Source organism: Myotis yumanensis, unplaced genomic scaffold, assembly GCF_028538775.1.
Source record: "Myotis yumanensis isolate MYYU_CA2020_CCGP unplaced genomic scaffold, mMyoYum1.0.hap1 SCAF_6, whole genome shotgun sequence".
Lineage (NCBI taxonomy): Eukaryota > Metazoa > Chordata > Mammalia > Chiroptera > Vespertilionidae > Myotis > Myotis yumanensis.
The window spans coordinates 12290696-12406950 of NW_027223757.1; the positions used below are offsets into that span (position 1 = coordinate 12290696).

Here is a 116255-nt window from a genome sequence, read left to right on the forward strand (position 1 = left end):
GGGAAGAGCGTAGCTGCCAAATGAGACTGCACGTAAGAGCCAACATTGTGATCTGATATGGTTTTGAAAACATGAGCCACGCCTTGTGGTACATTAGAGCACAGGCATTAGAGTCAGGCAGACCTGGGTCTCAGTCCTGCTGTATGATCAGCAGGCGACTTAGCCTCTCCAAGGCTCAGCTTACACATCTGTGAACGTGATCAAATGACACTCATTTAAATGTTATGAGGGGAAAATAGGTAACGTGCCTAAGGAGCTGACACCATGCCTAACACATAGTGAGTGCTCAAAAATGCCAGGTAGCAGTAGTAATTATGACAGTAGTAGCAACAACAATGATAATTGCCTTATTTTTATAATCACCACAGTGGTAAGCAGGTACTGTGGAGCTGATAATAAGTTCACACCTGGCTAGTCTGACCTAAAATGAAATTTCCAACTCACCGACAGAAATAGCATCATCAAGCAAGGCATTAAGGAATCAAAAGGCCACATGGGTATGAGATACCTTGAGCAGAGTCTCTATGATTTTAGTTAGAAAACCTCGACAGCCCAACCAAGTTAACTTCTTTGTGTCAGGATCCTGCGACCTTCTTCCATAGAACAGACATTGTCTTATTTTAAGAACCTCCAGGGAAACTGATTCCATAACTTCCCTTAATAACCTATTTTAGTGTGTAGTACCTGTCCCTCTTAGCAAATCTTCAGAGCTAATCTAAGTCCTCCATGCTCCCCTTTCAAGCCAGCCATCTCACATTTTATTGATACTTATACTGGCATTGAATCAAATTAGAGCTAGAAATAGACACCCGTGTGTTAACATGAGCTTTCGGAATCAGCACGTGCTTTGGATAATCAACCATGATGAGTTCACACGCAAGAAAGTGGCGCTGTTAATGTCATCAGAAACACACCCGCCGTGTTTGCTCACCGCGCAGCCCACGTTCATCCTTGGCAGTTGTCACACTCTGACTGGTGTCACATGAATCAGAAAGGAGCAGCTTTGGTAAAGCCAGCAAAACAAATGGAACTGCCTGCTGAGTGGTTTTGCAGTTTACTGCTCTGGGGCCAAGCTGCCGCCGGGCGTTGGCTCAATCTCTTGGGAAGTATCACTTCCTGCCCACCTTCTGGGAGGCCTCAGCCTGCGCACTGTGTCCAGAATGAATCAAAGAGCAACACAAATAACAAATGCCCTGAAGCCCCCAGCACAGTGCCCCTGACTTTCCTTTCTTTATCATTGTGTGTCAGAGAAGTCCCAGGCCCAGGCCCCTGCTTTGTTTGGATAAGGGAAGCAGTGCTAACGAAGGGACTAAGCTTGGACAATAGCACCTGCCCAGGCACCTCCCAGCAGAGCCAGGTTCGCTGCCAAAGACCCTGAAGACCTCGTGTTTAAACACGGTCAGAGTTTCTGAAGAGTGTTTTTTGAAGCATGGTCCCTTGGACGCTGCTCCACACCCCACAACGAGAAATGATAAAAATGTTCAGAAAAGACAGGATACGGAGGTGGGTTGACCATGAGCTAAGGAGGCATAAGCTTTGTCTGTATGGGTCTCCCCAAAGCTCTCTACCTAACTTATATTCCTGGCTTTGTGCTGCTTGGACCACAATTCCCCGGACCACTCTGAGACCCATATAACGAGATTCATAGGACCTGGCCCACCCCTAGCGCTCCTTTTCGTAAAAGGGCCACCAAAAAGAGCTTCCGCACCCCCAAAGCCAGACCACACCCCTAACTTTATACTCCGGGACTCAGAATGCCTGTTTGTTTATTAAAGTCACTAAGTCCTGAAGGAAAGACTTCTGCTTAATTTTGTTTAATCTAATGTTTTCTCCTAAGTGGGAGCAGATGACACAATCTTACCCAGAGAGCATGTGTCACGTGGGAGAGACATTTGAAAGAGTTCACAAACTCCTCGTGTCACCCAGGCCCCTCCAGAAGTCAGCACGCCCCTCCTTGTCCCTACCTCTCTAGATGTTCTCTTCTTAAGGACCTTTCGCCAGGCAGGTGAGCAGGACTCGCCAGGCAGGTGAGCAGGACTCCAGAGAGCGGTTGTCTTTTCCACAGCTCGTAGGCCCATTGCCACTGTTAGAATCTTCTGGGTATTGTTAATCCCCCCAGGCAGAACTGGGTACCTGAGGACATAAAGAGAAAAAGAAATAGAAAACAAAACTAGGAGGAACATTGGTGACTGGTAAACTGACATTGTGGAGCGAATTGACAATACTATGTTTCTTTTGAAGCATTCAGTATTTAGGATAAGAAAGGAGGTATTGGGAAGAGAGGGCTGCCTTCGCCTGCCCGCCACGTCCATTCTGATGGGAAAAACAAAGACCTGTTCTTGGGCTTCCCATTCTCCCTCCAAAAGTAACCTACCCACTCCATCCTCCAAGAGCCACTTGTCCAAGTAGGAACTTGGTGGGAGGCGAGGGCATAATAGGCTGGTACACTTTCCCTGTGCGAGAGGCGTGGGTCAGCCTCCTGGGAAAGGTTGTTCTGAAGGACAGAAGTCCCTGTAGTGGTGGACAGAGGATGGCACTTGCTAAGCCTGCACCATTTCTTATACCCCTCTGAGCCCCAGCTTTATCCTTTATGTAACAGGATTAAAGGTACCCGGTCCACATTTAATAGAGCTCAGTAGCTGTAGCCCCTGCATTTGTGATGAGTTGATAGTCTGGGTCAAGGACGTCGGGTCCTCAGCAAGCATTAAACAGAAACCACCCATGGGGCTGTGTGCGGCCGACCACAGCGGTGTTGTCATTCCACCTCCCTTCCCATCACTCAGACCAGGTCCCCTGTCACTTTCGCTTCCTCCCACTCAGATTTCAACCTACAGGGACAGCTGAAGGTCACACCACTTAGACACCAGCAGGCCCGGCCGTCCGGCCGAGGTGCAGGTGCCCTGTGCCTGCAGTGGCGGGAGCTGCTGGAAGTCTGGCGCAGAGGCAGTAGGAAGAGGAAACACTGAGCACAGCCTGGTTCTGCTTTTGCTTTCTGGGTTTTCTCTCTTTGCTCTTTCACCCGGGAAAGCATAAGGGAAGCACCTGAGCTTGTCCTCCTGGCTGCTTACTTGTGAGTCTAGTCTTTTTGTTCTTGTCCAACAGGGTTAATATTCTCAGTGTCACTTCACTTTCTCTTTCCCCCTTGAGTTCCCATCTCGACCTCTTCCTATCCCCTTTCTCCACATTCCCATTCTTTTTGCCTCCTTAGCACCCTAAGTCCCCTGGAAAGCTTCTGCACAGATAAGCAGATGCACTTGTCTCAGTGAGGATTAGGGGCAACGCTTCTGCAGGGGAAACCTCTCCGTGAAAATACCCCCGGGCTTCCCCAGGAGCACCTAGAATGGAGCTCAGACTGCTTCCAGGGAAAATACATCCTACACCACAGGCCACAGATACCACTGAAACCATCCTTATCCTTAGAACACGGGCAGCACCCTGATATTTTCTATTCCAGTCTATTTATTTTTTCTTCATTTCTTCCTTCCTTTCTTCTTTCCTTCCTTTCTCCTCCTTCCCTCCCCCCAGCCCCTGTCCTACTGTTCCTCACTCACTGAACTGACCTCAAGACTCATTATTGTCATTAATGGATTGAGATGGATTGAGACCTAGGAGCTCTGTCCACAGTCCCTGGGGAAGAGGCCTTTTCCTTCAGTTTCTGAAACACACACTACCTGTATATGATGAGAAGTCATTTCTCCCCAAACATAATAAAATGTAAATTCTCCTGGAGTCAAGTGAGACAGGACAGGAGACTAAAGGACCATCTACAGCAGTTCCTTTTATCCATGACATCATGTCTGGCTATCAAGAAAAAAATGACAAAAGCACTATTTTCAGGGACTGAGCAAGCATCAAAACCACACATGGCAGGGATGCTGGAATGATGAGACCGGGAATTTAAAACAACTGATTAATATTCTAAGAGCTCTAATGGTTAAGGTGGACAGCAGGCCAGAAAGACTCCACCAGCCATTGTTGGCCTAGAAGAAGGGAGGGGCCACAAGCTAATGAATGCGAGCAGTCTCTAGAACAGCGGTTCTCAACCTGTGGGTCGCGACCCCTTTGGGGGTCGAACAACCCTTTCACAGGGGTCGCCTAAGACCATCAGAAAACACATATATAATTACATATTGTTTTATGATTAATCACTATGCTTTAATTATGTTCAATTTGTAACAATGAAATTGGGGGTCACCACAACATGAGGAACTGTATTAAAGGGTTGCGGCATTAGGAAGGTTGAGAACACTGCTCTAGAAGGTGGAAAAAAACAAGAAAATGGATTCTCCCCCAGATGCTCCAGAAAGGAAAATTCACCTTGATTTTAGCCCAATGAGGCTCATTTCAGACTTCTGATCTCTAGGGGTTTAAGAATAATAGATGTGTGTTGTTTTAAGCCACTGAGTTTGAGCTAATATGTTACAGCAGCAAGAGAAAACTAATACAGATATATTCTTGGTCAGTTATGAATTAGAGCTTCTCTGAGTTCTGGGTTTATTTACCCACTTTCTTCTTCCAAGGCTGACCCTGGCTGTCGGCATTGTCTGGCCTCGAACAGTTATATGCAGCCTGCCAACCTGCTGAGCCACTGAGACCGGTGCGGGGCTGAACGCTGGAAGACAGGGTGGGTAACTGTGATGCTGAGGAAAGTGGGGTTCCCAGAGGACTGTTTTTCCCCCCATACATATCAGAAAAGCTCATGCAACTCTGTCATCCTGCAAATTATAATCTTACCTAATTTTTTAAGAACAAAGACTTCGCTGACTAAACTGGGGGACCCCCCCCCCAACAACTGCAGTTCCAGAGCAGAGATTTCCTAGAGCAGATGGCGGAGAGAAGGGCTTCTTGCCACACAGCAATGACTGCTGTTGCCAGCTCCTGTCGGGCTGGGCCTGGACTTTCTAATTCTCCTTCATCCCTTCCCGGTTCCCCTCTGTCTCAGGACTGCCATTGCCTGGACCACAGGGCTTGAGAGCATCACTTAGACTCCAAATTAGTTTGCTCCTCAATAAAATACCAGCCAGCACTGCCCACTTTGGAGGCTCTGGCTATGACATCCCGAGCAGGCACTTAACCAAAGCTAGAAAGGATGAGGATGGGGGAGGATTTCTTTGTTTAGAGCTGCTTTCTGTCTGCTGTGAAGCCCAAGGCTTTGTGCATACTCCCAGCTGGACTTGGAATGGGGAGAGAGAGAGAGAGAGAGAGAGAGAGAGAGAGAGAGAGAGAGAGAGAGAGAGAAATTTCAATGTCTTAAACATACAAAATTCCTTTTCTGATTGTGAGTCTGCTCACTAGAGTCAACAGTTACTCTCTACTCAGGATCTTTCTAAATCAGATAGGATCATATAGCAGTCATTGATTATACCAGAGAAATGTTAGGAATAGATGTTTTGCCAATTTCTTTTCCTTCTAGCCCAGACACAGAGCTTAGAGTACTTCTAACTCAGCATATTCTTTGTGTTGTGGGTTTATAAACATGCTTTGTGATCTTCAGGATGCTAGATCCTTTACTAATAAAGGATCTTTTTTTTAAAAAAAGTCTCCTTGTATTTGAGAAGCTGCTTAGAATACTAACAACTCCCAAAGCTCTGTATCTCTAGAATGAGTAATTCAATTTTATTTATTTCTTTACTCACTTACTTAACTTATTTTTACTAGTCCTTGTTGACTAGTTGGCTAGCCTATGGTCCGCGTGGCCCTAAGCCATGCCCTGCTCAGCCTCTAGCCAATCCTGATTTTATGCAAAAGAAATGTTAACTTTGCCCCACATCCTAGGAGTTAGGCTTAGTCACACTTTCTGGACCATCTCTGTGGCAAGATCTGATAACTAGGATTCTGAGTGCTGCAAATTTGGCCCTTTTTATCCTGCCTTTTTTCTACCCTCTTGAGGCTTGAGCCTCTGCCTTAGTTTTGTCAATCTCCCTTATGGGAATAATCTTAACAATGAACTGCTAAACCTTCCCAGTGACTTCTGCCTGTCTCCTTTCTTGTTGGATCTCGGAATGTCACCACCTGCCAGGATTCCATGTTGGGACACCCCGCAACCTTGTGATAATGGGCCATCCTGATGCTCATTCCTGCCCCGCTACCTATTCTGCATGTTTTTCTTGGCACCTGTTCCGGGTGCTTGTTCCTCCAGCCCCTCCCAGGCTGCCTATCCCACAGCAGTTAACTGGGTTATGCCTGGCCATATCCCAAGATATGTCAACAATGGATAGATCACACTTTAGGAGCCAGCAAATCTTACCAGACTGAAATTTTAATTAGGAGAGGAACTCGGGGAATGTAGCAGCAGGCGGAGCCATCAAGGTTGGACGGTGGGGAATGTGTAAGCATCACATTTGGGAATCACTCTCTCAGCAAAATACAGAATGAGATGCCTCAAACTGAAGACAAAGCTAGTGGCTGCTGATTTTACAAAGCCTGAAACTTCTAAAGTTTCTTTTTGTGGTTTTTATTTTTTATATATTTTAATTATCTTTTATTGTCATGAAATACACACAACATAAAATTTACCATCTTCACCATTACCATTGTAAGTGTACAGTTTAGTGGCATTAAGTGTCTTCACACTGTTGTGCAGCCATCACCACCAGCCATCTCCAGAACTATTTTCCTCTTGCAAACCTGAAATGCTGTACCCATTAAACAACAAAGTCTTCTTCCCCTGCTCCCTCCAGGCCCTGAAAACCACTCTTCTACTTTCTGTCTCTATGAATTTAAGTATTCTATGTGCCTCATATAGGTGGGATCATACAGTATTTGTCTTTTTGTGACTGGCTTATTTCACTTAACATAATGTCTTCAAGGTTCATTTATGTTTTAGCATGGGTCAAAATTTCCTTTTTCTTTTTTAAAGGTTGAATAATAGTCCATTGTATGAATATATCACACTTTGTTTATTCCATCCATTTTTCGATGGACACTTGGGTAGTTTCTGCCATTTGGCGATTGTGAATAGTGCTGATATGAACATGTGTGTACAGATAGCTTTTCGGTCCCTGCTCTACTGTGTTGAGTTTACCCCAACTTAAATTGCTAGGTCACGTGGGTAATGCTTTTTTAAATGTTTTGAGAAATTGCCATACCATTTCCCACAATGGCTACACCATTCTACATTCCCAACAGCATACAGCATTCCAGTTCTTCAACACTTGCTTTTTTCTATTTGTATGTTTTTTTATAGTAGTCATCCTAACAGGCGTGAGATGGTATCTCTGTTCCCATAAATCATTTAGAAGCTTTCATCCTCTAAAAATGTTTACAAATGAAGATCTTGATAGCCTCTCCCACAGAAGAAGGTTGTTCATTTTAGGTGATATTACCTCTTTGTGTTCATTCATTTGTAGCTTGATGGTATTTTTAATAACAAAGTTTTTCAGCTACCTAAGTCTAGAATTTAGTGAGGGCCTCAAAACAGCTACTAGGTAAAAAATGAACTAAAAAAATATATTTTATCTTGTTTTCATGATTTTAGCAGCTCTAAGTTTGTTTTTACTTTAGCCTCCTTCAGAATTCCAGTACGTTTTTTTCTAAGATGATAACATATTCTGTAGGTATGCAAAAATTCAAAAACTTTTAAGGTTTCTGAGGGTCTTTAAAGGATGACTAAATCCTTAGAAATATGGGAGGGACAATTATAATAATCATTACTCAGATTATCCCATTAACAAAACATTTCTAGAAATGAAAGCATGTTAAAAAGCAAATTGCCAATGAAACATAGCTAAACTATTGTATTTCACATATAATCTATTAATAATAGTGATAAAAATATTCCATTTAATTAACTTTAATTATTAATTTAAAACATCCATGGTAATTCTATGTTATTCAAACAATTTCTTTTTTTAACTATGAAATTATGGTGTCTATAAACGGCCCTTAATTACATAGGAAGTTAAATTATATTCATAAAGTAATTTTGCCACTCTTTTACTCCTAGTGCTTTTCTGGTTTCATGTGAAACAAACTCGAATCCCTATGCTTAAAATGTTCCTCCTTATATAATTTTCTAAATCCTCTCATCCTTCAAGCCCTACGAGGAGATAATCTTTAGGAAGACAGAGATTTGCCAGTTTTGTTTAATGCTGTATGACCATGGCTTAGAAGAGTACCTAGTGCTAGAAAATGCTCTATAAATGTATATCGAATAAAAGATTAATAAATGAGTGTGTGAGTTAATTAATATCCCAGATTGTATTGCTCACTCTCCCCTCTAAACTTCTACAGCATGTGGACTCAATCCATATGATTCTTAATATGTATACAGAGTAGGGTAAAATTGGTTTTCTGTTGTTCCTATAGAAAATAATACAATCATTAATAAATAATAATACAAGAATAAGCTCTGTGCTTTGTACACTCACAATTGTACACTTACTTTTGCCCACCCTGTATTTTGTGTTTGACATTTGTGTTGTCCACCAAATATTTATAGTTCTTCTCATAACATGTGGTTATAATCACATTTTCCCATTCCTTTGAACTTAGGTGTGGAGATGCACTTGCTTTAGACAGGACATATAAGCAGAAGTGACAAGAGTAACATCTAGGAGGAATCTCTAATAGCCATTGGGTGATCCATCACCTTCCCTTTCTCCTGCCTCAATGACTGTAAAAGTAAATGTCAGTGCACAGTCCTCATGAGCCTGGGTTCATGAGTGACCATAATGAGCAAAACTCCCATATCAATCTGTGGTGATCACGTAGCAGGAGTCAGAAGTAACCTTTGTGGTTATAATCCTCCAAAACATGGAGGTTATTTGGCAGCATAACTTAGCTGTCCTTTACTTTTCTGTTGTGTCTTCTGTCTCCAACTGAATCCTAAGCTCTTTGAAAGAAGTAATTATGCTTTACAGTCTTTTAATTTTCCTCTTTCCAGTTCATTACCTTAGACATTGCGAACACTTTATAAGTGTTTACCAATTGTGGGTGGTGGTAATGATAATGATGGTGGTGGAGAAGAAGATGGCAATGACATAAAGTCAATAACAGGTGTACTTATATTTTGAAGCAACCACTTTGGCTTCTGTATTTTTTATTTTGTTAATGGACAGTTAAATACAGAAACAGACTGGAGTTTTCTATGGTTTTGGAACTTATAAAATATGAACATTTTGATCATATTTCCTATGTACCCTAGAAACCTGGTCAAGTAGAAACTTATATATAAACAATGCTGAGATTTTAGTCATATAAATTTTCATGTCAAATTTGATAACTAGCTATAAATACAATTGGAAATTGTAATTAAGAAGGCACCTCTTGAGTAAACATGCTTTCAACCTGTCACTCACTTGGTTTAAAACATATGTCCCTTCTTGTTTGCTTTATAATGCCTAGTATAGTGCTGGATATTTTGCAATTTCTGGAGTGGCGTCAAGAATATCCTGCTCCAGTTTCAATGACTGTCCATCCTGGAAACATCCTCTTAGCAAATAAAAAATAAAAGCCATCCCTGGAGTTTGGCTTTGGGTGACCCTAAATGGCTTGAGACTGTCATGAATAATTTTGAAAAATTTCCCCCCTGGAAATGAAGAAGGGTTTGTTACATCAAGTTATTAATACAGCCTTGGACAGAGGATTAGGCTAACATTTGCCATGTTTTCCTAAATGAGTCTAAATCTAATATATTATCTGATCTTTAAAAGTATGACAGTTCCCTTGGGGCGACTTTTTCAAGATTACTTCATTCTAGAGACTTACAGGACACCTACAGATTGCACCACTTCAGACTGCTGCTTGCTCTGCCCCAGCATGAATCGTCACCATCTCGCCCTCTCCCCTGGTTCACTGCGGTCTCTGATACCACTGATGCCTGCTCTTTGCTTCCCACGGCTCTATTTTCACTGTTTCTCACAGTCCCAGAGTTGAGATGTCTCCTCCCTCCTGACCTTCATCAGTATTGCAACCTCCCATCATTTCTCCAATTACAGTGCATATCTTCAATATGGATTCTATATCCCTGTTCTCATTTTTCTCTTTCCCTGAGTGCTTTCAAGAGAGGAGATCATCGAGGAATGTCACTCAGAGATCACTATCTTCTGCTGACACGGAATATATCCCCAAGTGGATGAATGGGGGTAGTAATGCTTAGAATAAGGTCAGGAAGACACACTGGAATATCATGCAGAGGAGAGGTAGAGGGTGTAGTTTATTCTGTAGAGTCTGATTGGTAGAGGCTTAAATAAAATTAATTAAAATTATGTGGAGAGAAGATGGTCATATGAAGCTCATGAGCAAAGAAAATATAAGTCCCACTTCCTACCCTACCCCCAGGCTTTCACCTATAATTTTCTAATTCCCGTGCCAATCTCCTTTCCTTCTATGCTCATCACCCTTACTTCTCTCTTTCTCTCAATTACAATCCATCAGCATATCCAAGCATCTCTATTTTATTTTTTAGAATATGTTTTAATTGAATTTTTAGTGAGAGAGGAAGGGAGCTAGAAACATCGATGAGAGAGAAATATCACAGGGGACTGAGCCCGCCACCTGGGCATGTGCCATGACTGGTGGCCTCTTGGTTCCTAGGTCGACACTCAACTGCTGAGCTACACTGGCTGGGCCAAGCATCTCTACTTTAGAAAGACGCTGGAAGCATGTTCACCATTAACACTTGGAGAACAAGTCCCCATGATATCTTGCCTGGACTATTACGATAACCTCCAAAGTAGTCTTTCTGCATTTCCACCCTTGCCTGCTTGTTCTATGCGATAATGATCTTTTTAAAACAGAAGTCACATAATGTCATTCCTTTGCACCAACAGGACATCCACAGTTCACAAGAGTCAAATCCCAGGCCCTAAATGAAGGTCCCAAGGTGTCCCAGGAACTATCCTCTGATAGTTTTTTTTTTAAATCTCATCTCCTACTACTCTACTCCAACATGACTGACATCTCTGTTGTTCCTCGAACATTTCTAGTATGTTCCTACTTTATTGCCTTTTCAGACACGATTCTCTCTACTTAGAAAGGGCTTCCCTAGATATCCACTCAGCTTGTTCTTTGAATTAGCTGAGCTGCAAGCTAAGCTACTACAGCAAAGCACAGTTACTTAATTCCGAACAGAATTTTATTTCTCTCTCATGTGAAGGTGCAGGGGTGACAGGGCAGCTCTGCGTCTCACAATGTGGCCTCCGAGGATGCTCCATTGTCGCCATCTCCCAGTTTTCAGGGAAAAGGTAAGTGTCCTTACGGACATGACCTAGAAATTACACACATCACTTCTGCTCATGTCCAATTGGCCAAAAATTAGTCAATGGCACACATAGTTTGCAAGGAAAGCTGGGAAATGTAGTCAGTACAAACACCATTTATTTGCTTAGCAAAGACTCTGAAGGTTCTGTTATTAAAGTCAATAAGAGGACAAAGGATACTGGAGTGTTATTAGCAGTTTCTGTCATACCCCTCCCCTTGATTCAGGACTCTGCTTGAGTGTATCCTCACCGGAAAATCCTTCCCTTTTTACCTTTCTGAAAATATCCTCCCACTGCCATTCTTTATCCCTTACTGTACTTTTTATTCCTTTTAAACACATATCATCAGTTGATACAGTCTAGTGTTATTTGTTTATTCATTGCTTCCCCTCATCAGAATGAAACACAGAACACCCTGAGAGCAGGGATTTTGCTTTGTTCATCGCTGCATCCACAATGCCTAAAGCAGTGCTGGCCACATAGTAGGTTTTTAAAAGTATTTGTTGAATGAATGAATGGATAACTGTTGGATTATGGTAGAGACAGAGGTTTTCTAATTAAATTTATTAGGGTGATATTGTTTAATAACATTACGTGAGTTTCAAGTGTGCAATTCTATAATACATCATCTGTATATTGTACTGTGTGATCATCACCCAAAGACAGGTTTTAATTTATTCTTGAAAGTTGGAGGAACACTAATTAACGCTATTAAAGCTGCTAGCAATTATCTGTCTATGTAACACTTTTCCATTCATGGAAAAGAATTGGTAGAATGGGCCATTTATTTATTACAATTATGGAATGTATGAGTCAGGATTCTCCAGAGGAACAGAACCAACAGGATATATATATATAGAAATATAATTTAGATGAGATTTATTATTGCAACTGGCTCATAGGACTATAGAAGCCAAGAAGTCCCACCATCTGCTTTCTGCAAACTGAGGAACCAGGAAAACCGCTATGCAATTTAGTGTGAATCCAGAGACTGATGGTGTAATTCCTGATCTGAGTCCAAAGGCCTGCGAGCCAGGAGCCCCAGGTCCAATGTCTATTTGAGGGCAGGAGGACATGGCTGTCTCAACTCGAGCAGAGAGAGGCTGAATTCAATCTTCCTCAGCCTTTTTGTTCTTTTCAGGCCCTCAACTGATTGGATGGTGCCCACCCATATCGGGGAGGATAATGCTCTTTCTTCAGTTACTCATTCATATGCCAATCTCTCCTGGAGACACTCTGAGACACACCCAGAAATAATGTTTTACCAGCTATCTGGGTGTCCCTTGGCCCAGTTGAGTTGACACATAAAACTAACCATCAGGTGGAGAAAAAAAAATCCACCCATTGTTTTGAAGAAAATATTAAATTATCATTAAAATGAAGAAATTGCAATGTGAGATGTTAAATATTCTGCATAGTAATAAAAACGAAGGGTATGTTTCATGAGTTGTTTTACTTTACCAAGTTACAGAAGGGGGTTAGGAAATTTAGGGTAGAGATTGGACTGTCCTTGAAGATTCTTATAGTTCCTTGCAGTTATTTGTGTGTCTTCATGTCCAATATGTACCCAGAGGAGGCTATGAATCTGACTCACAGCAGGAGGGAGAGGCAGCCTGATCATTCCTGCACGGTCCTCTGAGAGCTCAGGAAGACCAGGAGAAGGAGTGGGCCAGGCACGGACCAGGCCTCTCCAGGTTTCACAACTGGTGTCCTACACATGGTGACATTTAAGACTGGGAAACATATACCCAGCCACTTGAGTGCTTTGTCTGGACTCTGGAGAAAGCCCAGTCTTTTGAAGGACATGGCTATCCCCACTGTCAGTCATCCTGGGTGGGAAGGAGGTCCTGGATGCAGAAAGAAGGGAACTTCCCTTCCTGAGACTGGACTCCAAGGGAAGGAGCGGCCTGGCATGCTCTTCAGTGAGGCTTGGTGGCGGTTGACCCGGCTTCTCCATGTAGAAGCCCGATGGAAGCTTCCCTGGCTCTGAGACTGATCTGGGAAGAGGACCCCAGGAGCCCCCTTCATGCAGCAGTGCCTGTTGCTCTTTACGTTGGGTGCCTGTTGATCCCCACCACCGTCTGGTTTTTGCTGGGCTGTGAGGACTGAAGGGAGCAACCAGAGTTTCTGCTCAGAGCAACAGGCACAGGGGACCAGGGGGGCTGGAGAAGCCAGACCCAGTTTGTGCTGGCGGATTTGTGGGGCTCCATAGAGGCAGGATTCAACAGATTGCACACCTTCCTCCAGGGTGGCCAGAAACCAAGGAGAGGTAAAGCCAATAAATAAATAAATACTCCTTGCGGTCCGTGAAATGGGGTTTTATTACAATTTGGATATTAAAGGAGGAATGTTCTGTTTTTCAGCTGGTGAGATCTGGGGGTGTATCAATTACATCTAATTGACAGTATTGAGAGAAGGACCTGTATCTCTTGTTTCTGGATATCACAGCTGCCAACATGACAGAAAGAAAGATTGGGATCTATGGACAGAGAGATTTGTTTGTAATAAAAATAGATTTAAAGTTAATATAGGTTAAAGAACTATTGGGACGGGTAGCCTGAGCTAAGGCATAATTGAATCTGTAATTGTTTCCATCAAATTATGCTCTTACTACACTATTTCCTTCTCAATCTCATGAGGAATTAAGAAATAATGTGAGATATAATTATAATGCCCAACATTTGTATAACAATTTATAGTTTCCAAACCTCTTGACATTCCTAATCCATTTTGTCTCACCACAACCAGGTGAAATAGGAAGAGTAAGTACTGTTGTCCGGGTTTTAGACAAACAGATGTAGAGAGAATAAATGACTTAATAAAACCTGGCAAATAATCATGAGTGCTAACAATCACTCAGGTGTCCAACTCTCGAGTCAAGCCTGTCAGGTACACTAGTATTAAATTCAGGATTAAAATGATAACAATGAATGTAATTCTTAATGGAGATATGTGTAAATTGGCTAATGGACTGTTTGTCCTGCTGGAACCCTGGGAGCTACCCACTCTAACAATCTGCCTCTTCCATATTTGTCTGGGTCTGCCTCTAAATTGGCCCCAAACTTAATCCAAATCTGGGGATATTCCTGACATACAACAGTACTGGCAGCAAGGCCAACAATCTGGTTTTCATTTCAGTCCTGTAGCTTAGTTTAATGAGCATATCTTGGAACCCAACTTTCAATGAATCAAATGGTGTTACTTATTGATCCAAAAAATATGTGTAAGGCATTGAGTCAGGTACTGTGGGGAACCTCAGAAAAGCATCCATCATCCACTCAACCACTCATCCATCCCACAATCTATTTACTCATTTAATATTTACTGATCACCCGCTGTGGCCAGGCACTGGAGTCAAGGATGAACAAAGCATGGTTGCTACTATTAAGACACAGTCCAATGAGGGGGAGAAACATATGAACAAATCAGTAAAATATGCTGTGATAAACCCAATATTGGTGCTATATGCAGGGATCAGAAGAGCATTCCCAAAGTATATCTGAAATGCATCTTTTAGAACAAGTGGAGTCAGCAGAGAGAGGGAAGAGTAAGCGAAGAGGCAGAGGGCACAGGAACAAAGGCCCAGAGACAGGGCACAGGCATAGGGTGCATTAGATGTGCCTCTGCATCATCAAGTTCAAGATACCTGAAACCTTAAATCCCCCCCTTTTTTTCATCATACTTCCACGTTAAGCTCTCGGGTGAGATCACAGACCCCGGAGTTTTATCAGTAGCACATCATGTTTGAAGCTGATGAGCCGTGCAGGGCCATGCATTTGAGTGTGCAGCCCTGCCCTGGTAGAGGGAAGCGAGGGGAGGATCTGCTTCTCTAACTCCACCAGCCACAGGGTGAGTGGGTGATCTGAGAGCATCAACAACTATCCAAAGGAAGAATCAAAGGCTAAGGGGAGGTTCCAGAAAGATCTTTCATGAAGAAAGGAGGATTTTTAATGTCCAATATTCTAGGCCCTCTCCTGGAGCGTTTCACCCTCCAACCCAGCACCTGTTGTTTGCTCTGGACCCTTCTCAGCATGCCTTTCCTCTCCTGGTGGGGAAGAGCATGACCTCTAGTGGCTGGAATGTGACACTAACTGATCTGGGGGGTGGGAGCTTGAGGGCTCAGGGCCAGCATGCACCTGCCTGTATTTCCTAGAGCTTAAAGTGCAAAGCAGTGAGGCTACTGGGCCTCATATATCAGTGCTGCCCCAAAGAGCCAGCCACATATTTACTTTTAAAGTTTGTAACAACCACATTTCAAAACAGAAAGAAGCAACAAGTGCTGGCGAGGCTATGGAGAAATCCTCGTGCACTGCTGGTGGGAATGCAGACTGGTGCAGCCACTGTGGAAAACACTATAGAGTTTCCTCAAAAAATTAAAAATGGAACTCCCATTTGACCCAGTAATACCACTTCTAGGAATATATCCCAAGAAATCAGAAACACCTATCAGAAAGAATATATGCACCCCTATGTTCATAGTAGCACAATTCACAATAGCTAAGAATTGGAAACAACATAAGTGCCCATCAGCAGATGAGTGGATTAAAAACTGTGGCACAACCTCACAATTGAATACTACGCTGCTGTAAAAGAGAAAGAATTCTTACCATTTGCAACATCCTAGATGGACCTGGAGAGCATTATGCTAAGTGAAATAAGTCAGCCAGAGAAAGATAAGTATCACATGATCTCACTCATTTGTGGAATAAATATAATGAACAACATAAACTGATGAACAAAAATAGATCCAGAGACACAGAAGCATCGAACAGACCATCAAACCTCAGAGGCAAGGCAGGGGAGGGGGTGAGGGAGTAAAAGATCAACCAAAGGACTTGTATGCATGCATATATGCATAACCAATGGACACAGACACTAGGGGGTGAGGGCATATACTGGGGGGTGGGAGCAGGCTGGGAGAGGTCAATGGGGGAAAAGGAGGCATATGTAATACCTTAAACAATAAAGAATTTTAAAAAAACAGGAAAAATTCTGACTGGCCACATTTCAAGTGTTCAATAGCCACGTGTAGCTAGTGTCCACCTTATTGGACAGCACAGATCTAGATTTTTTAAAAAATATATTTTATTGATTTTTTACAGAGAGGAAGGGAGAGGGATAGAGAGTTAGAAACATCGATCAGCTCCCTCCTGCACACCCCCTACTGGGGATGTGCCTGCAACCAAGGTACATGCCCTTGACCGGAATCGAACCTGGGACCCTTCAGTCCGCAGGCCAATGCTCCATCCATTGAGCCAAACCGGTTAGGGCCAGATCTAGATTTTATCTTGGATGTACATGGAATCATGAAAGGGATTTAACCATGACAGGGGCAAGATCATGTAAGTATTCTAGACGCATCGCTACGGTGGATTTGAGGAAGATAACTTAAGGGAGAAAGGATGGGAGGTGTGAAGATAAGGTAGGCGGCAACAATACAGAAGTATAGGTGAGGGATGACCAGGGTCTGAATTAGTTAGGAGGGTAGTAATAAGTGTAAGAAAGGAGTATTAGTTAGGATCCAGTCAGAAAAACAGAAACTCCCCTGGGTCTTTCAAAGAGAGGGAAACTAATACAGTGAATTGATTATCTAGCAGCGAAACAAGGAACACCTAAGAGAGGACAATAAAACAATCCAGACATTAGCAAAGCAGGAGGCCACTGTCACCCTGGGCTGAAAGGACAAAGGGAAGTGGTAGCGTCACCAGAGCCAGAAGCTGGAGCCCTCTGGTGGGAGCTGCGGGGGGGGGGGGGGGGGGGGGGGGGCACGCTTCCAGCCTTCCAACAGTGCCTCCCACCGCCAAACCTGCCTGAAGCCAGTGGACCAGGGAAATACATTTCCCTGCGATGCAGCCCAGAATAGAGGAAAGGTGGGGGATGTATCTGAAGGCAAAGAGGCAAATGATCAGGACAAGGAGACAAATTTTAAAAACTTTTAAGGGGCAAGTTGGCATAAGTTGGAGACTGTGTGTAGGACACTATATGGAGAAACATGGTAGTAAGTGCTGAGTTTTCTTACCTGTCCTAAGGGACTATGTGAGGGAGAAAAGGTGTCAAAGGTGACCATCGAGTTTCCTAGACACTGCAATTCCAGGTCAGCCTGATCCGCCCATCCCCCCTCTCGTGGGATGAGTCCTTTCCCAAGAAGACTTGTACTAACCTGGGTAAACAAGTCTCTGAAGCAGACCCTCCCTTCCAGTTGGCCAGATACAGGAAGACGTGTCTGACTCCAAGCAGGCGCTCACCTGAAAGACCTCGCTTACACTCGCTTTGGTGAGAGGGTAGATGGGGTGCTATCAAATGAGGTATTAAGAGGAGATGCAGATCTGGCGCTGAGACTGAGGATTCCGTGGTAGAAATATTGATTTTGAGGCACGTAAAGGAGGCAGAGGAAAGATGACTAGCAGGCATTTCAATATTTGAGCCTGAAATTCAAGGAGGAGGTCATGGCTGAAGGCATACTCTGGGAATCTTCAGCATACAGGGGTGGCTAAAACATAATGCTGAGGAGGTTACTCAGGGTGCGTGTGTAGAATGAGGAGAGATGAGGACAAGGAAGAAACACTGGGGGTCAGCAAAATGCAAGGATGTTGACAGAAAGGATGTCTGTGAAGAGACGAAAAAAGTCAGCGAGAGGAGAAATAAGATGGTGCCGAGTCACAGGAGCCCAGGGTGGACTCTTCAGTGAGTCTTGGGAAGGAACTTGTGGGTTCATTCATTCCCCAAGCGCTTACTCAATGCCAGTCACCTTCCAGATGCTGTGGATACAGCAGTGAACAAAGCAAAAGAAATCTCTGTGCAGCGAAGAGGCCCAGCTAGATCAAGAACGAAAAAAGTCTAGCAGGTTGCAAATTAGAATGGCTTTGCTTTGATGAGCAGTTCCAACAGAGAGAAGCTCAGAAGACAGTTTGCGAAGCCCTGAGGAAATGGGAGGTGAAAGAGTAGAGATGGTGAGTGTAAACTATCCTTTAGAGAAGTTGTATAAAAGCAAGGAGCCATGGGGCACTTGAGAGAGGCAGCACAAGTTCACATGAATGTTTGTTTTCCTTCCACCAAAAGATCCTTGTATGTATTGACGGGCCAGTGGCTAGGGAAAAGGAGCTTGGAAATGTGATTTGAAGAGAGGCTACTTGATGGAGCCAGATGCTGACGCAGAGCGAGGGAGACTCAAAGAGCCTTGTGAATTAGAGACAACTTCGACAATCCTTTAGGAGCAAGACTGCAAGACTTTCCTTTACCATCATTCTTTCTAGTGACCACTAAATAGCATCCCAATGTTTGAAAATGTAAAGGTAGCTGACATATTCCATTGAGGATGTTCTCGAAGAGGGAGAGAAACCTTTTCCCCCTCCTCCTTCCCATTTCACACTCTCCACCCTGGTCCTCCCTGGCCCCGAAGACATCTTAGTGGCTAACACACAGGCACACACAGGACCCAGATGGCCTCCCCAGCCTGTCCACAGCCCTGCTGGCCACACTGTCCTCCTACCGAGGGCCTTGGCCGGGAGCAGTGCGGCCCTTCCCGCAGCAGAAGCTACTGTGTCCAGGAGCCGCTCATTCTCTAGGCCCGGGCGCGGCTTCCCCCACACACACCCTCTGGTACCGAGAACAGGAGATGAATTTCCCAACTGGTGGCCTGGAGCGCTGCCCCTGGCTGCACGGGGAGAGACACAGGACAGCTCCGACAGCTTCCCCGAAGGGACAGGTTTAAGAGGAACAAAGAGAAGGCCGAGGGAAGGACTCCACCACCTCCCCACATTTCTCAATGGGCGCACAGACGCAGGCGGCCTGGCTCACTCCTGTGGCTTCCAAAACACCACAGCTTTGTGCAGCTCCAGTGCGTCAGACACGCTCTCTGGGCTCCCAGGACACACGGAGGCCACTCTTTCCTTCCGGATCTAGAAGTCAAAACAAACCTTATCTTCCCCTGCAGGAACTTCAGCCTCTTCCCACACACCGGACGGGACCACAGGCCAATCCTCACACTATGATGGCCTAAAAGAATACAACAGAAATAATAACAGACCGTCTCCAAAGGGCAAATGCAAGAAAAAAACTGATATCAGTATTATGCATATAAATACATATATACCCTGATGTGTGTAAGTATGTATTCCCACAGATATGTGTGTAGGTATACCAATGTATGCATATATCTATAGATAGACAGATATAGATATATGCATATATTCAAAAACACAACCTAAATAAATAATGTGCAATAAGAAAGGCCAAAAATAATTTCATCCAAGAGCTCGCCTACATAAAACAGACTAGAAAATGGGAGTTTGGGCTTTTAAGAAATTACTTCTAACGTAGTTTGTTTATGATTACAAAACAACCAGATGGAAAGCAATCTGGAGAAAAAATGTGTTTCGTCAGTGGAGTGAAGAAACACAATTAGAATGCTAAAAACATTAATTCTCGTGAAACTGAACAGAACAAGGCCTGTGTTTTGAATGATGATTGGATGAATCACAGCCACCTAAGCTCCAGTAGTCTCTGGAGACTCAATATCCCTTACAGCATCAGCTGTGGGTAAAGGGGAAAGGGCTGGCTAATTTGAAATCAATCATTAATATTCATTTTTCATCTGCTACAGCTATAGCGCGTGTGCGTCATCCCCACCGTCCATGTGGCAGTGCCTTTCTTTTGAAGAAAGCAGGATTGGCAAGCTTCCTTCATTTACTTACTCACTGATTCATTCATTCATTTTCCTCTTTAAAAGAAAAAAAATCCCTAGAGTTCTCTTCAAGTGACTCTTAAGTAACCTGAGCTGAAACTATTAAAAATCCATTTGTTGTTACTGTGCAAATTTTTTTTAGCCATGTGGTTATACTGAAAGTACTAAGAATTCTTTAAAAGTAAAACCATACAATAATTTTTACCATCCATTCAAACAAACAAAAATCTAAAATTACATTGAATAAGAATGTAGTCATCTCCTTTAAGAAGCAGCAGTAGAAGATGGAAAGTCCATTGCCATGTTGTTTCCATTGTTTGTCACAACAGCATGTGGTAAACTACCGAGCCATTCATGTTCTTGCTGAGAATGAAAGGCAAGCGTACAGCCTATCAAAGGGAAGTATTAAGAGCATTTTCAAGCCAGGGGGAAAACTGCATTTGGTAACCCTGTTGTCATTTTTTCCTTATAGCTACCAACATACATTTATAGTATATGAATATTTCTCTTTTATTTTTTAACCAAGTCATATTTTTTTTATTATCAAGTTTACTTTTAACAAATATATTTTTATTTTAAAAATGGAAAAAAGTCTATTATTCTGCCATATTCATATAGTCATATTAAGCATTTGGTTTTTTCACATTAATATTTTCATTTACATGGATTTCTATGTTATTAAACTACATTAATAATTTTATATTCTGCTTTTCACACAATATTAGCTCCCTGATACTTTTCTTATGTTGTTTAGTATTCTTTATTAAAAATTGTGGTAAAATGTACATAACATAAAATTTACCATCTTTACAAAGTTTTTTTTTAATCCTCACCTGAGGATATGTTTGATTTGAGAGAGAGAGAGAGAGAGAGAGAGAGAGAGAGAAGTTGATTGTTTGCCTCTCATACACACCCCAACAGGGAACCAAACCACAACCTAGGTATATGCCCTAACTGGGAATCAAACCTGCAAAGCCACCTTTCAGTGTACAGGACAATTCCCAACCAAATGAGCTACCCAGCTGGGGTTTGCCATATTTTTTAAGTGTACAGTTCAGTTGTGTTAAGTACATTCACATTATTAGACAACCAATCGCCACAACTCTTTTCATCTTGCAAAACAAGCTCCATGCCCATTAAACAACAACTATTCTCCCCTTCCTGCAGCCCAGAGAACACCCTGCTGTGCTCTGTCTCTATGAACTTGACTAGTCTAAGTATCTCATCAGTGGAGCCAGACAGTATTTATCTTTTTGTGACCGCCATACTTCACTTAGCATAATGCCTTCCAGGTTCATTAATATTGTATCATGTGTCAAAAGTGCCTTCCTTTTTAAAGATGAAAATAGTTCATTATACGTAAATACTACATTTTATTTATGCAAATGGACATTTGGATTTCTTCCTCCTTTGGTTATTGTAAATAATGTTACTTGGGTGTGCAAATATCTCTTCAAGACCCTGCTTTTAACTCCTTTGGGTTTGTAACCAGAAATGGAATTACTGGGGCATATAGTACAGGCACATGCAGCTTAACAATGGGAATTTGTTCTGAGAAATACATCATTACACGATTTTGCCATTGTGCAAACATCATATAGTGAACTTATACAAACCTGGATGATATAGCCTACTTCACTCCTAGACACTATCGTATAATCTATTGCTCCTAGGCTACCGGCCTGTATAGCATGTTACTGTACAAAACAACACAAGATTAAATCAAGCACAAGAGAAAATGATATCAAGAGACACAATAAACACGAGATGCATGAGGCTGCTGGCCTAACACGGCATAAGATTTTACAGCCAACATTTTTATAAGTTGAAAGAATACACTCTAAAACAATGATAAAAATATAGTCTAGAAAATACATAAACTAGTGACATTTATTATCATAGTCAAGTATTATGTACTGTCATAGTTGTATGTGCTGTACTTGTACACACTGGCAGTGCCGTAGGTGTGTTTGCGCCGGCATCACCACAAACACGTGAGTAATGCGTCACGCTACAACATTAGGATAGCTATGACATCACTAGGTGATAGGAATTTTCACCTGCTAGCTAAAATTTACTTGTAACCCCCACTCCACACTCCCAGCACTTTCACAATCATTCATGGACATGTGCAGGGTGGTGACAAATTTGAGTCACCTGACATGCATGTTCCCAGTTGATGTCAGCTCTCATACTAAAAACAATTGTCCTTTGACCAGTCTATTTAGTGCCATTGTTTTCATATTTCTGTGCCTTTTGTTGGCAACCTCACTGTCTCAAGCGGCCCCCATGTGTAGCACTGAAGTGCTGTCTAGTGTTTCTAAGCTCAAGAAGGCTGTGATGTGCCTTGCAGAGAAAATGCATGTGTTAGATAACATGCTTCAGGCATGAGGTGTAGTGCTGCTGGCCGTGAGTTCAATATTACAAACCAACAATGTGCATTAAGTCAGGTGTCTTTAAACAGAGACACACACAAAACCAAGTTATTGATCAGCTGATGAAAAAGTTGTTGCCAAACTCGCAGGAACCTAACCCTGTATTTCACCTAGGAGGAATGGTTCCGTCTTCACCAATTCTGTGTTGCCACAAATTGATAAACCATTATTACCACAAGCAAAGAGAATGACCATCTCTTTGTGCTTTGCTTAAAAACCTTTAAAAACTCCTTATTACAAAGTTCATATTCCTAAGCTTGCGGTTCAGGGTCTACACCTTAATGCTCTAAACGAATTGTTTAACCTTATCTTCCACTCATCCCCAGAGTGAACTTTTATGGCTGAGAAAGATTCACCCAGGACTGTAAGAGATAGCAGGTCGAAATAAATGACTTTAGCTCTGCCAACACCAGGCTATCTGGTGGAAAAGACAAATTCTGCTTTAAGATAAAATTCTACAGCAAAAGGCCCTTATTTCTCAGGCACCTAGAAAACAGCTCTTTAACTTCTCTTGGCAACAGGTCTAAGGCTGTTTGTTTCTAGAACACTGCTTACTGTTACCATTTTACTGCCTCATTCACGGTCCCAAAGCCAAGCTGGGCTGGAGTGATTCCCGCTGGTGTGAGTTCCCAGCACACACATTCTCTTACAGCACACTCGATCCTGTGGCCAGAGATGGTTCCAGAAAGCATAACCAGATAGTGATATCACAGAGCAGAGCTTTTCTGGGTGAGTACACGTGTTTTCAATCAGCTTGCAGCGATGTCTGGCATGGAGAATTGCAGATGAAGGGTTTTGGAGCTGTATTCAGCTCCAAGTAGATTTCTTGTTGTCATGTAAACCTTCTCATCACCCCAGACCTTCCATAGCGGATATGTCTTTACAGCCTGCGTGACAGTGTGGCGCCCACATGCACCATTCACAACAGTGCAGAGGAGCATCACTGTGCCACGCAGAGAGTGGTCCTGGAGCGCTCAGAGGAGTGACAAGGGCAAGAGAAGCAACCTCCGTGTGGAACAGGCTCAGAAGCTGATGCAAGCCCGGCCGGTGTGGCTCAGTGGTTGAGCATCGACCTATGAACTAAGAGATCACGGCTTGATTCCCAGTCAGGGCACATGCCCAGTTGTGGGCTTGATCCCTGGTAGGGGGCCTGCAGGAGGCAGCCAATCAATGATTGTCTCTCATTGTTTCTCTCTCTCTCTCTCTCTCTCTCTCTCTCTCTCTCCTTTTCTCTCTGAAATCAATAAAAATGTATTTTTTTAAAAAAAGAAGTTGATGCAAGATATGTTACTTTTCCCAAATATGCTTTCAGGGGAGGCAAGGATTTGGGTTACACACCGTGGGTGGACATGTCACTCCAATGGCCCCCACTGCCTATGTGAATAAGTCCGCATTCTTCAGCTCCAACATCATAAACTGGAGCCAGCCCTCCTCACCACTCATTCCTTCTGCCCCACCCACTCACTCACTATTCTCCAAGCACATCCCTTCCTTTCCAGCCTCCGTTCACCACACCACGAACTCTTGGGGCAGCCGGCATGCTTTGCTGCCCAGTTTACACCTTGGCCTCTCCTGGCCTCCCAGTAAGAACTCGGCAATGAACTGAACCTCCTTGAAAAACTGGCCAAGGGCCACAGGGCGATAATCAGTTGCCTTCCACTGGACACCACATTCGTTTACCTTTTTATGGACAATAATCATTTGCATTATTATTATTGTTTTCTACAACTTTGAGTACAAGATAACTCAAAGACAATGGAAGGTGGACATAACCCAATAGGGTGTGTTATACAGAACACCCAATAATCATTTTTACCTACTTTAGGTCTTTTGCAATTTTTCCTGACATCCTGAACATAATTTTGTATTATATGACCATAACATAATGCAACCACTCTCTCTACACAAATGCACACACATACTGTGCATGCACAAACTCGTTTCAATTCCACTTGTGAAGAAACATTTTCTCTTCATAATGAATATAGTAGAATCAACTGGTTCTCTGGCCCTCTTAAAGGGGCATTCATTCAGGATAAGTATTCCACAAACATGTATTATTCCCAAAGGATTCGCCCCAGTATCATAGGTCATTAACTTTTTTTCCAAAACAGTGTCATGAGCAGACTGTACTGGGATAGTCACCTCTTATCTTTAATGATGCCTGTGCCCAGATAGCAGTCAATCATGGGACATTCACAAAGATAGGAAGTTTTGAAAGCCTAGCTAAATATTTTGACTAGAAACCTGCCTTTCCTTTAACAGAAAAAATATTTACCAAAAATACTTCCTAAAGGAGGATATGGTTCTATCTCAAAGAAATGGCCAATTTCATCCTTCCCCACCTGTTCCTGCCTTGAAAATTTAGACTCTTTTCTGTTCTAGTAATGGACACTGGCTGAGCAAGGATATACCTGGTAAAATGAAAGAGCAACAACCGCCCCCCCCCCCCGCACCCGCCCCCCCCCGCCCCGAGACGCCATGCACAGTCACCCAGGGATGGTTTGGTGAATGATGTTCCAGATCCAAGTTGCTTCAGGGCCCAAGTCTTAAGGTTGCCTCCTGAGGGAAGGAAGGTCTGAGGCAAGAATTCATGGGCAAATACTTTATTTGGGAGGTGGGGGAAATACTTGTTGAGAAGGAAGGAAGAGCATAGAGTAGTAGGAAGGCAATAAATGATGTGTGATTAAGCCACTATCGCAGTGGGTGACTGAAGCTTCAACTCATAGGGAAATTCAAGGAAATGGTGCAAAACACAACTCAGCATCAATGAACCAAGGGACAAGGGAACGTGAGCCATTGATTGAGGGCTGCTCCTGAGAGGTGCTAATTCTCCAGTGCGTCCATCCTGCCGTAGGTTCTGGAACTAAGGCCTGTGATTCAGGGATACAGATGCTGACAGCTGGAGGTAGCCAGAGCCACTGCAAGGCTGAGGGAGCTGAGGGAGGCGTGCAGTGAACAGATACTGCCAACAACCTGCTCCCCTCCAGGGCTCAGCATTAACGTGACTCAGCCTCTCTCTTGGTCTCTGGTTTCCTGCTTTTTCTCCTGCTCCCACCTCACGTCTTCTATACTTTTTTCTTCTAATTCCAGAAAGAGAGAGCATGAGAGATAATCTGATTGATAAACTCACCTTATCACCATCCTTGTTGGTACAGAGCTTGTTGCTTTGAGCCAGCTCACAGCCTCTGAATGGTTGTCCCAGGATCAGGGACTCGGCCCTGGCTCCTGTTTCTGAGGGGGCAGAGACAAGTGACATAGAGCATGACCGTTCCTGCCAGAGAATAGCCTAGGGGCTGTGAGCAGACAGCTTCTCTGGGCAAGCAGCCGCCATGCACATTCTGTTCCTGCACAGGGGATGGCGGAGGCATGCCATTGTGCGATTCTGCAAACGTACACTCACCTCCCCCGGAGGAAAGGGTGAGGCGTAAAGTCGTTAAGATCCCTAACCTGACGCTGTGGGTTTTCATATCATGTTTACCCATAGGATTTAATGCTTCTTTAGTTCAACCCAATTTAAGACTTACATTGTGTTCTCACCATCTCTATCACTTCATTGGATTCTTTTTTTTAAAAAAAAAAATATATTTTTATTGATTTCAGAGAGAAAGGGAGAGGGAGAGAAAGATAGAAAGATCAATGATGAGAGAGAATCATGGATCGGCTGCCTCCTGCAAGCCCGCCACTGGGAATCGAGCCCACAACCCGGGCATGTGCCCTGACCTGGAATTGAACCGTGACCTCCTGGTTCATAGGTCAACACTTAACTACTGAACCACACCGGCTGGACACCTCATTTGACTCTTTTAATAAAGAAAACCTGACATATATGATGTAGGGTTCGCTATATCAAGAATTGCTGTAATTCTTGGTTTCCAGGAGCAGATTGCATTTAAGTGTGGGGACACTATTCTAACTGAACTTCCAACTACCATCTTTCTGTTCCTGAAAGTCCTCCCTCTCCCAGTTACACTGCCTCCTTACCATTTTTTCTTTATTACATCCCTCACTTTCTGCAACTTATTTTTGTTGTTTTTTTAACTATTAGTTTCCCGAGTCCCACAAAAGCTTTATGAAGACAAATGCCAGAATGAGGTAATCAGATTAATATTTGTTGAATTAATTTATCACTAAAGCAAGGAACTTAAGTTTCATTTTTGGAAAGGGACTGGGAAAATTAGTTTGAACTGATCTAGTGGCATTTGTGGTTTGGTCCCTATTGTGACAAAGACTAGTACTGGAGTGGTGACTGGCCAGGGATAGTAGGAATCACCAGCCAGAACTGAAGTTGTGACCTAGCTTTCATCAGCATGGCTCAGACCACCAGAGTCCCTACTTAGAGATGGAAAATTGTTTTGTTTGTTTTGTCTTGTTTTGTTTTTAGAGAGAGAGAGAGTGGAAGGGAGGGGAAGGCACACAGAGAGAAACATCAATGTGAGAGAGACACATTGGTTGCCTCCTGCATGTGCCCCTGGCTGGGGCTGGGGATTGAGTCTGCAACTGAGGTACATGACCTTGACTGGAATCGAACCCTAGACCCTTCAGTCCACGGGCCAACGCTCTAACCACGGAGAAAAACTGGCTAGAGTGGAAAGTTCTTTTAGGAATCATCAGAGTAGGGGCATGTGAGCCAGGCAGTAAGCAACACGGACACATCTGGCAGCTAACAGGACAAAGGGCAGAAGATAACCTAATCGGGGAGCAGGGCCTGCCTCCTGGATGAACAGAGCGCACCCTGCCATGGGCCAGCCCCGGGTGAGGAGAATTTCAGGTCAGAGAAGGAATTCACAGCAGCCGCATTGCTGACACCAGCCGCCCCACCGCAGCCCACACTCCGCATGCCCGGGCTCTCCAGGCCAAAACAAACAGCTGCGGAAACTCCTTCCATAGGGGATAGCAAATGTGCTGTCTGTCCTTCCAGGATCCTTAAAGAGATCTGCACGTGCTGCGAGTGCCGAGACCCAGCGCTTCCATTTATTTATGGATTCTGATCTTCCTTTCACTTCTGATTTTGGAAATTCACTTTGGATATGATTTTATTTTTAATTTTTAAGTAGATGAAATTAAACAAGCATGACATCAGTATTTTCCATCCTGACTGGCCTGTACTTACACAGCAAATCCAACAACACGTCAGCAGAGAATATTAAATGGCTCTCAACCTTTGTGTCATTCACGAGAGACACCCTTGGAGAAACTAGACAAATGCAAACAACTTGCCTTAGGAAATGTGCCTCTAAAGGCCTGGGACTGCTGTTAATGGGCTAAGGAGCTTTCAAATCAAGGGCAGTATAAACAGAAGCTGATCACAGGCAAAGGTGAAAAGGGCATGACATTGAGTTTTAGAAAAGTAGGACAATTGATGGGTAGCCTGCCAATTCCTAAAAAAAATGACCAACTTACTGGCATGGTCCTGTGTCAGTAAATGTATGGAAAAGAAATCGACTTCTGTGGTACATTAGGCAAAAAGTTTTATTAGGAGTTTTAGTGTAAATGGAATTGCTAAATTAAAATAGGGAATACATTTTTGAGAGGAGAAAAATCCAGATGTTCAAGGCCCTGGTTCAGGATGTGAAGAGTGTGTCACATAGACACATTCACTGAATAAAAGAAAATTTCTAAGGCAGGTCATTCAAACAAAAGTGACAGCAAAGAATCTCTTAAGCCCAGCTGGCGTGGCTTTGTGGTTGAGTGTCAACCTATGAACCAGGAGGTCGTGGTTCGATTCCTGATCAGGGCACATACCCAGTTGCGGCTCTGCATGCAGGAGGCAACCAATCAATGATTCCCTCTCATCATTGATGTTTTTATCTCTCTCTCCCTCTCCCTTCTCTTTGAAATCAATAAAAATACATACATATATATATATATATATATTTTTTTTTTTTTTTTAAAGAATCTCCTAAAACTATCAAAAATTCTCTCTCTCTCCCTTTAGTAACTACACCCTATAAATTAACTTTGTTTACTTTCAAGGCACATTTTTCTTTTTATTCAAACCAATAATAATGACATATTCTGAAAAAATGTTCTTTAAGTTAAATATAGAGTTTCAAAACAAGGGGCTGCTATTCAACCGCAGAAAGCCCTGAGGTTTCTAACCATGCTTCCAGAGAGAATTGCTAAGCAAAGAGATTAATTCTAAAACTGCATAAAGGTGACAGCTGCTCACTCAGAACTCCCCACCCTCACAACGTTCTGAGCTCCAAGAGCATCGATTCCACTTCAGTTCACTTCAGCACGGCCACACCTGTCCTGCCTACTCAGATCTTCAAATCTGACCACAGCTCTCTGCCCTGCACAACTTCCTAGTCAATCATTATTACCGTATCCGCATGACCTCACCCTCATTAGGAAATTCAATCATTTCACAATGTATTGATAGTCTACTCTGTGCCAGGCATTGTTTTTACAATAAATCATTGAATAAAACAGACAAAATTCCCTGGGGCGGTCTGATGGGGAGGAGGTGGGGAACAAACAGTAGACATGTAATAAGTATCATGCTATGAGACAGGGGTGGGGAACCTTTTTTCTGCCAAGGGCCATTTGGATATTTATAACATCATTTGCTTAATGTAATTCATTTAATATAAATTTATGTGGTTTTGACAAAAGCTCCTAGATTTACTGCATTTCGAATCCCGCCCAAGGTTGCCTTGGCAGGGCCAGACCAAATGATTTTGCAGGCCTTGTATGTTCCCCACCCCTGCTATGTGAGAAAGTGATACCCACTCTGGAAACATAGGGCACTCTAAGGGGCAGGGGAGCGGAGGGTGGGTTGCAGTCAGTGGTGTGCTGCAACTGTCCTGCACCAGCTCCCAAGAGCTGACTGTGCCATCTCTTCCCAGCTTGGACTCCATGTTCAGTGACATCAATTTGGTGACGTCATGTTGGTAACCTGAAATCGCTAAATATTTGCACAGTGGAAATTTGCAAATGATACAAAGTTCAGCTTCTCTTTTCCCCAGATAGGCAGCTAGTAAACATATACCAGCATATCACCAGTGTGGTTTTGAATCAAACATTGACATTTGAGCAAAGATAAGGAGGTGAGCCTTGTGAGATCTAGGAGAAGAGCATTTGAGGCCATGGAACAGCCACGGCAAAGGCCTGAAGTAAGGAGCAGGCCACGTGTGTCCTGGGAGTAACAAGGAGTCCATTGGACAAACTGAGATAGAGAGTAGCAAAGATAAACTCGGTGGGAGAACTTGAGAGCAGATTGTGGAGGATCTTATAAGCCACTGGAGGGACTTCTGCTTTCACTCTGAGCGTGAGGGGAAGGTATTGAAGGTTTCAGGGCAGGAATGTCAGGGTCTAATTTACTTTTTAAAAGACCACTTTGCTATGTTGAGACTAGACTGAGTTTGGGGGAATTGATGGGAAGTGAAAAGGTATAAGAAGGAGAAACTATCCTAGCTTTTCTATTTTATTATTTAGGTGAAATATGATGGCTTAGAGTGATGGTAACAGATATAGTGAGAAATAGTTGGATTCCAGGTATACTTTGAAAGCACCTCCAGGAGGTGCCAATTGATTGGATGCGAAGTATCAAGGAAAGGAGTAAATGCTGACACTGAGACTTTTGGTCTGGACAAATGGAAGATTGGAGTTGACATGAACTGAGACATGGAAGACTATATATAGGTGGAGCAGATTCAACAGCAGGGCAGAGAGGAACAATCTGAAGTTCTGTTCTGGGCAAACTGAACTTGAAATGTCTACTATGTTGAGTTGAAGATGCAGTAGGAGTGTGAATTTCAGGAGAAATTTCTGGCCTGGAAATAGACATTTGGTAGATATGGATGGCATTTAAAGCCTTGGGAGGGGATAGAAACACAAAGGAGTATATGGTGACTAGAAAAAGAACGAGGATTCAACATAGAATATTCTAAGGTTAACCAGTCGGGGAGAAGAGGAGGAACCAGCAAAGGAGAGAAAGGTAGGAGCAACCAGAAAGGTAGGAGAAATCCAAGGGTATGGTGCCCTAGGAGCCCAAGGCAGAAGCTGTATCAAGCAGGAGGAAGTGATCAGCTGCATCTAATGCCAATAGGCCTGGTAAAATGAGACCTGGGAATTGATCATTGTATGTAGTAAAATGGCGGTCACTAGTGACCTTGACCAGACTAGTTTCAGTGGAGAGAAGTCTCATTAGAGTGGGTTTAGGAAAGATTGGAGGGGGGAAATTTGAGACAGTGAGTGTCGGGAACTCTTTCAAGTACATCCGCTGCAAAGTGGAGCAGAGAAATGGAGCAGTAGCTGGCAGGGAAATGGAGGTCAAGAGTAGGGCTTGGCTTTGTTTTGTTTTGTTTGAAGATGAGAGAAATAACAGCAAGTTTGTGTGGTGATGGGAATGAACCCGTGGAGAGGGAAACTTCAGGAAAGGGGGTTTTTCATCCCTCAACCATTCTCTTCTCTCTCAGGCTGGCTTCATCCCACCCCTGCGCCCCCTCTCCCCCCTCTTCATTTTCCTCTTTCGCCAGCCTGGTCCCATGACTGGCTATTTCTATTATGCTTTTACTAACCCCCTAGAATGCCTCCCTTTGTTATTCCTTCCTTCCCAAACCACCATTTTCTTTCTTTTCTGGAACTCTGGGGTTGCCAGTTGGCTTTACTACAATAGATTCATGCTACCTAACCTCAGCTGAACCTACAGAGCTGTCCAAGTATTCTTTTATTCTTGTGTTCTTTCATGGTTAACTTCCTAGCAATTGACCAACAGTGCTTATTCCATTAAAAACAAACTCTTATTCAGCAATCATTCAACACATATTTATTGAGCAACAACTGTGTTCTAGACTCTGGAGCCTGACCCACCCACCGCCCCCGCCACTGCTTCCTGGACTCTTCGCAGATGACCTTCACTCCATTTCACTGAAATGATGTGAATCTCTTCAATATTCTCTCCTACATTCTCAATTTTTAAAAACATTCTTTCCATTGTTATTTACAAATTATAGTTTCCCAGCTAATCTCAAAGATTAATTCTTTCACTTGGGCCCTGATTCTATTATGTCTTATATGTAATACCTTGTTCACCCATTAATCTTCTTGCATTTTCAACATAACCTCGCCCCATTGCAATCCTCTCCCTTCTTCCCAGAAGTAACAACTACACTGACTTTTGAGCTAATCATTCATGTGCTTTTCTTATGATTTTTTTCATTTATACATGAATATGTATGTATTACATACACATACATACATACATATATCCTGGGTGGGGCAAAAGTATGGTTACAGTTGTTCTTATGGGAAATAATACAATAACAAATAATAATATAAGAATAAAATCTGTGTTTTGCATAATCACAACTGTAAACCTCTTGCCACACTCTGTATATAGGTAAATGTGTATCTTAAACAGCATGGTGTGCACGTTTGACAAACCTGAAGTTCTGTTTTGCAGTTTAAGTAAACCGCAAGCTTAGCTGAGTACGGAGAAGACAGCCTTGCACTACTGGAAGAATGGCTGAAGAGAGGCTCTGGGTTACAGTCTGGCTTCAGCTTCCCCTGGGAGCCATCAGTACAAGATCCTGAGTGAATCCCGGAAACATAGAGCCGGGGCAGAAAAATTGTCGGTGGTGGGTTGCTCTCTACATTTGCTCTTTTGAGCTCACTGTGGCTCATCTCCATAGTAACCTGCCTGGAATTGTGATCATTTCATTCTCATATTTCCCACCATTAGTTTATTTTGTGGTCTCCAGAATAAATTTTAAATGATGTAGAGAGCATTACAGGGCCTCACTAACTCGAAAGCAATTATTTTCCATTGTTCTTCTTTTTGCTCCTTAGGCCAAAATGAGCTAGTGTAGCCATTACACTGAATGAGCAGGACTCATTAGACACAATCAGAAGACCTTCCCCTTCACGGCCCAGCCAACCTGCTCTGGGCACGTTTCTTTGTTCCCATGAAGTTTTAGGTAAGTCACATAGCTTACCTGCTCACTCGTGGACAATAAAAAATCCCCTGGTCAATGTAAGTGCTAAGAATAGCCTCATTTCAGGAAAGTGTGGAGTCACAGGAATAGCCAGACTCCAAATCTCACTCAAAGCCTCTCTCCCCCACTTTAGGCTGATGTTGTGGGAAAAGAGGGCATGGTCGGCTTCTTCATTTTTTACTGTGTCTGAGCTTCTGACCATGTTCCTCTCGGTCCTCTGCCGACAGCACTGTCCCCGGGTCCTCATGGGGGGCAGGGGGTGACCGCAGGGTGAGGCAGGGTGGGAGCAGGAAAGCCTCTGTCCTGACTGTAGCACGAGCACCTGGCACTGGTTTCCTCCAGCAGCAGAGGCTTAAAGCTGATATTTCTCGTGCAGCAAATCTTCGGGTCCGTGGACGCTTCTTCCCCTCAACCCTTCGGACCTGAAGTCCACTCCTATCAAGGTCACAGCTGCTCCAGTCAAGCTCTCAGGCCACCGCTGCCCATGGAAAACGCCCCGAAGTATCATCTGGCCCAACAACCTGCATTCTCTAGGTAATTACCCAGATCCTTGATTTCAGTTTTCCCAGTTGTGGGTCCAGATTGTCCATATAGAATCCGGTGGGCACAGGTCCTCATCTCTGGACGGTGTCCCTAAAGCTCCCTTCCAATTGGCTCCAGGGGAAAGAAAATACTTGCAAAGGGGAGGAAAGGAACTGCCACAGCACATCTGTCTCCAAAGATATCATGTCAGATTGCCGATCTCTTACATCCCAATCTTCTGCACATCGTCCAAGTGTGGAAGGCGCCAAGGAGTACAAGGATGGTCTTTGCCAACCTCCTTCTAACACCCTGTGAAGGTGGTTTAGAACTTTACTTTTGAACAAACAAGTATGTGTCACTTTGGGAGGCTGCAGTTAAACTGATTTTTTTTTTCTTCTAAAAGGCTCTGGGCTCCACTCCTGTTACTTCCTCTACCTGGAATGTCGATCAATCAATCTCCCATGTCATCTGGAAGGGCTCGGTTCAAAGCCCACGCCCCACATACAGCTCACCCAGACTCTCACAGCTACAAGTGACCTCTTCCTGGTGCTGTTTGATTTCTCTCCAATAGTGGTTATCCATCCTCTGCCCTTCACTGCAGTGATTCCTGAGCATGCCCTTTTCTTTATTGAATGTCAGTCTTTACTCGAAGAATATGCCTGTATTCGTTTGTTAGGGTTGCTATAACAAATACTGTAGATGAAGAGACTTAACCAATAGGATTTTATTTCCTCACAGTTCCAGAGGCTAGAAGTCACGGATCAAGGTGCCAACAGGGTTAGTTTCTTCTGAGGCCTCTTCCTTTGGCTTTTAGGTGGCCATCTCCTCCCGTGTCCTCACATGGTCTTCCCTCCGTGCTGTGTCTACGTCTTAACCTCCGTTTCCCATAAGGACATCAGTCCCAGTGGATTTGGGCCCACCTCAATGATCTCATTTAAACTTAGTCACCTTTTTAAAGACCATTCTCCAAATATAGTCATGGTCTGATGGACTGGGGGTTAGGATTTCAACATGTGAATTTTGAGGGTACACAATTCAGCCCATAACAACGCCTTATTCATCCCATGTCCCCACCTACTTTCCACATGATGCTTCCTTAACATGTGCTTGTTGTCTTAAAGAACTCCTTGATGCCAAAACTCTGAGAAAGGGTATGAGTTATGATTCTGTGATAACAGAGGGAATTCTGACTCCTTTTTAAGGGTTAGAATAATTGGGGAATAATTCATTCTTTTTTAGTAACTGAGACTTTGAGTTTAAAGAAACTAGTAACTGAAGGAAAAGAGGAGTGAATGGTGCTGATGAATATGCCAACGATAAATAATGTAGCAACATTAAGTATTCCAGGAATATAAAAGCTGACACACCCTGGCCGGATACCTTTTCCCTCCTATGTGATGTGTTTCCTGGCAGGGACACCAAGGGACACACAGAACAGCCTGGCTGCCCTTAACAGCAGCAACCTCAAAGCAAACATTGCCTCCCCGCAATGCAATCCCTTGATTAGAATCTGTTATCTGTGAATTTATTCAAAGTTTTCTTTTTTAAAAACATACAGGGATTAATTGCTTTTGTGATAATAAAAATAATACATACCCAGAGTAAAAAAATACATATATCAAAACCATAATTCATAAGTTAAAAAGTCTTTCCCTTAGGAAAGTTATAGCCTTAAATACCTATATTAGACAAAAACACAGAAAATTAATGATCCTAAATAATTTGTAATAGTAAAAAACATTCAACAATCTAAATATTCATCAACTGTAAATATGGATAAATAATTTGAGGTCTAGTCATACAAAAGAATGCTATACAGAAATTTAAATAAACTGGAGTTACATGTATCAGTAAACTAAATCTTAAAAGAATGTTGAGCAAAATGTACAAGTTACAAGAGGATTTATACAGTATTTTACATTTAGATAGAATTGCAGAACAAGGTAAATAACATATATTGTTTACAGATGAATTAAAATATAATATAAATGTAAACCATGCATGGGGATGTTAAAGATCAAATTCATTTTAGTATTTGTCTCCGGGGAGGAAGGGAAGGAAATGGTTTACTTGGTTTCAACTCCATCTACAATATAAATGTAAAGTGCTCTTCGAATGCTAATTATTACAGATAATAACACGAATATTCTAAGATTTCTCTAGAGGCTCAAATGCTGCAGCATTTCATTATAAGAAGCATCAGGTCCTCCTTAGCTTACTCCAATTATCATACATCAAAGCTTACAGCATTTGAATTGCAAACCTTTGAGGCCTACAATTTAGAAACAGCAGACAGAATAATCTCAAGGTATTAGAAATTCACAAGGTAATTTCTGTTGGTATAAAATAATTCAGTGAGCCATAAGTTTCTTTCAATAGTCACCATTGTTTGCTAAGTTCACCAAACCACACAACCCTGGATTCAATGTACATTTAAGTATTGCTCCTAAAATTTCTTAGTCTTGCAATCCTTCATTTTCAAAGACGAGTAGAAACATTATAATATCTTCATCCTATTCTCAGAAAGACCCTGCATTTCAAAATCACAAACCTTTCCCAAGTTAGGATATTAAAGCAAGTAAGAAGCTACAAGGGAATTCAAGTTTATTGAAAAAGAAAGGAGATGAAAGCACTGTTTGTACTAGGGAACCAAGATACTAATAGTCTTCATTCTACATCAAAGAAAATATCAAATGTAATTGATATTTCTCTCTTTATGGCAGATTTTTTTCCCAATGTCTTAAAGGTAATATTTCTTCCATAGGCTTCACAATGAGAATTGCAAAACCTTTTTAGACATTTCTGGACTAAAACAATTCTGTAGAAAGGAGTTGATGCTGGAAGAAGACAAAGAAATTCCAAGTCCTAGGTAAGATAAACAAGAAGGGGCCAGGCAATTTTAGATAAATGAGATCCAATCAATCTTGAATGTCCCAACGGCAAGTTCAACAAATAGAGGATCAAAGCAATAAAGTTCTCATGCCAAGCTAGTGGGATGGGGCCACTGGTCGGTGACCTTGATATAAAGTGCCAGGTAGCACAGCTCTGCTCTGCCTCCTTGGGAAGAGTGACTGCAAGTGTCCAGCAGTTGCCTGCCGGTTAGAATCCTTTCGAGAAGTGTTCATTCCAATACAGTGATTGTACTCTGAGTTAAAAGCACCGTAAGCCTCCAGAGCTTGGACCAGAAAAACTTGAATCAAGAGGGTGGGAGCAGAAGGCTGGCACCGTATTTCCGTCCAACCATGGCACCCGTTACAAGCTTCTGCTGTGAGAGCTCACTGTCCAGGTGGCCCATTCAGTGACACTGGAATACCCACCAGCATGGCCCAGAGTCCATTCAAGCCAGAGAACTGAACGTAAGCACAACACAGGGGTGGACGCCAGGACACAGTGAATCAGGAAGGCGGGGCCTCCTGAGGAAGAGAGGGTCTCAGAGAAAAACAAAGGATGAAGTCAGGATGAAGAGAGATCATCACAAGAAAGAAGGCCAAAGGTCCACGGGTAGGAGAGACAATAATAAACATAATGTACAGAAACTAAAGAAAGAGCGATTTCTGGTGGGCAGGGCTGGGTGTCAGAACAGCTCCCTGCACGTTGTTCCGCGGGGCCCTCGCCCTAAGAACCACCGTGGTGAACGCAGAGCCGTGGCCCCTGGTCCCAAAGCCCTCCTGGCTTCACTGGGCAGGACTGCGGGCCAGACTCCCTCCCGCTTCTCGTGACTTCACTGTGGGTGCTGACCTGTCCCGCTGCGTGTGTGGTCTGAGCTGCCTGTTGTTTCCAGCTCCCCGCTCAGTGTTCCCACCTGTTCTATTCCAACAATCTGACTTCCTGGCCTTGAACCTGACCACTGACCTCTGGTGTTCTCTCTAGAGGCGAGTCTCTGGCCCTTTTCCCATTTGGGAAAAAACTTCCTGGCAGATGCCTGGGGGCTCTACCTGGGCTGTAGGGTAAAACAGTGACCAGCACAGTCACATGGAGCAGAGACATCACAGAGGAAGAATGAGATGGAGACAACATCCTGGGTGTTGCCTGAGCGGTCAGCTTCAAGAACACAAACTGGAGAGTCTAAAAGAAAGGGAGGGGCAGGAAAAGACGAAGGTAAACAGGAAAACAAAAGAATCCCCACAGAAACAAATAGGCCAGGCGGTTCTCTGACCCACTTGTAGCTGTCTTCATTCCCCTCTGGCCGGGAGGGGACTGCTCTCGGAATGAGAGCAGCGGAAACTTTCAGGGGAAGGCAATCGGAAACCGGGCTGCGGTGACCTGTGGGGAGAGGACAGCATTTCCTTACAGCAGCTCCTGATAAGCACACGCTTTCAGCTCTTGTCTGCTCGTGCTCCTGCAAAGGGAAGCTCCAGTTGCCCTCTAGTTTTCACTACCCCACGGTCTTTTTCTGCCCTTGGTAACCAGAGAAAGAGAAGGAAGCCGAGCATCCAGATCGGCAGGTCCCTGTTCTAGGACTATCTTTTCCAATCCAGTTTGGCAGTCAACTCGCCTTCTCCACATCCTCTTCCTGGCCTTTAAATCTCAGTCTGCAACAAAAGCCACTGTACTGTAAGCTTTGAATGTGGCTAAGGGAATACATTTATGAAGTTCTAATCTCAAGGGAAACAATTGTAACTGTGCGTGGTGATGGAGGTTAACTAGATTTATCCAGGTGATCATTTCCCAAGATGCAGATGCTCCTTGACTTACCACGGGGTCGGGACCCCAATAAGCTCATAGTAAATGAAATATCCTGCAGGAAACGCATTTAATACACCTCACCTGCCGAACATCATAGCTTAGCCCTAGCCGACCTTAAACATGCTCAGGACAGGTATTATTAGCCTGCTGTTGGGCAAAATTATCCAACACAATGAATACACGGTGGTTCACCAGCACAGTCACATAGAGCAGAGACATCACAGAGAAAGAACTAGATGGAGACAACATCCTGGGTGTTGCCTGAGCGGTCAGCTTCAAGAACACAAACTGGAGAGTCTAAAAGAAAGGGAGGGGCAGGAAAAGACGAAGGTAAACATTGGAGAGAAGCCTGAAATATAACTGTAAGTTTGCAAGAACTTCAAGGACTGTAAAGAAACATTCCTGATTATTAAAGTTGCTTTTTTCTTTTTCTGAGAGAAAAAAATGCCTAAGAGCCTTACGGAATACTTGTGGGTATTCCAGTGTCACTGTATGGGCAAGCCTGGACAGTGAGCTCTCACAGCAGAAGCTTGTAACGGGTGCCATGGTTGGACTGAAATACAGTGGCAGCCTTCTGTTCCCACCCTCTTGATTCAAGTTTTTCTGGTCAGTGTAGAGTATCGGCTGTTCACCCTCATGATCCCTGCCCTCACCCAGTATCACCAGAGGGAATGGTCCCTCTATTGCTAGCCCCGGAAAAGATCAAAATACAAAATTCAAAGTACAGTTTCTGTTGAATGTGTGTTGCTTTCACACCACCATCGTACACTGAACCATCATACGTTGAACCATTGTAAGTCAGGGACCGTATGTATACATATATCCGATCATGTTGTACACTTGAAACTAATGTACTGTTAAGTGTCTATTTCAATTTAAACATTAAATTGAAAATTTCTTTTTTCCTGAAAATAAAGGTAATTTAAAAAAACACACACAGATAAATTAGCATTGATTGTTCACATTGCCAAAGTAGTTGCTCATTTAAAAAAGTATCACCATAGAGTATTTTCAAACTTACTGAACAGAGATTTTTCGTCATTATTAGTTGACCAGCTCCCTGACTGAGAGTAATGTTCATTTTCAGGTGATTATAACCAGTATGTTCTCCTAACAGTCCATGGATAAAAATTAACATTTGAGGATAAAAATTAAGTTTATAGATTTTCAAGTATAGATTATTTTTTTTCCTCAGGTCAAATTTTACATCACATTTTGGTTTGGAGAGAAGCCTGAGTTATAACTGTAAGTTTCCTAGAACTTCAAGGACTGTAAAGAAACATTCCTGATTATTAAAGTTGCTTTTTTCTGAGAGAAAAAACAAATGCCTAAGAGCCTTAAGGATTCCATACAACACTTGTAAATGTATGACCACATGTTCCCTGTTCTTTCATCTGGATCCCAGCATCTGCTGGTTGGCCAGTCCCATTAGTGCCAGATAGCACAAAAGCAAACTGTACAATTCATGTTATTTTTATCCCCTTCAGTAACGGAGCCTTGATGATCTCATTTGTGTCAGTGCCATTCAGGAGATGAGAATTCATGCAAAGCTCTATCGGACCCTGGAGCCTTCCCAGAGGTAAAAGCTGGTGGGAGTGATAAACTGTGACTAACCTTCTCTTGCTGTTAGTCAATTCAATTTCCCTTCCTGTTGTTTTTGGTGTTTTTTTAAGTGGCCTCAGGGGAATAGGAGCAGCTCATAGACCTCGAGTTTAATGGAAAGAACAAGGGCTTGAGGGTCCAGTCAGAACCAGGCCCGATTCTCTGCTCAATCACGTAAGAGCTGCAACCTGTGCCAGGCAAGTCACTACTCAAAACTCCAGTTTTCTCACCTGTCAATATGAGTAAAAATCCGTATCTCACCGAGCAATGGTTCTCAACCTTGGCTGCACATTAGAATCACCTGGGAATCTTTTTAAAATCCTGATTTCTGGGCCTCATCTTCCGGAAATTCTGTTTCTTTGTTATGGGGTGAGGCCACAACATTAGGAACAAAGAAACAGAATTTCCGGAGGATGAGGCCCAGAAATCAGGATTTTAAAAAGATTCCCAGGCGATTCTAATGTGCAGCCAAGGTTGAGAACCACTATCATAGAGACTTGGCATGAATGAATCAGTGCCGTTTAATTCACAGAGGCCCCTGAAGTCAGACCCCTGGGGGTTCAAATTCTGGCTCCACCACTTATTTGCTGTGTGAATCTGGGCAAGTTGCTTAAAGGCTTTAAGACTCCATTTCCTCAATATATATAACATGCACAAAAAGGACTCCTACCTTATGTGCTGAGCAAACGCGATTACCCACAGACGAGCGCAGCACAGTGCCTGGCACATGGCACGTGTTCCCACGAATGGTAGCTGGTACCATGGAAGGCACCCGCACAACGAACGTCATTTCCTGTTCTCTTAACGAGGTTGCCATTAACAGGAGACAGTTGTGCTCCAAGTGCCCGAAGGCAGACCCTTTGCTTTGCAAGGCATTTCTTTCTCTCTTTTTTTCTTAAAAAAAAAAAAAAAAGTTCTGGTACACATTAGCGAAGCGCCTCGGGGGAAGGGCGCCTAGAAGCCTTTAAGTGTCAGCATTTCCGTCACAATGAAATCCATGTGCTTTCAGAAGAGGCAGAGCCCTGGACTGGGGCCAGTGAGAGTCTGTGCCTCAGACTGTAAATAAAGCACAAAAGACGAGACTTCATGAATCATGAATCCAAGTCAGAGAGACAGCATTATTACCACGAATATCTTCATTAACGTTTTTCTATGCATGCTTCTTAAGAAGTATACATTGTGGCCTGTTTAGAGATGACATTTTATTTAAGAGGTGTTAAACAAAATTCAACGGAGTCCATTGGAAGATCTGATTGGCTGCATTTAACAATTCGTGAATCGGGCAGCAGCCCACCCGCAGACAGAAAAGAGCTCAGAAGAGCTTTCTATTTTCTATTATGTTTTCTATTTTAAAAGCAAGCTAATCCTCCGGGAAAAGCATAAATATATTTTGTGGTTCTGATGCTTGAGTGATGTTAGCGAAATCATCTCATGAAACTAGAATGGAGCATTTTCTGTTTTCCCCAGGAGATTGGTTAGAGTAAAGACGGGAAAGATGTCTTTATGCACCTTTGCCTGACGGCAGGAAGGATTGTGCTGCTGGAGCTGTGACTTTCTTCTGTTTCTGTCTTTGTTCTTTGCCTCGGCGCCCTCTTCTCTCCATCTCCCGTAGGCACAGGGCTATAATAGTTACACTTCGTGCTTGTCCAACATTCTCTTCTTCCCATCTGTTCCTTGACACAGCCCTGGGAGGGAAAGGCTGGTTAAGGCAAATATTATTATTGCCATTTTTCAGATTTTGAAGTGCGATGCAGAAAGGGTAGTGATACCTGGCTGGGAACAGGAAGAGCTGGTCCGAAAGCCCATGTTCTGCCTGGTCTAGGGCTGGTTCCACGGCTGCCACCAGGATTCTGGGAATCATGAAAAGAACGGGGACATGGGACCAGCGGACATATGGCTACAGTGACTTTGACAACAGGCAGGTGTGATGTTCAGAACAATTTCATCACTGAGTTCCCCTGAGGAAGCTCCCAGGACCTCCCATCCTGGCTCCTGAGTAACATCCATCCATCCATCCATCCATCCATCCATCATCCATCCATCCATCCATCCATCCAGCATCCAGGATGGAGGAGGTTAGGAGGCAATAAGCTGGGGGCGGCCAAGGGAAATATGGCCTCTGGATCTGGAGACTGTGATGCTGAGCTCCTCTTAAAGTTAACACTGCAACTGAGCTTAGCCATTTTTAGTCCAGATAGCTGGGGAGGTATTACAGTCAAATTATTTCTCCAAAGATAAATCCAGTTGTCATTTTGAATTATTATCCAGTGAATACTAGCTACACAGATACTGGATTCGGATGACTTAAGAAACATGTTTCCATTTCCCTTCTCTCTCAAAGGATAGATTTATTATGTAAAAATGCAAGAGGTTGGCAAATCAGCTTGATATTATGATATCTGTCATGCTGAAGCGTCATAACTTAAGAACTCTTCATCAGCTTCCTAAAATCAAATCTGTATTTTCCCTTTTTATTACATTTTTTTAAATATCCTGGTCTGAGTAGCCTGAAAATAAACTTTCAAGGTGCCCCCCAAACCATGTCTAGCTTTTATTCTCCATCACTGTTTGCAATTACCCAGAGAAGAACAGCTTTGTGAGAAAAAATCCTCCCAGAATACCCTAGGGCAGCGGTTCTCAACCTGCGGGTCGAGACCCCTTTGGGGGTCGAACGACCCTTTCACAGGGGTCGCCTAAGACCATCGGAAAACACATATATAATTACATATTGTTTTTGTGATTAATCACTATGCTTTAATTATGTTCAATTTGTAACAATGAAATTGGGGGTCACCACAACATGAGGAACTGTATTAAAAGGTCACAGCATTAGGAAGGTTGAGAACCACTGCCCTAGGGTTACCATTCCCATTTTTTTTCTTAAGATGCTCAACAGTGACAAGCAAAAGTGAACTCAAATTAATCTTTGTGGCCCCCTCTGCTGGCTGAGATGAGTCATGCATTCAGTGTCTGTGCCCAGAAGGCCTGTGATCTTTGAGGCTTTTCGACAATGGTCATCACTAAATTTTCCATTCAACAGTGAAAATGTGTCCAGATCAGGAAAGCCGGAGGGAGTGGAAAGAATGTGGAATCACAGACTTGGATCTGAGTCAGAGCTCTGTCATTTATGAGCTATTGGAACCTGTGTCTGGCTGGTCAGTTTCTGCAGAACCGAGGCTGCATCTGGAATTTTTCACCAGCGATAAGAGGCCATGCCGAACTGGAGGGGTATATGGTTCCATTTATCTGATGTGTCCAGAAAAGGCCACTCTATAGAGACAGAAAGTAGATTAGTGGTTGCCCGGGGCTGAGGATGAGAATGGGGTTAATGTAAATGGATATGAAGAATAAAAACATTCTAAACCGGATTGTGGCGATTGTTGCACAACTTGGCACATTCACTAAAAATCATGGCAATGTACATTTAAGTAGGTGAATTTTATGGGATGCAAATTATACCTTACTGGCGTTTTAAAAAAACAACTGGCGGGGGGGAGGCAGATTGGGACCCCTACAAATCCAGGTACAGAGCCAGGGAGCCTGTACCTTGTACTGAGTGCGAGGAAAAGGGATAGCGGGCTGGGGGTGAGCAGGAAGAATGCCTAGGAAGGTGCTGCTGCTTTCAACTTTACTTTGGTCACTTTATATTGTTCATAGCTGGTGCCCAGGTGAGTCGCCGGAGGTGAGCATTAGGGGCTGGAAGGACTTGGCCTCCTGGCTCAGCTTCCTACTGCAGGGCAGGGCAGGGCAGGGCAGGGCAGGGCAGGGCTCCTATGGACCCAAAATGGAGAGTTCTGACCACTCAGGGGCTTCTTTAAAGGAGCGAAGACTTCAAGCCCCTGCATCAAAGCAATCATTTTGAAATGTAAAAACTGTGCTTTCTTTGTAACTTTTCTCAGTAAGAGGTAATTTAATGTGGTTGGGGAATTAGATGAGATTAAGGAATGGGCTGGGGAGAGAATGTCTTTTTTTGTTTTTTTGTTTGTTTGTTTTTATGTTACTCATTGATAGAAAACTTGAAAGTGTGAGGATTTATAAAAGTACCAGAAGAAGTTCAGGAGAATATCTCTGCAGAGTTGGGTGCAGAGAAACATATTAAGAATAACACCCAAACCAGAAACTCTAAAAGAGATAATAAATGGATTTAGAAAGAAAGAAAGAAAAAAAGAAAGAGAGAGAGAGAGAGGAAGGAAGGAAGGAAGGAAGGAAGGAAGGAAGGAAGGAAGGAAGGAAGGAAGGAAGGAAGGAAGAAAGAGGTAATATATTAGGAAATAACATTATATTATACATACCAAACAGGTTTACTGTCCTTAATATAACAGACACTTACAACAAGAGAAAAATGGGTGAAAATGGGTACAGATAATTCACAAAAGAAAAAAATAAGTGAAGAAATATAATCTATCAACATATGCAATAGCATTTAACCTGGCTACTAATTAATAGATGTTACTGGGAAAACACTGAGCTACTTTCCACCTATGAGATTAGCAAAGGTTAGAAACACTGACATTGATTGTCCTCGGGTAAATTAGTACAGTTTTCTGGGGGGTAGTTTGGCACTATACTTCAAAATATAAATATGCATGCCTTATGGCCCAGCAATTTCATTTTAGGAAAATACTTTAATTGGTAACAATTGTATGTGAAAATATATCGATGATAGGATGTACCTGACTGAACTATTTGTAAAGGCAAAAAAATAGAAAAGTTCTCAAATGCCCACTAATAGCGATTTGTAAGTATTGTACATCTACTCACTAGAACAGTGATGGCGAACCTATGACACGTGTGTCATTTTTTTTGGTTGACTTTTCTTTGTTAAATGGCATTTAAATATATAAAATAAATATCAAAAATATAAATCTTTGTTTTACTATGGTTGCAAATATCAAACATGGTCTTCATGCCTCCAAGATCTGTCCTGGTCCCTGGTCTCCAGGATTGACCGAGGAGCTGGTCTCTGAGACGCAGGTCCATCTCATCTTACTTTTTCTCCCAGATGTATATGCCAGAATAAAAAAAGTTCTTCCTTTCTTTCACAGCCGAAACATGATCATGCAATTCAAACTCTCGTGGTTGGTCCTACCCCCTAACGCAGTGGTTCTCAACCTTCTGGCCCTTTAAATACAGTTCCTCACGTTGTGGTGACCCCCAACCATGAAATTATTTTCGTTGCTACTTCATAACTCTAATGTTGCTACTGTTATGAATCGTAATGTAAATATCTGATATGCAGGATGGTCTTAGGCGACCCCTGTGAAAGGGTCGTTCGACCGCCAATGGGGTCGCGACCCACAGGTTGAGAACCGCTGCCCAACGCAAAGCACAAGTCAGAATCAAGCTGGCTCGGGCTGGGCCTGGCCTTAGTCTAGTTACACCAACCTGAGCAGAATGAGCTGAGCTTGACAGCCTCGTCAGCTCTTCAGCCACAGACTAACCACCTGGAGGTTAACACATAACACTCCGGAGCTGTGGGTGTGGCTCGGGCGGGCAAACGCAACTGCCAGTGGTTGCTGGGCTTTGGGGAGTCCACGTGCATCTTTAAGAAGGTTGACAAACCCACGTTTGTAATTCCTCAGTCTGGTGGAATACACAGAGTAGGAAGACAAACCTAACTGGTTTCTGAGCTTATTTAGCATTATTTGATCATGTAAATGAGCCCCAAACCTACAGCCAGATTATAACTTTTAAATATTCAGGAAATCAAACTGATGGTAAACAATACTACTAACTTACAAAAAATGCACTGTGTTGAGTCCTGAAATTAAAATATAATATTTGAAATCACCGTCCTAATGCATGGTCACCTTATGCAGAGGACATAAAGCTTATAGCAATTTCCTGCTCCCAGCATTGCGAGATCTATGCAGAAAATGCAAAATAAAACACACACACACACACACACACACACACACGCACTGATTTTTGGGAATGGAGAAAGAAGCTAGCTTTCCCTCTAATAAATATATACTAACGGTTTAGGTATTTGAAAGGTAATTTGAGCTCTGGGAAAAGGTGAGGCTCATCTATTGAGCAATCGTTGGGATGTCCCAAGGCGACTGCAGATCCTCAGTGTGATCATTGCAAAGTCAGCACTTCCATTCTGTTGTGCAGCCGTAGAGAGAGCTCCATTGTCTACTCTCAGGCTGCTCTTGCTGACAGATTCCTCAGGAGACAGAGGACAGCTCTCCTGCCTTGGCCATGGGCATGCTGGCGAGACCTCCACTCTGCCTGTTAGTCAAGCTCAGCTCCAGCCCCCTGGAGGGTGGACTCGGAGGATGGGCACTGACAGGTGAGGAGGTCTCCGGCCTGGCCAGGCCCCCGCAGCTGTCCTGGCACCAGGCGAAGCAGGACTGCCAAGCATCCCGGTTGCACCAGGCCAGCTAAGCCCTGTGTCTGTGCTGAAATCCAGATTTGAGGGGCTCCTCTCAGATGGCACCAAGAGGCCGATGAAGGACACTGAGTTCTGGGCAAACAAAGAATTTGCATGGAATGAAAGAAAAGATAATCTCCCTTGTGTGTGTGTGGGTGGGGGGGGGGGGGGGGGGGGGGGAGTGCCTTACCGGGCACACATTTGGTTATTATTAATAATAGTTCCACCATGTAATGAGTGCCTGTATGTACCAACCAATCCTCAATACAGCATCTCTGATTTTTGCAACAGGGTTTTGAGAGTTTGGAATTATCCCTGACCTGAGGCTGAGAAGGGTTAAGAAACTTGTCCAGTATCACAGAGCCTAGTGCTAGAGGAGGATTCCTACCTGTATCCATCCGGTAGCAAAGCTCATATTCCTCCCACCACAGCCTATGCCACCTCAGTTGTGAGAAGGAAGTTTCAGAGAAAGACCAGAAACATTTTAGTGGGGATGATGGCTGGTCTGCTTACCTTCCTCGAATGACTACCACAACCCCATTTCCTGGTTTGCTGCCCTATTTTCTTTGACCCCTATTATTGCCAATTCATAGTAATCCCTCAACCCTTTCCCATTAGCATCTCTTCTCAAAGGTAGAGATATTAATGGTGTTTCCTTCACAGCTGATTAGAAACCTGTGTGTGAGGAAATGGGCTAAGAAGGACTGAGTCATGCATGATCTAAGACCACAATGACAGGAAGAAGACGTTGAACTGACCCTTGACAGCAATGAGAAAGTAACCCATGACCTCATCGCCCGGTCCGCGGGGTTTAATATGCACCCCCGGAAACCGGAGCTGGGAGCTCACGTCTGCAAGTCTTCTCCACGGGGGCTCATTTGAGGAATGGCTGCCATCCAGCCCTGAATTTCCAGGAAATGAGACTTCGATTCCTTGTAGTGTTAACTTTAAAGGAACAGCATTGGGATGATTCTTGGAAAGAGAGGAGCATTTGAAACAAAGCTGAAAGAAAAGAGAGGAAAATCCACAACTCACTTTCATCCTCAGTCTCCTGGCACCTGCTGCACAAATGCTCTGGCTCTGAATTCCCTGTGGTCCCCAATCAGGCGGCAGAACATCCGCGAACTGGGCCACTAACCCAGACGTCTCCAAGCTCCTCTATTTTCCCAGAATTCACTGGCCCTCTCAGCCCTGGGGGATGCCTTGAAGCATGGAAGATTTGAAAACAAATGTATGTTTACAAATTCACCCCTGCCACCAATTGCAATACTATTGTACTTTCCCAGCAGAATTTTTGTTCCTAGCTGCCTTCAGAATAAAGCCAAGGGTGTGCACACCCTAAAAGAGATCAGGACCCAATAGCTTACTGTTTGTTTGAACGGTCATCAGAGTTGAGTAGGCAAAAACTATACAGGTAAGAAGCCATTTGGAGAGGTAGAGATTAGGCCAGAGAACAGAAGAGAAACAGGGAGATGGTTCCAAACGGTAGAGCATGAAACATATTTGTACGTGGGACTAACCGGATTGGTCAAGTCACTGAGGCTAATCAAGAAGGCCCAGCAAAGGGCAAGAAATGTGAGAATCTTCCTCCTCCCTCCCTGGATGTTTCTTCTCACCCCAGCTCTTCCCATTCTGCGGGGTCCCGGTAGGCCCGGCCTCCAGAACTCACTGGTGAGGGAGTGCTGCGGTGCAGAGAACAAGGACAAGACTGCAGGAGGGTGCACCCAGGCAGGTTCCTACAGGGAAGAAGAGAAAATCAAGAATGAGTGCAGTTCTGAATTTGCTTACCCACAAGCCTCTGGGCACTTCCACATCCATTCAAACCAGCCAGTTTGCAGCCCTGCCCGCCCAGCGAGCTGTGGACCAGTGTTTTGGGCTGATGTAAATCGCCATCACTGCAAGTCTCCTCACTCTGACCAGAAGCCGAGCACACCATGGTTTTGTTGGCAAAACAGTATATTCTCTCATTATCCCAAAGCATCGTGTGTGTGTGCGTGAGTGTGTGTGTGTGGTTGGGGGGGGGGGGGGGGGGTGTGGAGGAGATAGGCACTCACATGTGGAAAGAGGCGAAGTGAGAAATCCCAGTGCAGTCAGATTCAGCCTACAACATTATTTTATTCTGGCTTGTGAAACAAGGTTTATTTCTTGTTGTGGTGGTGGTTGTTGTTTTTGTTTTTTATTGATTTCAGAGAGGAAGGGAGAGGGAGAGAGAGATAGAAACATCAATGATGAGAGAGAATCATTGATCAGCTGTCTCCTGCACACCCCACACTGGGGATCGAGCCCATATCCCAGGCATGTGCCCTGACTGGGAATTGAGCTGGGACCTCCTGGTTCATGGGTAGACACTCAACCACTGAGCCACACCAGCTGGGCTCTTGTTTATGTTTTTAATTTGGGTGTTTTGATTTTGATTTTGGAGTGAAAATATGGCACAGCTTTTAAAGCAATAGTATTTAAAGATGAGGTGTGGAATGTCATGAAAGCTGGGTTATGACGATGCCAATATGAACCTGTATATGTATATGTATTTCTGCCTATATTTTTCTGGGCCTGGGCACATCTGTCTCTGCTTTTGTCTCTGCATCACTTCTTTTTTATTTGTCTCTTTCTATCTGTCTCCTCTGTTTTGCCTCTTTCCCCCACCCTTTTCTCTCCTTGTCTTCCCATTAATTTATCCAAATTTAGATTGAGTGCCACCCACTGTATATTGTCTCTAAGAATTATAAAATTCTTTCTCCCCCAACTCTGACTCAAAATTGATCTTACTTTCAAAGGTGAGTGCCCTTGAGAAAAGAAAAAATGTTCTTGACCATCTTCCTGACCCAAGATGGAGTTTTCTAGGGTGTCCATCATGTCGGCCATATATCAGTCTACACAGAGTGGCAGTGCCCTTATAGGCTAATCTGTAATAATAAAAGTGTAATAAGCTAATTAGACCAGACGTCATTCCGGACGTGATTCCAGACATCCTTCCGGATGAAGCTGGGGCCAGAGTGAAGCCTGGGTCCCGGGTGCCTGAGGGAAGCCAGTGCCGGCAGCCAGGGGAAGGAAGGCCTATTCTTGCACGAATTTCATGCATTGGGCCTCTAGTAAGAAATAAGTCAGTAAAAGGAGAATCCAGGTTTTCCGATGTAGAGATAAATGAGATAATGCTTTCCGTAAAAAGAAAACATTTAGATTGCCTGATAGGACATTTTTTAAACATGAAACACATGGCTCTAAAAAAGCATGGAACAGGAACCGAAAATGGAATAACCTGGTCAAAGTTTGAGTTGTTTTAAAATCTATGAACAAGGCTTTTCAATCTTAAAATGACGCAGACCTGTGCCTGGAACACGCTCTATTTTATTTCTTTTAAACGGTCAGAAAACAGGCCTCCTAAGGGCCTCAGACCAGGAGTACTTCTAGAATCCTAAACACAAGGAAGCCTGCAGAACCAGCACCACCTTGCAGGTAATTGGACCAGATACAGGTGGGTTGAAATTCGTCAGAGAAAAAACAAGTTCGCTTGAAATGATTCCATCCCTAGAATACGCTCTCACACTTCCTAAGAATCTCTCCATTGCCTATACTGGTAGTTACTGGAAGGCCTCAGGTTTCACACCAATCATTCCAGGGTCAGTGGGAGACTCAGCGGACACGAGGGAAGACAGAATTCATTATTAATGAAAATGCTGCCCCCCTCTGAGGAAACACAGTGCACTTAATGCTCAGCTGACCTCATCCTTCCATCAATAAATCTATGCTCTCTAGTTGGTTATGACATCCCTGGGTAGGCTCGCTGGAGTGGATGACAGCAAATGAGCAAAAACACTTTGGCCTTAATTAAGCTACGCTTTCCTGTCTATGATACGACTTCAATATAAATGGGACTGGTCCTGATTTACATTATTCCCATTACAGAACCGATTTCAGGTTAATTCTCTTAAGCCGTGATTCAATTAAGCTTCCCTTATCTAATGAAATGCACATAGTTTGAATTTCAATGAGAAGGGGAATTCTCTTAAACGAGTCACATCTTTTTTGCTTCCCCCTTCTTTGGCTCCTTCTTAACTGATGGTTTATGAGGGTATCAGTTCGCTAGCGCTGCTGCAACGAAGTACCACTGACTGGGTGGCTTAAACAGCAGGAATTTATTTTCTCACAGTCCTAGAGGCTGGAAGTTCGAGATGAAGGTGTAGGCGGGGTTCTGACTCCTTAGGCCTCTCCCCTGGGCTTGCCCATGGCCGTCCTCTCCCTGTGTCTTCACATCATCTTCCCTCAGTAAGTGTCTGTGTCCATATCTCCTCTTCTTATCAGAACACCCATCAGATTGGATTAGGGTACACCTAACAGGCTCATTTTAATGTAATCACCTCTTTAAAAAACATTTCTCCAAATACAGTCACATTCTGAGGGGCTAGGAGTTAGGATTTCAACATTCGAAGTTTGAGAGGACAAAATTCAGCCCTAACGGGAGGAAGAGGTGACATTTTCAAGGCGAGGCAGGCGAGTGTGGTTAAGGGCACCCCCACAGAGCCAGACTATCTGGGTTCAGACCTTAGCTCCTCCACCTGCCACTTGTGTGACCTTGGGCAGGTCATTTAAATTCTCTGCCCTATAGTTCCTTCATCTATAAAACAGATTAGTAGTGATGTCCACCTCAGGGGGCTTTTATGAAGGATAAATAAATGCTTTATACATAGAAAGACCTTTAGAAGTGTTTGCTATAACTATTTCAAGCTTTTTCCTTAAAATGTGCTGATACATTTTTCACATAGGGTGAATTAATGCAGTATCAATATACTAATAATATGTAAATAACATCTTGATCTCAATGTTATAGTGAAATGCAATGATTATTTTTTTAAACGTCTGTATATTCACAATTTTCTATTATACTCAAAATATTTTAATGACCCTTGCATTAGGGCATGAAGTGAATTTCGGGGCATATGTGGCAGATTTCAGCTGAGACTAGACCCTGCCACCCTCCTCACCCAAGTTCTATACGTTCTCCCCCATCTGAGCCCAGAGCAGGTTTAAATTGTGTGCCTAGTTCCATCTGAGCAAACCTGGACCAAGATCAGAGGCCGCAAATTCAGATGCCTGCCTTTGTCTTCACAATGAGACCCTAATCCTGAACCAATGTTCCCTTTACTGCCATATGTACATTGGCACCTAAGTATTTCTGGAGAAAGTCACCTTACATGGGTGAGTTCCACTCAAATATCCTGGTCTCCTGGGCCCTCTGCCCCCCAAATCTTCCTCCTTATCCTTGGTCCACACCACCTCCCATTCTCCTAAGCAGCTAGTCCCAGGTCTTAACTCTGTGAGCAGAGGAGAAGTCCTATACCCAATGCACACCTCTCTTTCTCAGGCCATGACCACTTGCCTCTTCTTTCCCAGGAACACGGTGGTCCTAGCAACACCAAGCTGCTTAATTTCACAGGCGCCATGCTGAATCCCTCCTCTGGCCTTTGCTCTTGCACATGGAAGGTCTCCTTCTCCTCCAGGCTCCTCTGTCTTTGTCTGACTTTCTTTTATTCTTCTTTTAACACTTGGCACAAACTCTGCCTTCTTAGATCAGCACCCCCTCACCTCGTCAGGACTGGATTCCTCCTTGGTGCATCTACCACTCCCTGCACACACCTCCAGCACTGCTTTTATGGCATGGCTATACCACTGTCTGTTCAAGTGTCTCTCTCTCTCCCAGGAGAGTAAGTCTCTTGTTGTCAGGAGTCCTGTGTGTTCATTACTGACTCTCTCTGCAGCACAGTAGATGCTCCGAAAGTGTCCTGTCTCGCCTCCAGGACCCACTGCACTGAATTCACTTGTGTGCCGAGCTCCTGAGGGTCAAGGGTCAGGCTTCATGGGTTTCCCTCCGGTGTCCATCAGGATTTTGTGAAAAGGAATTGAGTAGCTCACTGAACCAGTGGGAAGATCAGAAAGTTGGGCCTGAACATAGGTGTGAAAAAAGGTAGTCATATTTCGACATATAAATGTAATCAACTCAGCAAGTTGTACACCTTAAATTTACCCAATGTTACATGTTGGTTATATTTTTAAAAGATAGTGCAGGCCATTGATTGTGCGAGATGCAATTTTTTGAAGCTTTTAATCAAAATCTCTGAGGGCCTTGCCGCTTTGGAATCGGACTGCCTGCTCCCCAGGTCCCCCCCCCCCCAAAAATCGCCTCATTATCGGCATATGCTTCTGTAAAATGGTCTCTGATCTCAGGGCTCTGAGGGTTTCAAAGCGCTGCTGCAGCCAGCTCTTTAGGTTCACATTCCAAAGCCTTCAGAACATGGGGCCGTTTTCATTGTGATCCACACCTGTCCTCCTGCCCACTCCTCCGCGGGACCGTGTGTCTGCCGGAGGCGTCCGAGTGAGACTGACCTTGGAAGAAAAGCCTTCATCAGGAGAGCTGAAGGCAGGCGTGCCCCAGCTTTTGTGTGCGGATTTGTACTCCAGCCTTCCAGGTCCTCTACCCGCGGTGCCTCACGCCCCCTAGTGGCGAGAGCAGCAGGACGACCGGCTGACCTAGATTCCCTTTCCAGAGCCGACTACTCACTTGTTAGAGCGGTCATTGTGCAAGGCCAATGAGCGCAGGAAACGAACCAACAAAAAACCCCTTTGGGAGGGTTATCCAGGGTCCAGAGACTGAACACTTTTTAATGAGGGAAAGTGCTCTTTGAAAAATGAAAGGGAACTGTGGCAGGGCCACCCCCTGTCACCCTGCAGACAGCATTCTCAGGGGTCTCCGTGGACGGTGCCCGAGCCCAGCACCGGGCGGATGACCCCCCCCCCCCCCCCCCCCCCCCAGGCCTGGCTCCTCACAGCCGCCCTGTGGTGTTACTGCAGTTTCTTAGGTGCCAGGCATCGACGGTCCAGGGGAGCAGCTGCTTGTAGAGCAAAGGGACCTGCCCTCAACCTGGCACTGCTGCCGAGCTTGGTGACCACCAGGGAGGGTGCCCCCCACTTTTCTCCCTGAAAGCACACGATGACTGCACTGGAGGTGAGCAGGATCCTGTGACTTTGGCCTGGCCGGGACACAGTCGCACTTCTTTGGGGAACTGTGCTGATAGAGCTGACAGGGCACTGACTTCGCACACAAACAGTTCCTCCTCCACCAGCATCCATGTGTTAGCTGTGTTACCTTGAAAATTTTTAGCCCTTCTGATCAAAAGTTGCCATGTATTATGTTTTGAAAATTAAGTACCAATAAACGTTTCTAAGAAACGTTGAGCCTGTTTACTTTAGTATTTTTAAATAAAATTATTATAATATCTACATATCTAATTATAATGAAATTAAAATTCTATTGCTGTTGTAACCTTCAACACATAATGATATTGGCAAGAAAAACAACTGGGCAGTGCCTGCCAGGTACCTTCCCATTCAAGGATGGTTTATAAAATACTTTGTTTTTCACAAAGGTCTACAAAAGGGAGTCTTTCCAGGGATTGATATGCCCCTGGTAACAGTGTCATCCTTATTCACCTTGAGTCCCCTCTGGGCAGCAGGTCGAAGGTATTTGATATGCTCAATCCCCCTTTTAAAGAGGCTTCTCCTCTTTAAAAAGCAATTTAATCTCGCAGCAATGAAAAAATAGTATCATTAAGGATCAATATTACATTACTTGTCAATTTAGTGATTCTGGGCCCCCTGTAATTCTAAAAAGGATTAAAATGGGTCTGTGACGCCTACGTATTTCCCTCTCCTCATCATGGATCTATCTAGTCCCTGCTTTGTTGGAAGGTATAAAACTAAAGATCTGGAAAATGTCAAAATGTATCTTAAGTGGAGAGATTATTCCTAACGTATATTTCAGGGTAATATCCTCACATACTCCCATCTATGGATTTCTAAATGCCATGATGTAGTTATGTTGAGCAACTTATGCTTAGGAAAACAGAAGCCTGAAACCAGGTGAGATAGCAAACAGCTTCCTATGTGGCCTGGAACATAAGTTGCACTTTTTTTAAAAAAAAAATTATCTTTATTGTTTAGTGTTACAGATGTCCCCTTCAATACTGTCGAAGTGGCTTGGCAATGCTGGTTGCTGTCGGGTCAGGAATTTACATGGCTTCCTTGGGAAAGATGATCCAAGTACCTTTAGAAGCAAGCTCAACTCAGTAACTGATAAACACAATAAAGTTTATAGAATTTTTAGAACCTGTAACAAAAATTCGTGAAGACAGAAGTATGATAGACTGGCCAACGGCTGCCTCCCACCCCATACTTTTGTACCAGGTGGCCACCTGCCCCATGACGCTCCTTCCCCACTACCTCTTGAACCAAGGAACACAGAGCCTGAATCAGTAAGACAAAAACAGGTGCATTATCTGGATGGTCAAAGGCACAGCCGGAGCCAGACCCCAAACCAGATCAGAAGTCACATGGTACCTGGAGCGGAGAAACCTAAGGAGCATATGAAGCAGGGGCCCTGGAGAAGGTCAGCAATTGGGAGTAACTCGCCCAGAGGAGCAGTGACGAGGGACCTTGAGGCCCAGGAGAGGCTGAGAGAACGCCCAGTTCCAGGGCCACGCAGCCTGGTTTGATTTTGTTTCCCGCCTTCACGGAGACTCCCTGATGTATCCTTAGGGGAAACCCACTTTTGTCAGCTAGCTTGAGGTTTCCTTTTTTGTAACTCAAGAATACCTGACTCAGGGATCCCTGGCTCAAAGGGGGCAGGAGTGCCTGCAGGGCTCACCATGTGACCCTGGAGCCTGAACCAGCTGTTTGCCCAGCTGTTCTGCTGCATTGCGTTTAGTAATATTCAACTTACCTGTGATCACAAGGCCGGTGGTCTACTGAAGAAAGCTTCACACACCTTTCTGATTCAGGCCCATGCACACATGTGCGCACACACACACACACACACACACACACACACACACATTTGCTGATTGATTGATGCTACCTAAAAATGCCTTCACCACACTAGTATTGTAGGGTTGTTCTTTTCCTTTCTCTAAACGATATTTTTTTTTTACAATTTGTTTTACATCCTACCAAAATTTTAACATTTTAAGTTACCACTCAGAGTACAGATTCATAAGCATGTTTTTTTCAGATGTCAACTTTAATGAGAAGAATGAGGAAGAATATCTTGAAGTCTAAAAAGAAAAGAATACCTGACTGAGAAATGCCTAATCCTCTCTGCTGTGGGCGAGGTCACTCACTGAAGACAGCAAGGTCACCCTGCAGGCAGTGAGCATTCGGTTCTAGAACCCAATTTGCCTAATTCTTAATTGTGCTATGCTACCCGGTCTTGTAGCACTGAAAAAGTTAGGTTGGAAATATTAAGCAACATACATGAACAGTGGCTTGGATTGTTATGGAAATCCTAAATGAAACCAAGTTTGTCCCACAAAAAAAATGCTCTGCTTCAAATGCTTTTCTGGTGGTCCAACTCGGCCAAGGTTTATGCTTCCAGCCAAACATACAGAGTGGCCTAAAAACCATCTGTGCTCAAACATAATCGATACCCTACTTCTTGGTGAGGTCAGGCCCGGCGTGGATATCCCATTTCCCTTCCTGGCTTGCATTGGAGTGTTCACATACATATACCATCAGTTTAAGCCTAATTTAACATTATTGTTAAGTTTTCTTCTGCAAATATTACCTTTAGACATATTTTTAAGCCTTGAAGAGGAGAAGACAGTGGAACTGCTATAAGATCAACAGAAGAGGGCATCATAGGAGGCAGCTTCCTATGTGACAGGGGATGCGTTTCCTGCATGAACTCTGAGTGCAGTGAAGGAGATAGTGTGGGTAATGGCTCCTCATATACCTGGGTACTATGCCACCTGCAAGATGGGACACAAAAAGCAAAACCCTGATTGGAGTGAATATTAATATGAGCCAGGAGCCTCTATTTTTTTAAATCTTTGTTGAATGTTAAAAATATGGAAAGCAGACACAAAGGTTATTATTTTGAACACTGAGGAATATGCACTGCCTAGCATTCCACAAAATGAGCTTGCTAAATTTGAAATTAGGTTGTCTGATAGGCTGCATCTGAACGATTAACCTGGTTTCCGGGTAGTCTCCATGACCCAGACTTCAGGGTAGGTTGGTCTGAACTCCCAAATGTTGTGCATTGGCTAAAAGTGAGCTCTGAAGATTTTTCCTAGGATTGGTTTTCCAGTAATTCCGCCAGCTAAGCAGGTTTAGCACTTGGGAAAAGCATAGCAACCAATATACACATAAAAAATATGTAGGTTTGTTGGAATTAAAATTTGTCAACCAAGAATAGATCTCTATTATTAAAGTTTTGGTATACCTTCAGAAAAAGTTTAAAGTTTGGTCGAATTCAGCCAGAATTAAAGATACCAAAATAATATGCTTGTTTTGTTTGTATTTTAAAGAAACACTAAAAATTACAATGAAATCCCTGTTATAAATTATAGAATATCACATATACACTGAAGAGTATATCTTTTACAGTTCAGGAAAACTCAATTCTTTTACATGGTTGTAACAGAATTAACTATCTGGTTTGAGAGAACCAAAATTAGGTACAGCTTTTAATGTGCTTAAATAATTTTACATTATTCAAATGTTTTCAAGGAGTCCACCGGCCTGAAATAAAAATATTCTGATATGTTGATTCAGAATCAAAGGTTATTTTCACACTCTCCTTTATCTGACTTCTGAGACTGTACATATTTCCCTGAGACACCTATGTGCTATCTTGGTACACTGCTAAATACCATGTAAGAGAAAGTCTTAGTTGTGAAATCACACAGTTGGCCTCTAACACCATTAGACTTTAAAGGAAATACAGTGCCTTGATGCTATGATTCGAGGCAGGGAAGAATATCAAACTGGGTCTAGAACATGCTGCTATTTTCAGATAGCATGGATGCTCTTAGCAATGTCAGGCATGAAATAACACTGGTGTCAGCATAAAGGACTTCCTATTGACCCAGTTGTGAGACTGAGTATCAAATACAAACACAGCAAGGTAGTCATAACACAAAAGCAGACTGTGATACAAGTTTAATTTTTAAGCAAATAGGTGAGTGTTCACACTGAATATTTTATTACTTCTAATAATTATGTCTATTTATAATATTTACATATGTAGTTATTTTTATCTGGGTAAGCACTGAAGAATAAATACATGGAACTGTAACTTGGCCAAATGATCCTGTCAGAAATTACTAAAATAAAAAATAGGGTGGCTTCATTAGCACAAATAATAGGATATGTGCTGAGTACAAGTAATAACCAGGTAGAAAGTGACATGGTGGTCAAATACAATCACTAAGAGAGACAATTTAACACTGTATTGTAAAATATGAATTATTTAATGTCCTAAAGAGACAAGTTAACTGCATAAACCAAATCCCTTATTGCTAAGAAATAAAAGCTCTAGAATTAAGATTCCTGATAAAGAATACAACATTTTCTTTCTTTCCTTTTTTTTTTTTAAAAAAAATATTGTTATTGATTCAGAGAATAAGAGAGAGGGGGAGAGACGTAGAACCATCATTGATGAGAGAGAAACACTGATTGGCGGTCTCCTGTACACCCCCCACTGGGGATTGTGTCCCTAACCCAGGCATGTGCCCTGACTGGGAATCGAACCATGACCTCCTGGTTCATAGGTCAATGCTCAATCACTGAGCAACACTGGCCAGGCAGGAATACAACCATTTTAAATGACAAAAAAGAACAGATCAAAGTACCCTAAATGATAAGCCAAGAGGTTAGGTGTTATCATCTATGTAAAGCTTAATACATCATTACTGCAGAAGACACCAAGTTTCAAAGACAAAAATTTTTAATAAAGGAATTTAAAAAGTTTACCATAAATAAAGCAAAACAAAACAGTCAGCCCCACACTGTGGTTCAGGTTTAACTGAATTACCCTAGTCTACACAATCAGAACCAGTCCAGTCCAAGAATCACCTAGTCAATAACCCAAATTCTTTCCTTTTCCCTTAAGTTCTAGTAAAAATACTAAAACCCAGGAAAGTATTAATATTGAAAGGTTAGGAATATATTACACTAAGACTCAGACTAAGTATGAGGTTATTAACACAGAAATAATAAAGAAATGTTCAAAACCATAGTCTTGATGTTTTAGAATAGGTTTAAGAGAATGTGCAATATAAATCACTGCTTATGTATGTCTTTTATCAGCTGTTTGAGGTGTTTAAAGATTTCAAGACTCATTCATACTAAGTTTGTACTCATAGCTTAAAATTTTTCAGAAAATTTAATGAGTCACTTTTGGAATTAATGCTGAAAAAAACTCGGGTACCTAATTTTTTCTGTGTAAATTTAATGCAATGATCATTAAACAAAGTACATACAGTTTTGAGTATTCTGCATGTCTAAAAATCCCTCAGACAATGAAAGAATCTTTTTTTTTTTTTTTTTTTTACAAATTCATACTTCAGAAGATAAATCCTGCAATTGTGAATTCCTAAGAGCCTCTGCTAGAATTCAAAGAAAGAGTGATTTTCAAGGACTTAAGACACAGCTTGGGTTGTCTATTACAACCAAATACAGTCATTTGTTTGTATTTAAAGACAAATAAGTCACAATAGTAGGAGTCACATTTCCATATTAACTATTTGGGTAGATGCCATGATATATGATTGGGACAGCTGCATCTCTCTTTCCTTCCAATGACAAGACTGAAGTTGTGTTGAAGGGAAGTCCCCAAAAGATAAAAATAATCTGAAGCACAAAATATTGGCTGAAGAAGTAAAGAAAAACTCAAAGGCCACTACTTCAGAAAGCTATTTGACCAGTTGCCAAATCTTTAAGAATACCATGGAATTGTGAGGTGCCTCTCAAAGAAAGAAAAGCATTAGTCACCTTTACTCTTACACATAACACAAAAACAATATTAGAAAAATCATACGATTTTGTCAAATCATAATAAATATTCACACTTGGCACATCATGGGGTTTCAAAAAAAAAGGAAAAAATAGAAGAGTTCACCTATCTTGTTAGCTCTATGAGTGCTACTATCCTGACATTTGTTCCTGAGTGAATAAAAGAAGGAATCCTGGGAAGACCCACCCCTTAAAAACAAAACAAACAAACATCTTTGGGAATGCAAGTATTCCATTCTGCAAAATTACGCACAACGTCAATTCAATCCAAGGGCTGGTATCACATAAATCTATAATGATTAAATAACTTGATGAATCATGAAGATAAACCTGAAATTACAAAATGTGATCGGGGAGCTGGCATTTAGAATGGCACTCAATATGGCCAATAGTCTGGACATATATAAATACCATGTAGGTATCCCAAAGGTACTGTGTCGAGTTGGGAAAGATGAAATTTGACCAGCAAGCTTTCCATGATTATGGCTTTTTTCTCATTTCTTCATCCCAATCAAAATCTAATGCTTCGTCTTCTAGTTCTGGTAAAGTAAAGAGAGACTTTTTGGAAAGACTGAGTTTCTCAGGGGGCCCCTCCAACTGAAAAGTTTTCCTTTTCCTGCCAAGCATTGTAGCTGTGGTCGTGGAAGGCGGGCTTGGGCCTCTCTCACCCGAGTTCTTACTTTCAGAAGGAGGCAGGGATGCTGATTTGGATTCAGGGGAGGAAGTAAAGGAGAAGTTGGCCAACTTGGCTAATGTGCAAGCATGAACCTTGCTGCTTTTATTACTGCACGAAAGCCCTTCCTTTTTGTCTCTTTCACCAGTGAGATGCAAATGCCCAGTCTCGTTCCCAGGCTCAAATTCAGGCTGAATATCTCTCTTTCCAGGGCCACATGCCCTCTCCGCTCTTGACCTGTCTTTCCCTGATGACTGCTGTGACACCCCCGTTGCCTTCCTCTGCAGCAGATCTGAGCTTCCCTTTCCTGAGGTCAACTTTTCTGGATTCTTCACCAACAGAGCTGCTTCTCCTCTTGTTCCATGCTGGGAAATTTTCGGACTCCGAACTGCTAGGTCAGTTCTGCCAGGGGACACAAGGCTTTGGTCCTCAGGGGAGTGGATCAGTTTTGACTTCTGTTTGAAAGTAAATTTTGCTAGTTTGGCCACAGGGGCACCCGAACTGTCAACACTTCCAGGCTCTTTCACCCGAGGGAGGGACTTCTGCCTCTTTCTTTCTGGGCCACGTACAGGGATGGATGGAGGATGAGGAGGGCTTATGGGCTGTGAAGGCGGCCTGGCAGGATTGCTGTACAATTCCTGGGCCCTCTCCTGGCGCAGCCTGTGCAGTTTCCTGGGGACATGATGAGTCAGCACCGAGTCTGGTTCATCAGCAGTTCCTGCTGTTTCAGAAACTGCTGCTGCCTTTTTTCCCTTTTTACCCTTAACACTCTCTAGCCTCAATGGAGCTCCTGTCTCTCCTGGTGCTGGAAGCAGTTCAGTTTCCAATTTGCTCCTTTGGTCTGACTCCCTCTCTTCTTTTCCCTGAGATGTGTTGTTGGATTTTTTCAAAACCATTTTCGGCTCAGTTGTTTTGGGACCAGGAGACACAGAAACGGTGTTTTTCGGTTCAATCTGATGAGTTGTCAGGGAGTCAAACCAATCCAAACCAGCATCTCTGCTGTCGTGCTGAGCTGAATCTTTTCTACATGCTGACCTATTAGGCCCCAGGTGGGGTGGAGGGTCGAGAGGTGGGCTTCCCCTGGGACTGCCTCCGGTAGAAGAGGAAGGGATACCACAGTTCACTTCCTGCTGTGTTGACGTTCTGAATTTGGATTCTCCTCCTGGGTCACGTCCCGAGGACCCTGGAGTAGTCTCTGCCTCTGTCCTTGGCTGGGATTGGTACACATTCTGATTCTGTAACCTGTAGCAGAAATAAGGAAAACATGTATTGAAGGGAAGGAAAGTTGCTTTACCCTTTTCATTTCTTTAGTGTCTGAGATGCCATCGAAAGGGATAAGTCCAACATAATTCCAGGTTAATGCCAAATACAGTCTCTAAAAACAGCAAGAGGGAATTATCTGTTTTCATTAGAATAGAGATTAAGTGACTTGATAATCATTCTAATTTAGCCTTAAATTGAAGTAAAATTTAAAAAATGAAGTGTTGAGTTTGCCTACATTTTCCTTCTCTCTGAAAGTCCACTTAATTCATTTAAGATAGTTTGAAGGTTAATGTAAAAATGCTCAGTCTTATCTCTCGTTATATGTGTAACTACAATACAGACTGCTAGCTATTTGCACAGTAGCTTATTGCTGATTAAGAAAGTAGCTCTATCCGGTTGGTGTGGCTCAGTGGTTGAGTGTTGACCTATGAACTAGGAGGTCATGGTTTGATTCCCAGTCAGGGCACATGCCAGGGTGCAGGCTTGAGGCTTACTAGGGGGTCAAGGAGGCAGCTGATCAATGATTCTCTCTCTCTCTAGTCATTAATGTTTCTATTTCTCTCCCCTTCTTCCTTCCTCTATTAAATCAATAAAAATATTTTTGGGGGGAAAAAATCCCACAAAAAAACCAAGTAGCTTTCAAAGTTACTACTATCTAGTATACTTTCAGCAGCAAGTTGAGGTCAGGGATACTAGTAATTACTAAAGCTCCATAACAATGTCCTAAAAGACAGGAAGTTTTCAGGGGTAGAATAACAATTTAGCCCACTATTTTAGTCCAATTCTGACTTTGGGAATTAAATTCTCCCCTACATAAAAAGTACAGTTTTACTATAACTTCCTAGAAAGATGGCATCTTTGCACTCTGATTAGAGGTGGGTAGAATGGCCACCATTTGAGGCAGGATGTCACTAAAAGCATTTTCCAGAAGAAAAGTGTGATAAAAATACAAATAGTTTTATGATTGATATGTGATCTCCTTAAGGAATAGAGAACCCTTACCTAAGGGGATATACCATATGCTACTTGGGGCTTTCCCACTGTTAAGATTAGCTTTAGATTGTGTTCTAGAGGTAATGCACTTTCATCTGTGGGGCACCTGGTTTTGTTGCTTTGAGGATCAATACCCAACAGGCCTCTACATTACAAAGAGATACCAGAAGAAAAGAACATTTTAAGGCCAAATCCTATCTTTCAGATCATCACCTACTCTTTTTTTCTTCTTCCTCCTTTTTTCCTTGCAGGAGAATTGTTCTGAACTTGGATAGTCCAGTTGCTATTTTTCTATCACATAACTGATTCTGAGCCTCGCGTTCCTTCCCTTCCCGAATCCAACATGTTTTGGTAGTCAAAATAATCATTTATGGTCAGTCTAAACAAGCCGTGTCTCCAAAAGCCAAGGCAAGCCCAGGGCAGGCCTGAAAAGGATCTGCGACATCAAACCATAAAAGAACCAAAGGAATCGCTTTGATCTTAACACTATGCTCTGGGCCATTAAAAAACCAGGAGACCAAAGACAGGGGATTGATTTTATACAAAGTGCAAGTTTACCGCAGGCTGGCACCTGGTGCATTAGTAGGACAAAGCCAGCCCCACACGTCCCAGGAAGGCTGTGCTGAGCTTTATAAATTAGAAAGAGAATTCTGTTGGATGAAGGGAAGAAACAAATAGGAGAGAAAGCCAGGAAAAGAATTCTCAGTGTTTTACTTAATACAGTCAGCAATCCCACCAGGGCCCCACATTCTTCTTCTGCAGCTGTTCCACTTCCTCAAGCGCCCCATTCCCAGAGCCCAGCTTTGAGAGCAACACCAATAACCAGATTCAGGTCAATTATCCAGCCACTCAACTGATCATGCAGATACTCAAATGATACACTCGCCATTCCTCACTCCTGCTTCACAGGCACAGACTCACAGTCTAGCTTTTTAGAAGCTCATCTATATGGGGACATGCAACATTCAGTTCCAGGCAACAGTTCTTCAGGTGATGCGCTTTCCTTCCCATACATCCGCACTGTAACAAGTCCTTAAAAAGGTGAGTTTTGAAACATTGCTGTTGTCATTCCCGAGTTGTTTGGATGTTCCAAACCAGTAGGATGATCTCCCTCTTTAAAATAAAATACATCATTCTCTCTGAGGATTTTTTAAGTCTATTAGATATGTAAATTTTTAAAGGTCATGGATTTAGGCATGCAGCAAAGGAAAACTGCCGCTGAGGAACAGGTGGAGGTCAGTATAATTATCTCTATTTCTAACTTTCCCAGCACACTAGCTTAGGCTGGCCTAAAACCATTCTGCGCCTCAGTCTTCTACCTGTCAATTTCTTTCACCAGGGTTACCTAAGGACTAATATCAAATATTTATTATGTTTGGAAGAGAGCTTTAGAAACAATAAGAATAAAATTAAAATATTAATAAACACTAAGATTCTTTATGTAAGCTCCCTTGCACATGTCCTCTCCTGGTGAGGAAAGATGGTAAGGCCAAGTAGATATTTTGTGTTAGGATCTGGGCTGGGATAGATGGCTCCTGGAATCTAACTTCCTCTTTCTTAATAGCAGTCCCAGCGCCTTGTTGCTCTAGTTTGTACACGGAGCCAACGAAAGAGAAGAGGAAGAAGTGGTGAAAGCAAACATGATAGAGGCCACTCACCAAGGTGTCTTGGTTCCGCAGCAACTGTGCATACTGGGTGTGAACTGTAGGTAGCTTACCTTAGTGCTTCTCACGTAATTGAGACCCAGTGCTATACATTTTACTATACAGAGTAAATTTATATATAGTTTACAACATCGATATAGCAAACAACCAGTCAGTGTTCTCCATGAGGCTCACCAAAGCAGCAAGTCAAGAAGATGTAGTTTTGGAAGGTGGTCTCTAAAGATGGCAGCCATCAATTCCTCCGTTCCCATATGTCTGTGCCACACCTCCCATCACCCAGTGGTGTCTATTTCCTTTCACTTTGCTTGTGGGGTGACCTTGTGACTTGCTCTAACCTATAGCACGTGGCAGAAATGATTCTGCTCTAGTCCTGGCCTAGCCCGTAAGAGGCCTGGCAGCTCAGGCTCTTGCTATACTGGAGTCCTAAGCTACCATGGCAGAATTCTGACTACCCTACAGCAGAGAGAGCCCAGCCAGCTCCCAGACATTTATGCCACCCAGTGAAGACATCACACATGTGATGGAAGTATCCTGGATGATCCAAAACTGGCTGAGCTGCCAGTTAAACGCAGGTGTGTAATTCCAGCTGCTACTACGTTGATTAGAGATGAGCCATCCCTGTGAGACTCCTGAATTTCTGTCTCCTAGGATCCTGGTCGGCAAACTGCGGCTCGCAAGCCACATGCGGCTCGTTGGCCCCTTGAGTGTGGCTCTTACACAAAATACCACGTGCGGGCGCGCACGTACAGTGTGATTGAAACTTCGTGGCCCATGCACAGAAGTCGGGTTTTGGCCTGGGCGAGTCTATTTTGAAGAAGTACTGTTGATATTTAGCTCTGTTGACAAATGAGTTTGCCAACCACTGTCCTAGGAAAATGAGCACTATAATGGGGTGATGTCTTTTTTTAAGCCACTGAGTTTTGGGGTAGCTGATTATAAGCAATAGATAACTGAAACAATCCCCTACAGATAGCACAGACAGATTTTCCACTTAATGTATACTTCCTTTGTTTCAGTAAATGCCAAATAAAGATTTCCCATTACATGCCTATCTTGGCTTTCTTTTCTCACCTTTCAAGTCTTCTTAGCTCTTCACTAAGGAGGTTGTGCAGCTCCAGCTTTTCCAGAATAAGTTCACACTGCCTCTGGTACTGCTCCAAAGGGTTTTCAGGAAAGGAAGTGTGGAGTGCATTCACGCCTCCCAGCAGTGCGCCTCCCTGAGGGTGAGGAGTGGAGAACACCAGGGAGTCACCAGGCCAGCCTGCAGAGAAGTCCACACTAGGCACCACTGGTCCCAGATGGCTGAGCCTAGCCCTCCACGCTCCCACCTTGAATTAGAATCACCTGGGCATTTTTCAAATTTCAATAATCTTCTCCCCCAGTTCTTGCTGGCAAGCATTGCTCTGCGAAGCCACGCTCTCACTAGTAAGACCATGACCATCCCTCAGGTATGTTAAGGAGAAGATGGACTGAGACCCACCACTTTATACCGATGGGAAAAGCCATTACACTGAGGCAGAGAATGTTTTCATGACAGTATTTTTCCTTCTTTTAAATGGTTTCCTTTCGATATATTTCCAGAAATTATTAGGTCTGGAATATAATAATTTAAATAATAGCTCCTGATATGCTACAAACTGTCTTTTATTTGATGCCTGTGACTACAGTTCAGATATTAGCACCCAGTGCCCTCACCTGCATGGAGGACTCCATGACTGACACCACTGTAATAGCGTCTTCCAGAGTCACAGTGTCACGAAACATCAGGCGAGCATGAGCTGAGAAAACAAGGGGCATTTTCAATCATGAAGACAGAAATGCTTAAAATAAATATTGGAGGTGATAAATGCAGTACTCTACCTGATCCCCCTCAAAAACTTGTATGTTATGAATGAGCTACTAATAACAAATTAATTTTTCCCAGAACAAGCACAAAAGTCTAAGTTCAACTCGCTTTAAGGCTGTTCCTGTAATAAAGGGCCACATCCTTCTGCACAGCCCATGGTAACTCTGTGTATTTCCATGAAAAGCACTCTGGGCTCCAGCAAAGAAAGGGGCTACCTAAGCATCTGTTTAATATTCAACAGCTTTTAATCCTCACTTTCTAGTCTATTATAGAAACACACAAAATTAAACTCATTTCTCATCTCTGGCAATTTTCTTTATCTGTGAGCTTTTCAAAACTACCAAACTCATGAGCATAAAATTTATGTATTTCTTGTTCTAATATTAGCTACAAATCTTTAAAGAAGTTAAGTGCATCCGTTTTATAGAACTTTTTATTAAGCATACATAATGTTATCACATGGTACAGTTCATGTTAAATTTTTTTATTAAAACAAGGTTAAATGTAAAAGCTAATGTTAAAGAAAACATCTTGAGATGCATGTTAGCTGCAAGTCTGCATGTCTCTCATGCCTTAGGGATGGGCTAGGGCAGTGATGGCGAACCTTTTGAGCTCGGCCTGTCAGCATTTTGAAAAACCCTAACTTAACTCTGGTGCTGTGTCACATATAGAAATTTTTTGATATTTGCAACCATAGTAAAACAAAGATTTATATTTTTGATATTTATTTTATATATTTAAATGCCATTTAACTAAGAAAAATCAACCAAAAAAATGAGTTCACGTGTCACCTCTGACACGCGTGTCATAGGTTCGCCATCACTGGGCTAGGGCCTGGCATTATTAATTTGGTGTCATTATGTTAGTGGTGGGTTGCTACATAGGAAACAATTCCAAACAAGGCAGTATCTCACCCAAAATGCTAACAGACTGCTACTGAGAAATGAAACCTTAGTAAATAAGACCTAACTGAATGACATCTTAAGTTATAGGAGCTATCGCAAAGCCTGAGCTATCACAAAGATTCCTCTTTCTTAATGACACTACATTTCACTCAACACCCATAAATGTCCCAGAAGAGTGGAGGCTTCATAGCTCAGAGCCTTTTCTTTAATAAGCACCTGTGAGCACCTTAGAGTAGGGATTATTCATCTTTGAGCTCATGGTGTCACCCCCCATTCCTTGTACATAATGGGAACCCAATAAAAAATTCATTGCTGAATGAAATAAACCTTCTGCTAATCGTATCAAGCTCTCCAAAAGGCGGATGGTTGTCCGGGCAGCGTTCCGGGAGTCACTCTGGCGCTGCATCTGGTAGTACCGGAGGAGAACCTGATTGCCCACGTCAGACAGCGTGGGCTGAAGGTTCCTAATGAGGCTGAAGTAGGTTTTCATCTTTTCCATGCTCCACAGCTTCTCTGATTTGCTTGGGTAACCTGTACATATTAGGTGTGGGTCAGTAATTTCTAAGAACAGGCAAACATCTCATTTTAAAGGCTTTGATAAAGTTTTTATACTCTTTATTTTCTTAAATAAAGTTCTAGCTTAAGGCATGCTGGCCTTCCCAATCATCCCCTCAAATATGACAAGATTTTCTTTTTTTTAATTTTAGAGATTGGAAGGGGGGCGGGGGGGAGAGAGAGAGAGAAAGAGAGAGAGAGAGAGAGGAACATCAATATGAGAAACATTGGTTGCCTCCTGCACACACCCCGATCAGGGATTGAATCTGCAACCTGGGTATGTGCCCTGAACAGAAATCGAACCCACCACCTTTTGGTGTATGGGATAATGCTCCAAGCAACTGAGCCACACCGGCCAAGGTCTTATATGTTTTTAAAAAGGATCAGCTTTAGGTTGGTGGCCACTGAAATCTAGACCTGTTTCTGCACAGCATATACTAGTAGTTCTAGAATAAACAGTCTTAGGATCTAAGATTAATAAAGGTAAGCTTCCTACAGGGGTTAATTCTGAATAATTCTGGTCTACCCTATAGTATCCTATATAATAAAAGCCCAATATGCAAATTGTCCCCTCAGGCGGTTGTTTGACGGGGAGTTCAACTGCTTGCTATAATGTGCGCTGACCACCAGGGGGCGGTGCAGAACATGGTAGGCATTGGCAACTCGGCACTGGCAGCAGGCGGCAGTGGAGGCGCTGCCAGCCTTGATGGGCCCCGGATGAGAGTAGGACCGCAGCAGGATGGTGGAGAAGATGAGCGGGCGGCGCCAGGTCAAGGTGGATGGGAGTGAGGGCCTGATGGCCCTGCCAATTGCCCCACAGACAGCAACCAGCAGTGGCAGTGGGGGTCAGGGCTGCCGTCTGGCTCCCAGGTGCTGAGGAAGCCGGGCAGGGGGCCCGGCCCCAACTGATCGCCTTGCAGGCAGGATGGTGGAGCAGTTGAGGGGGTGGCACCAGGCCAAGGCGGGATGTCAGGCAGGGCTTGGGGCTGCGGGGCTGGGGGTGCGAGCTGGGGCTGTGAGGCTGGGGCCCTGAGCTGGGGCCTGATCTCTGCAGGCCACCCCAAGGGACTCCACCAGTGCACTAATTCGTGCACCGGGCCTCTAGTTAAGTAATACTTGAGTAAATCAAATTTAATTGAAAGAGAAGCCTATATTTAGATTTCTGTTTCATAATTCAACCCAGTTTTCTTTGCATGCAAGAAGTAATAATTATATATCATAAGATTTCCCTCCTTTCATCACAAAAACATATTCACAACCATAATCTCATCAATGGCAGACAGAGAAGGGCCCTTTACCTCCTACCCATTATTCTGGCTCACTAACTGGTCCTCTCACTGCTTTCAGTCTAAGCAACTCTCTGTTGCCCATTAGTAGGGTACCTTGGGTATTTATTTAATTTTCTTCAAAGAGAATTTCATTTGGCTGTGTCTACACTTTTTCTTTGTCAATAATTTGCTTGTCTCCACATACCTTTGTTTTCTAAGATAAAAGAGGAAATTATACGATCCCAGTCTTCATTCTTGGTATCAAGCAAAACCAGGATCAAGTCAAATCGACTTAAGAGTGGGCTGCCAAGGGCAATGTTCACAGACACAGACTCATGCGGGTCATACTGGCCTTTCGGGTTAGTTGCTGCCAGGATGGTGGTCCTTGTGTTCAGCTTGCACACGAGGCTACCAAAAGAGAGGTACAATTCACTGACTGTTGAGATTCAAATAAAAAGCAAGATTAAACTTGTTAATGAAAAGGGCTGCTCTTGCATCTTGAAAATCTAGAGAAACTCATGTAAAAGAGAATGTGGAATGATATAAGGATGTATCACAAACACCAAGTTCAACCCAGTACATTTACACCAGCCTATCTTGTAGAGAAATAAATGCTCATAAACATTTTTCATAACACTACTATGAGCACACCTTCTGCTGGATGCTAAGAGTCATACAGAGTAAACCAAACATGGATACTGTCTTAAGGAGCTTGCAATCTACTAGCTATAATGGTAAGACAAAGAAGAATACAGTAAGTTCTAGAAGTATAAAGGTCCCAGGAGAAATAAAGTTGATATCCATTCATCTATGTGGACGGAAGTGATGATCAGGAGAACATTACAAAGTAGCTTTTGAACCGGGCCCTTCATGATGTGGACTTTTTAAGTGGAGAATATATATATTCATGGAGAGGGTGAAGGTGGAGGGTGAGAGTGATTTTGTAGAATTGTGAGTTGGTTGAAGCAAAAACTTTGTGTGTCACTTTGTTTTGATTTTTCTAAAAGTGAAAGAAACAAAAAAATAAAAATAGAGAGATGGAGGGAGGGGTGAAGAGAGGGAGGAAAGAAGCAGGGGAAATGAGGAAAAATAAACGCTGTTTAGCATCGAGTTTTTGAGGAGTAACAGCGAAGGGAAGCTTGAAGGGGCCTGGGAGTGGTGGGTGGGTTAGATGGGGAGGACCATGGATGGACACAGCGAGGAGACGAGGACAATGGTCCAGGAAGAGGCATGAAGTCCTAAATCAAGCATGTCAAACTCGCAGCCCGCGGGCCACATGCGGCCCACAACAAATATTTTTGCAGCCCAGCCAATATAATGGTATGTAAGAAACACTTTAATAAAAATTTTGTAACTTAATTTTTACAATATCCTTTATACATAATTATTAATAAGGAGCTACAACGTTCGTTAATGACTGATTACTATAATCGTGTTGCATTCATTTTCTTTACGCGTCTTTTGTGCAGGTGCACCATTTCTCTAATACCAGCAGGGAATATTTTAGCAGCTGATGGCCACATCATCAGCCCTGGACTGACTTGTTTGGTGTGCGCAACAGGAAATATTTTGCTTTCAAAGAACAAGAAAAATCGGTTTATTTGCATTACACTTATTAATTTGTGCAGTTATTCAGTGTCTGGTAAGTTAATGTTCAAGAAAAAATATTAATTTTTATTAAAATGTTATATTATTTTATGTTAATGATTACTCATTTATGTCAGCCCTTTGTATTCAGCATGTCTATCAAAATAAATCTATGTTTCTATGAAAATTGAAGCTTTTGTTTTTTGCAGCTCACATAAACTTAAACCCTATTTATTTGGCCCATGTTAGCCTTTGAGTTTGAATTGCTTGTCCTAAATGGAGCAGTGGCAAGATAGGTATGGGTATGCCTGACTTAGATATTGTTTTTAAACTTACTGATGATGGGCAAGTCCTCAAGGTAATACAGCATATTCGTTGACAATCACAAATGTAACGTTTTCCCCTATACATTTCTCTGCTGCTGACTGCTTTTAATTATAGTGGCATGCCTGCCTCTCAGCAGTCACGGCACATGGCATCAGTGACATGTGCTGCGCCTGTTAATCCCTGATCTATTTCCAGTTGGCTCTAGCAATCACGTCGTGCCCTAAGACTAGAAAAGTTTGAGAATCCTAGTGTGTGGTAAATGGCATAAGAAGACACCCATTAAAGGAGAGAAAAACAAACAAGGTACTTTCATTGAAAACTAAGTCCCCTTTTACGAAAAATTACTGAAAAGGAAATATTCTGAACAGACAGTCCACATCTTATAAATTATGTGCCCAAATGGTTTTGTAAAGGTAAAATCCAGTATGCCCTAAAAACAATGTAATAAGTGGTTCCTAATGAATCCCACCAAAGCACATTTAATCCATGTTGAAGTGAGGCCGTTGGCATTTATCATAAAAAAGGATACTGCTGCAATACTGGCAATGAGATAAAATTCAATTGCATGTGAAATAATTTCTTAAAATTATTTTCAATGTAGGTGAAAGTAATTGATTGTTCTTCCTCTCTGGTCAACAAATATTTATAAGCCATTTCCTGTGTGCAAAGAGCGATACTGAGAATTCAAAAAGCTGGCCTCTGCCTCCACTAGTTTACAGTAGAAATGCTGGCAGATGAGGAAGCGCAACACAGCACCCAGCAGACACAGTACATGTGCAACGGATGGGGGTTATCAGCATTAGCATCAGCAAAGAGACACTTCTGTGGAGACGCCTGGGTATCTGATCTTAAAGCAGTGCATGGTGTTAGAAGGAAATGAACTAGCAAAGAGAGAAAGAAAGTGGTGAATTATTTCTGAGGTAACGGAAAAAAATAAAATAAAAAAAAGACAAGAGTAAGCGTAAGGAAGGGGGCTAAGGAAGGATTATGTGAAGCAAAATGGCTGCCCTAGGAGCAGTCAGCAGAAGTGCCAGCGATGGAAGTAGAGGGTGGGCAGGGGAAGCGGAAACCGTGTGGGGTAATAAGTCAGGCAGCTGCCTGTAGCACAGAAAGGGCTTGGGGACGGTGCCAAGAGGGACAGAGTGGTCTCTGCTCATTTGAAAGAAGGGAAGACAGATACTGTATAAGCCTGGCGCTTGCAGACCTGTGATACAAACATTACTGCATTCAAAACTGAATGAGGCTTTTGAAAACACAGATACAAAGATACAGTCTAATCCTAAGTACTTCCTGCATAGTAAGTACTTCCTGATGTTTTAGGCATTTATTTACTTACCTTACTTTTTTTCCTATTAAATTTGATCTTCCTTGATGGACTGTCACTTATTGTTATAATCCTCATATTGTCTATCACATATTAAATGCTCAATAAACATGCACTAGATAAGTGACAAGAAATAAACCTTTACTTAGTTCAGTATTTCTAAAATTCAGGGTCATCTTATATTCACAGGCTTCAACAGTTATAAACTAATCATGCTAATATTTTTTATGGTTAATTTGCAGTGGAAACATTCCAGTTTCTCAAAAAAACTATTGTCCCATTTTTTTTATCTACATAGGTTAACTTTCCTACATAGTAGTGACTCTTCTAAATATTGTACAGTTTCTAAATACTGTACACATTATTTTCAGCACTGCAGGCCCGGCAGAAAGTGCCCTTGTTTGTGTGAGTCTCTCATTACAGCCTTTACAGGGATCCCCGTCTTCACTCATGGCTTTATTCGCCTACATTCTGTCACTTCCAAACTTAACTCTGGGCTGTGGTGGTAGATGCTCTATGTTCACCAAGTCTTATTCCCTTTCCCCTGGGAACAGAGCAAGATGTATTTCCCATCCCCCTGTACAGTTAAGTAGGGCTGTAATACTAAGTGCAGCCAATGGAGTGAAGGGAAAAGAACCTATGCTACTGTCAGGTCAGGCAATCATCAAATTCACAGAAACAGAAAATAACACGGTGGTCGCCAGGCACCGGGAAAGGTGCAAATGGCAAGTTGTTGCTTAATGGGTATAGAGTTTCAGTTTTGCAAGATGGAAAAGGTCTGAAGATCGGTTGCCCAACACTGTGACTACCCTTAACACTACTGAACTACATGCTTAAAAATAATTGGGATGGTAAATTTTATGTTACGTGTTTTTAATCACAATTAAAAAAGAAAGTAATGGAGGCTGTTATGGACTGAATATTTGTGTCCCACCAAAATTCATTATGCGGAAGCCCTAACTACCAGGATGATGATATGAGTTGGGACCTTAGACAGGTATTAGGTTTGGATGAGGTGTTGAGGGTGGAGCCCCATAATGGGATTTATGTCCTCATAAAAAGAAGCAGGGAGACACAGCTCACTCTCTCCACACTCATGCACTGCGGAAAGGCCAAGTGAGCACATGGTGGGAGGGTAGTGGCCATAAAAAAGAACCAAACTACTGACATGACAACCTGGATGAACCTTAAAAACATTACATTATGCCAAGTGAAAGTTGTCAGATGCAAAAAGTTACATCTTGTATGATTCTGTTTACATGGAATGTCCAGAACAGGCAAATCCATAGTGACAGAAAGTGGATTAGGGGAGACAGGACATATGGAATGGAGGGGATGAGGACTGACAGCTAAAGGGTACGAGGTTTCTCTTTGGGGTGATGAAAACATTCAGGAATTAGACAGTGGTGGTAGTTGCACACTCTATGAATATACTATAATCCAAGAAATTGTATGCTTTAAAAGAGTGGATTTTATCTGGTATGTGAATTATGTCTCAAAGCTGTGATGAGAAAAGGTCAGAGGAAAGAATCAAAATAAATGGTATGTTTGTAAAAAACAAACAAAAACAATCTTTGCACCCCTAAAGAGGAGTATGCCAAAAATGGGGTAAAAATCCCACACAACTATATAAAATGAAAACATATTAATGATATTCTCACAAGAATACCATTGAAAGCAGACATTATGTTTTGTCTTTTTGAATCTTTCAAAATTCCTAACATAATAATAAACCCAGAGTAGACACACAATTATTGAATGAGATAATAGGTTGGAGCCTGAATTGAAAGCTCTTCATAAGCCCCCTTCATGAATTAAATCAACTTACCTTTATTTTACACTTTAGTTTTTCTTTCTTTGTTCCAACAACTAATTTTTACTTCCCTCATTCACCTTCATGGGAAAATTAATATGTGTTTTGAAGGGTGATAACTGTGTCTCCGAGAGGACCAAATATACCTTAAAGTTCAATAAGGTTCACATTTTCCATAATCAGATATTAACTAATCTCAATGATTCAAATAGATTTAACACTTACCCAGCCTTAGCAACACTTATGGTTTGTTGCTCCATTGCTTCGTGGATACTGGTTCTATCATGCTCTTTGAGGCTATTAAACTCATCGATACAGCAAAGGCCTGCATCTGCAAGCACTAATGCCCCAGCCTCCAAATTCCATTCTCCTGAGTCTTTTACAGCAGTTACCGTCAGACCTAAGGAAACAAGCAGGTTGTGTCAGCTTTTATTTTCAAAAGCCTATCTTATACCTATGAAGGGAAATAAATACCTACATTTTAAAGGGCAGGAAAGGTTTTAGAATCAAGGCTTTTATTTGTACTCCACCAATAATGGATGGCATCAGAACAACTATTTCAGGTTGTTACTAGAGGGTCTTGGAATATCCTATGTTCTGAAATTTTAATAGGCATTAATAAGCATTTTGTGGAAACCAGAAGTCTTCAAATTTTGTCTCTTCTTGGTAGGTACCCTCACTGAGTGGTCGAAACTTTTAGAAGGAGCTAACAGATCTCCAGAGATCTTATGACAAGAGGTTTTGTACTATGTACTGTTTATAGAAAAGGGTCCAAAGACAGAGGACAGTGAATATTAGTCCAATGATGAAAATGAAAACTTTGCTCCCAGTTACAGAGGATTCCCTTCATAGGTCTTATCTGATTATAATTCATCCTTTAAACCAGTCAATAAAGCAGAGTGGTCAAAAACAAAGCCGTTGAAGTCACCTAGACTTGGATTTGAATCTGGATTTGTCATTCTGGCTATCATATAGTAGGGAGTTTCATAACATAGCGAGGCCTAAGTTTATCCACCTATAAAAGAGGATAACAATGGAAAATATTTTATAGATTCTTTCTTGAATATTTAAAAAGAATATAAATAAAGTTCTTTAAAAGCTGTATGATAAATAATGAGTATTTATAATAACTACTCTCGGTGCACAAAATTTGTGCTGGGGGGGGGGTATGTCCCCTCAGCCCAGCCTGCACCCTCTCCAATCTGGGACCCCTCGGGGGATGTCCGACTGCTGGTTTAGGCCCGATCCCGGGGATTGGGCCTAAACTGGCAGTTGGACATCCCTCTCACAATCCTGGACCGCTGGCTCCTAATTGCTCACCTGCCTGCCTGCCTGATCGCCCCACGCAGCCTGCTTGTTCAGGCGTTTGGTCGTCCCTCACTAACCCCCCTGCTGGCCTGGTCGTAGGCAGCCATCTTGTGAGGGTTAATTTGCATACTACCTCTTTATTGTATAGGATTGTTGATTAAAAAATTGATAAACCTCTGGCTAGACTGATTAAGAAAAAAAAAAAGAAGACAAAAGCTACAAATGTCAGGAATGAAAGGCGGGACACCATTATAGATCCTATAGATATCGAACTAATAATACAGAAATAAAATGAACAACCTATGTCCTAAGTTTAATAACTTAAATGAAATTGTCAAAATATATAAACTGTCAAAGTTTATCTTAAAAAAAGATAACTTGCATCATCTTATATCTACTTTGAAAATTGACTATGTAGTTAAACATCTTGCAACACACAAATCTACAGGTTGTGATGACGTCATAATGAAGTCTACCAAACATTTACGGAAGAAATAATATGAATTCTATACAAAATTTTTAGAACTGTAGAAAAACAAGAAACACGTCCCAACTCAGGTAATGACGTCGGCATTATCATGATATCCAAAACAGATAAAGATATAATAAAATAAAACTACAGACCAGTATCCCTCATTAACATAGATTCAAAAATCCTCAAAAAAAAGCAAATTAAAAAATACATAAAATGATAATAGATCATAACTAAGTTGGGTTTATTTTGGGAATGCAACACTAATTTTCAAAGATTAATAAATGCAATTCACCACATCAACTGAGGAAGAAAAAGCAAACGACCACCTCAATAGATACAGAAATAACACTTGACAAAACTCAATGATCATTCATAATAATAAAAAAAAAAATTCTCAGATAACTAGGACTAGACGAAACTCCTTCAATTTGATAAAGGGTATTTAAAAAATCCTTCAGCTAACACTTAATGATAAAAGATTGAATGCTTTGAGTCCCATACCCCTTCTACCCTCAAGATCAAAACAAGGCAAGGAGATTTGCTCTCAACACTTTTTCTTGAAAAGGAAGACCTAAATTTTAAAAAATATATTTACAGACAATATGATTATGTAGAAAATTCCAAAAATTACAATAAAGCTGCTAGAACTAATAAATGAGTATAGCAAGGTTGCTGTTTGAAAGTCAATATACAAAAATTAATCATATGTCTATATATTAGAAAAAATTAGAAATTACAATTTAAAAATAAGAGATTATGATACCATCCAAAAATATGAAATACCTAGATATAGATCTTTAAAATGATGTGTAAGACCTGTATGCAAAAACTACAAAACATTTTTAAAGAAAATTAAAGATGACCTAATCAAATAAAGATATCCCATATTTATTGAATGAATTAAAAATCTCAATATTTTAAGATGTTTCCCCAAAGTGCTCTCTGTCCCCAAAATGCTTGATAGATTCAATACAACTGCAAACAAAATCCTAGCAAGATTTTTCTTTTTCTAGAAATTAACAAGGTGATTGTAAAATTTATATGGAGAAGCAAAGAAAACAGAAGAGTCAGCCAAAAAATAAGGTAGGAAGTCTCACATGACCCATTTCCAGATTTACTACAAAGCTAGAGCAATCCAGAGTGGTAATGGAGAAAGAATATAAACAGATAGAACAATGGAATAGAATAGAGCCCCAAAAATAGTCCCACACATATATGGTCAAGTGTATAAAAGTAAAAGCAATTTAATAGAGAAAGGATACTCCATCCCACAAATAATTATACAAAAAGAAAAAAAATCAATCTTGATCCATACCTAATTTTGTAATACAAAAATTAAGTCATAAGAATTAAAGACCTAAAAAAAAAAAAAAAAATTAAAGACCTAAATGAAAAATGTAAAACTTACGGAAGAAAACATCTGGTTTCTGGTCCAGCATTTAAGGAGCTTAGAAGTTACTACTCCATCTTAACACCAAGTAAACTCTAAACAAACTGAGAAATCAATAATTCTGAGATCCATCAGAAAAATGAGGTCACAGGTCAAACCCCTGCTCCCCAAATTGGAAAGACATAAAGACAGAGAATCACAACTTACTAGAGCAGAAACCTCCATGGGAACCTGTACTGGGATAGGAAAATCTGACCATAATTCTCAAATTGCAGGAGGCTCAGTGTGGACAGTTCTGAGAATTAAAAACTCCAGAGGAACACATTCATGGGAGGAAGAGAGTTCCCACACTTTTGTGACTTTTAGTTCCAGGAGCTCTTACAGGTTCTCACATTAAATATTGACAATATTTCTCTGATATTATAAGCAAAGAGATGGAAAGTCTAAAAAATAGTAAGAAAGACGTTCCAGAGATCAAAAACACTACAAAAGAAATGAAGAATGCCTTTGATAGACTCACTAGACTGGACATGGCTGAGGAAAAAAATATCTGAGAGTAAGGATAGTCAATAGAAACTTTTAAAACTGAAAGCAAAGAGAAAAAGATGGAAATAACAGAACAGAATATCCAGAAACTATGAAAACAACTACAAAAGATATAACATACATGTAATTTATGTAATGGCAATACCAGAAGAAGTAAGAGAAGGAACAGAGCAATATTTGAAGCCAATAATATTCCCTATATTAATGTCAGACACCAAACCACAAATCTAGAAAACTCAGAAAACACAGAGCAGGAAAAACATTAAAATGAAAGATGAAGAAAAAACCTTGAGAGAAGCCAGAGGGTAAAACACTTACCTATAGAGGAGCAAATATGAGAATAATATCTAACTTCCCCTCAGAATATTTTAATACAGTCTTCAACATACATTAATGCAATAGCATTCATAAGTGATGATATAATCACACTAGGGTCTGCACTGGTTAGATAACATCTAGCAAATTATGATCTACGGGCAAAATCTGGCGCAGACACCTGTTTCTGTAAAAACAGTTGTTGTTTAACACAGTCATGCTTATTATATATATATTGTCTATGGCAGTTTCATATTACAATCAGAGTTTAGTAGTTGTGACAAACATTGAATGGCCCTCAAAATCTAAAATATTTGTATCTGGCCCTTTATAGGAGATTGCTGACTCCTATTCTAGGACTTAATGTCTACTTTGAGACATTAAATTTTAAAAGAAATAATAATTTTTTAAAAGGATAAACGGATTATAAAGGACATCTTAATAATGCCTTAAATTTAAGGAATATAGCATGGGATATAATTAGCCTTACAGAAAGACTTAGATAAGTGAAAATAATGTTTATATATTTAGAGAACTATCCTATGGAAGAAGCATTAAACAAATTTGGTGCAACTTCAAAAGAAATAACCTAGAACAATATGTAGAGTTTTACATGCTGGATACATTGAGATGTTTAAAAATGAGTGGGCTACCTTACAAAGTAGTGAACTTTTCCTCAAAGTAACTATTTAAGCAAAAACGAAATGTCCATTTGTCAGAGGTAATGTAAAGAGGTGTTCATGTGATGAACAGATAGCTGGACAAAAGAAAAATTAGAAAACACTGAGATGAAAGAACATGAAGATACAACATACCACAACTATGGGATGCATATAAAGCAGTGCTTAGAGAGTAACATACTCATCATTAAAAAAAGACATTACAAAAATACTAAAACCCAATATCTCTTATGATTACAGATACAAATATCCTCAACAAAATGCTAGCAAATCAAATTCAGCAATACATAAAAAGGATTACACATCATGACCAAGTAGTGCAACACCTGAAAATCAACAAATGTAATATCCTTATATTTACAGAATAAGGCACAAAAAGCATATGATCACCTCAACAGAAGCAGGAAAAGCATTTGACAAAAATTCAACAAATTAGGACCCTGATAAAGGGCAGCTACACAAAAACCAGCTAATATCATTCTTAACGGTATAAGACTGACTGTTTTCACGTTAAGATTAGAAACAAGACAGAGATGTTCATTCTCACTACTTCTATTCAATATTGTACTGAAGGTACTGGAGGTTCTAGGAAGGGCAATTAGGCATGAAATGTAATAATAGGCATTAGGAAGGGGAAAAAGAAGTAAAATTATCTCTATTTGCAAATGTCATGATCTTGCATATAGAATAATTTTAAGGAATTTACTAAAAAATTACTACAACTAATAAACAAGTTCAGCAAGGTTGAAGGATAAAAAAAGCAATCTTTAAAAATCAATCATATGTCTATATACATGCAATGAAGAATACAAAAATATATTAAGAAAATACTAATTCCCTTTTCAACAGCATCAAAAACACACAAAACAACCACTTAGGAATAAATTTAAAAAAAGATGTACAAAATCTTACTTATACCCTGAAACTACAAAACATTGTTGAAAGAAATGAAAGATTACTAAAATAAATGAAAACACATCCCATGTTCACTGACAGGAATTTTAACATTGTTAAAATGGCAATATTCCCCAAAGGGATCTACAGATTCAATGTAGATCTCAGTTGGCTTCTTTGCAGACATTGACAAAGTGATCATAAAATTTATACAGCAATTCAAGGAATCCCAAATAGATGTAATATTGGGGGGGGGAGGAGGGCAAGGGGTTTGGAGGTCTCAAATTTCCTGACTACAGAGTGACAATAATCAATACAGTGTAGTAATGACATAAGATATAGATCAACAAAAAAAATTAATTTTGCAGAAATGAACCCACACATTTATGGTTAACTCATGTTTGATAAGGGTTCCAAGCCAATTCATTGAGGAAAGAATAATTTTTTAAGATGCTGCTGGGAAATTGAACATCCACATATAAAAATAGGAATTTGGACCCCTACTTGATACCATATACAAAAAATAATTCAAAGTAGATCAAACTTAAATGTAAGGTGCTAAAGGTATAAAATGGTTAGAAGAAAACACAAATATAAATCTTCATGGCCCTTGATTAGGCAATGTTTTTGAGAAATGACACCAAAAGCACAAGCAAAAAAAGACAAAATAAATTGGACTTCATCAAATTAAAAGCTATGAGCTGCAAAGGACACCCCCCAAGAAAATGAAAAGATAATCCACAGAAGGGGAGAAAATTTTCCCAAACCTGATCAATATGTCTCTGATGAAAGACTTGTATTTAGAATCAAGAACTCTTACAGCTCAATAATAATAAAAAAAAAAATTACCCAATTTTTTAAAAGGCAAGGATCCAAATAGACATTTCTCCACAGAAGATATACAAATGGTCAATAAGCAAATGAAAAACAGTCAAACATTTTTAGCCCTCAGGGAAATGTAAATCAAAACCACAATGAGACACTACTTCACACATCACCAAAGTCTATAATCAAAAAAACTAGTAAGGGTTGGGAGGGAGGTGAAGATATTGGAATGCTCATACATTGCTGGTGGGAATATAAGTGCAGCCACTTTGGAAAACAGCCTGGTAGTTCCTCATAAGGAGTTGCCATATGGATCCAGCAATTCCACTCTCAAGACCCAGAAAAATGAAAACATATGCGCCTCCAACAGAGATCTGAACACAAAAATTCATGGTAGCATAGCTGTTATTAAAAAAAAAAGTCACTATGTAGTTATAATAGAGGTACTTGGAGGTAGATTCTTTTATGCTGGATTCAAGACTTTAGCAGGCACAAAACTACCAACCTAAATCCACCAATTAATTACCTATCAGCTCATTTGTGAAACCTTTCTCCTTCCTATCTTTTCTAGTTTTGACCTTTTTTAGACAATCCTGTATATAAGGCATCCAATCTCACAAAGCTTACTTGCCTAACTTCCGTCAAGCATATCTCCATTTAATGCCATTTGTCTCTATAGTAACCAACTAAAAAAGCTGCTGTGTTTAGCAGTGGCTTTGTGCAAGCAGTAGTCTAGCCAAGAGCTGTTTTAAAGATTTGAATCCTCTCTCTACTTATGACCACATTTCTCCTGGTTATCTGATGAATGGGAGAGGTAGACAGTTAGAGAGAAAAGAATGGAATGTAAAACATGAGAAGATGTATTATAAGTGGAGAGTGAGGTCAGGAGGAAAACAAGTTTAGAAGGAGCTTCATATAAGAGGACTAAGAACACAGGGTAAAAAACTAGATACATGAAACAGAAAATAATTACTAAGCATTTCCATTAATATTCTTCTGGTCAGAAAGATATTAACATCAACAAATTGTCAACAGCAAACATAATTATGGTGCTTCAGAAAGAACAATAATCTCATTGATAGATATCCAAAGGGTGTTGAACAGTATAGTCCAGCTATGGATAAGGGCTCAGACACAGCTTATATCTTCAACAAAATTGTAACCTAATGGTGGGTAGTGATCAACACAAAACAGTGAAACTGTTATTAAAGAGGGGGAGCAAAAAATGGGGGAGGAGGACACACTTTATGTAATAAATATGGAAACCATAAAGTATGAGGATGCATTCCAGGATTCATTCCACCCTCTCCCCCTTTCCCCCGGTCACCCCTTCTGCAACAGGAGGCTTATCATCTGCAGTGCCTCATTAGGAGATTCCCACAGCTTTGTCTTGGCTTGGGCCTCCTCTCACTCCCAGTATATACCTGGGCCAACTTCATTCATGGAGCTTTGTTCCTCAAGAGTTCATTAATCAAGTCATTACTACAGTGTCTGCCAGCCTGTGGAAACTGATATCATTTCTGCCAGTCGGTGGAAATTGATATCATTTCTTCCAGGAAATGATATCAATTGCTTTTTCTACACATAAAGTCCACTTTAAGTATTATCTGACACAGTGAACAAAAAGTAGAGAAGCACTCGGTCAGCAATTAAAGGAACAGGTTTCTGAGCACCACTGTCCTCCTTTGTTATGTGGTGATGATAACACCCTCCCCTCCTACCATTCCAGGATGTTTTGAGGATCAAAATGTTATCTATACATACATACCATATCACCACAGTATGACTCATACTTAATGCACACAAACAACTGGGCTTGAGGAAACCATTTCTTTGGTAGGTCCTATTTGATTATTTAATCCATTGACAATAAAATGGGACCCCCCACTCTAAGTAGTTTTCCTAAATGTGGGAAGTCCTGGTATCAGCTGTCCAATATTAACTTTCAAAAGACCATCAGGCCCCAGGTTGTGGGCTCGATCCCCAGTTGGGGGCGGGGGGAGAGGGGGCTGCACGAGGCAGCCAATCGATGATTCTCTCTCATCACTGATGTTTCTCTCTCTCCCTCTTCTTTCCTCTCTGAAATCATTAAAAACATTTAAAAAAGACCATCAGATGAAAAAGTTTCATCAAAAGCAACCTACTTAAGTATGAACAATGCCCAAAGAATGACAACTCAAAATTCTGGGCACTATACTAAGAGGAAATTATTCCAGCATAGATGATACTTAAGAATTAGTTTTTTTCGCTTTCGGCTGGAACCGCCATCTTCCAGTAATTCGCCAAAATGACTAACACAAAGGGAAAGAGGAGAGGCACCCGCTATATGTTCTCTAGGCCTTTTAGAAAACATGGAGTTGTTCCTTTGGCCACATACATGCGAATCTACAAGAAAGGTGATATTGTGGACATCAAGGGAATGGGCACTGTTCAAAAAGGAATGCCCACAAATGTTACCATGGCAACACCGGAAGAGTCTACAGTGTCACCCAGCATGCAGTGGGCATTATTGTGGACGAGCAAGGTAAGGGCAAGATTCTTGCCAAGAGAATGAAAGTACGTATTGAGCATATTAAGCTAAGAGCCGAGTAGCTTCCTGAAACGTGTGAAGGAAAATGATCAGAAAAAGAAGGAAGCCAAAGAGAAAGGCACGTGGGTTCAACTGAAGCCTTAGCCTGCTCCACCCAGAGAAGCACACTTTGTGAGAACCAATGGAAAGGAGCCTGAGCTGCTAGAACCCATTCCCTATGAATTCACGGCGTAAGTGGGAAAAAAATAAAAAAGACTTCTCTGTTGATAAAAATGTTTCTCTTAATTGAGTGGAAGTGTGGTGTCCCTTTCCCCCGAAGAATTATTAAAGAAAACTTTGTGAAACCCTCCCCCCTGAAAAGGAATTAATTTTCTCTCTGAATTTAATTAGCCAAGTTCAGTGGTTTCATTCACAACTCTTAAGGAAAAATAATAGTTTATAAAAAGCAAGCAATAACCTAAACCTTTATACCACTTTTATTTAGTAAACATAAACAGTTCAACAACCTCATAAATGTGTTAAAAGCTCTCCCTTTTCTGACAATGGTAGTTAAGCAGCGTAAATGAATCCACATTGAATGTCCATGAATCAAGCAAAGGCTCCTTGGAACTCGTGTGTGGTGCCACACATTTTTATTTAATGACAGTTTAGGCCATACATTTTTTGAAAAATCACACTTGATATCCCTTTGTGTTCTCTACTGGCCTTTCCCTTATATTTGTTGCCCTCTGGTATCCTTACTTCCATGTTCTCTCCATTTACGTTCCTGTTATGCCCTCAAACGGTAGAAACATGGGGTATAACTGACCACATCTCTAGTAATCTTTTTCTTATTCTAGGACTTTCCAGATTGGAAGGAGAGGAAGACCAAGGTGCAGCCCAAATAGTATCTATTCAGATTTTCCAAGCCAAGTGTGTGTGCAAATGTCTCCTCGCCCTACATTTTGTATCTACTTAACTAACAGCCCTGTCGTGCCCAAACGCAGAGATTGGCTAAGAACTAGATTTCCAAAATGGCTTTGCTCCTTTTGAGCTGGCATCGGTCTATAAAATATGATTTATTTCCACTGCAACCAATCCTTCACTCTACCGCAAATATTATCCAATACAGAGGCAGCTAAACCTAATCTAGTGTATACAACCGAGTCATATCTGCTAAATTAAGCAGACCCCGCATAGCCGTTGGACAAATGAAAAAAGGAAAAAAAAACCCACACCACTAAGCAGACCCGAGGGGCGGGCGTGGCCCAGAATCGCGCCCTCCCACCGCAGAGGCAGCCGCGAGCACACCTCCCCGCCTCGGCCACGCCTCCCACCGCCTCTGCGGTGGCCACGCCCCTTCCGACCCGAGACCCGCCCCGCCGCGGCCACGCCCGACGTGAGGCGCGGGAGCCGCCGGGCCGGGGGCGGGGCCTACGCTGCCCCGCCCCCCTCCGGCGGCAGCGGCGGCGGCCTCCGCGCGGGCCTCCCAGCCTGCATTCCACTCACTTTGTTCTCCGCCTTTGTCCTAATCCGCACCAGCAGGTGGAGCCGCAGTTAAAGTTTCCGAGTCCATTCCGGGAGCGGGAGCCCCTCTTGCTCGCCGCGGAGGCCTCGCTGGAGGAGGAGGGTCAGAGCTCGGGTGCAGCCAATCGCGACCAACGCTGCTAGTTATCAGAGCAGAATGGGCTGTAGTTTAGTGAAATAGGAAAGCTGCACAACACCGTGGAGTGCTCCCGTGTAAATAAAAAGGCGAAAAAGTTTCTCAAGTCGCCGCTGCACGACGTCGGGCCGGCGCCGGGCGGGGGTCTGCGCTCTCCGGGGACGGCCGTGCGCTGGGCTGGACTGTGCCGCACAAGCCCCGTCCCCATTGTTTGTGCTTCTTTCAAAATATGGCAAAGGTTCAGGTGAACAATGTAGTGGTGCTGGACAACCCGTCTCCCTTCTACAACCCCTTCCAGTTCGAGATCACCTTCGAGTGCATCGAGGACCTGTCTGAAGGTGAGTGGGCGCCCGCCCGCCGGGCTGTCAGTTGCGGCTGCAGACGTTGAAAGTTTCCCGGGCCCGGCCTCGCGAGGGCGGCGGCGCTCGGCGCCGGGCGGGCTGCGGGCTCGGCTCTGGAGGGAAACTTGAAGTTGATGGACGACGGCCGCCGGGGCGCGGGAGGCGTTCGCTGTGGCCGGGCGCCTGCCGCCGCTCAACTTGCTCGGAACTTGTTGGGGCGGAGGTAGCCATGTTGTCAGCTTTGTCTGGCGGGCGGCAACTCGCGAGACCCGCACTCGCGCCCGCGGCGCCGGCCGGGGGTCCCGCCGGGCTGGCCCCGCGTCGCGAAAGGCCTTGGCGGTCCCCGCGGCCCCGACGGGAAGGCCGGGAAGGGAGAGGCGCGTCTGTGGTCGCGCCGGCGAGTTCGCAGCGGAGCCATCTTACCCCGAGGAGAGGATCGGGCCACCGACCCGGCGTCACGACGCCTCCTCTCCGTGGGTGACGAACGCGGCGCCCGCCGGCCCACCTTCCTGCCCCGCGGAAGGGCGAGTCCCTGCTTAGAGCTAACGCTGAGTTGCCTGCTCTCCCGGGTGGCCATGGCCGGCCGCGGTGGGGAGGAGAGCGAGGCTGTCCTCGCGCTGATTTCTCGCTGCCTCGACCAACCAGCGGGGGAGGCGGGCGCAGGCTCCGCGCTCCCGGCCGCGGGCGCTCCGGCCCGCACTCGCCGCCGGCGCCGGGATGCTCGGATGCGCGGCGCCCGGGACGCTGGCGCACGGGCTCCCCCGACCAACGGAACTCCGTTCCTAGCGACCGAAGTCTTCTCTCTCGGGAAGAAAGACATTGCTAAGCTATAGAGTCACATTTCACCCAAGAGCAGAAATAAGAAAAATACTTAAATAACTGCCAGGACTGAATCACTACTGGCTTCTAAGTAATCTGAAAGGTTTAATTCAAAAACGTGTTGAAATCTAATGAAAATAACTCGATATCCAAACACCCTGAACATAAAACACGAAAGTGGGCTAGGAAGTAAAAGGTAAAGTCATAATGGCAATGCACAAATTTTGACAATTTTTTCTAAGTAATAAAGTAATAAAAAAGATAAGTATTCTTAATATGTGCAGTGATAAATATTTAGAAAGCTGAAACTTGCCAAGGTTTTATCGTTGGGAATTTATTAAGATACTCCAGCGCTTTATTTTCAAAATTTGAGGGGAAAAAGTTTAACTTCATCAATGGTAATTTAAAAATTTAAATAGGGGGACACACATCTTTGAACTTAACAAATCTATTTAACAAAGTGCATTTAATATTATTGTACTAATCAAAGCATATAAAGCACTTTCAACTCAAATTAGTTTTTAATCTATAAAATATATTTTAGGGTGTTAATTTTTTAAATCATAAAAATACGCACTCATTGTAATAAACTTTCAAATCATCATTCAAAGTAACAGTCTGCTGTACTCAGTGCCTTCCCCATTTCATTCCTATAAGTAACCATAGTTAACACTTTAATCTGTGCTCTCCCATACGGTTTAAATACATTTATAAAGCATATATGCACATGTATAACATGTAGTGCACATTTTGAAACTTGTACAATTTCTAAATAGGCCATTGATAATAAAATTAAAGGAGAATTTTCTTACTATTTTGAAACCATTTGAGTACTTTACCATAGTAATACTATAAACATTTCAGCTACCAGCCCCATTTTTTTTTAATACTCAAGTCTAATTTTTCCCATCTTATTGCCATTGCCAATTGCATATAAAAATGGGTGAATGTAATGAAACCATTGATTGGTCCATTCCAACTTATACTATAGTGTTTTAGGCATTAGAAGTTCTTCAGATTACAGGTATTTCTCAAGTGATAACTTTCATTTTAGGAGACAATTCTGAACAAGGAAGTTAGACGACTAAAGATGTTACAGGGCCTTGACATTGGATGGTTGAAGCCTGCCATTCATGGAGGCAGAACTGTGTTCCATTTTTTACTGGAATCTACTCAGTTAAATCACTTCAGAATTTTTACAATACTAATGTTAACAATACACCTTCCATTTGTATACTTCACTTCCCATGATACCTAGACTCGGCATTTATTTAGTATTTTTTTTTAAGAGTTTAAGCTGAGTCATACCAAAACTGCAAAGGAATCTTTCAAAAAGGTGCCATGCTTCTGTACTCCACCTAGAGGTTGTGTGAATTAAGGACCGAGTTTACTTGGCAAAGGCTTCTTATAGCTTCCATACTTTTATACTATTGAAATTCTTTATTTAAAAAGTTTTTCTTTTCACTTTATAATTCCGTCTCAAGTCCCAAGCCAGAAATGGGCCACCATTTTTGATACTTTAACTTGTCAATAGCCCCCTCATTGTTTTACGTTCCTTTAAAAGCTTTGTTTCAGAAAAAGCCTTGAGCAGTAATTGTATTTATTATTTTTTTAAATTTATTTTTACAATATGTTTTTCTTGATTTCAGAGAGAGGAAGGGAGAGAAAGAGAGAGATAGAAACATCAATGATGAGAGAGAATCTTTGGCTGCCTCCTGCACGCCCCCTACTGGGGATGGAGCCCACAACCCCGGCATGTGCCCTGACGGGGAATGGAACTGGGACCTTCTGGATCATGGGTTGCTCAACCACTGAGCGACACCTGCAGTGCAGAGGGGTATTTGCTTTTAAAATAATTTAGTTGTTTCTAATAATGGCTACATGTTAGTTGAATACTTACAATGTACCAGAGTAAAGCATAGTGCTTCATACTTTCAAATTTTCCAAAGACTACATACTTTCCACTAGACAACAAGTCTTGCCAAGTAGTGCAATTAGTTGAAAATTCCCTTGGTGAATCCCTCACTCCCAACACAAATAGATACTTGCAGTCTGGGATTACCATAATTAAGTGAAACAATCAGTTAACTTTTAAAATAAATGAGTAAACGCCTTCAACTAATAACCTGTGCAAAGCATCTGCGCCTTTCCCTGCTTCCAATACAGGAAGAGGGGAATAAAATCTAAGTTCTAAGAATTCTAAGAATAAAACAATTGATGCTAATTTAGAAATGAGTACTGAGCATTTCAAACTCAGTGGTTACAGCAAGCATCCCATAAACAAAAATCAGGGCATTGGTGTTACCCTGAGTTATAGCCTAGATTATCTCCCCATGGCTAAAAAGGGAAGAATTTATCTTCCTAGTTAAATTTTTGGAAAGAGCCAAGGCTTTGGAGTTGCAGAGACATAACTTTGATTCTAATTCTTTGATTTACTAACTCTATGAGTCTAGGTAGATTACTTGGCCTCTCAGAGCCTCAACTTCCTTGTTTGCATAATAGGTATAATTAAATCCATATGATAAAGCTATTGAAGTGTAAACAACAGGTGTGAGGTGGCCAGCATGTAATAGGTATTTTATAAAAAGTTTATAAATCATGATTGTGTTCCTGTCAGACCACAAATGCCAACTTATACCAATTAGGAGGCCAAGGGCTCTATATTTTGAGGTACAAATACATATGAAATGAACAAAATATGCAAATTGACACTTGACAATTCCTAGTCATATCCTCACTTGGCTAGTTTAATAGGTTCACACCCTTAAAACAGTCCTGCCGCTTGGCTTTTGGGTTACTCACCTCCTTGGCCACTAGTTTTGTAACCTACTTTATTGAGTCTTCCTCATCTCCATGACATTTTTGGACAGTCCCAAGGCTCACTCCCTAGGAATCCTACCTATTTACAATTCTCAAACTTTTACCAGATCTATTCATTATCTCCACTTAGATATCTAGTAGACACCTCAAACTGAACAAGTCTAAAATTAATGCCTGATTGGTTCCCTCACCTATCTCCTATGCATGCACTCGTACAGCGCAGGCGCACAGTGAGTCTTGCTGCCTCTATCTTTAAGATTTATCAAGAATGCGACTGCTTCTCACCCCCATGGTAGCCACTGCTCTAATCAAAACCCTACAATGGCTTCCCTAGCCTCTTACTGTAAAAGCAGTCTTCTTAATGGTCTTCTAAACTTTGCACAATCTCGCCACGCCCTTCACCCCCCAATGTCATGGTAATTTTACTCCTTGCTCATTCTGGTCCTGCCTTAGCAGTCTTGCTTTTTCTTGCCAAGCATGCTGCTACTCTATGCCTTTGTATTTGTTGTTTCTTCTGAGTAGATATTCATATTGTTTGTTTCCTCACTTAATCTTATTAACAAATAGATGATCTGTTGAGGTGTCAGATGCAGGACCCTGCATCTGAAAATGTGCTAGAAGCTAGAAGGAAATAAAATGGTCTAGCCTGGGACACAGCCATGAATGACATATTAGGTCCTCAGAAAATGACTACGGACTTCATAAAAGAAAGTATAAGCTTAAAGGAGCATTTAGTTCAATAAATTGTAGTTTATAAATACTGTATGAATAAGTAGTACCTATACTATATCTGGTATCTATTTAGGGAATGAAAATACCTACACAGTTACACAAAAATGGCAACTCATGGTGACACTAACTAGATTCTCTACAAGTAACCCAGCAACACCCTCCTCTGGGAGGGCTGGTGTAGTCTTAGCGCAGTGAATCCAACAGGCAGTCCACACTGCTAACCCCCTGAGAGGCCCAGGAGGTCTCAGATGGGTTTCTCTCTCCTCCCCTGACCCTAAAGAGGAGGCCCCTTCACAAAAACAGTCTTTTTACTCATCTCTGGGTTCTCACAGAGCACATTGAATGGTGTTCAATAAAATCTGAGTGATTGAATTTCACAGAACACCATAGTTGCACTTCGGTGTGTCTTGTTCTTCCTTGTGCCTTTCCCCACCACCTATACCAGGGGTGGGCAAACTTTTTGACTCGAGGGCCACAATGGGTTCTTAAACTGGACCAGAGGGCCGGAACAAAAGCATGGATGGAGTGTTTGTGTGAACTAATATAAATTCAAAGTAAACATCATTACATAAAAGGGTACGGTCTTTTTTTTTTTTTTTTTTTTAGTTTTACTCATTTCAAACGGGCCAGATCCGGCCCGAGGGCCGTAGTTTGCCCACGGCTGATCTATACTCTTGTATCAAGTGGCAAGAGGATCCTTGGTTTCTCCTTCCCAATTTAAAGAACGTATGACAGGAAGAGGTGCATTGAAGAAGACACCTGACTCTGGTTCTGTGACAGTTAGGAGCTGAAGCCCCTTCTGAGCCACAGGGAAGTTGGTCAATGATTTTCCATTTTGGATCTGTGCAACATAGTGGGGGGCAGTCCTTCCAAAGCGTGGTTAGTAAGTTAAAATACAACATGAATGGAGGAGGGGGGTGATTCCATAGCCAAATACATTTGGGAAATGCCGGACTAATGTCACTGGGTTTTACTGAAGAATGTCTCAGAACGCGTCCTCTGCCGCTGTGCTTTATGAATCCTCAAGACAAGGCTGAAGCATTTCCAAAGTTTTGAGCCATACTGTTTGTGAGGAGACCTGCCCAGGTACTAGTGTTTCACAAAAGAGCATTTTGAGAAATTGGTACAAAATGTAAGAATTTCTTAAGGAGCCGTTTAGTGCCTTCCTGGATTTTCTGCTATGAAAAGCCAATTTCAGCAGCCAGTAAATGGCTAAGTGGACATTAAAAGGGTTTTTGATGTCATATTGTAATATAATCACTGAATATGAAATAATGTTTTGGTTTTAACCCTAGACCTGGAATGGAAAATTATCTATGTGGGCTCTGCAGAAAGTGAAGAATACGATCAAGTTTTAGACTCTGTTTTAGTGGGCCCTGTTCCTGCGGGAAGGCATATGTTTGTATTTCAGGTAAGATCATTCTTGGTAAATATGTATGTAAAATATGTTTCTTAACAGACTACATCAGATGGTTCTCATCCCTTTCCTTGTGGGTTAAATCACTCTGCTTCTGCTGCATTCGCTTTTTATCTACTTCTCTCACCTTTTAGAAAGTCTCTGTGTTATGCAGGAACACCGCCTCTTGATTTTGTTTGCTGAGAGATGTTAATGTGATATATACTTCAGGGATTGCACAGCATGCAGTAACTTTATACGTGGTGGTTAATTTTGGGCTTTTCTGTGAATAGTCTCTTAGTATCAGACTTTCAGGGGGGTGCTGCCCAGGAGCCCCAAACAGAGATTAAAGATGCACACTACTGATTGGTGTAGTCAGTCATGTGCAGCTTTATGGTTTCAGCCACTAGGACTGATGATAATATAAAAAAAGCAACAACTTGATATCACCATAATCAGTAATGAAGCTAGGTTAAAAGGTATGTTAGTAGAAAGAGAGATGTGTGATCTTGGGTCATTGGAATTGAAGTCCAGTTTACTAAAGTATCTAATCTACACATTTTATAAAGGGTTACTGTTATAAAGCTACTACTCTGTTTACTGACTGTGAGGGGAAATTCTAATATAAATATGTTCTCAGATATTACTGACAGTATTGAGATCTGTGCCAAGATTGCAGCATTTTCTTCTGTATTCAAAAGTTCTTTTAATCCATGCTAAATTGTATAAAACTATTCAGTCACTTTACAATTATCCATGCTTATTAGATACTTATAATAGTTGAAAGAGTAACTAGCCACACGTTTTTACAAAACTATTAAATTTATTGCAAATATTTCTACAACAGGGTCCCATCAGTTAAGTAGAACCCACAGAAGAGACTTCATCCAGAGAAAAAATGAACTCTTTCTATTGCTGACTCCTGTTTTCTCACTTCATAGATGAGACCAATTTAAATGAATACTGCTGCTCAGATAATCCCATGAGATATGGGCCAAAACTAACTCAAACCTATGGCATCTTTAGAGCTGCTATCTTTCCCTCCCCTCTCCTAAATAGGGAATTCCAATTCTTGGTCTAGCCTGCATGCTTTTTATTAAAAAGCAGCAAATAATTTACTGTACCTAAACAAGTGGCTTAAAAGCTCAAATATATTAAAGTGCTGTTAACTCAGATTGTGTGAGTGCATAACCTTGGTGAAAGACATGGGTACCAGAGAATGAGTGTGTAGGGGAAGCACTGTAGTTATAGATCTCGTTCAAATCCCACTTCAGTGCTTATTATGCACACTAGTAGCCCTGCGCACGAATCCGTGCGCCAGTAGCTCTCTGCCGCCCTCCAGTTGCTCTCTGCCCACTGCCCCGTCCTCCCCCCTCATAGCTTGCTGCCCTGCCCCTTCCTGTAGCTCTCTGCCGCCCACTTGTAGCTCGCTGCCCCACCCTCCTGCTGATCCGTGATCCAGTCGGTCATTATGCTTCACGGACTAATAACCATTTGCATATTACATCTTTATTATATAGGATATGACTTCAGACAGGCTCCCTAACCTCCGTTAGTCACCTATAAAATGTGGCAAATATCCCACATCATAAGAATGTTTTGAGGATTAAACGAGGAATGAAGCAGTCAAGTACAATCACTGACAAATAGTGCCCTATTTCTATGTTTAGAACTAAAATTTCACTCTTTTAGCTTCTTGAAATTGTTATATAAAGAAGTAGTATTTGCTCTGACCCACAAACCTGGAGAACCTGTCCTTTACTGATAATTCATGATGTAGTAAAGAAACATAGTTTGAGATGCAGTGAGTGATATATGCACCTTTTTATGCCACTATAAAAACTTCTAAAGCAATCCCTTGTTTTTTAAACAAATCCCTAAAAATATGTCCTGTGTATTTGTTGTTAAGAACATTCCTAAGCTTTTGGCTTAGAGTGCTGGAGAAAAAAATTATTCAAAAATATTTGCTTCTAGTGGTTTTCCACTGGTTTTACCTTGGTAACAGTGCACATTGACAAAAAGCAACAGAGGAAGCATATGTGATTTAGATCATATGTTCAGCCCATAAGTTTTACAAAATGTACCATTATCAGCAGAAAGGGACTAAAATACAGTTTTTGTTTTGTGCTTCAAATAAACTGCCATAGTATTCTCCTGATCTGTCCTATTTTGCCTCTCACTTCTCCATCCTTTGACTTCTCCATCCTAAGTGATCCGAGAGGTTTACAGGTTTTTCTACTTAAATTTGCCCAAGCTGAATCCTTTGGCAAACAAATTTTGAACACAAATATGCCTAGAACCAATTTGCTGAAGGGATGTGAAGCACTATGCGGGAAAGTCCCCATCGCTCTTCTAAACTACCTCTCTATTTCTTATCTCTACCCACTTCCAGGTACATGGGAAACTCTTTGGGGACCCCGCAAATAATATAACACCTCCATGGAGGGATGCTCAGGATTTCTAAGATAAACAGCATATTTTCAGGACAGACTCTCTCTGTCCCCATTCTGGTGTCTCCAAAGAGATCATAAACCACTTCAGAGCAGGAAATGAGTTATGAACGAATTTCAAAATACTAAGTACACAGTGTGTGCTCAGAGCTGTGCCAGACATGAGATTATATATAAAGACGAGGCCTGATGCACGAAATTTGTGCAAGAGTAGGCCTACTTTCCCCTGGCTGCCGGCACCGGCTTCCCTCCAGGACCCGGGCTTCCTCCCGGCCGCCACCAGGCACCTGGGACCCAGGCTTCCCTTGCAGCCCTGGCTTTATCCGGAAGGATGTCCAGAAGGATGTCTGGTCTAATTAGCATATTATGCTTTTATTATTATAGATGAACTGGATGGGACTCCTGCCCAAGATAAAACTTAGAATGACAGGCAAGATTGAAGGGTAAACATATTTGGGTTGTTAGACATTGCTAGTAGAGGATTTATGTCAAGTAATATGAGTGCATAAAAAAGATTGCTATTAATTCTAACTTTTGAGCTAAGAAGAATACATTTGATGCAAACTTTAAATGATGAATTTTTCAGGCTATGAGGCAAGAACATTTCAGGCCAAAGGGACAGTGTATGCAAGGCAGAGGCATGAAAGATCACTCTATTTTAAAGAACCTGTGTAATTCCAGAACAAGAGTGAGAGGTGTGGAGTTAAAGCAGTGGTTCTCAACCTTCTGGCCCTTTAAATAGTTCCTCATGTTGTGACCCAACCGTAAGATTATTTTTGTTGCTACTTCATAATTGTAATGTTGCTACTGTTATGAATCGTAATGTAAATATCTCATATGCAGGATGGTCTTAGGCGACCCCGTGAAAGGGTCGTTCGACCGCCAAAGGGGTCGAGACCCACAGGTTGAGAACTGCTGAGTTAAAGGGAGTGTGAATGGAGATGTGGGTTGGAGACAAATTGTGAAGGGCCTTACAGGTGAAGTTAACTGAGATTTTTATCTTAGAAATGGGGGTAATCATCTGAAGTGTTAAAACCTGGTGAAGGAATAGGACTAGAACTGAGCTTAGGTAACTAATGCTGGCAACAGTGCAAATGATAGGCTAATTTAGGTCTGAAAATTCTGACTGGAAAAGGTTGCAATAAATAAAATTATTGATTGTGTATTATATTTTATGAAAGGTTTTATAATTGAATATTGCATAAACCTCATAAACGACAACATGCTGTAGCCAGATTTGTTTTACTCTGAAGTAGTGATGCTTTCAAGCACCCAGGGTACTTGGGTATTACTGTGGAGAAACATGTGAATTGTATTTCCTGGCTATACGTCAATCTCAAAAATGAGCATTTGTCTTCCCCAATATGATGCCCTCAACTGATGGTGTTCAAAGTAACCAAAATTCTAGTCTTCCTTGTAGTTAACAGCCTTTTGTGATATGTGTTTCTTTTCTTTTAAAATTATTCTAGGCTGATGCACCTAATCCAGGACTCATTCCAGATGCAGATGCCGTAGGTGTAACAGTTGTGCTAATTACATGCACCTATCGAGGTCAAGAATTTATTAGAGTTGGCTATTATGTAAATAATGAATATACCGAGATAGAATTAAGGGAAAATCCACCAGTAAAACCAGACTTTTCTAAGGTAATGTTCTGACTGTTCCTTTTTACAGTTTTTTATGCAATTGCCATTTCACAGTGTACCATGAAAATGGTAAATTTGAGGTCCTTGTGCCAAGTAGGAAAACTAATCATGGTTCCATTACCATGGATGACCTCAGACTCTCTCTCCAGATGAGTCATAAGTACTGTTGGTCAGGCACCTTGAGTCTCTGGTTTCAGAAATTGAAAATGCCTCCTGTGAAAAACAGACCTTTGTTTATGACTTTCTGTATGGCATTTCCCATACATCATAATTCTATTCATTTTAATCCTTAGGAGATTCAAATTCATGTTTGTTGTACTGATTATACAATACTAGTTTTGTCTGTAACTCTTCTCAAAATTGCAGGAGGAAGTTTTATGTTTATTTTTCATATCAACACTGTTCTCAGAACATCTATATGCCTTGTTTTATCTGCTACTCTTACAAGTTTAAACTAAAGGTATTAAATATTTTTAGTGATAGAAAACAGCTTAGCTTCTGAGTGAAAAGTTGAAATTAATGATTCAATATTCTCAAAAATAATTAGTACTTTATGATTCCATTGGGAACTGTAACAGTTTAGTGACTAGTGATTTTTAAGATTGAATATAACACTACCATGTAAGAAAATTTACATAAGTAGAAAGTAATAAGGCTAGAATGTTTTTTTATCCTGGTGTAGGACCTTCCATTGATCCAATTTATTAGTTACCTGTATGGCACAGCACCTTGTATATAAAAAAATGAAGAAATTAGAATGTTGGGGTTTTTTTTTAATCCTCACCCAAGGATATGTTCATTGACTTTAGAGAGAGGATGGGAGGGAGGGAGAGAAAGAAACCTTGGTGTGAGAGAGAAACATCAATTAGCTGCCTCCCATACACACCCCAACCAGGGACTGAACCTGCAACCTAGGTTTGTGCCCTGACTAGGAATCGAACCTACAACCTTTCAGTGTATGGAACAGTGCACCAACCAACTGAGCCACACCAGCCAGGGCTAGAACACTGTTTTTAAGAATGAGCCATAACAATTAAAAGGTAGGAAGCCACTAATAACAAGAGGTTATATTTGAGGGAATTTTTCATTCTCTTTGAAATATTACTGAAGAGACACCATATCTCTCTAGAAAGCATCCTCTGAAACATTCACCTTTTAAAAACAAAAGTACTGCCGAAACCGGTTTGGCTCAGTGGATAGAGCGTTGGCCTTCGGACTGAAAGGTCCCAGGTTCGATTCCGGTCAAGGGCATGTACCTTGGTTGCGGGCACATTCCCAGTGGGTGATGTGCAGGAGGCAGCTAATCGATGTTTCTCTCTCATCGATGTTTCTAACTCTCTATCTCTCTCCCTTCCTCCCTGTAAAAAATCAATAAAACATAAAAAAAAAAAAAAAGTATTGAGGACTGGGTATTTTCTTGGATAGTATAAGTATGAATTCTTAATGTATATGAACTTAGCCCTTGTGGAGTATTAACATAAAGAACCATTCTATCAAGCTCCTGTTTGTATATGGTGATCTAACTTTCTTCATGTTTACGATTTATATATTTTCTTCTTCCTATAGCTTCAAAGGAACATTTTGGCATCTAATCCCAGAGTCACAAGATTCCACATTAACTGGGAAGATAACACAGAAAAACTGGAAGATGCAGAGAGCAGTAATCCAAATCTACAGTCACTTCTTTCAACAGATGCATTACCTTCAGCATCAAAGGGATGGTCCACGTCAGAAAACTCACTAAATGTTATGTTAGAATCCCACATGGACTGCATGTGACCACCTCCCATCTCTTTAGTACAAATTAAGCTATTAAAACACAGAACTATTTCCCTGAAATTCTGTAAGTCATACCCACTAAGACACAATGTGAAGAATTTGTTTAAAAACCATCCTGTAGAAAGTTTATAAGAAAACCAGTATTTGAGCAAATTGTGGAATATAAATACAACTATTTTTAAGTAATTTTTCTCTAATGTGTTATTTTATTTGTTCTGAAACTAATCTGATTAAATCATATATATTATTTTCTTTATATGTAATTAAAGCACTTATAAAGAAATATGAATTACTGGACCAGGTTGTAAAGATGTCTTAGCCTCTTGGACAATAATCTTTGGACCACTATTTTACTGACCTTCAAAAGAACAAAGTTCACTTCAACTAAAGTGTTTCTTCCTGTAATAACATAGTTTGGTTTAATTTAAGGAGTAAATTTCCATTATTTTTTGGCATATCCTTAAAGAAGGGATTTGAAATCAATTATATGCTACCAAGAACTTTAGAATATGAATTTCCAGGCCATCTTGAAGCCTTCTATGGCTACTATTGTAGTTCATGTAATGTTAGATAGCATTCATTTTGTTTTCTAAGATAATAACAAGTGTGGTTAATTCTTTATAAAGTCCTCTGGCTATGGTTTTTGTTTTTATGAGAGTTTAGGACATCAGAACACTTAATGAATCATACACATCATTACCCAGTGCAATCAACATGTCAAGAGCAAATACAAACTCCCTCAGTTTAAAAACAGGAGAATATAATGACTTAGATCTGTTCATTAGATTTATAATAATACTATAAACTTAACTCTTTAAAACTGTTTCATAGATCATCTGTTGTTAGCATTTATATAAAAACTGGATTTGGGGCAGTATATTTAGCTTTACCCTAACAGGTAAGTTATTATTTTGGAAATGTATATATCTTCACACATGTAGTACTCTTTCCATTATCCCCAACACTCATGCAGAATAAGACTGACATATTCTTGATAGCTTTTCCAGATAAGTTTTTTTAAAAGCAGTCTTGGAAAGGAATTCATAAACTAAATGAGCCAAAAGGCTCTTTTTCTTTGTTAAGAGCTAGGTCCTTCCTCAAAAAGTTTCTTATGCTCCATTAACTTAAGTGTAGAATATTCTCGTTGCTCTTGCTGCTAAGCAAGACATCAGCCATATGATGCAGAGTTATGCAGTGCCTTCATATCGGAAACTTTTATACTATACTACACTTTAAAGCTTTTATTTTGAGGAAGAGAAAAGGGCATTTGTCTGAATATGGAATCTAAGTTGTACATATTTCCTGTCATTCTAAAAGTGAATTTGTGAAGCAAAATTTTGCTAAACGTTAAAGTTTGAAATTTAATATACCAGATTATTAAAATACTATCCACTAGTTCATAGACTATAAAAATAAAATATATCCTACTGTCAAAACTATAAAGAAAAATTTTATTTTTGTCTAATTGCAATGAAAATAAAAAGTTAAAAGTATTAAAATAAAAGTAGTATTTTCCAACAAAGAGCTCAGTGATTAATATAACGGGCAAGATATGTGCTTATTAGAAATAAATCATATATAAGCCAGATTGCCAATTATATTTCACTGCTAAGGTGTGTTTTAGTTTTTTTAAAATTGATTTTTAGAGAGAGAGGGAGAGAGAAACATAGATCAGCTGCCTCCTGCATGCCCCCTACTGGGCTTTGAGCCTGCAATGCGGGCATGTGCCCTGACCAGGAATCCAACAAGCAACCTTTCGGTGCACAGGATGATGCCCAACCGAGCCACACTGCTGAGTTTTTATTTTGATAAATTATAATACTGGTTTGTATTGACAACTGAGTGTTAGGTTTTTTTATTGTAAATGGACAGCCAATTTTCACAGAAGTTTGTGACTTTAAAACTATTATTAAAAATTATGGTTCTATGCCCTAGCCCAGGGGTGGGCAAACTTTTTGACTCGAGGGCCACAATGGGTTCTTAAACTGGACCGGAGGGCTGGAACAAAAGCATGGATGGAGTGTTTGTGTGAACTAATATAAATTCAAAGTAAACATTATTACATAAAAGGGTACGGTCTTTTTTTTTTTTAGTTTTATTCATTTCAAATGGGCCGGATCCGGCCTGCGGGCCGTAGTTTGCCCACGGCTGCCCTAGCCAGTTTGGCTTAATGGATAGTGTCAGCCTGTGGCCTGAAGGGTCCCAGGTTCGATTCATGTCAAGGGCACATGCCTGGGTTGCGGGCTTGATCCCACTGTGGGCCTGCAGGAGGCACCCGATCAATGATTCTCTCTCTCCCTCTCCCTTCCTCTCTGAAATCAATAAAAATATATTTTTAAAAAAAATATGGTTCTATAAGATAATTTTAAATATTAAAATTAAAGTAGGAAAATTTAGAATTCAAACATTAGGAACTGAGAAACTAGTTTTTCCCCCCCCATTTAGCCTCATTTACAGACACTATATGAATTATGACTAGAAGGTTTAGAACTATTTTTCCCCTTTTTGATCATAGTAAATAGCTGTGTCCTGGGAAGATAAATAAAAACAAACAATATGCCACAGAAGAGACCGAAGGGGAGGTTGGAGGGAATGAGGGTATCATCTGAGCTGAGAAAACATTCAGAAATCGGAGGAGCATGCTTTGTTCAGCTCCTTAGAATGGAGCTCTCATTATGTAGGACCATTAATGGAGATTTGCTGCTTTATGATAACTTTAAAATATACACTTCTCATAAGAAATCTGAGCACAGGGTTAGGCTCCCCTGACAAGTAATAAATAACATTTATAAAATGTGTAAAATCAAAGGCCCATTATAGAAGAACAGGAGAAATATTTCCCCAGTCAAAATGGAGTAAAAATACAAAATGGCATCAAACATGTCTTTTAAAATATATTTTTCCTAAAGTCACTTTGTAATCAAATCTTGATATCCTATCTGCAAAGGCTTTTAAATGCATTGTTGAAGAATCATTAGAATGTGTGAATAAAGCTGCACAATGCAATGATGAAAAGACACTTTTCACATATTAAGACATTTTCTGCCTAAGAATTTTCCACAGGAGCTTCCATTGCCCGTGAGATCTATGAGCATAAAAATGCCTTAAGCGCAACATGATCTATCTATGTAAACTGAAAATTTTACCCTCCTATTTAATTATTTCAGTGTTCTGCTCACTGGGTCCTCAAACAATGCCAGGTAAAACATACTTTTTCATGCATAAGTATGTATGAAGATAATCACTAGATTATGAGAAAAGTGAATAGCATCATTCAAAACTAAGATGCAAAAAGATATATAGAATAAATTTTTGGAAAATAAGTGATGGTGGAGCCTTTAAAATATTTTCTTAAGAGCTACAAAAGAAATGCTACATATTTCCTTCCATTTTTGGCAGTAACTCAGAAATTAGCTTGAAATTTATCATATTGTAGGCACTTTTAATAAGAAAGAAAACCATTGTATTAGTTTCTGTAGTGACATTAAATGAAATTGTCATGTAAAATACCTGCACTAGTAGATCCAATTCCTGTGGTTAGCACAGATCTTGGTGTAATCTTTGCTGCATATTTGAGGAATTGAGATTTCCCTGTGCCAGGATCCCCAACCAATAAAAGATGAGATTCACCTAGAAAAAAGTAAATGTCAAGTTTTAAATTTCTATGAACAAGTATAATTAAAAAGAAAATGGTCTACTTGGATTGTCAACACAATGTATAATTTATACTAGAGGCCTGGTGCACGAATTCATGCATGGGTGGGGTCCAGACAGCCAGCTGGCCGGCCCCAATGGGGGCCCATTGGTCCAGGCTGGCCGGGGGGAGGGGCCGAGGGTAGTTGGCCGGCCGGCCCTGCCCCCGATCCGGGTGTTGGGGGCAGATCAGGGGTGGGGCCAGCCAGGGGGGCGGGCCCAATTGGAGCCTGGATCAAGCTGGTTGGCAGCTGCAGTGTGTGTCATAGCCACTGGTCGTTTTGGTCGTTCCGCCGTTCCAGTTGCTGGGCTTTTATATATATAGATAATGCTTTTGCTGTATACTTGGTCATTTGAGGAAAGATTTAACTAAAATATCTTTAGCAAAGTTAACTGTCATCATAAATAACAACCTTTAAATGATTTCTGAAGGTGACATTTAAAATAAAAATTTTCTTAATAGACTTTGTGTTATTTCTAGATGTCCAGGCCTATGTTTACTGTTTGTTTGTTTTTTTAATTTGGCTTATAAAGTTTCTGATTTTATTTATCATATTTTTATTTGAGCACTTTGAAAAAGTGGAACTTTTACCTTGGCCAGTTTATCTCAGTGGTTAGAGCTTTTAACCAAAGGGTCACAGGTTTGATTCCTGTTTCCTGGTCAAGGGCACTTATCTAGGTTGAAGGTTTGTTTCCGCCCCAGTCAGGGCATGTGCAGGAGGCAAGCAATCGATGTGTCTATCTCACATCAATGTTTCTCTCTCCCTCCTCCTCCTTCCCTTCCCCTCTGTCTGAAAATCAATGGGAAAAATATCCTTGGGTGAGAATTTTAAAAAATAAAAAATAAATACAGAATGCTGGGGGGCGGGGGGAGTGGGAGCGGCTGGGGAGAGGTCAATGGGGGAAAAAGGAGACATGTAATACTTTAAACAATAAAGAATTTAAATAAAATAAATAAATACTGAAAATGTGGGACTTTATAAGTGCTTTATAAATATATCATTTATGATTCCAACAGTTAAGTGAAAATCTTTTCATTTAAAAAAAATTTTAATTTAATGAAATATCTATCTTAAAGTACTCTTCTTTTTCAAATGTAACACAAATGAACATGAATATCCTGTGGTTGTATTATATCACTGATCAAACAAATTTCTTCAGTAATATTTAAGTATTTTCTAAATCTATTAATAGGAAACTCCTATTTAGGCACAACATTTAGCAGAGTGCCTTGCAAACAGTGGGTGATCAAAACATACCATACACATAAACCTTATGACATTTACTGTTCTATACTGCAGTACATGGTTTTAGAGTACCGACTAACCGCCTGATTGACATTAATGTATTTGGAGTCTTTTGATCTAGTCTTTGGTTATTATGACTCTCATATGCCCTATACAAACACCATAATAAACCTACTTTATGCCAGATTCAGGTCAGTTAAGTGTGTTAGCAGCAAAAGAGCTTTCTGCCACTTGGACATAATTACATACATAGAGTAATCTTTGCCTGAATGTGTGACCTACAGCAGCACCAAATGGCAGATGGCACATTTGCAACCCACCGGCAGAAGGGGAATCAGCAGGCAGATGACTGAGAGCAGCAGTCTGAGAGAAACACACTGACAGTCACAGATGGAGGGACGCTGACTTGGTGACATTAAAAAACACTATTTCTAATCTTTTCCTCTTTTTAAACAAATTTTTTTTAAAAAAAATATACATATATATATATATATATATTTATTTATTTCAGAGAGGAAGAGAGAGAGAGAGAAACATCAATGATGAAAATCATTGATGGGCTGCCTCTTACATGCTCCCTACTGGGGATTGAGCACACAACCCAGGCATATGCCCTGACAAGAAATCGAATCAGAACCTCCTGGTTCATAGGTCGAAGCTCAACCACTGAACCACACTGGCTGGACTCTAATCTTTCCCTCTTAAAGATGGTGGATCTGATGAAAAACACAGACAGTAATAGAAATGTGAAGATTTTGTGACACCCTGAGAGCTTAGAGCAAAACTTACTCATTGAAAAATTTATGATTTCTTTTAGTCTTTGGAATTCTAGAAAGTAGCTACTGATATACAGATGTTGGGCTAAGTATTAGCCAGACAACTGTCAGCTTTAAAAGACTACATTTGGAAAGTAAAGCTCAAAAAGCAATTTTCACTCAGGAAAAACAAATTCTCGTTTCTCTTCTCATATCTGTTACAATTTTTCAAAAGTTTTAAATAGGTACTAACCTCTGACTCGTGTTCCTGTAGCATCCGTCCTTTGAATCCCACCAGCCAGTACCATGGCCACAGCAAGCTTTACTAGATACATCCCAAAAACTTGAGGGCATAAACTGGCCAATATTTCATTCCTTCCTAAAAAAGGTAGAAAGACCAGAAGTTGCCAACAATTTTTAAGAAATCATAACTGAAAATTTCCTCCCTACCCTATAACACACTCCACCATCTAAAATGATTTAAAGGCCCTGGCCCAATAGCTCAGTTGGTAGAGTGTCATCTTGGTATGCCAAGGTTGAGGGTTTGATCTCCAGTCAGGCACATACAAGAATCAACCAATGAATGCATAAATAAGTGGAACAACAAATTGATGTTTCTGTCTCTGTCTCACTTCCTCTCTCTAAAATCAATAAATAGAAAAATAAAATGATCAAGAGGACCATTTCCAAATGACTAAAAGCAGTGAATGATTTAGTTCTCAATGCCATGAGGTGAAATGTCTGCTTTATTCCTGGGTGCTACCTGCTTAAGTTTCCATAAATTTATTATACTTTAGAGGGGACAGAAAAGAATCTCATTTTCTCCTTCATCAGGCTAGCATTACCCTTAAAAATAGAGCTGGCTGCACTTTCTGTGCAGTAATTTTAGTAAAATTACTACACTGTGTAAATAAAAAGAGAGTGCTTGATCTCAGAACAGTAAGTTGGATTGCAGGAGCCAGAACCTTTACATACAGATACTTGGAACTTCTCCAGGGGAGTCAGAGAAATAAAATCAGTCCACCCTGTGAGGCAGTTCAGCATTTGCTCTGAGCAGTTTGGTAAATTCTGTTTTACTTAGAATAAGTTACTAGTAACTAGGGTATCAGGATATTAAGATCATTATAAGCTTCAAGTTCGTCAATCCAAGCTGCAGGTCTTGGGATTCCTCTGATCATATGCTTTAAATAAGAGACTATCAGTGTTTTAGGATCTGTTTTCAAAAATGTTAAAACACCAAATCTGAGACCCTGCCTATCTCATTCATGAATAAAGTAGGTATTTCATTCGGTTTCTGGCCTAATCAACTAACAGGAACATGGGAGTCTAGCAAGCCTTGCCTGAGCCTAACTTACACAGAATTCACTACTAATGGTGCTGTGTCTACATTCATGTTACCAGAAGTTAATGTCCACATACTGGTAACTAATTTGCATGTTTTGGGACTTTTATACTTATCTGAATTTTTACTCATGTTTCAGTGATAGCTATTTTGAGGTGAAAATAATTGTATGAGTACTCCTATAGCTGAAGATTCCAGTTCCAAAAGCTTTCCTGCCAAACCATCAAGGAAGAGAAAGAGCCTTCCTCTACAATTTATGGGCCAACACACAAAGGCTCCTTTTGGTAATATATCCAAATTGCCTCATAATCTATGGGAATATGACCTGGGATTGCAGAAATGGTGAAGAAAATATTTCAGTACAACAGGGACCAAAAAGAATTAGTAAATCCTAGAGGAAGTTAATTGACTGCTGGAGGGAATCCATTCCATTGCTGTGGTAGAAAAGCCAATTAGGCAGAGTTGGGCTGAGGCATCTATACTAATAAAAGGGTAATATGCTAATTAGGCTGGGAGAACGGACATCTTCCTATCGTATGACTTCATTCTGGACAAAGCCATGGTGGTGGGGGCAGAGGCAGGGGCGATTAGGGGCGATCGAGCCAGCAGGGGAGGGCAGTTTGGGCCATGAGGCTGGCAGGGGACGGCAGTTGGGGCCATGAGGCTGGCAGGGGAGGGCAGTTGGGGGCCATGAGGCCAGCAGGGGAGGGCAGTTGGGAGCCATGAGGCCAGCAGGGAAGGGCAGTTGGGGGCCATGAGGCCGGCAGGGGAGGGCAGTTTGGGGCCATGAAGCCAGCAGGGGAGGGCAATTGGGGGCCATGAGGCTGGCAGGGGAGGGCAGTTGGGAGCCATGAGGCTGGCAGGGGAGTGGTTAGGCGGTGATCAAGCTGGTAGGCAGGCAAGTGGTTAGGAGCCAGCGGTCCCGGATTGTCAGAGGGATCCGGGATTGGAGAGGGTGCAGGCCAGGCTGAGGGACGCCCCCCCGCCCCGCACAAATTTTGTGCACCAGGCCTCTAGTCCTATGTAATAAAAGGCTAATATGCAAATTGACCAAACAGTGTAACGATCAAGCACTATGACACGCACTGACCACCAGGGGGGCAGATGCTCAATGCAGAAGCTGCCCCCTGGTGATCAGTGCACGAGAAGCCAGGCTCACGGCTGGCAAGTGCAGCAGCAGTGGTGAAAGGAGCCTCTCCCACCTCCGTGGCAGCACTAAAGATGTCAGTCGGACATCCCCCGAGGGCTCCTGGACTGCGAGGGTGCAGGCCGGGCTGAGAGACCTCCTCCCCCTCCCCCCGCCACCGGCTGAGTGCATGAATTTCGTGCACCAGGCCTCTATTTGTGATTAATAAGGAATGACTGTGGTCCAAGGGAGGGTTACAGATTTTTATAAGGACCTGATTCTAAGAAATAATTTCAAGAAAAAATATTCTTTAAAAAATATGATTCCTAGAAGGTTTGCTTATAAAAGCCACAATATAGAGACCTGTGGTTCTTTCTGTATAGATCAGGTAAAAGAATGATCATATGTGCTACACACATAAGCAAAAAAATATATCATGCCACAAAATAAAAGCAAACTGCCTCTATTTTGGCAAATCAGGGCCTTTTTTGTGTGGGTGTAATGATAACTATCCAAATCAGATGTGATTTAAAAATAAAGTAATCACTATGTAGTTGATTGGAGATGAAGTTTATTAGAAATAGCCTATTACTGCCCAGTCAGCATGGCTTAGTGGTTGAGTGTTGACCTATGAACCAGGCCATGGTTTGATTCCTGGTCAGGACACGTGTGGGAGGCAGTTGATCAATGATTCTCTCTCATCATTGATGTTTCTATCTCTCTTTCTCTCTCCCTCTCCCTTCCTCTCTGAAATATTAAAAATATATATATTTTTAAGAAGAAAATGTTGTTGTTGTTTTTTTTTTAAATATATTTTATTGATTTTTTACAGAGAGGAAGGGAGAGAGATAGAAAGTTAGAAACATCGATCAGCTGCCTCCTGCACACCTCCTACTGGGGATGTGCCCGCAACCCAGGTACATGCCCTTGACCGGAATCGAACCTGGGACCTTTCAGTCCGCAGGCCGATGCTCTATCCACTGAGCCAAACCGGTTTCAGCAATGTTGTTGTTTTTTAAAGTAACAGCCTATTACTGCCTTTGGTTTATTTTTCTCAGAAGATACCTCCAAGGAAGAATGAAAACAGGCATTTGAAGATTTAATTGGTGTTTTATACATTTGGGATTTTTACTAAAAATACTTTATAAACTCAAAGGCTGTGATGTTTTAATCTATGTAATTATAGCTTAGTGTCATAATCAAAATTTTTGCTGTGATGACAGCTTATTTTTTGCATCTTTCCATCTTTCTCATCTCTTTTCTATGTAGCTCCTATTTTTAAATCTTCAGCTAAAATCATGTGAAGATGTCCATATAATTTAAAGGACATCAGACAAGGTGTCATAATAGGATGAGTTTTTCCTATTTAAGGTAAAGAAGGTAGAAAATTCTGAAACTACTTTGACAGTATAAGATGTTAAAATAGTTAGAAATGAAAAACCTCTTGGAAGTCAGCCTTATTTTTCCATATCTCTAAATAGAAGAGGCTATGCCAGAAAAGGGCTTCAGGGGAGGCTGTGGCTAGAGGCACTGACTGATGCTACTACCCTGTGCACTCAGTCGCTGAGTTATGGGACATGTAAGGCTACCCCCAATCAGAGACAACATGTTTAACTACTGAATGAAATGCCATTAATAATTATCAGCTTTATACCCTTAATCACAAACCTGCAAAGGGATCACTCTTATAGTGTTCCCAAAAATCTTCAAATTCCTTTCGGACCTCCTCATCCATGATGATCCCTGCAGACTGCTCATTATTTACTTGGACATAATTGGCTTTCAGGACTATCTCCACTTCACAGCGCACATCTCGCTGAAAGGGCTTCCACCGTTGCATGACAACCCCATAAATAGTGAGGTCATCACCTAGGAAAAAGCACCAAGTGAATCCAGCAGTAGCACTCTGCATACTGGGCACAGACTCCCATGACAAAGGACAAGGACATAAACCACTTCCTGACCACGGTTCAGAGTGTTATACACTCATCCAACACTCATTCGGAAAACAATTTGGGTGAAAAAACCACCAGAGATTCCTAATTTTTTTAAAAAACAGGCACTTGTATCTGTACAACTAAAAGCAAAAGTCAGCATTTTTATTTTTTCTTAATCTGTCACATTATAATCGCACCAAATTATTACCCTTCACTGGGAAAGTAGTTTACTGGATGACATTCATCATTATCATATTGGGTGAAAGGCTCATCCTCTCAGAATCTCAAGCCACAGAGATTTCATTAAAGAGGTGAGAATTGCAGCCAAAAGATTAAACTATAATCAGTTTGCTGTCAGGAAGAAAAGAATTTAGTGATGACATACTACTTTTAGTAATTTATAGATTAATTTTTACTGAACACATTTACTAACATTGTATTCACTAACTTTTTTTTAAATGAACAAAAGAATGAATGAACAAAGTAATGAATGAATGAATACCTGTTCTACATCAAAACAACTTTGAATAGACTATGAAAGCCCAAAAGACAACCCTGCTTATTCCTTCTTGGTTGGTTCCTTCCCACCTTAGGAAACTCTCTAATTCCTAGTGGACAGGATAGTAAACTTTTACAGATTTTCCTAAGAGGCCTTGGTAGTTTATAGGCACCTTCTCCAAACACTAACTTCTGTGCTTATTACATACAATTCAAAACATCAGTAACAGATTTTTACAAATGCTTGCCATTCAATATTTTGGCACTGGGAAAGACAAAATCCTAGTCCCCAGAGATTTCAATCTTATTGAACACAGGATGTTATGTTGGACATCCCCCAAACCCAATCCTGGTGTTTATATTTTGCACAATAATATTGTCTCTGAACTAACAGGCACATCTTTATTTCCAAGGTTGTGTCAAATATATATTTGCTGGTGCAAAATGCCTTAGACTCTAAATTTTAATATGCAATGTGTAATCCACACAGCTTTTGATTTTCTGAAGTGTACTGTAAAGGCTAAATGCACGGAACCAATGGTAGCAATTCACAGAATAGAAAGCATATTTCTAGCCAAAGGCAACTTTATAAATAACAAATAGGTGCTTTACACTTGTTTTTAAAATCCTTTCCAAGCTACTGCCTGGTGGTTTTCAAACTCAATCAAGAATAATGATCATTTACTATATTGTCTACCCCAAATTTTGTAGATGAAAATAACTGGGGCAACTTTATATGCACATTGGAACAATCCTCTACTAGGGTCATTTTATGGGTTATATTTAGGTTGTTCCTAATTTAGTCAAATGAGGAACTTAACTTTTAAATATAGTACATACTACTAAAAATCTGACTTCAATAGCGGTGATAATGTGGAAAATGTAGAGTACTGAAGAATGGCCAAGAACACTGGCTCATTAGATTTAAACTCAAATCCCAGCTCCACCACTTACTGGTTATGTGACCTTCGGCAAGTTACCTAACTTTGCTGAGCCTATGTCTTGACCTACAAAATGGGAATAATTATATTTATATCACAGGACTATAGTGATAATTAAGTCAAATAATGTTTGTAAATTAACACAGTATCTAGAAATATAAGTGCTCAATAAATATTAGCTATTATTATACTAAACCTAACCTTACATTTGTAGAGCAATTGATACCTTTAAAAAGCCCTTCATATATACATGTTTTGAATGGCAGATTCCTGTGATCATCAGAACAATTATGGGGTACATGTGACACTCCAAGTGAATACTCATTTTAGTTTTCTATGGTAAAAATTATAAACAATGTTATTTGCAGAAAGCTAAATTTGTTACTTTCATATAATCCAGTCCAGTCACTTTTGCTATTCTGTCTTCTGCAGTGTATTTACTACTGCAGCCACCCCCGTCAGACCCATCTCAGATCTGCTGCCCTGACAGCTTTCAGCACATAACCTCCAACTTTATTACTCTGCAACGTCAGTTTGGGTTCCTAACTAGACTGTAAATTCCCAAAGGACAAGGATTATGCCAATTATGTCTTTTGATATTTACAGAAGTTTATAGCTATGGATAAATGAAAAAATAGCTGTTGACCGACTGCTTCCATACATTCTTTATTAGTGACCTGTGAAAGAAAAATACCTTAAGGTGTGTTTTTTTCTGTGTAGAAAGAATTCAGTTAGATGAAATCTCTGTCAAAGGATAATTTCATGTTCAGGCTAAGCTCATATAAGCACTGCTTTGCTGATCCAGACATTACAGATTTAGGTTAAAATCTAGGGTCCTATATGAACAAGGTACTCTGACACAGACCTGTCCATTTAGCAGGAAATCCATGATCAAAGCTGTTATTTCCTTAGTATACTGTTTAGATAACTATAAATTGTTAATGTATTTGACATAAATTTCAAACTACACTGAGTGGCCAGATTATTATGACCGGCCAGATTATTATGACCACCCCATCAGTACTTCATTGACACTTCCAAAAATACTGAATATTGAAAACTTCCTAAGCAAATACTCTCAAGGTTTTATTATTATTATTATTTGCATAACTAATCCACTTCATTGTATTGATGGGGTGGTCATAATAATCTGGCCACTCAGTGTATGAGTTGGTGATTCCTGGATGAATGGGGGAGTCTTTTGATAAAGAATTATTAATGACTCTAGATAATGAACTCTTTTATTTCCATACAGTGTTTGCCTCATCATTTTAATATCAGCTCAGTAAATATCTTCTAAATGAAGCATTTGGAGAAATCTAAGGTTAAAAAAAGGGAAATGATAGAATTTGGCAAAATGAAGCATTTTCTATCTGACTTTAGGGGAGAACTGGAATGTGGAGTAAGAGATCAGGTATACCTGTTTTTGCCCAGCATATCCAACTGTGCTGTTTTTATAGTTGGAGAGTGCTTTAGAGAAAATGGGAAATATTTAAAGCAGGTGAATTGAAAGGCAACTGCTGATATTCAGCTAAGTTTTAGCAATCATTTCCATTTTCTGACCCACCTTCAATTTAACTTAAATGTCAAAAAAAGGAGTGGAAATCGTTAGGCAATTTTTAGATTAATTGTAGTAACAGTTAAGAAAGAGAAAGGATAAGCTCTCATTTCTCCTCACAGACAATGGTCTGGATAGGCCTGGGAATGCATGCAGGGAACAGAAGATGCTGGATTAAGGGGACAGGCTTCCATTCTCCTTTTCTTGGGTTGGAAACTGGAGCCTTAGCGAAACTGATGAAAGATGTGTAGCTCTGAGGACAACTTTGTTTGGGACTGAGTCTACAAACCCAAGACTCTCAAGCTCTATACCAGAGTCTTCTGTCAGTATGGGAAGATGACAGTGAGGAAGAAGTATGGATGAGGATACCTGTGTTGATATATGGAAAACATAAAGTACTTTGGTTAGACAAAGTTTTTGATTAAAACTTTAAGATGATCACTTTGAAGGCAGTCTGCTTCTATCTGTGATCTGTACCCTCTGCTGACCAGTGCCATGTAAATTTTAAGCCCTACCCTCTACCAACAGCTGAAGAAAGCAACCCTTACTCTCTCATTATCAAGCTATCACCAACACATACATTTAAAAAAACATACCAAATTTTATTAAGAATATCACTTATGATATTTAAATGTGGTTCCTGCAAAAGACAGAATAGTATTTACTGTTTGGGTGGTACTGCTAATTTACAAAACCTTCTAATATCTTAATTTTTCAAATAAAACTTTTCCCTACCATTTTCTTTGTAAAAACAAAAGTTTAAAAGTCAATGTATAACACTTCCATTCTATAGCTGTGGGCTGAGATCAATCCTCGCCCTTCCACATGTACTTTTTAAGTTTGCTTCTTCCCAGGCTCCCCAGTGAGAAGAGTAAGAAGAGACAAAGTTGAGAGGGGCAAAGGAGAGCTTAGGAATTATCTGTCTGGCCTAAAAATTAAAGTAGAACTAAGAAGGACATCACAACAACCAGGCCTCTGGAGCCTCGGACTTTCAGAACAGCTCTGAGGCCCAGAGAGTCTGTAATTTGCCTGGAACACTGTAGATCTCCAGATCATGAGGCCTAAATAGGTAACAAGACGCTGCACATCCTCTGCTTAAACTCACCATCATCTAAGGCCCATGCTGGACACTTCTGATTAGTAGATACTGAGTCTACCTTCCTGCACCTCCAGCCCACTGAAACCCAACAACTCTTCTGTACTTTCAATTCCATTTCTATATGACAACCTTCCAACAAACAGAAGTTGGTTGTCATCTCTTTCCTGAGGCTTATCCATGTTAACCACCCACAGCTCTTTCAGTTTGATTCAAGTTCCTTCCCAGTTCAGGCAACTGGCTAGTGGAAACACTGAGGACCCTTGGAGGACAGAAGACCAGCACAGAGCAGAGAGAAACAGTCACCTTCTTTCTTCTAGACACCATTAATGCTGCAGCAGCATTTGACAGAGTCAGACCTTCTGAAGGCTATCCCTCCTTGTTTCTGTTCTTATCTAGTTGCCCACTAAAACCAACATTTTTAAAGTTGCTCCTGTGAAGCGATGGTGCACTGAAGAGCGTCCCAAACTAGAAGTCCACAGATCTGGGTTCACGTTCCAGTTCTGTCACTTAACTTTCCAAGGGACCTTAGGCAAGTCAGGTTCTTCATCTATAAAACTAGCAGCTAGACTAGATCGCTAAGCTCCAGCCCAGCTTCTTTCCTGCTGTCCTGTCCCACCTCCATGCCAGTCTCTGTTCTCAAGGTAGGCAATTAAGTCTCCACACTCACTCTTGGGAAAATAAAAAGTGGTTTTCTATATCAATATGTTAGGACCTCCTATATAAGCTAACAAAAGTTCATTCTTACCAGATTTGCAAGTGTCCACTAAGTCATCTTCTAGAATAACCTTCATGGATCGTGGAATATTTCCAATAGCTAGCCTTTGAACCTAGCAAAGAAAAGAAACAGATACTGAATATGCTTAAATATGTGCTAAGTATTCTGAAGTCTAGCAATTCTTGAAACTACCATTTATATTTCTCTAGTATTGTAATACAATCTAATTTTGATAGGGATTCACAGACTTTTCTTGTAAATTGTGCATACTATCAGTTTAAGAATTCACTATAACTAAAATAAAAACACCAATATTTGGAAAACATCTGCAAATATAATCTACCTTGTGGATGGTCAAAATAATTCCAACTACTAAACATAATAATAAAGTTATATACCCAAAATAAAAAGGCAGTTCTTTCCTGATTTCTAGTCATAAGACCTGTTCCTTAGAAACAGGACCCTGGTTTTATTCTACATGAGCAAGTGCCCAGTAAAAAGACTGAATCGCCCAGGCTCCCTTGCATCTAGGTGTGCTCATATGACTAAGTTCTGGCCAATGAGATGTAAGTAGACATGTTATAGGAGATTTTGAAGGAGACAACTTAAATGGACACTTAGGTGACATGGCACATGGTTCTGCCTATCCTCCTTTTTTCTGTTCTCTGACTAGGATACAGATGTGATCGAATTGTAGCTGCCATTTTGGAATATAGACAACCATAAAAACAGAAACCATGAGTTAAGAATGGTGTAGAAAGACAGAAGTCTAAATTCTTGACACTGAATAAGCCTTTGCATTTAAGAGGCAAGTAAAACAAAAATCCGGTTCACTCTCATGTAAGAAAGAGTGGTTATGTATACATCATTTGGCATAGCAAATAAAAACTAGGCCTAAACCCTAAATCTGGCCCATTCCAATGTTTAACAACCAATTAAACCCATTTAATTTTCTCCTATCCCTTAGTGAAGAAGATCCAATTTGAACTTCTTAAATATTCACTTAATTTTAACATAATTATTAAGTCATTCCACAATCCTCTTGCCAATGCTTTACATAAAAAAATGTTTATATCATGGTCTCTAAAGACTATATTCTGATATATGTGCAACAGTTTCACACTTGATCTTCTACAAAATAATGACATAAGTCTCATTTGTAATCCATTTTGTGTTCCCTAGTGCTGGCAATCTGCCCGTAGCTGAATAATACTTCTACAAATTTGTCATTTTCTCATTGATTTGCTCATTTACCTGTTCCTGAATTTTGATTTCCTGATAATCTCTACACTTGGTTGGAGATGAAGACAAGTCTGAGAGGCAAGTGAATTTTGAAGAATCACAGCTCTCCAAGCTGGGACATGAGGAGGGCCGGCAGAAGGTATAATACTGCTCAAAGTCAGCCTTGACCACAAACACATGCTTGCATTTGTTACACATGTAATCCCGTTCAAACTCCAGGATCTTCACCAGACTTGTTCGAATCACTGTCCCAGTGACAGATAAAAAGTGTCCCACATCCTTCGTTTTAGGGATGTGCTCCCTCACCAGCTCAGGACAAACTGGCAAACCTAAAGAAGAAGAAGAAGAAACTACATCAACCTTCGCATTTGACTCCATGGAATATACTTTTCTCAAATCTCCTGAGGAAGAAAGTATAATTTCAGGGTGGAAAAACTCTGAGTTTTACTTAAGAAAAAAAGCAGATGGAGTCAAGAAAATAGAAAAGAATTCTATCAAATAATAGTTATCAGTGGACTCATTTTAAAAGTACATATCTAGATGATATAATAACCAGGATTTAAAAAAAGGATTCATTCTTATAAGAGGGCTATCTCAGTAGGATCTAAATACAGTATATAATTATAACTACATTCGACAAAGAATATACTGCTACCAGTCACACGTAAAATCAATGTATTACTCTTTTTTTAAAAAAAATCTATTTTATTGATTTTTCACAGAGAGGAAGGGAGAGGGATAGAGAGCTAGAAATATCGATGAGAGAGAAACATCGATCAGCCGCCTCCTGCACACCTCCTACTGGGGATGTGCCTGCAACCAAGGCACATGCCCTTGACCAGAATCGAACCTGGGACCCCTCAGTCCATAGGCTGACGCTCTATCCACTGAGCCAAACCGTTCAGGGCAATGTATTACTCTTTGAGTAAACCACAATGCAAAGTGATAAAGAGATGGTAGCATAATGACCAAATGCCACAGTGCTAGAAGGTCACTGCTTTTTCAGTTAGGTTCGGGATTCATTAATATGTAAGTCTGACAGTGTTTCCAACCCATGAATTACCTAGAGGTTTACCCACAGAATCACTTTATCTTTTAAAAACCTTGTGATTTTCACCATTAGTAAAAAAGCAACTTGATAAGTGCCAAAGAAATTTTTTATGTGGAAATGCCCTTTCTCATGTTTGGCTAATGTATCTTTGGAGTAGAGCAATGCTGGCTGTGATAGTCAAAGGCTGCCTTCTAACGGGTTTATCAAGGTAGCATTTGTTACACTGGTTCATGTCACATGGTCCACTGTCTAGGGCTCAGAATTTAGTAGCTCTGAAACCTGATAAGTATGCACACAAAAGACAGATCTGTCAAATTTGCCAAGCTCATGAGAAATAATCATAACAGGTATGATTATCCTTTAAGTTTTCGTGGTTAGCACATTTTCTCCCTGAGAATATATCTGCTCTGAAAGCCAAATAATAATAATAATCGAAAGGTGGTTTGGGAAGCATGGATTTTTTTTTTTTTAAAGCAAATTAGTCAGATGAGCTGAATGCTTAAGGTACCAGATTACATTAATTTAGTGTTGCAGGTTACAAGTCCACAGATACTCGAAATTTCTGTTGCTTGCTGAGACTCGCTTCCATATACTATGTACTATACAAACATGGCGGGCACCGCCAACATTTGCCTCTATGACTTCTTTTTCTATGCTTCCAAGACTGACTTGCCCACTCTCTAATGAAAATATTCTGTATTTATATTAACGTAGATTCTATCATATTTTGCCAATAAGGGTCCATACTTTTGCTTAGGATAATTTTTTTGTATTCTCTGCTCTATTCTGTGTTGCCTTTACAATTTAACTCTCAGAAAACAAACTTATTTCCAAATTTCTGTGGAATGCTTCACGAATACCCCCTGGTGCTATATCAACTGCACAATGAAAATATTTTGAAGTACAAATAACAATTTTTCTTAGTATTATATATTCAATATGTGTTAAGGTTTCTCAAAAATCTTCCAAAGAGAATAAGATGGCAATAAAATTCTTAAATGATTCACCTGATATCCTGGCATGAAGATTCTGCTTCATGGAGACACCCTCAGGCTGAGAAAGGGACTCGAGAATTGTCATGGCTGATCTTCTCAGTGAATTATCAAAAATAGTTAGTACTTCATTGGGGAATGCATTGAAATACTCCCCAATTTCCATGTTGGTCTCAAAAAGGGTCATGGCATTAATCACAACTGGGTAATGAGCATCTTCATCATTTTCCTTGAGGATTAAAAGAATATCATTCTTATGGTATTCTGAAACATATGACTCAAACACTTGACCAACCAGTGCAATTTGATCACTATTCATCTTGAACCTAGGTAACAAAAAAAAAAAAGAAAGAACTGTATTATACCTTTGTTGCTAGACTTACACACAAATTAACAAAAAATGTGTGATTGTAAATCATCCTGACTTTAGGTCACACTATAATCTCAAAATATTGCCTGAATTTACATTTTAATTAGATATAAATTATCTGTTATTTGGTAAATGTATTATTTTTAAGTGGGTAAAGAATTATGTTGGTACTGATGATCAACTCCAAAATGGTCCAATGTCTTTCCCCTTTCTTTTCCCAAAATTTCTTCCTCATTAACTCTATATTATGTAAAAGGTCCTTGCCTTTTCTTTAACTAATTTCCACACATACACTTGTTCTCCAGTATAAAATCTTAAGTGCCAGTCTTTTGGCTAAAGTTTCTCCTGGTAGAGTTCTTTGCAAGCGTCCTACTTCTGGGTTTTATTCATATACAGAACATCTCTCTCTCTCTTTCTCTCTGTCTCTGTAGTTATACACACACACAGACACTCCCATGCATGCATATATATTCTGCTACATAAACAGAACATATACTACTATTCAGATTGATCACCAGTTATGACTTGAATAGTTATTAGACTGACTTTAGGAATTTCAATTTGGAGGTGAATTTATTTCCTATTTTCTCTTTCTGATCCAGGAAAACTATTGGCTTCAGCAAAAAAACAGCCATCAAGAGTGTAAAAAAAAAAAAAAAAAATAGATAAATAAGTACAGTATATTTTATTACATCATCTATCCTATTCCCCTGGTAATAATTTTTTAAAATTTGTATCTACAAATTGTATCTACAGATTAAAAGGGCCTACCCCATTCTGTGTTCATGTATACACACAGATACCTACCACGTACAAGGCATTATGCTTTGAAATAAAAGCACAATTAAAAGGTCCTATATCCCCTCAGAGAACTAAGGGACAGATCAATGTAACAGCACTCTAACAGCGGTAAAAAAAATGCAATATAAATAGGAGCAAAAAGGAGAAAAGGATTAAACTTAAATGGGGGTGACAATTCCAAATAAAGTGTCTAAACCTGATCATTTAAGACACTTTGGTTTAGAAACAGAACACTGGAGAACAAGTGTACATTAATTTGACTTATTTTATTCAACTAACATTGACTGCACTAGGCTCTATAAAAAGAAAGATGAGTAAAGAATCCTGACAACTACAGGATGCCAGTGAGAGGTTAACCCATGAGTATATGTAAATTAGGGCCACTACATTGCTAAGTAATACGTTTGGGTTAGGGAATATACACTCAGCCAAGTGAAAAGCAGACAGAGCACCCGGGAAGGAACTAATCATACAGTATTTCCATGGTGCGGCCTTTGCTTTAAAAAACAAAAACAAAACGGTACTCCCAAGAGTGGCTACAAAGAGAATCTTTAAGATTCTATAAACGCACATTAAATTTGGAGCCACCAGTTTAGCGATTTAAAAGACAGCTCCATACAGAGCAGGAGGGGGGGCAGCCATCGAATTCATGGCTCAAATTCAGGTCAGATTAAACTTCGCCTAGTCTCTTTAAACAGAGCATCTTCTTTTAAAATAGCATTCATTTTCAATAACTGTGCAAAACTGATCAACTGTTTCTAAGCAGACTGCTAACCCAATCAACGTTACCCACCCAGATAGATACAAACTGGAGACACTTATTCTTTTGTAACTTTCAAGTCCCCTTTCCGGTTTCTTATTGAAATATTTAAGGTTAAAATACAATGAAAACAAGGAGGGTGAATAAGTGGCGACTGGCTACTAGCTGGTTCCCTGGGAATCAACGCCGGTCCAGTGGCCGGGCCGCACCTGCCAGGAGCCACGCCCCCTCGCCTGGGCCGGCCGCTTCCTGGGACCCGCCCCCTCCCCGCCCGCCGCTCAGCCCGGTATCCGCGGGCCGCCGGGCAAACGCGCTCAAGCCGCGCTCGCAGGGCTGCTGTCCACGCTGAGATCCCTGGGCGCAGCCTGACCTACAACGCCTGGGCAGGTCTCGGGCACTTCCGGGCTCGGCTCCGGGGCAGATCGGTCACCGGACCGCCCCGGAGTTGAATAGTTTTGAACTAAGCAAATGTGGGCAAGACTTGGGACGAACTGGGGGAGAAAAAATAAACACGGGGAAGCGAGGCGGCGGCTGTCACTTACGGGCGAATGCGCAGCGTCAGAAGTCACTCGGGGTGCGCTGCTCCCGAGGCGCAGGGGCGCGGGGAGCTCCGGCCTGGCGGCGGAGTCATGCCGCGGGCCCAGGAGCGCGAGGAGGCCGGCGGCAGCGGGGCGGGGCGGGGCGCGCACGCGGGGCCGCTGGAGGCGCCGTCGGCCGCGGGGGCGCGCAGGCTCCGGAGGGCCCGCCTCGCGTGAGGGCGAAACGCGCTCCGCGAGCAGCGGCTCGGCCGGGCCCGCGCTCCCGACGGGCGCCGGGCCGCGCACCGCCCAACTTCGCAGCTCTGGCGGCTCTTCCGGGTGGGGAGGCGGGCGGGCGCGCGCCCCGCCTGGCGCCGCGGGACGCGAGGGGGCGGGGCGCAGCGGGAGGGGCGGGGCCAGGAGGATCTGGGTGGAGCCGTGAGTGGACGGGACGCAGCGGGCGGGGTGGGACCAGGAGTGTCGGGGGTGGAGCCGAGAGTGGGCGGGGCGCG

The 116255-nt window shown here is 41.5% G+C and overlaps 2 protein-coding genes across 10 annotated transcripts; one reads left to right on the top strand and one right to left on the bottom strand.

Annotated features, from left to right (window-relative positions):
• Positions 1 to 53472: 53472 nt before the first annotated feature.
• Positions 53473 to 115960, bottom strand: MCM9 (minichromosome maintenance 9 homologous recombination repair factor). Of its 9 annotated transcripts, none has more exons than XM_070417558.1 (13): positions 115768 to 115950; positions 113310 to 113620; positions 111264 to 111580; positions 110040 to 110121; positions 104930 to 105130; positions 101047 to 101172; positions 98609 to 98728; positions 72736 to 72910; positions 67665 to 67867; positions 65964 to 66167; positions 64581 to 64663; positions 63957 to 64102; positions 53473 to 53544 (listed from the first exon to the last, which is right to left on the bottom strand). In XM_070417558.1, exons 2-13 carry the CDS (start codon positions 113611 to 113613, stop codon positions 53502 to 53504), a joined length of 2004 nt encoding a protein of 667 aa, XP_070273659.1. In that variant the 5' UTR covers positions 113614 to 113620; positions 115768 to 115950; the 3' UTR covers positions 53473 to 53501. The 9 variants fall into 9 exon arrangements, 8 of the variants coding, with proteins under 8 accessions (XP_070273659.1, XP_070273658.1, XP_070273656.1 ...); XM_070417557.1 differs by lacking the exon at positions 53473 to 53544 and adding an exon at positions 55873 to 60207 and having other exon boundaries at positions 67812 to 67867; positions 115768 to 115944; XM_070417555.1 differs by lacking the exon at positions 53473 to 53544 and adding an exon at positions 55873 to 60207 and having other exon boundaries at positions 115768 to 115944.
• Positions 83054 to 99635, top strand: ASF1A (anti-silencing function 1A histone chaperone). The gene is made up of 4 exons (XM_070417564.1): positions 83054 to 83453; positions 89123 to 89238; positions 93143 to 93319; positions 94886 to 99635. The coding sequence occupies exons 1-4, from the start codon at positions 83345 to 83347 to the stop codon at positions 95096 to 95098; spliced, it is 615 nt and encodes a 204-aa protein (XP_070273665.1). The 5' UTR covers positions 83054 to 83344; the 3' UTR covers positions 95099 to 99635.
• Positions 115961 to 116255: the final 295 nt, after the last annotated feature.

Excerpts from the sequence above, each read along its gene's own strand:
- ASF1A (XM_070417564.1), top strand. The coding sequence starts at position 83,345 with ATGGCAAAGGTTCAGGTGAACAATGTAGTGGTGCTGGACAACCCGTCT. Across the intron at positions 83,454-89,122 it reads CATCGAGGACCTGTCTGAAG|ACCTGGAATGGAAAATTATC; the intron begins GTGAGTGGGCGC and ends TTTTAACCCTAG. Across the intron at positions 93,320-94,885 it reads TAAAACCAGACTTTTCTAAG|CTTCAAAGGAACATTTTGGC; the intron begins GTAATGTTCTGA and ends TTCTTCCTATAG.
- MCM9 (XM_070417555.1), bottom strand. The coding sequence starts at position 113,613 with ATGAATAGTGATCAAATTGCACTGGTTGGTCAAGTGTTTGAGTCATAT. Across the intron at positions 101,173-104,929 it reads TAAGAGTGATCCCTTTGCAG|GAAGGAATGAAATATTGGCC; the intron begins GTTTGTGATTAA and ends TACCTTTTTTAG. Across the intron at positions 72,911-98,608 it reads AATTGGATCTACTAGTGCAG|GTCTGACGGTAACTGCTGTA; the intron begins GTATTTTACATG and ends TTGTTTCCTTAG.